Source organism: Embiotoca jacksoni, unplaced genomic scaffold, assembly GCF_022577435.1.
Source record: "Embiotoca jacksoni isolate LCO1_2020_lvr unplaced genomic scaffold, fEmbJac1.0.p SCAF_22, whole genome shotgun sequence".
NCBI classification, from domain to species: domain Eukaryota; kingdom Metazoa; phylum Chordata; class Actinopteri; family Embiotocidae; genus Embiotoca; species Embiotoca jacksoni.
The window spans coordinates 8,012,634-8,156,812 of NW_027185363.1; the positions used below are offsets into that span (position 1 = coordinate 8,012,634).

Sequence of the window (144,179 nt, forward strand, 5' to 3'; positions counted from 1 at the left end):
ACACTTATTAGTTGAACTTCTGAGAAGTTGAATCATGAAGTATTTTGAAAACTGACAACGGGCTGCTGCTTGAGCAGATGCAAGAAATAGTTTGCTGAGATGATGCAAGTATTAAAACTAGATAGTGTCATACATGAGTTTGTAATTGTTGAACGTTCCTGTCTTCAGTGAGACTTGGCTGGTCTTTCCTTAATCTCAGTTCACAAACATGTTTCTGATACCCATCATCTATCTGCAAGCTCATAAACTTTCATAGAGATGGCTGGTCATGTTTTCCGTGGTCTTGGAGATTTAGAAGGTGTTGCTGTTGAATAATTTTGTTTTTGTCCAGTAGTGACACCAGTGTCAGCTTTAGTGACTGGTATTCTATCTTTAAGATTAACCGGCAGGGTTAGGTCTGTCTTTTGGCTTCATATATGCAATAGAAATATGGCTTGTGAGTGAGTGTGTGTGTGTGTGTGTATGTGTGTTTGTGTGTGTGTGTGTGTGTGTGTGTGTGTGTGTGTGTGTGTGCGTGTGCGTGTGTGCGTGTGTCATCATAAAATGATGTCCTTGTGCAACGAGTCTCAATAAAAAAAAATTGCAAATTTAGCTGCTGTTGGTAGATCTTGGTGATTAATGCAGTAAAGGGTAAACAACATTTTGGACAGTGACACAAAAGAAAACACTGGTTTGCTGCACTTCACCAAGATAAATAATAACCCAGCATCTTCTTCATTTATTAGAACAATTTTAACGCTAAATGATTTCTCCACAAATTTTAATTAATTGATCTGCATAGGTCAGGTTATTCAGCAAAATTCTCTCCAGTTAGTGAAATTTAAAAATCCCCAAAATTAAAACGGAATAGGTGAGTTCAGCCTCCATTAAATCGCATCACAGATATTTACAATCATAAAAAGAGCTTGAAAGCAGGTAAATAACGATTTTATATTTTAAAATATATATATATATGTTTGAGAATAGCTCGCCTTTCTTTTACAACAGCAGCGTGCGTCTCCGGGGATTATCGGTTCCACTTTCGTCCAAACTGGGAGGATCAACTGGCTGCCTGCTCTGTGGCTGACTTCCAACACCTCGTGGGCATTTCTGACACGAATCAACCATCTGATCAGCCGAAATGAAATGAAATTATATCGACAAACCCTGTTTTAGATAAAGAATTTAAAAACTCTGCGTCATGTTTGACAGCCTCGTGGTTCAACGTCAGCTGTTAAATTTAAAATGACAGTGTGATTGGTTGTAGAAAATGATACGGACGTCTGGACTTAAATGCGTCATTTTTTTTTTTTTTTTGTACATATTGTGGTAAGATTTATGTCCAGCAGTAGCGTCTTCTGCTGCTTCTACTCTCTGCTACAGGCCTGTACCACAACCTCAAAGGTTGCTACACGATTCAATTTCTAAAACAAATAAATAAATAAATGAAATTACGCCCGAGGCGTTTTTTTTTATCTTGATTTATTTTTCTAACCATTTATATATATATTTTTCTTAATTGTCGTCTGCTGTCGATCATTTTTACAGAAAGCTGAGAAGCTGGGCTCCAACATAAAGCCTCTCACAGCCTCTTCATTTTATTGCGACAAAACACATCACAAAACATTAACACATTACTTCACGAATATTTCGATCCATAACGAGTTTTCAGGTGTGGGTGCGTGCGTGCGTGCGTGTGTGCGTGCGTGCGTGTGTGTGTGTGTGTGTGTCAGATAAGTAAATGCAGAAATGATTTAGAAAGATCATCCAATAATCATTCATCATTCGGTTAAAGTTACAAAATCAACAGAGTTTATGAGCACAGTCACCAACATTGTGCAGAAATACATGAAGTGCATCACAGTTGCTCCTCAGCAGGAACAAGGAAGTGTAAAAAGTTCACACCAAACTGTCCAAAACTTCCATTTCGTTGCATATTGATGGTCGTCATCTCTCTTTTTTTAAGGCATGTTGTTCGGATTCATTGAAACATTTTTGTTCACCTGACATAACTGTTTTTTCCTTCTAGTGCTCCACTTTCAGCTGTGGTGAAATATACATCAATGCAACAGAAACAAACTTTAAATGTGTGGAAATTCACATAAAAGTTAACACTGTTGGATTTTTACAATATTTTTTTTCTATAATATATTATTCTCATTCAAATCGACGGACTTATATTAAATAAGCTTAAATAAATAAATAAATACAATAATAATTTACATTCACCTCGTTACCACACTATTTACTCCAAATACGAATGCATTTAATTTTGACAGTTTGTTTTCCCCACAACTTCCTGTATTTATAGGACCAATTCAGATGACATCATCATCAGGTCTCCTAAACATGCTCGTCTCCAAACTGGTTTTCTTTTAAAAATGATTATTTTCCTGTAATTGTCATCAGTTCAATTAGATCTTGGACTAAGAGAGGGAATATATGTCGTTTTTAATACGATAATATAAGATTGCATTGGGCTGCCATGCATAGCTCAATTGACCTTTTATTGCTGACAGAATCTCTGAACTCCAATCGTGTCTCAGCAAACTTCCCTGATGTAGTGGAACTATTTAGTTTCTTCTTCCCGGATTATTTCATTTAGGTGATTTTATATCTCCACAAAAATGATGACTCTAGTGAACCTTATAAATAGCCAGAAAATCGAATGAATTGTGCACTATAGTGTATCTGCTTTATCTGAACCTTATATTACCAACATGTGCAGTACTGCCTTCAACAAACACATGTAAATAATGTACTGTAACTGCAAAGACTTTGCTGCATCTCCAACGAATTATTTTACATCTGAGCTGATTAGAAACAAATATGTGGCACCGAGCCATTGAATCTTAATTTACTTTCAACGGCTCAGAAGATCTGTCTTCATAGTGAGATCTTCTTCTTTTCTTTTCTTTTTTCTTTTTTTTGTTTTGTTTTACAAAGCAAGAACATTCATGTGGTGTCATTTTCTGTCTCGTGTCGACACAAATTTAGTGGAACGATAACCTGGAACAAGTGCATCCATCTCATCTAAACTGCTGGCTTTTTATCATCTTTAAAAAAAAGACTTAAAAACACAAAATTACTCTTTTAAATGGTGCATCAGCGTGTCTGAGTCCATTTCGTTCCACTCGCGACATCTGTGGGGGCAAATTGCATCGCTTCTGAAACGTGAACTTTGTCCAGCTGATTGATTAATTGTGGAAAGAGCCATTAACTTCCCCTTGTGCTTGGAAGGACTGGCTGCGGACGTGCAGATCATAGGGGAAACGGGCCTCTGGGGACACTCGGTACATGGTGTTGTGCGCAAGAGCCGTGCGCCCTGGCGCGCTGCAGTAGCGCATGCCATAGTGGCTGCTTTTCCCGTAGTCTGGCGGATCGTCGTGTTTTAGGGAGAAAATCCCGTTAAAGTTCATCGGCGGGCTCAGCTGGCCGTCGAAATGTGGGCTCCCGCTCTCCGGGGACGGGTTGTCGTAGTAGGGCTCGTACGCGCCGCTGTAGCTGTAGTGTCGGAACGGCTTGGCGCTGTTGTCCAAGCTGCTGCCACTGTGACCGGGGGGCGTGTTCAGGTCTGAGCCGGGGTACGAGTACATGGCATTGTAGGGCGATCTGCCAGGAAACATGACCTCCCCGTTTTGGTCTGTGAGGAAGTTTCTCGCGTTCAGCTGCAAACAGCCAGCCACCAAGTTGGTCGTGGGCTGAGATAATCCTTTGCACAAAGTCTGTACGAAGGCGAGGAGGTCCGGTCTTTTCCCTGCGCTCAGAGTCTCTGACAGGGCCCAGATGTAATTTTTAGCCAGTCTGAGCGTCTCAATCTTGGATAGTTTCTGAGTTTTGGAGTAGCACGGCACAACTTTGCGCAGGCTCTCCAGCGCATCGTTCAAGCCGTGCATCCGGCTGCGCTCTCGGGCGTTGGCTTCATGGCGCCGTACTTTGGACCTGTCCATCTGCTCCTTGCCGGCCTTCTTTTTCCGGGGGCCTCGCTTTTTAGGAAGGCCGTTCTCATCCTGGTCGTCCTCTCTCTCGTCCTCCTCTCTGTCGGAGATGTCGTCCTCGGCCTCCCTCATGTCTGAGTTGGACCTGTCTGGGTTGTGCTGTCGCTCCTGCTCCAGGCTCTCAGGTAAGCTTTCACGGGAATAACTTGCACCAAACCGCGGTTCACACATCATATGAGGTTCCTCGAATGGCAGTGTCAACATACTTCCTATGAAATCAAAGAGAAAACTATAAGGACAAAGTACAACACCGACGTCTTTTGAAGGTTGTCAGTTAATTACCTTGTGAATGAATCCTCCCAAGAGGAAGAGTAACAAATTGGCAAGCAGGGCCAGTGTCATAGCTTGCTACCTTTTCAAAGGCACTCAACTTCATTGTATTTGGACTTATTGTGAAAAACAATCACGTTTAAACCTTTTGTTACATCATTTTTGGCGATAAAACATGATAGACGTCATTTTTGGTTTTAGGTCTTAAAGTGCAAAAAAAAAAAAATTTTTTTTTTTTTTTTTTTTTTTAATAAAAATCTGTCTACACATTTTGACAATGTAGAAGAAGGAATACAAGCTTAACAATAGTCAACAAATGCATTAGTAAAATAATACCAACCTCTGGTCAGCGTGTACCTTGCATGTTCCCAAATATCCCCTCTGAATCTGCGCTGCAGCGTCTTCGCTTGCAAACCACTAGATTACTAGAAAGAGCTCCAACCTGCGCACCTTCTTTTCTCTATCTCGCTGGGATCTGCTCTTCCTTCCCCTCTCTCTCTCCTTCTCTCTCTCTTCCCCTTCCCTCGCTCTTTGAGAAATGACACTCATGCCAACAGCGGGTACCCATGCCATCTGCCGCTGACGTCTTGTGGCAGCCTAGACCACGTGTTCAGTGTCCCATGGGACCTCCATTCCGTACCGATCATCTGGCAGCTCCGGTAATGGGCACCGGGAGGCCCGCGTTTACCGTCAGAAACACAGACCGGAGAGGGATAACTACTAATACCTGCATCTCCTCGTGTAAGAAAGATAAATCCATGTCTTTTTGTCCGGAATAAAGGAGAGATGTGAGGGAGTTTGCAGGTATTCTCTATAGATAGATAGATGGATAGATAAACCCTAATAAATCTCAATCAATAAATCTCAGTCCCAATAACTCTGAATTGTATTAATTTACATCTTGTGCAAATACCTTACCCAAATGTCTAATTAATTAGACTAATTATAAATGCAGTACAGGCAAAAAGTTGCAAGAAAATAAATGGCTTGCATATTTGCGCCAGTTATACAGATTATATACTCTGTATATATAGACACTCTGTATGTATAGATTATATACTCTGCATATGATCTATATATAATCTGTTCATATTCTGTATTTGTCTTCCCTAATGTTCTGTTTGGGATCCAGCTTCAGCTTAAACGGCTCAAAGAAACACACCTAACAATTTTTTAAATTCTAAAGTGTAATGAATTTCACAAGTTTTATGAGAATTGCTCATAAACACACTTTAATGGATTTCAGAAAATGACACATTACTTCTGTTCGCTGCGTAATGTCGAAATAACAATAGATGCTCTACATCTGGGCTTCAGGTTGTAGTCAATATTTAATGTGCATTGCCTGTCCAAAATCCCAAACAACCGTCCATTTGGATTTCAGTTTTTAGGTGTTTAGGTTTGTTAAAAGTCAAACAGGGAGTTTGACCTCTTTTAGGTCTTAGTGACCCGAAACAACATCATAACACCATGCATTTCTTTGTCCGTGAAAGACTTCTGCAAACAGTTTGTGGCAAAGGGAAAGGTTAAATACTCTTCATATTTAACTGTCCTCTCAAGGAGAATGACTAAAAAATGTAATTATAGGAGGACATCATTTCTTAATTATAGGAGGACATGTTAGGTTTTAATAGAAACTGGTTGATTTTGCGATTCATGCAGTGGTTGGGTGAAAGTGAACCCAAAACAATGAAGAAGTAAAATCACTCTGAACTGAAGATGAAAGTTGATGGGATTTTTCGTGTGTTTTATAGAAGGAAGCCTGCTGCTCAACTGTCATGTTTGGAAAAGGACATTTACGAAGTACTGACTTCATGCCCAAACTTTTTGACATTTGCATGTTACAGCAACATATAGAACAGGAAGGCACATTTCTTAATGTACGTTTGTTGCAGAGGTTACATTAATTATTTTCATTTAAGAAGAAAAAAAATCTAACTTTCTACTTCACTGTAGCAACTTTTGTATACTGGTACAGATTCATGATAACAACAAAATAAAGCTGTAAAACGTTCAAGTCAAGGACAAAAGAAACACAAATCAGATCTCCCACTTACCTTAACTGGTATCTAGCCATGCATATAGTTTTGCTTTTGCTTTATTTTTTTTAGATGGTTAACTGTGAGATCTCTGCAGCTGATCTAATACAATGGAGATAATGTTGATAACACTATTTTTATTCATTTTGTAGACCATCAACTGATAGTTTGGTCAATAAAATGTCAGAGAATAGAGGAAAACAGCTCATCACTTTTTCTCAAATCTTTGTTGATGAGATCAAATGTCTTGTTTTGTCCAATAAAACGTTCAAATCCCAAAGACATGAAGTTTAGAGAGAAATATAAAACCAGTGAATCCTCACGTTGAAGGAGCTGCAACCATCTAAATTAAATTTTCACCCAATCGATACTTGATTAATCGATTAATCCTTGCAGCTCTATAAGAAATTCCAGTAGACACCTTCCATGCAGAGGATGGTGTGAGCATAACAGAGGGGCGTGCACAGTGTTGGTACCTCAGTACCATAGACATTAAGCACACCCAGTGGAAAAGGCCCAGTGGCACGCTGCCAAATCCACAGTGGGGCACAGCTGGCACTCGATATGGGTATATGCACTCCTCAGTTATGTGGAACACACACACAAGTGCACACGCAAGCGAATGCCTGTGAATGACCTTGTTGCAAGGAGAATCAATTAAAGCAACTTATCAATCTCTCTGTATTGGACATTACAAGACATCGATCAGCAGTATGGGAGCCGCAGCGAGCTCATTACACCTTCAGAGTTCAGAGCACGAGAGACCACACAGGTAGCAGTTTCTACACGGACAATGACAGCATGTCCACACAGTGGTGAACGTGCAAACACTTAACCTAATGTGCGTGAGACAGCGCACCAAGCATGTGTTCACACCAATACAGGCAAGTGTGCATGCGGACAAACGCATACTGTACACGGACACGTCCGAAATACACATATGGACTGAGGAAAATAATAAGAAAAAAAAAAATCGCTCACACACACACACACACACACACACACACACACACACACACACACACACACACACACACACACACACACACACACACACAGTCCCTTCATCACTGCCTTCCCCCCAAAAAATGCATCAGCTGGTCTGCTGATCGTTCTGGTCCAGCACACACACACACACACACACACACACACACACACACACACACACACACACACACACACACACACACACACACACACACACACACACAACACACACACACACCAGCATCTGAAGAGTCAAACTCCCCATCTCAGACTAATCAGTTGACTGCACTAATTGCAAATGCAAATATGCAAATTTATATTAATTAATTACTCCACTAATTAGTTCTCTTGTCTTTTCAGGTAATAAATCATGGTGTGGTTGAGAGAGAAGGAGAGAGAGAGACATGGCAGTGATCTTTTGTCTGCTAGAAATCCTCCTTTCGGGTCGGATTCTGATACTGTAATGTTTTAGGGACAGATTTTTATCAAACTGTCCTCTGCCAAGACTTCTCAACTTTTCCTCTCTTCTTCCACGACAGTTCTAACGGAGTCAATTGTTGCAGTTGTTATTGAACGTGTTATACTTCTAGCATTGTAATTTGAGAGGTATAACAAATAGCAGAGGTTAGTGAATCCGAGTGTCTCGCTGACAGTTCTTGCCTGTCAGCTCTTTTAATTATCACATTATCAGCTTTTATAGGCACGGCGCGCGGTGCAGAGCTGCAAATGAAGGCGCCGCACATCGCATGCTGAGTTGGAAGCATTTCTCAATTGATGTCAGCAGTTAGAGGGAATTTGTGTCAGGATGATGAGTGCAAGGTGAAGTGGTGGAGAAGATGATAATGGTGTGATAATACAACACGATCCTGTCCATAACACAAATCCAGAGTTACATCTTAGAGGTAACTCCTTAAGCCCAACCCCAAGAAGCAGCTACAAAGCGAAGTGTTTTTAATTCTGACACCGACTGTAATGAGCCCTGTAATGTAAATTTTCAGTTCCTCAATGAACTAACAACTCCCCCTGTTTATATTGCATCGCCTTACACAGAGCTGCATGTACAATTAACAAAATTCAAAACACTAAGTGGAAATGAGGATGTGTTTATGCAGCGCCACATACAAGTAAGTGCAAGTCATTTATTTTGAGTACTTGTTGATACGTAGATGAACACTTCCGTTGCTGTTGATAATTATCTCAAATTCTTGTTCTCACACCACAAACCAGTTGTTGGCAGATTTATTGTCATTTCAGTAATTCCCCCCCAAAAAAATGCTTCCACAAATGTTGCTCTCTTATAATACCTCAAGTGTATATAGTCTTTTTCCCCCTTTTGTGCTTCATTAAAAACATACAACTTTAAAATCTTATTTCAAAGAAGGCAGAACAAAATTGTCTTATAGTAATGAACTCCAAACAGATAACAACTTTGACATGCATGAACCACAAATTAGGTTTTATCAAATACATACATTTTGCATCCTGAAATCAGCATGTGGTCACGTTTTGGCAACAAATGTCTTTGGTTTAGTTCGAAGGAGCAAATTTCAGTTTAAAGTTAAAAAAAAAATAAAAATAAACACGTTTCATTGTCACTGAAATTTAAAAAAAAAAATGTAACTAAGACTTAATATCTTTCCCAAACTGTAGTGATTTCAGTGCCAAAGCATTAATGTGAAAAACTAAATCCTGCGATACTGTGACCATATATTGTAGAGAAAACGAACTGATTACTTTGTCAGTGAATGATTTGCAGATACATGCAGTGAGAACACTTTCCAGCTTGTGCAGATACGTTAGTTAAAAACATTTCTTCATAACATCAATAAATTCCATACAAATACAGGAGGCATTATGTTTGTCTCTGACTATATTTTCCGTTACTAGGATATAAATGTAGTTTCTAGAAGACAGTTGAAAAAACAAACTGAAAAAAACCCCAATATATACATATATATATATTTTATCACACACAGCATGAAAGGACATACATCCAAATTAAAAACACATTTTCAACTAAGGTAACCGTTTTTTACGGTTAACTTGAAGTGACCTTTTATCGATTTAAAAACATCTGTGTGTTGTTTGAGGTGGAACGTTTTTATGTCCTTTCTCACCTGTTTGGAGAACTGAAACCTTGAAAACATCAGAGAGTCAATTTTGGCCGTTTCTCTGCACAAATTTGTGGAAACTACAAAGATTGATAGGATTTATTGATTAATTATGGAGCAATCAGTCTTTGATTGGAAATAAGTGCTGTTCCAGGTGTATTAATTGATAAGCAATAGTCCAATAGTCCTTGTAACATATTAAACTTTCCAATAGAAAATCAAGCAGTTAAAATGGAGGTTTACCATGTACAACGTTCAACTGGACTAATAACGATCCAATAATATCGTAACCTCACAGTGACAGACACGAGTTCTTTTACTTTTGACATGCTCATTATGTTTTTGAGGTAACATTTTCATGTTTATTAATTATGTATTTTTATTGTGTGGTTTTGCTATTTTTGATTTTTTTTTTGTAAATGAAGTGAATAATTTTTCCACCAGTGGAAACATTTTTCTAATTCTGGCCATAAGCAGTGGGTAGAATTGAGGTCCATATTGTCAGCTGCCACAGTCGTGCTTCCCAAATGAGTCAAAAGGGAAAACCTGTTGTGAAACCCTCTTAGTGGTCAAGTTTCTTGCTGGTTTCAGCAGTGAGATCTGACACCACCCACCCTCCCACCGAAGGCTCACACGCAGTCCGGCGGATGTGCAGAGGAGGGCTTAGGATTGTGGGACTGATTACCAGAGGCCAGTTCCCGGACTGGTGTCCTCCAGCTGTGCTGTTCTACCCAATTAGAAAGTCCATATGCTGCCCCACTCAGCTGCTGAGTGGCCACACCTCCCACCCACACAGGTGGGGCATTGTGTGTTTCTGTATGTGTGTGTGTGTGTGTGTGTGTGTGTGTGTGTGTGTGTGTGTGTGTGTGTGTGTGTGTGTGTGTGTGTGTGTGTTTGTCTTTGTTGCTGTTCTCTATCAACACAAACACTCCCGTGAGCGGTAAAAGGGAAGTTTCTCCAGCGTTGTGTTTAGATCCATGTTTTACGGCAACATAATCGCCTCACAGATCTAATTTAACTTTGCGTGAGGGGTCCACCATTGCTCTACTTTCTTAATCTCATTTCTTCACATGCAAAGCAACTCCGACTGTCACTGCTCCTTTGATAACAAACACACAGGTATTGAGGTGGGTGGCATAGAAGTGGTAATAGTATTAAAATATGGGGATATGAATAATGGATATGTTTTTGAAAATGTATAATGTAAAGATGTTAGTCCCGTTTTCAGGCAGAGACGGGATGCAGACGTGAAATGTTGCTGGAGGCGTCCGTTTCTTTTTCAAAGCACAATCTGTTCACACGCGTTCAAAGTGGCAGCGACAATCTGTTGTGGTAGAATGCGACACTTCCATACGCAGAAAGTGATAAGATAAATAAAAATGTGTCAGATATCAAATTTAAGTAAGAGTCACATCTTTACTTTTGTATAAGTATTTTAATGAAATGGATGGTAAACTCTCTTTGCTGCACTGTAAAACAGAGGAGTTGTGTGACAGCAGTAGCCTAAAAGAACTAAACGGCATATGTCAAAAGAAAGAAACACAAGATTTCGCATTATTTCTCAGAGACTCTTAAAGCAGCCAGCAGGAGAGGCATTTTCACGTTTTACTCTGCGATGAAGAACCTAAAACCGGAGACAAAAAGCTCACGATATCAGCTTTTTAGCGTTTTTGACTTGCTTTTGATTCTCCTGAATTTTACACATTTTTCATAGCAGCTCAGGATTTTTTTTCTTTCAGTGCTGGATGGATTGACAGGGCTGTGATGTCGTTTTCTCACCTAATCGACACTCTTGGTGTTGATATGATTTCGTTCCCCCTCTTCCCATTCCTTCACTTTTTACTCATTAGCCTTTAACTGTCCGTAACCCAATCAGCTCCTCTGAGGTATCTTCCTTTTTTAATTTTTTTCTCTTTTTTTTCTTGTGATGTGCGTTACCTCCTTTCTTTTGTTCTGTAACGTTGAGTGAAGTTGAGTTCAGAGTTCCCTCATCAGCTGTCTGTCATCAGCTCCCTGTCGCCTCACTGTGTTTGAATCCGCTTCTCATTCTGGACGAAGCTTACGTAAAAGTATAGCATGAACAGTTTTTGGCTCGCAGCAGGATTTCTGTTGAAGTTTCATGTCATCGGCACGAACGTGTGCTTTTCTTGCCATAGTACTGTTGACACAGATGATGCCACTGCTGCCAGTGTCATCAGTCACACACAACAAGCTGCTTTTGCCTGGTAGCTTTTACTTATAACTTTGGAGGTTGAGAGGAGCCATTGCTTTGGTTGTGTAACTTTTCTTGAAGAAGATCTAATTCAATGATAAAAGAAACATTTTGGGAAATATGTTTATTCATTTTCAACCAAACAACAACAATAATTAGAGTCGTGGTTTTGCTTTTTAGTTCGTTGGGTTTCTTGTTTTACTTTGAAATCACTCTTGTGTTTGTGTGTTTCACTTCCTGCCTTTGTTTTTTCTTCTGCCAGTTCTTGCGCTCACCTGTGTCTCATTCGCCCAACAGCGCTTTGTGGATTTAGTTCTGCCTCTCCCCTTTTAAGTTGCCAGATTGTCTGTGTTCTTCACAATGAGCTCAGAACTTTCCAAATGTTTTGTTTCTAGTTAGTTTTCCTTGTGGATGACTTTTGCCTCTTCCTGGTTTTTGTTCGCTCATTGAGTTTTGGGTTCTTTGTTAGCCTGCAGTTTACACTAAAACTCCCTTTTGCTTGGAGTGCTTGCCTCAGTGTCTTGTGTTTGGGTCCACCTCCTTGTAACACTGTAAAATATAAGGATTGGATACCACGCTCGTGCCATAAATAACTGTTTTGACATGAATTATGAACCAGACAATCCAGTTCTATTAACGGATCTGCAAAGTTGAAAGCTTCTCAGACACTTAAATACTTCACAGTGGCTTCTACTCCTGTGAGACATGGTTTTACAACTCTGGAGAGTCCTTTCTCTCACATGACCTTTGTGTTGGTAACCCCACTGTGTCACTGGACTGGTTTCATTCAGATTATGGAGGTGGTAAAATCGGTCTATTGTCGCCTTATTAACATGTCTCACGTTTGTTTCATAGACCGAAATGTAAAAACATCAATTTGCGGTTTCACAGAGAGTGACATGCTGTGATTATTATTTGGTAAACAACAGCCTGGAGCAGTCACTTCTCAGAGTGCTTTCATTGTCACAAGTGCCTGGCAAACAGAGTGACTGTCGTTCGTCAAAATATACAACTCTACGGAACTCCTTTTAAAACCACGAATTGGCCTCCTTGCTTTTCCATTTTTGTACGAACTAAACAAATACAGTTTGACATGTCCATTTATGAGCTTTAGGGATGTTTTTTGGTGACTTTTCAAACTTTCGTCAAAACAAGACTACCTGTTTCCTTCTCTTCTGCTTAAAGTCTGAAAGTTTCATAGATCATTGAATTATCGGACAGACATGAAAGAGGTATTGGTCTTCTTATCATTGCAAACAAATGAATAAACATATCTCCAAACAATATTTTTAAGAAAACACAACAAGCAGGTACGATGTCCTTATATGTATGACCTTAAAAGTGACCATATATTTATGAAAACTCCACGTAATGCAGCAAAAAAGATGTTACTGCACAGTATGTCAGATTATATAAAATATAATATATAGCAGATGTTCATTTCATTTAGTCTACCTCCTGTGTCTAAAATAGAGTTAAAGTTGAATGTTTTCTGTGCAGAGCAGTGAAACTGATAATGAAAAAAAAAGAAAAAAGAATTCATAATGAATGAATTCACCCCTTAAAACAAACCCATCTGAAACGTCGCTGGAAATATCTCCACGTGACATCACGCCATCTGTGTTTAACCAGTTTTAGCAAGAACAAGCGACATGGTGTTGCAGTGTTAAATTGACTTGAGGTTGATTTGAAGGGGAAAATGTTGTAAGATGAATGGGAGCTCAAAATAGAGTCAACACGACAAAAGGAATGAAGTATTCGCTGATAAATGGCGGTTTGAAGTTTTAGGAGTTCTTTGTTTGCTGTTAGTTTCAATGGTGATCGTGTTACTCAGTGTATATCAGACGATAATGTCAACATTGTGTTTACGACTTGCTTTTGCTGCTATTCTAATGAAGCGCCTTGCAGTAAGCGTTGGGATGCTGGTATTTTTCTAATCTATCACTGTGGAGTCGCTCACAGCAGATCTTTGTCTGGAGACATCTGGGCATTGGAGACAATGCCCTCTGCGACATGTATCATCTGCTGCGTGTCACGATGCTGCCGCCATGATGAGGGTCTGCCCTGCCCCTTGTGCCCACCTGAGGGGGTTACAGTTGGCAGGCACCACTCCTCACCTGACAGGCTTCCAGGAAAGAAACCACTTGGCTGCCAGCAGAAATAGCTTTCTCCTATTTGGGGGTCGACCCCTAGTGAAGATTAGGGAAGCTTGGCTCTTTAAGAGTTGGGCCAATTCCCAGACATACTAGCAAGCTCGTGCCACAGGGCCCTTTGATTCTGGGCTCTCGATCAGTCACTCTAACTGCAGCTCTGTGCTCTTTCCAGTGGACAGACAGGGTTTAATTTTTATTAAACGGCTTGATATGCGGTGTCTGTACTTTACATGCTGCATGATGTGGCTGTGTGTAGTTAAGTGGCGAGAGCATGCTGTCAGTTCTGGTTAGGTTAGAGGATGGTTTTGTAAAAGGCAAGTCGTGCTGCCTTCAGTGCGACTCAATCACATTTTTTATTCAGAACAGGCACAAGTGGCTTCACCAACTCGTTGATGAACAGATTAACAATTGGCAACAATTTCACTAAAAATGTCAAACGTCCCCTCGATTGCAGCTTCTCAAATTTGAGGATCTGCTGCCTTTTCTTTTGTATATGATACGTAAACTGAACATCTTTGGGTTTTGGACGGCTGGTTTTACAACACAAGCTACTTGCAGATGTCCCTTTGGGAACTGGCAAATTGTTATGAACATTTGTCTCTGTTTTCTGACATTTTATAAACTACTTGATTAATTATTTAACTCCAAAAAGTATCAGCAAATGAATCAACTAAGAAAATATTTTTTTTCTCGGCTGCATACCTCTTTTACTTAGTGTTTCTCATCCCCGCGGTAGGTGAGTTTTTGTTTGGGTATCGATGGGTGTATGTGCCTCCACATTTGCATGCGTGCATATATTATACATATGTAATGTGCAGTTGAGCGCATCCTTCCCGCAGGTGTGGCTGTTTTCCTTTTGATGAAGGAAAAGCAAACTGATTAGCAGGCCCAGGTAACATCAGAGCAGCAGTTCCCGCCAGTGGCTGTGTGATTAAATCACACAGAGCGAGTCTCAGGGAGCTGGGTAATGAAGGGACAGGCTGGTGGATGCCTTCACCCCCCCCCCCCCCCCCCCACTTCCTCCTACTCTTTCTCCATCAAGCAGTACTGGAGCTCAGCCCGAGCCCAGGACAGGAGGTGGGGTGGAGCACAAATACCAACACACACTCACACACATGTGAGCACTTTGGTTAATGTGTGTTGATTTGAAATGCACTCTTCTTCACTTCACTTAACATGTATGTGGACATGTTCATGTGGGTGTAGTCGAAGACCTAAACATACGTGTCCGTCTCTTAGGCTCAAAAGTCACGAGCATGACTCCACAGTGCGCACACGCAAAGCAAGAGTAGGATTTATGTATCTGTAAATCAGCTTTTTCATGACAAAATGATGAAGCAATCACCACAGGATGCATACTCTATGCAACCACCCTTGACTGGAGTTAATACAGCAAAGAAACTCATTTGCACATTTTACTTCCAAGCAGATTTAATAGAGTAATGACGAAAAACAGCAGCTCTGTAAATCAACAGTGAGCACAAACAAACAAACACAAAAAAATCCCACAAATCTTTCTTTGCAGTCCCACCAAATTCCTCAATCAAGCCAAAAATAAGCATTAAAAGCTCCTTAAAATACTGTTGATGGCTTTTGGTTACAGGCAGTCCCCATTCTCATCCCTGGCAATGGTCTTTTATGGCCAGGGACCTAATACAAGATTTCTGTTCTAGTGCAAACACAGTGGCCATGGGCACCAAGGAACAGCTGCCGTATAATTGAATTAACATTCGCCTTCTGCTCCGGCACTCAGCGCTGTGCTGAGAACTCATACACATCCCTCCATGAGCTCCATCAACCTGCTCCATGAATATGCATGCTACTGGTGATAAATATGCATTCTGTGTCTAATGTTTGTGGAGTTTCCTATATGGCAGATAAAGAGCTATACACTGACTATCTTGGGTGAGTGACACGATATACATCAAGTCCGTTGATTATTTTTAGTGCCACAGGCCCTCTGAGGTTGAGAGCTGAGCTGTTTGTAGAGTCTGTGTAAATTAAGGTCTGACAGAGACATCTAGTGGATCATTTATTACCATGCCAGTCATGTTTTTTTTTTTTTTTTTTGCAGTTAAAGCGAATGACATATTGTAATCTTTTACCGATTGCAAATAGTCTTTTGGAAAAATCATCTTTCTTCTACTATGATCATTTTTATGTAAATCTGAAAACAAATATTTGCCTTTCACTGATCTAATACACAAGTCTGAAGTCAACCGTCAAACCAATGCTGGATTTGTTTATAACGGTTAAAAAGAGTCATAGAAAGGTCGATTCACACAAATGTACATTTCAAAGGTTGTTTAATCAGGCTTGAATATTTTTATATTGATAGCTATTACTAAGATTAAAAATGGTCGATGAGTTAAAGAATCTTTTATACCACTTTCAGACTTTTTAAAAAAAATTATTATTCATATTTATGTTCATCTCTTCAAGGCATGTGTGGTAATTTGACACATAGAATCTTATCGTAAAGAAAGACTCTAGGACAAAGATTAGGGAAAGGAATGTACCAAACAAAATCTATCTACAGCTAGTCCATAACAATATTGTAAAAGAGCATTGAGTGAGTGTATCAGTCATCTGCAATGTAGGTTGTGCATTAAGGTGGGACTGACTGTTGAAAGTAAAGACAATAACAGCGTCGAGGTCCTAATGTCATGGTGACAAAACCAAATGGATGTCTGCCTGGGGAGGGAAGTGGAAGAAAGTGAGCAACTGAGGTGGGTTCACAAACTGTCTGAATGATTTATTTTTTTTAGGGAGTTCACGCAAAAACAAATATAATTTATTGAAACAAAATCGTATAAAAACATCAATGGATTGCAAGCGGAGGGTGTCACACTTGCTTCAGAGTTGTTGGAAGTAGATAGAAGCAATGGACAGAGTGAGCTGAATCACCTGTTAACTACCTCAAGACCATGTTGACGTGGCTGGAGGAGTTAGCAGATACGTGCCCACCCACAGTTTTGTTTAACTTCATTTTTGTTGTTTATGTTCATATTCTAATGAATATGTTCATGTTCATATTTTGATTTCAGTAAGTTGTTAAAAGTGGATCTCAAGCTCTTAACTTTTCAGCCCTGCGTGGAAATGACATTTAAGGTCAGAAAAACAAGTCAAAGGTCTCTGGGGACAAAACAGGCACAGCAGCACGAGGAAAATAGTGATGCTAATGCAAATTTCAGATTTCTGTTTCAGACCAGCATCAACAACTGACAGCAGCACCTTCAGCACCCATGATGTTAGACGAGTACCTCGGAGAACTGTTTGGCAGCGAGAGAGCATGAAGCTATAGTTTATCAAACTACAGGAGAGGAGGAATTTATATGGCACATTTAATACTCAACTGCAATGCAAGAGGCAATACTGTCTTTCAAAGGTTGTAGCAGCTGAGTTCACTGGTATCATGTCAAACAAGATGACCAAAGTATCTATTGGTACCACCCAGGTCTTGCTTGTTGGGAAGGGGGCTAAATACCCTGACACACACTGCTGAGCTGCTTCTCAAATTAATCCTCAGGTGCCCGCATATTATCCTACTTAAATGTGGCATATATCCAAAATCCTCTATCCTGAAGCTGACTTTGAAGTTATTTGTGTGAAAAAAAGAGGGGCTCATGTTGGCCCAAAAATATTGTTTTGAAATGACAAAAACCACATTGATATTAGAGGTCATATTCATTAAACTAAATCAGGTATAATGTTTATTCTTTCATTTTTGTATACAATGCATTTTGGTACTTCAGCAGTCCGAATTAGACAAGTTAGTCTTTTTAGTATAAAAATTAAAAAAAGGAAAACTGAAAAAGGAAGATTTTAGACTATAAAGACAATAACCATGAAACATATACACTTGATTTCTTTTGTCAAACTATCGATGTCTCATATTAACTTCGGATTAACTGAAAAAAATATTTTTTTGCACAGCAGGAAGTCTGGTTTTTGTTTCTAATCACATACATTGAGATCAAGTTAGGAAGTTGCCTCTTCATGACCAGTAGGACCAGCAGATAATAACGTCAATAAAAAGTGGGTTAGTATTTAGTGGGCACGGGACTGTTGTTTTAATAAACTTGAAAAAATATGAACTATTTGCTGACAATAACTACAGCCTTATATCTCACACTTCCCAAAATACAACTCACTTGTAGTATTTTGTGAAAACGGCCTTAGCTCCACACCCTTACTGTGTTACACAGTATAACCATTTTATTTTGCAGCTCAGAATAACTGTGGTCATTTTTTCGGACTTGACAAAAGTTACCCCAGAGCCAAAGAGAATCTTTATGTGTAAAATCAGTGGAGTGTCCCTTTAAATATGATAATAGTAGAAATAAAGACAGGCACACATGATCTGAGCCCTTTGAGTCCAGATTTATTGATACGGCTGTGCAGTGACAGAGCATGGTGGCACACACGGCCGCCTGGCCGGCACGAGACAGTGACACACACATGCATGCACATACATACATACATACGCACATACACTCAGTCTCACTCTCACTTTCAGTCATTCTGTCCATTCAGGGATGAAGTGGAGGGTAAAATAAGGCGGTTTACTACTGGTTTGTCCACCTCGTTGTTTGTTGAAATGTATTGGCCACTATGTTGTAATTTGTCTGCTGTTGATTTTCATAAGCAAACATAATGGTGGTATCAGCCTGATAAGATTTATGGAACACAATAATTGGATTTAAGATGTTCACTCAGCTTTAGTCAGTCCACTACAGCTCTCGCTCTCTCTCTCTCTTTCTCACGCTCATCATCAGAGCAGGTCACAGTGAGGAGATCAGAAATGCACATTAAGTATTTTGTGGCAGTTTCTCTCTCTCTCTCTCTCACACACACACACACACACACACACACACACACACACACACACACACACACACACACACACGATTAACATCTGTCTAACCTCAGTCACTAGTACAGGTTGAGATCAGTCATTCAAGAGTGATTCCATCTAAACAAGGAAAGATAGCACGAAACAAACAACAAATAATGTGTTTCATCGTAACCATTACAAAACTCCATGTTTAGAAGTCTTTACATGTCATAAATACAGCTAAGTTTCTTATTATGGTCGGTATAAATTCCTGTTAAATATTCATACAGTAGGCTATCACAGTAGCAAGTGGAAGGTAGAGCAAACTACAAGACTGTACATGTGTTGGTCCCTTGATACAGACAATATAATCTGCTTTACCAAGTGTCAGGCAACCTATTTTGAGGATACAGTAAGTTTTGTTTAATTCAAATTTTCCTAAATTGTTGCACTTTAAATTTACAATTTTTCTGACTTCAGAGCTGGTGGAATAAAACATGTCAAATGGACTGGCAGAGGAGAGACAACGTGAAAAAGAAAAATGTCCGTACATCATGTTGAAGACATGCTTTTGGACAATTCGTCCTCTTGGGTCAAAAAAGGAACAAACAGTACAATTAAACAAAACAAAAACACGTGCACTTTACAGCACAAAACAGCTAGAAAATAGACTTTTCTAAAAGAAAAAGAGCAAAATATACCAATATGACTACTATACTTCTGCAACATCAAACAGCTGTCTTGACAAACAGACTTTCCAACAGTGACTCTTTACTGTGCAATGTTGTTGGAAGATATGAATTGGTTTGTTTGACTGTACCTGGATCAGCACAGATTCAAATGACATCACAGAATTGTTTTTTTTCTACAGCTGGAAAGTGTGAAATGGAAAATACAGATAGAGGCACACATTCAGCCAACTGGCTCGCTGACCACTGACTGTAGTTTTTAGGTAGAAAGTAGCATGTGGTTACGTTGCGTGAAAAACTAGGGTACTATTGTTCCTGGTAAAATTAAATAATGGGGAGCAGATGTTAAAACAAGGAGGATAACAAACTAATTTATAATTCCTAGAATTTGAGTATGAATTTCCATGAATTTGAGTTACCCTTTTAAAATATAGAATTTTTATACTAAAAGAAGACAAGGAAAACTAAATCAAAGTGCACAGTTTTAGGAAAAACATATCCATCCTAATGTAAATCCTGCCAAAATGCATCTTTTCTTTGCTTCCAATTACACATATTAAGTATACAGTAAAAGCTGAACCAGCATCGCAGGAGTTCAATATGTTACATATGCACGTAAGCAATATTTGCATCGTCTACACAGGACATTATAAGCCTTAAAAAACTGGCAAACAATCAAGTAGCAGATACAGTTTGGACTCGTAGCCTCAAATGCATCACGGAAGCATGATGGTTTCGGCTGGCTAACAGGTGTACGAGCACACTGTAAACACGTCGATTAAACATTACACCAACAACCTAAGGAGGTGAAGCTGGTGTAACGTAACTGCACTGCAGACGAAAAGAAAAAAACATACAAGATTTGTCTCTAATTCAGCGACAATGTTGACTCTTTGCTACAGCTTGAATAACACATAAAAAGGCATCGAGAAGAAGACATATGGCGTGAGGATATTAGACACATCTAGTGCATGATTCATATGGGACGCAAAATGCAAAACAAGTCATTTTACAAAAAGGTAAACAAAGAGAGACTTTATGTATTACAAAAAAAATAAACTTGAATGCATTTGCGTGCGTGATATGTCAGAAATGCAAAAGCTGCATTCTAATTTTTGGATGTTTTTCACGACAATTATTTTACAATATATCTAAAAAAAAATATCCCTTGGTAGATTATGGATAGATTTCTACTCCTTTTCAGGTCCTTACATATACAAACTTTTAATATATACAGAAAAGACGACAAACACACACAAAAAGAACTCGACATGTTCCTGGCTGCAAGGAAAATAAACGCATCAGAACTGCACAATGTCTGAGGAAAGCACAAAGAAAGTAAACATGTTCTGGGGGAAAAAAATTTGCCACAACTGTTGGTAAAGATGTGTTTTTGTGGTAGCTTCAGCAAGAGGCTCTCAACAGGAGATCCCAAAGCACAGGGAAAATGTTTTCTATGTAAGAGTGGGTTTGTCTGAGGAGTGCTTGCTAGTAATACCGTAGTGCTGCAAAATTTAACCCCAGTTTACTGTACACATACCCATATATTGTAGTTGTAGCAGTCGTAAAAGTCCCTCTAATGTGCATCTATTGTGCATTTCACACTGATCTGCAGTTATGTAATCATTTGCAAGGACCGAACTCAATAACTGTAACACAAGACCTTATGTCTTTTAATAAGTCTAATAAAAAGATGCCGTGAAAGTGGGACTCGTACAATGGCTACATGTCTACGGTTGTGTTGAACATACAACTTAGGGCGAAGTACAAGAGTGACAAACAAACAAAAAAAAAACAATAGCAGTCTGTCAAAGGTTCCTCCTGACTGCTGTCATTTTAAGGTCATAAAATTTTCTTCATCGTCTTTATCATTAAGCAGGAAGGGATGAATAATGCACACGGCTCTGCATACAAGAACCTGGCAGGATAAACATGGTAAAAGTAAAAACAGCTGATTCAAAAGAAACACAAGAGGAAGCAAATGTGTCAGTTTCTCGGTCTCCTGTAGAGGGCAACACAGTCCAACTAATGGCCTTCCCGCTAAGTCTGAGTTCTCCCACATGGGGTTTTAAAAGCAGGATCAGGTCGAAAGAAGAGCAGTAACAGTTGCAGCATTGAGGCCATGATGCCCCCCTCCCACCAGCTCGCTCACTCCATCACGACCTCTGCTTTGGAGGAAAAGGAAAAGGATTATTATCAATTTAGGGGATTTATGTTTCAACAAAGTGATCAGCTATTACCGGGAAATCCGCCTGCAGGCCCAGTGAATTATCTTATTTCACTTTAATCTCCTGATCAAATACCAGAGAGTCCAGTCCCCTGCTTCCCATTATTAATACGTTGTCCTATTTAAAATGTTGGATGGAAGTACTGTGTTTTTGTAAAGCCATAAAACAGATATTTGACTTTAATTTTCCGTCAATAGTTTTAGGCTGCGGGATTCAACCCACCATCGACTGCTTTGTTCTTGTTGTCTTCACCCGCTGGAGATTCAGCCCCTTCTAACAGCTCTCCTGAAAAAACAGTATAGTTGTGACATTTGTCATCTGCACTTGACTGATATATTTAATGACAGCAAACATTCACAAAGTCTCAAAGCCTCATCTCGAAGCGTTTTTACTTTTTAAGTAAAACATTTTTCAGACCAAGAGAGTTTTTATTTGAAACTCTCGTGCAGATTTGGTAATTGGTGTATTAAATGATGTACGATCTACACATCTGCTGTATTATATCTGATGGGAATTTGCAGTTAGCTTTGAATGTTTTACTGTGTAAATATAATTTTCTCCATGAAGACATAGAACAAGCTGATACAAAACATGTATGACACAATCAGGACATTTTTTTAAATTATATTTCAAATCTTGAAGCTATTCATAGGAAAATATAATTTTTTTTAATATAAATTAACAATAACATTTCTCCGTTTCAACATTTGACATTGTTTTTGGTTTATTTTCATTAAATATGGGTTCATCTGATTTGCAAACCATTGCATTCTGTTTAGTTTTTTTTTACATTTTACACAGCGTCCCAACTTTTTCAAAAACAAGGTTGTAAACAAACTGGATATCAGAAATAAAGTTGCAACAGTTAGTCAATAAATTGAATAGTCAATCGACCCCAAATGAATCGGAAGCTTTTCTGCGGCAAACATTGATACTACCCTTGATGTCTTTGAATTTTGGAGTTTTGATTGGACAAAACCAGACATCTGTATTGCACCTTTCGCTTTAAGGAATTATAATTTAGAGAGGAATTTAGAAAAGAAAAGAAAAAAAAAACAGGGCAGGTTAATCGATTAATCTTGTTAAAACCTTCAAATGATTTAGAAAAACTCTTATATTTCTAAGAGGGATTGCATTAACACACTGGTGCGACATCTGTATTGTATTTTATCAATATTATACCTGTAGAGAAATATCCTCATGTCACATCTATTAAGACGGGCGATGCTGTGGGATTACACCATTAAAAAGATTTACCGTTCTGCAGTGGGGCATTGGACTTCGTGGCGCTCCCAGGCTGCGCTCCCTTCTCTGTCTCCCCTGTGTTGCCATCTGGTGGTCTGTTGACCTCTGCTGACTCATGCGCCTCAACCTCCAATTTGTCCTCCTTTGGTTCAGGCTGTTCGGTTTCTGTGTGGACCTCTTGGGGCTCCATAGCCTCTTCCTGCTGGGCTTCCTCCTCCGCTTCCCTTTTAGCTCGCTCTTCTGCCTCTGAGGGTCACATGGAGGCAATTTAACAAGAGTGAGTGTGTGTGTGTGTGTGTGTTTATGTGCATTAGTTACCGTTTGTTACTTTAAATCAGTGAAGGTTAAGAGAACTCAGCATTTGTTTGTTTTTTTTTGTTTTTTTTGCTGTTTTAGACCGCAGATTTTTCAAACTCTGCTGAAACTTAAAACCGGCATTAACAATGTTTGGCCACCGGGTGGCAGCTTAAACAAGCTGTACAGGTATTTTTCACTTTTAAATTGACAAGTACATTTATTTGGAAGCAGATGTCAAGCAGTTTCAGAGAGACGTTGTCATTCTGTCACTTAATGCATTCAGGTCATATATTCACTCTGTTTTAGCTCTGTTTTTGGTCTTCACCAAATATCTGGCTGCTAAATGATTCATACGTTCACTGGCTCTAGTTGCTGACGAAGTCTGTTGACTGTTTTTGTATTTTATCAACTGAAAACAACTGCCTTATGCAACTGAATGCAGCACTCATCAAAACAACTAGAGGTAACCAAAAGACTAAACTTGATTGTTAGCAAAACCCCAAATAACAACCTGAAAATGCTAAAACACTCATATATAAGCATTTGTTCCAGTGTTGAATAAATATAATCATGATAGCTGCAAAACATTGATCATTGGCACATTAATGGTCCTATTTTCTAACAAACACACTGTAGTTCTAATCAGTGGCTCTTGTATTGGTCAACAACTATTTAGGAAAGAATTCCTTTGGCTAGTGTTTATGCTGTTGACTTGACGATAAATATTTATCTCTCACTCATAGACTATTCAATCTAAAGTTAATATTTAATTCCTTAATGCTCCTTAAAATAACCCATCAACTTTCCAGTATGTAGATATACCAATATGTAAATGTTAACAAACTATTAATTTTGAATACACTTAAGTGCTTGTCTGAAAAATTGAAATAACTATAAAGTGATGTAAACATTGTCCTTATTATTGGCTTATAACTGACATAAAACATTTACAAACAACAAATAAGGCTAGTGAGTTACAAATGATAAACTATCTCTCGGGGTTTTTTTTAGAAAGTGGTGTCAACTTGATTAAACATATGAAATAGAAATTAATGCGTGCGCTGATCAGCAGTGGCAGATTTTAACATAATGAATCAAAACAGATCATTTCCTCACAAATTCCACACTTCCACAGGTCAGTAAAATCCCTCTGTGAGTAAGCTAAGAGCATTGCAGCGTTATAAGCCAATTTTCTCCACTCTGGTGGATTTCATGATCTGTTCGGACAGATCAGTTTTACTATGGCCACAAATCATCCCCATTTGACCAGATTTACGGTTTGTATGGATGTACAGTACCTTTACCAGCCTGTGCTTTCCACCTCTCTCTGTTCTGGTAAACCTCTTCGTTCCACAACGCCTTGAAGTTCTTCATGTCCACCACCAGCAAAGAACTTTGGCCTGAGGAGCTGCTGTCAGAGCCCATGCTCTTGACACTGCGCCTCTTGGCTTCATCTGAGCTAATACTGTTCAGACTGGACAGGTAAAAAAAATAAATAAATAAGATAGAGGAAGGCAGTTAAAACAGAAGTCTACAGTCATAAAAACAGCTCTGTGAGGCAGAATTTTTAACATGAGCTTGCAGGTAATTTTGACCAAGTTCTTAGCATATTAGCGTGCTAAAATTTTCGAATCATCAACAGACACAAAGTAAAACAGACTAAAGGGAAAGTCATTACTTGAATGGAAGTGTATGAATTCAGAGCCTTTTTGGAGACAATCCCTCGTGTTTTTCTGACCCATAAGCCATGTCCACTTTTATGTAGGCCTACAGTCAATGGTTTCAGCCCACAGCGTCGCTCACTATCTATGGTCACAATAAACTTCCTGTTTTGGTGGGACACAGTTGTTTTTCGGTTCTTTATGGGGGAAGGAAGGTTTTGGAGGTTTAATGAAAGACGCTGTCAACTTGCATTATGGGAAATGCAGTTGTTGTTTTTTTTAGGTCGAGCCAAGTCAGAGTATTTATGCAGCTACTGCTTCACTTTTGACCATTGTTTATTTCTTTATGTGTGTTGAGGGTCTTGAGACTTTATGAAAGTGTGATGGAAAGAACCCTTTAAGCTTATTCCAATTCATCATGTAGGGTATATGAATGTATGTAAGAAATGTTTCTAAAATCCTTCTAATAATTGCTGAGATTAACCACAAATGTCAACATCACGGTGGCACTAGAGGAAAACTCGGGAGGCCCTCAAAACCGGTAGGTTTCACCCTCTGAGGGCTAAGAATGCCCGTACAAAATTTCACGGCAATACATTAAACTGTAGTTCATTTTGGAGTTGTGGACTGATTAGCAGATCAACATTGCCTGGAGTCATATTCCTGTTTTGGCTAAAAAAAACCAAAAAAAAAACCACGAGTTTCAGATGAAGCTGTATGTTGAAAAAGAAAAGAAGCAAGACAGACGGATAAACAAGAGGCAGGCAGAGACTGCAGACACAGTTTATAGGTGATTGAAAGCAGCTATAAATGCTGTGAGGGAACACTGCAAGGAACCAAATAAGCACCCGGGTGTGTACGGAGACAAGGAGACTGCACAAGTGGTAACACTATCTGCGATTTCCACTCGGTTAACTGTGACTGGAGGCCCACTGAGTGATGCTAATGACTGCTGTTGGGGAGAATGTGGATGCCGACATTGACGTGCAGGTGCAATGGAAGATGCAGAGCCAGACTCCCTAAGTGCTGCATTATTTTCCAGTGAGATAACTTCACAAGACACAAAGTTTAAACAAATAAATAGACACAAAGTTTTTTAATTATCTTTGTCTGGGTAGTTTTTTAACGCAATGGCAAGTTGTGCTTTCTTATTTAGATGCTTTCACAGGCTTGCACACAGTGTACCTGATTTAATGCGATGACGGAGGAAAAGTATTGAGCCAATTAATTAAACCGGTGGGGACAACATCTCTTCCTTTTGCAGCTAAAGAGGCTGTTGTGTATGCCTGTCCGGCACCAAGGCCCATTCTTGATCAGGGACGGTGAGGTGAACTTCACTAACATCTCTAAAATGTCAATTTCAAGGTGTGTGGCTCTGCCTGATGAAAGGTGGAGACATTTCCACGCACAGAAATGGATTACTCATGGGAGACTCATCTGCTGTTCCCAATACTTCCATTAGATATGCTGTTGGTGCAGAGGAGCTGCTGAGTTTTAATCATGTCATTGGGTGAGCAGTTATTCAGAAAGGTGTGAGAGCTGAAGGGTAGAAAACAGTACATTTTCCGTCGTTGATTAACCAGGCTTGCCGATTAATATCTTTTCTGATTTACATATAGTCACCCACTTCCATCTGCTCAGTTATGCTCCAGAGCAGCATTTAAAAATCCAAACTTTTCATTCACAAATATAATCTCACAGAGAAAGAGCTGCAGCTCACCTTGAGCGTCTAAAGCCGGCAAAACCTGCATGGGAGGCCTCGTCAATGAGCGGCGTGACGATGCGCTCCATCATGTCCGTCAGCACAGTGAAGGTGGGCACCACAATGAAGTCTATGAACCCTGGTGGTAAAGATATCAGCAAACATAATGTTAGTCTATATTCACATTGTACTGTAAGTGTATCCAAAGGCAACTGGACTTGCATCTTTAAACTCTCGTCCAAAAGGCTTCTTCAGTTCTAACTGAAAATTGTATTTAATTTCTAACTGTTAGACTAGAGTTTCTGTGTACTGACTGACCTCCACAGAACTGAAGATGCTTTTTGAATGAGCGGTGAAACATCCTCAAATCAAATAAGTGCAGTTGCCTTTGGATAACACTAAGATTGACCATGAAATGGATGACTGAGAATCTTTACAGACCTATATTCACATTCTTTACTTAATTTGAAGTATTTAAAGCCCAGAACAATCACTAAGAACACTGTGGAAAACACAATTTAACATAATTGATTTATTACATTATTATTATTATTATTGTTATTACTTAAAAATGGATAGCATCCCATGGAAATTGTTGGATTTTTTTTTTTTTTACATAAGCAAATATTTGAACCTTTATGAAACTGAGATTAAAAAAAAAAAAAAAGGTTGTATACTTGGAACCACACCACAAGTTAAATTAGATTTGTCATTATTTATTAAGCAATAATATTAGTAAATGTCTTTTTTCCCCCCTGCGGACGAGGTAAGGACACAGTTGGCCTCAGTAGCTAGTACTGACACCTTTTTAGCAGAAATAACCTCATGCAGGCGTTTTGCATCATAGCCCATCACAATGACTTCATAACATTTTTGACCATTCTTCAAATCAAAAGTGCCTCAGTTGCAAGATTTTTCTCAAAAGACATCATCCTGGAGTAGAACTTGCGTCCCCGTACGGGGAGAAGCCACTCACCGATCTGGGACTGTGCCACCATCGTGGACTTCCGGTCGCAGAGAGGGGAGAACGGCAGCCCGAGCTCGGACTCTTTGTCCCCCTGCAAACACAACAGCTCCCTCAGTACAGTCATTTAGTTGCTAGAAAAGGCTACCGCACCCTTCGGGCATGCGCACGCATCTCACTGGGCATGTAGACGCTCATAAACACACACTTACCCCCGCACGCCATATGCTCACACTTCTATCAACAGACTCTGATTTGTCTGAGCCCCACCCAAAGTGCTTTTGGGCCACAAATGTGTTTCATTTTCTTTTCCGATTTGTCGCAAACAGATGAGTTGTGGAGTCGGGAGACAATGTTCTTTGGAGAAGCTATTTATTGACAATCCGTATCCCGAGAGACAAAGGCCTCGTGAAAGCAGCCACCATGACAATATCACTGATAATGAGAACCATGTGGATTAATAATGGAAGAGATGAAAGCAATGTGGCACCATTTAAACCAATGTCATTTTTGAAGACATTTTCAAATACATTATTTATTATTTATAGCCTAATGCAAATTAATTTGGGAGGTAGTGTTGTGCCAAAGCACCATATTAAACCAATGTTTCACAATTATTGTCATTATTTTATCCTTCATGTTTCACTGCAACTTCAGAAAAAAACAACAACACGGAATTTGTACTGCATTGACAGAATTAACAGCTTTTGTTGACAAAGCAGCCAGCAACTAATACAATCATAAACACAGCAACAGAGAAGCGACAAACAAAAAAAAGGCAAATCAATTTTACTTTACTTCAAATTGTGTTTGCACCAATACAGCAAATAATTCACGCAGCAAGAGAATAGTATTCATCATACTTCGTCTGGTGACAAAGCTAGTCTTTTATTGTTGATCTGTAGATGGACCGTCTGCTCGGTGCTTCACTCCCAAATGACACAGTTGTGACTCATGACATGCTAGCTTTACCTCGCTGAGTTTGCACTGCACTTTATTGTCGTTTATTTTTTGAAGGAGTACCACAAAGAGCTTTTTGATTAATCGTAGTCTTTGCATGTTTTCTGCTGTTTGTACTGTAGCATCTAATCTCACAGCGTCACGTATTACCAAAGCCTGGAAGTAATGTGTTCTTCTTCTTCTTCTTCTCCTTTTTGTTGTCTATTTGATTTTTTTTTTTTATTTCCTAAGGAATATTTAAAAAATTGTAACCCATTCCTAATCTGAACCACAAAAGCACTAAAGCACATGCTTGGCTGCTGTCATCCTGCATGCGACTGTGACCTGACGGGTGAACCCACTCACCTGTCTGAAGAACTCCTCTAGTAGGGAGGTGGTCCAGCGGTTGTGGAGGTCCCAACTTTTGGCTGGGTGGCTGATGTCCGCCGTGTGCAGCAGCAGGGACAGGGCTTTGGGTTTGTCGATGCTGAGACAGGGAACATTGCAGTACGTTAGAGAGTTGTTTTCTGGAAGGGTCCGGTACTCTGGCTTTTTGTTGTTGTTGTTGTTTGGTTGTTTGTTTTTGTTTTAAATTGATTTGCTCTAGATTTTGTATTTTGACAGAAAAATATATTAATAACAGGTAATTGAAAAATACCAGTTGGGGGAAGGATAGAAGTAAATGTCCCAGGCAATGGGTGTACCTGAAGACACCAAGGCAGTTGTTTGTGTCACAATCCGTGCACAACATCTGACACTTTGTGCAGCCTGAGGTGGGATAGCTTTTTGTTGGCATCATAGCCTACTGTGTACTCAGTGGCTAGAGTACAGCCCCAACACTGGGCTGTAGATGTCGTCCTCCATCCCTGACACTAGATTAAATTACAAGAAGGATCACTTTGCTGCCAGTATGGACAGAAGGAACAATTATTGAAACCATGAAACTGTGCTGACATGCTGATATGTTTTACGATAGACTTGGCAATATATATTTTGCGTACAGTGTGCACCAAGAACTTGAACTGACTAAATTTACTAAGACATTACAAGAGAGGAGTGGGACGTGAGCTGCAGGTCAAACTGCTGCATGATATCCCATTCAGCCCTAATAGGATGTGGTGCATGGCTGCAGGCTAAGTATAAACACATCACTGCTAAAGATTTGCTTATTTGCAAATTTACCTTTAGAGTTCATGTTTAAGCAAACAAAGAATATATAGTTTCATTTAAAAAATTTAAAAAAAAAGGCAATTTCTTAAAACTAATTCTTCTCAAACCGAAGAAAATAGTGCATCTGGTAGGGACTATTTGCAGTTGTAGATTAATACACATTCCTTAGTATTTCCAGCAGCAGAACAGTGCATGTGGGATTGTCTTAAAATAAACTAGTGTGTGTGTGTGTGTGTGTGTGTGTGTGTGTGTGTGTGTGTGTGTGTGTGTGTGTGTGTGCGCGCGCATATTTATGGTGTAAAGAAACATGACAACTAGTACGAGTGTGTGGCTCGCTTGGCACAGGCAAATGCAAAAATACTTCTCTGCTAATATGTCTTATTAGCATGTGTATACAACCGCGTGATCCGTTGGCAACTCAAAACACCTCCATCTGAAAGGAGGGGGAGAAACAGTCCCCCTTTAATCATGCTGCCTCCATTAGGCTGGCTGGTCCTCTAAACTGGAACACAGTGTGAAGATGCACCGTCTCGCCTCATCAGAAACAGTCGTGTCTGAGATATGACCTGATAACCATATCCAAATATCATGTTTAATGGACAGATGCGTGAATGGACAGAGTCAGGCCAATATGGAAAATAGGCGGACAAATGAAAAAAAAAAAAAAAAAACACACACAAACACACACACACACACATACACACACACACACACACACACACACACACACAACGCAAGGTTAAACAGAGGTGAGAAAGACGGCTCACATTTCCCCTCATTCCAGCGGAGGCAGATTGGGTTTTAAAGTGCACTCTAAGCAAGCCTGCAGCTGACTGGTTTGAATTACTTCACATTAGAGTCTATTCAGCATCGCAGCTCCCTGCAGACTGCAATCGCTTATTTATGTACGTGTGTGCATCTCTGTGTGTGTGTGTGTGTGTGTGTGTGTGTGTGTGTGTGTGTGTGTGTGTGCGCGCGCGTGCACCCCATACTGTAGCTTGATGATAACCTTGCACTCAGCACTTTTTCTTTATATTCACAAACACTGGAAGCATAATATTGTCGATCACAACATGTATTCTTCGGGAAGCTATTTATCTCCTGAGCAGTTTCCTGAACGCGACGCGTGCTGAGCGTTATCACAGTGAAAGCAATAATATCCTGAAGGTCAAAGGGTTTCTTAGCTTTCTCTTGTCTGTGCGGCAGCTGCATCAGCAGCCACGACCCGTTTGCATCATATGATAGTTTGCTTGATAGCTCTTTTTTATTTCTGTTCTAGGTCTGCACGTACAGTGGGTTTAAGTCACTGCCCACAGCATGTGAGAAGGAAGTTGTGTCAGGAAGGAGACAAAGATATGCTAACCACAACAGTCCTTAAAAAGTCGTTACAGCAAGGAGGGGGAGGGGGTACAGTGTAAAGCTTGTATATCAATCTGTCACATTTCTTTATTCTTTAACTACTGTTTAGTTTTGAAAAAGCAGCACTTTACATTTTTGTAATTCATGGCAGCAGCGTCACCTAGTTTAATTCATCTTGTAGACGTTGTCGATTTTTATTAGTGCAATTTTTTCTAAGGTATCTTGCTTTTATTTTCCCTTTTTTTTTCATGGCTTCTTTGGGGTTTACATTGGGTTTTAAGATGAAATTGTATATTCATCATCATTTTCTTGATATTGTAGATCCCATATTAAGCCATCCTTGGTAGCTCTATTGCAGGATGAGAAGTGCTACATGTGTCACTGGGAATCCTTTGAAGTCCTTTAATGTGTATTTCACAAGTCTTTGCTATGTTAAGATATAACTGTGGATTTATTGCAAATAACGAAAATTCAAACAGTGTGTAAAATGATTATATATTTTAAAACTATGTATTGCTGCACAATAATCTACATGGAACCTGTGATCGGATGATATGAGTTTGTTTAATTATACCCATGATTTGTTCTCTTGCTTAAATTGTTAAAGTTAAGACCAACAAGTCCAGAGCCGAGTGTTTTGGTGTGCAGCAAACGCCTTCCTTTGGATTTCATTCTCCTCGCTCTCCTATTCTTAACCACAACTGAACTATTTTCCTGTGCAGAGGACTTCTGATTTTTTTTTTTTCAACAAAATCACAATCCCCATAATCAATTTTTTCTTCCATTAATCCATTTTTAAAAGAGAAAATTACACACGACGATAGAAATCTTTAATTTGAATGCAGTTTTGATGAGTAAAGCCTAACTCGGGTTATTATCTGCTACAATTTAGAGATCCCCTGCATGCTTGACATAACAGGCGATTAGTAGACGGCAATGCAGCTGCACACAGAGAAGCCTCCTCTACTCAGACAGATATTAGTTTGAACAGAGTGAAATAAGACGTTATAATGTAAGATATATTTAGGATTAATCTACATAGGCAGGCTGGGCTTGCATGGGAAGCTGTATATTGTCTGGCTAACACTGATATAAGATTTACTCCTGCATTAACATAGTAAAAGTTGCATGCTTTGAAACAAAAACGTATCGATGTGGATGAAGTCTAAGTATCAAAATTTTGCACCGAATGACAAAGGCATTTTTTGATCGTCGCTAAAATCGACTGAAAGGTGTAAGGAAATATTTATGTGAAAGAATACAAGCAGTAAAACAAGAGTGCTGGTGAAGACAATATAACATTTTTTTGTGAAAGATGAATGTTTTCTTCCCACTCATCAGCTGTAGCAGAACTTCAGCACGCCAGCAAACCTGCCAGCATTTTCTAGCGCCAACTGTTTTTCACCGCAGTGTGCAAATACATTTCGCCCTGCCAAATCTGGTGTGACTACACCGTAACTCTGCTGCAGACATCCAGCACAGAAGAAAAAAACTGCCTGAGAGGGTCAGTATTTATACCCTGCTGGACAACACTGTATAATGCATGACATTTGGTACTATTTAGCAGCAAAATACTCATTTCTCTTCTATTCTTTATTTTGATTAAACAACAATAACTCATCCTTTGTTTGTTCCCTATAAAACATGGCTGTTTACTGTATTTCTCCATGAGTACCCCCTTCTGAGCAGGGTTAATTGGGTTGTAAACAGCAGGTGGTATGTAAATAGTGGCTGATAGTTGGATTAATGGGGATGTAAATTGCACAGGCGAGGGCAGGCAGTGTCAACAGTGCTGAGGGAAAAAGGCGACTGACCCTTCGGGTTGTTGGAGGAAGTTCTTCATGGCCTTAACCTGCTGGAAGTGGCAGGACATATCCGTGGCCAGAACCATCTCCACCACCAGAGCCCGCAGCTCTCTGGACGAAAACAAAGGAGAGAGAAACATGAGCCACGTGCAGCTTGATGAACTGTCAAACTCACAGGTAATAAGAGACGGCTTATTTCGGAAGTCTCTAAAGTGAATGAAGACTGATTTTGAGAGCTATTTATGAAATCTGCTTTGACAAGACCTGGCTTATGCTATAAGAAATCGGATTGCAGCTGTCGTCTTTAGTTTGTTGTCACATAACAGTTCCATTTAGTACAAAGTTGTTGGACCTTAAAGGAAATCAATTTTGCTGATTTTGACTCTGCGCCTCCCCTGAGCAGAGTAAATGTAGAAAAATAGGAAATAAGTTTACTTTGAGGTTTGAAAAAGGTGCGAGATTGTTCCGCTTGACCTGCCTGGTTTCATGCCAGACACTCGTATCTGTCTCTATCTGTTCTCACAGCATATTTTTACATCCGAGTTTGAAGTTCCCTTTTCTGTCACTCAACTCTTTCCACTTCCTGTCTGTCTTTCTTTTATGGTCTGTTTGTCTCAGATTGAACTGGCACTTGAACCACAATGCAAATTCTTTTTGAACAAAAGTACTCATGCACAGAACAACAGAGTGTTCTGTATTGAATTTGTGGCTTATTTGGATTTATTTTGAGCACAGTGGAACACGGCCTTCTCACATGCCTTACAAATTTATAGATTATGTAAAGCAGCTATTTACATGCTGCATGTAAAAGAACATTTTTATGGAGGCAAGTAATGTTGAAGGATGAATTTGTAGCTTTACTTCCTGACTACAATTTAAACGTTTTAACATGGTGAGAACCAAACCCACCACACACGTTTGAGTTCCGTGCTCGGGCCACTTAAAGTGGTGACTATCTCTTCAAGTAGCCCATGCACATTATGGAGCGTTTGTACAACAAACAAACAAACCGGACTTTGGGGGTCAAACATGCCCAGGCATGGTGTGAGTGTATCCGATGTTTCACTGACCTCCAGTCGTCCTTGGAGAGGTTGTACAGGATGTTCATTTCATCGTCGTCCTGCAGCAGGCGATAGGCTGCGCTGACATGGTGACTCTCCAACACTGAGCGGTCATTATACAGGATAGCCGTGTCTGACCTGTCAGTCAAAGAGAAAGCAAAGCAATAGCCTGTTATTAGTCTGTACTGGGAGAAAAAAAAATTAGAACAAACATGGAACCTTTACTTTCTCAGGAAAATGTGTCATCTAATGACAATACAAATGTGATCAAACTGATTCCAGCATGTGACTAAGACCTCTGATCTTTCCCTCTTTTGTGTTTCATTTATTTGCCCATTTTCTTTTTCTTCAGTTCACAAAGTGTCAATAATCTGGAAAAGTTTCCCTCCCTGAAATGTATCTTGATTAGAAAAAGTATACATTTGGAAAAAAAAGTAATTATTATAAACTCAAAGGAATCTGGATACCTTATTAAGAAAATTGACTATTCCAAGTTTATAAAATGAAAATAAGCATAAATTGAAGAATATTTAATGAAAACAGTGTTGGTAACAAACCAACTACTAAATTTCCAAACAATAACAGAATGTTTTCTTTCCATCTCAAGTTTTCATGAATGAAGCTGTTGAGGAATTTTGAGTGCTGGAGGACAAACAGACTTTTTTTTTCAAGGGCACTGAGTCTAAAGTTCATCTGGACTCCCATTCTGCCTCAGTGTTATTACTGCACTGCAGGCGATCACAGTGTGAATGTAAAGCCCCCATGCTGTAAATTACAACATTGATCGGTGGAGTCAGTGCCATGCATTTTTGATTTTATGATCCATTACCTGGTTTGAATGTGGAAGTTGTTTGTGGTCCCCGTGTGCTCATAGTCGTGAACCGCCGCTGCGAAGATCATGGCGAAGATCTCAAGCTCGGTCAACCAATGCTGGGGGCGGGGGCGGGGACGGGGACGAGGAAGGACAAGGACGAGGACGAGGGGGATATTAAGAGGATCATATAGAAGAGAGTAGGGTGTTGAGGAGGAGGAGGAGGAAGAAGGGGCAGCAAGATGGAGAGGAAAGAGACATTGACAGGTAAAAGAAATGAACACAAGAGGAGAGAATGGACAGATATTAAAGAAGAGAAATGAGAAGGCAGTGAATGGAAAAAAGGGGTAAGCAGGGAATGGTCCATCAGGGCATAAAATGGAGAGGAGAAAAATGATATAAAGGATGCAGAGAAGTAGTTGGCAAGAGGAATACATTACCATCAGGGAAGAAAGAAAACAAATGGGGGAGAAGGAGACAGAGGACATGTTAGAGAAGCAAAAAGCAAACCTTCGATACGACATGCACAGTTGAAAGTCACATTTTAAACTGTCACTTTATCACTCTTTAACTTCCTCTTTGTCTCTTTGACAGTCTCTACCTGGTTTGTCACTGTTACCAAATCTAAATGAAAAGCTCAAGCTCTCTTTAAATGCTGCCACAAAATGAGACTAAACATTAGAAGTGTGCCATATCATATTGTTCAGGATCATATTGACATAATTCCCAATACAATAAAAGTCATAGTTATTAAGGCAATATTCCGCACGTCATAACATTGCACAGAGTAACAGTAGGATGTATGTCATGTGAATAACTTTCACACAACAACAGTAAGTAGGACTGAAAGTTGCTATATTTTATACAGAATTTGAATCTCACTCCTCAATTGTTGTTGTTTACAAACTAAAGACCTGACAGATAATTGATTTGGGTTTTACTGAATATTTGAAGGCTAACTACCAAGTTTATGCAGCCAAAATCTTTTTTTAACACTTTGTTGCATTCTTTGTATTTTGTCATATCGTCAAGACCATCGTCATCGTGGAATATTGTGATTTTATTTTAGAGCCTTATCGCCCACCCCTACTACACATTGCACTTGTAGCTGTGATTCATCACAATAGTAAGTAAGACGATGATCTAAAAGTAGCAGCAAACGGTTCCAGGAATACTTTGAGATAAGTTTGTCCGCATTCTGGTAGTGACGTCAATTCTAGCCCTGCAACCATTTCTGCTAATATTCAATTATTGGTATATTGGCCAATTTTTTGGTCAAAAAATCAATAATTTGTTCTATCTATTAAATCTATTGATTAAAAGTGCCTGTTGTAATTGACTTGTTTTTAAATTGACTTTTACTTAGATCAGTTTACTGTCACCTGCAACAAAGAAATGACATCTAAGAACCAGACGTGATGTTAATGTTTGCATGTTTGTGCTTTTATTTTTTTTTTGTCTGCTCATGTTTAATCTGTGTACGTATGCAGCATCTATACACACCAGTGAGTGGGCATTTCCCTCTGAGATGTGCATGAATGAGAGTGAGCTCACGTCCACAAAGCAAAGATTTAGCTCAGGAAGCCGAGTCGATATTGGTGACTAATTAGCAGTGGGGGAAGGGGGAGTCATTAAGAACAGGGTGGGTGCAAGATGGCCAATCCAGAGCTCAGTGTATTTCCTCATGGGCCTGCTTCGTGAATGACCTGTTGATTGTTGATTTAATGGAGTCTGGAGGGCCTGGGAAATGATAAATGTTGTTCTCCTGCTCTCCCAGGAGCCCGTGGTTTTAGCAGTAATGTGGTTTACTCCACGAGGCACTGCCCAAAGGAACACACCATGTCGACAGCTGTCGCAGCCACCTTATTAAGGTGATTAAATAAAAACACTAGAAGCGTGGGCGGCCGGCTGGCTGGCTGGAGACTTTGAACTGGTGTTTTTTTTAGGAATGAATGCAGCATCAGAAAATGCCCTAAAGTCACTCCACTGGGAAAAAGTGAAATATAGGTCACCAAATGGAAAAGGAACAAAAACCACATGAAATATGGAGTAGAAGTGAAGCAATGTTGCAGCAAGAAATAAAGGATACGTAAAATATTTGACTTCAAACGTTGAAAAAAGGACCATTACCAAGAATCACATTTCCCCAGGCAAAACTGGAATTAAAGAGTGATTTACTTTGGGTATCTTGTTTTTTTCCATGAAAGGACAGTTTGTGGATTCTCCAGAATTAAAAAAAAAAAAAAGAAAAAGCCATATTTAGAAGCTGCATGTCAGACAAAGCTGCAATTAGGCTGGCATACGTCAGCTGACAGAGATGTTCTGAATACCATGTGGATAAAATCCCCTTGATTTCACAGACTAAGCTTCAATCCAATGAGCTTTCTTTCTTGGAACTAAACCAACATGTTCAAATGTTTTTTTGTAGGTTTTTAGCAGGTTAGTGTCGTTAGCGTCGTTAGCTCCTGATAACTCTGATAACTCCGATAACATTATGTCGTGTAACCTGTCCGTGTCCTACTCACCACCATGCCGGTCTTGAGTAGCAAGTAGTGTACGGTCTGTGTGACATCGGCAGCGTGCATTAGGTTGTGGTAGGGGTTTTTATGTTTGCTGTATCCGACCTCCAGGGCCTCCACAAATGACACCACCGCAGAGATCGGGATCTGACATCAGGCAAAGCAACAGGAATTAGCTGCGAGTTAAAAACCCCACAAACAGCAAGGAACTTCTCCAACCCTGATGATTTTAAATGACAACTGCATACAATTTAAATGTGAGCAGCAATCTGAAATTGATGTAATAAAATCATAGTGGATAGGATAGTGAATCATTTAGGTTCCTGCAGACTACAATTACATATTCATATCAGCTTCATTGCCTGTGTCATTTACTCTCAGATACTGTCACTTCAACTGCAGTGTCCTCAGCTATAAGATGCTGTGGAAAATGAGCTCCACTACTGTCAGACGATATGAAGTATGTCCAACCCCCACATGAAACGGTCATTGTTGAAATACAACAACATTATCTTCCTCCTAGGAGACAGGAGTGTACTCCCTTCCATCAAATCAGGCATGAAGCTTCTTATTTGCACTGAAAAGTTGAACTTTGTCCTTCTTTTCATGACATCAACAAAAGCATATCAGTGACCATATATCCTTGTGACTTTACCTTGAAACGACTAATGAGGTCGTATCTTGTGAGCAACTCGTAGAATATGAATTTGAGAGCGTGATCTCCGCTGGCCTCATTTAGAGCGAAAACGTCAAACGACCACTTGTCAACGTTCTGTGTGAGAGAGAAGAAATTCAAAAGATGACATTGTCCTTGTCAAACAATGAAGTCATCCTCTACGACAATAGGGGCTTATGGGCCAGGGGAGCTGTTTTATAGTTATAAGAACTATGTAAATGGAAGTACCCCTTTTTATATCTGCACAGTTCTTGGGGGACTTATTTAGCTTCTACTTCAGGATTGGTACATTCCCACTGAAAGAGGAACTAAAGCGACGTAAGCTTACGGTTCACTGCTTTACCTTGCTGTCAGACAGCCCTTTCCCACAGGGGCAACTGCATCATTATATTCCACTCTTCAGAGACACCAGACTCCATTGATAAAAAGTCATTTTACCTGCAGAACTTGGGAGTAGGTGGTCTACCGCTGCCTCAAATGGTTTGTTTGTTATTTTGTGACTTTGGTGGTTTTTTAACCAGTTAGTTCAGATCTGACCTAACTCAAAAGTCACATAACAACACAAAAGAACCAATTGAGGCAACGGTACACAAACAACTCCTGTGTTCTTTGAGGTAAAATACAAATTTTGTGAAAGGAATCTGGTAGCTTTAAAGAGAACAATATAACGATGAATTTCCCTGACGGAAAAAGCTGTCTGACGGACAGACAAAGCCCTGAAAATATTTTAAATATAGCATGCAGTTGACATTGATTTTTTTTAATTTTTTTTTTTTTAAGGTGGCTAAAATAGAACTTGCTGCTGACCCTGACCACAGCAGAAGATTGCTGACGGCGTCTAAGCAGGACAGCTGCCCGATTCTCCAAACAAGGGACATACCAACTCTCATCTGCTGCAGGTAACACACTGACTATGGATACGTTCCTCACACGACCCTACTTCAAACAATCCCAAACTCAAAAAAAACAGATCAAATCATGAACAAACAGACTATTGTTGTTGCTATGTATTGTACAGAATAGACATTGCCAACTGATGGCTGGCTTATGTTATTTCAGCATTTCAGAACGTAAACAGAAGATATGTAGTTCCTCTCAGGGACTCCCCAGACTGTTTAGTGCCAAAACATCTAATAAGGAAAACTTGCAAAACACAACCAAAAAAAACACCAAATATACCCAAAAGGACGGTGCTAAAAATCAACCTCTTCAAAGTAAATCACAGTATAGAGTCTTGATTATGGCATGTGTTTGTGTGTCTACATTTTTCGAGTGGAGTTCTTTTTTCATATCGGAGCGTTTACGCTCAAATGTGAGTGCACATGTTAATACCTTCAGCACAGATATAACAGAAGCCGGGTAGCTGAGTCCCACCATGTTGGAGGTACGTCGGTACATCCTGTTTGGGCGAGATAAAGACATCAAATGAGGAGCACCACAGAGATGAAACACCAGAGGTTAGCATACGTGCCCCAAACCACAGCCTGCAAGCTTCCCTACCAAGACTCACTTTAAACCTTCAAATCAACACAACTCAGTGGGAAACTGTGATAGAAAGGTTAAGTTGAGCAAAGGTAGATGCTTCTGCAAGTCTTTTTTTTTTTTTTTTTTGCACATGAAAGGTTTAAGGCTTTATCCATTGTGAGGGATACAATATAGTTTAGCTTTATCACAAACTACAAAACGGGCTGTGTAATTTCCCCTGAGATCGGCTGACTCATTAGATTCAGTTGTCTTGTTGCTTAGCATCTGAAAAGTGTTGTAGAATACAGCAAAACTAATCTTGCAATAGTTTCTATAACTGCAACTACATATTAGGCTGGATGTTTAATGAGGGAAGGTGACTATCTTTTCAAATAAAAGAAAATGGTGGACAGCTCATGCTGCACCACTCTGGTCCACCTTTTCATTTTCATCCTCATCCTCCCTTTTCCAATCTTTGGTCTTTGTAAAGACAGAGTGCCTTCTGTAAAAAACAGATTAAGAAAGATTACAGCTTACATGTTGGAGGCTTACTGAGTTAAACAAATGCATGTTGCATGTTAGTATGATAAAGCCCTGCGTTGGAGAGAGAGATACTTCTAACTCTGAATGATTGTGCTTAGCCGGGCTCGCCAAGGCCGTGATGATGTATTGTCGACTCGGGTGAGGGGAGCCACCATGCAAAGGATGCACTCGCATTTCCAACAGATTGAAATTGTAAAGGACTATAGCAGTTTTGAAACCAAGCAGCACTGCTTTAGATTTTGAATTATTTTGTTCCTCTTTCCAGGCTTTGTTCATTTTTATTGACACATGTTCATGGAGTTTTAAGAAGCATGCACTTCATAACCAATTAAAAATAATCTAACCTTGAATTTATACATTGCAAGATACATACAGTCGATTGGCCATTGGCTGACAGTCTTATCTACTGTTTCTAGTCTCCTGTATCTCGGCCTTTCACCCAGTATCAGCGGGGAAAGGCTCCGGCCCCCTGTAACCATCTATAACAATGCAAAGTAAAGTGTGTCTGTTAACATTTGCTAGAATACGTCACACATCACAGTTTCCCACTTTTACATTTTCAATTGACAGAATGGAAAGATTTCATTCACAGCTATCCAAACCCACAAAAGAATACACTTCAATGCCTTTTTAATAAATGTATTATTTGATTAAGGGTTTGATAATAATTATTTGACAGTCTGCTGTAGTGCAATATGGGTAAAATCTCACGAATTAAACTATAGCCAATCATAATGTGCATAGCATTCCAGACGTATATAATCGATAACAAACTTTGAGTAGGTGTGCCTTGATGTTCTGGTTTCACCTTTGATTTGCTTTGATTTGCCGATAGATGGATGGATGGATGATGCATTCAATAGATATCCGCATATATTATCATGATAAAATAGTAAACATGGCTGGTGGATTTGCCTCTCTCACCTTTATTACTTAAATTGTTGTTTAATGTATTTGGAGATACAAAAGAATGTCCCATAATTTATCATATTTGTGATATAGATGCCATTATGGTGGGCACCACTGTAGTTATTGATATAAAAAGATTATTTTATAAAATCTAAAAATCTAAATATAGGCTGAGATAAAAAAAAAAAAATAGACAAGCTTCAATAAGCTTGAAAATCTAAATTCAAAATGTTAAAACACCTCTGTTTAAAAAAAAATGTCAATAATGTAAAGTGTAGCAGCAGAAAAAGCTCTCGAACGTGTACAGCTGCACTTGACCATTTCTTACGCAAGGCCAAATGAAAGTTGTTGATAGAATTGCTTTCAGTCGCTCGGGGCTGCACTGGTTTGGGTTCACCAATGATAGATTACCCACTTCAGGGAGAGAAAGATAAAGGTGACAGTCCATATGAATTATTTAAGATTGATGGCTGCTTGCTTGTTTGTGATTGTTGATGTGGTTTGTCAATCACAAAACAAATTTACCTCTCAACAAATATGCCCGCCTGAACTGCGTGGACGATGCTGCGGAAGCGAGGTTTTTCTTCAGTGCGTCGCAGCATCAGGCCCATCTGTCTGGTAAAGGTGGAGGCCAGCCAGTCCCGCACCTCTGAAGGCACAGATTCCGACTGGATGTCGCTGAGCTCATCCTCGGTATCCACCAAACGCCTGTAAAAAGGGATGTAATAAGTACAAGACAGGAACAAAGAAAAAGACGCCAAAACTTCAGGCTTAATAAAATATATAGATTTTATTGCAGCGCTACTCTCACAGAGGATAAAACTCAAATCCCAGCGCTGTCCATCAAATAATATCACCTCTTATGTAACATCAAAACATCTCGGGCCTCTTGAAACACCATGATGCAGAACTCAAATCCAATTGTGGGATATAAGTCTCCACGGCTACCCTGTTGTGTTGACATGTACGAGGGATCAAGAGCAAAGCCTGCAAACCCTCTGAACTGAATACATGTTGTTATGGCAAAGAGAAAGCATTCACATCACACTGATAATCACGGTGCTACATGGATTCTGCACCGGATACTTCATCATCCTCCATCCTGGAGTGGTCATGCCATTGCTGACCTTAATCTGGCTGGATCTAGATGATGATAAATTTACATAATTCCATAAACCTGGTCATATCTCCCATTCTGGACCTTAGTTCAGCTGTTGACATTTAGTGACCCAGTATGTTTCCTAACCTTATCCATACCTTAACAATTAGTTGCCATGAAAACAATGTTTCCATGAACTTAGCCCAGTACTTTTCTATGTCACTTAACCAGAAGGGCAGCAGATTAAAAAACTGCCTTTTCAATTGTGCAATGTACTGACATTAAGACTAAGTCTCCGATATGACATATTATTCAGCTTGAGGTCTTGTTAGTTGTACATATTTATCTTCCCACATTTGCCACAAATAAATTTAGTGGTGGAGGAAGTACATGTATTAAGATGATTAAGAAGATTTAGTTTACTTTTTTTAAAGTGAAAGTTGTAATACCACACTATAAAATTATTCTATGACAAGTAACATATTGAGACTATCATTTAAATAAAAGGAAAGGACATAGCACAATTGCAAGCAAACAGTTGCTTATTTTCACACCCAGCAGTTACAGAGCAACATTAACATTCATTTTGGTGTCATGCTTGTCTACCTGATGAATGTGAGTCCAATATATGCGCTGTATATCTGACTCTTTAGAGACTTAAAATGTTAAAAGTAAAAGCACTCCGAAGGGAAAGTACTTCCAGTTGATGTTATTATATTACTAGATATTTAATATTGATGCATGAACATGTAGTAGGAGTATTTTGATGTCGCAGCTGGCTGAGGTGGAGGTCATTTTAACTATTTATTTACTTTTGGGTACTTTATGTATAGCAACATGCCATATCTAATAAACTATGTATAATTTATTATAAAATCGTGATCAGATGATTATGTAATAATTGAGAAAAGTCTAGTTTTGCAAGTAACACGTGTCTATGCAGTAGGGATCTGATATTCAGAAAGTTTTCTCTTAACAGTATCCCACCGATAGTCTTATCTGACTGGTTAATATATCACAAGGGAAAGAGGAATGCTGAGAGAGAGATGCATTGCTGGCAGTACTGAGCTTAATTTTTTCATTCACCTTGATTGCTAATAATGAAAAACCTATGCTAATTCTATTGAGAGTAAAGAGCACAATGTTTCTCTATGAAATGCTGTGGAAGGTAATTTGGTGCAGTATCTGAGTAGATGTACTTCAGGTTAAGATTAGGGTGGACGTTTTACATAATTTCTGATATGGGTAATATTCTGTAACCAAGCAGAGACAAAATGGTTTAAATCAATTGCAATACTAATTACAGTCATCAATTTTGCAAAGTCTGGCCGTTGTCAGCGCTGCGCCGTGGTTCTCAATTAATGAAGCATGTCAAAACTTGTCCCCCGGTAGAGACCTGTTGTTTTCTTACCTCGTCTCCTCGATGTAAACGGATTCCAGCACAGACGCTGCATACTCAAGGTTTTTCTTGAGGTCAGCGAGGGAAGCCTCTCCTCTCTCCAGTTGCTTCACCAGACATCGTAATCTAAAACAGAGATCCAACAGTCATTTAACAAATGGGATTACACTCAGGGCCATCTTGACATGATAAATTAATTGCAACTGATATTGAATTAATGCCGTCTGGGTTCCTGCAGCACTAGGCAACATTTCTTTTTCCTGGGAATATAAACCTTTCCGCTCAGTGGAAATCACAAAGTGGGGCAGCAACAGACAGACAACAGAATACAATTCAACCTATGAACTGAATGTAACTGTGCTCTGGGATATGCAGGGTTTCCCACCGATGCAAAGTGACTAAACAGCAGAAAATCAAAGAAAACTGGATTCTCAAACTTTCAGACACCTTGTTTTTTAGACTAAAACAAGGAATCTTGGACCATGAGTGAGGATGGGACACATTTTCTCTTTTTATTTCTACGGTATGCTGCCACGAAAAAGAGACATTTCCTCCCTTTACTCCTCTGACTTAATCTCCTTCTTTGAAAATATTTTCTTCTCAAATGATTGGCGTAGGTGTAATACTATCCTACGGGTCTTTATTATAAAAGACATTCTGACTTGTCAAACATTGAAATTAATTAAAATGTTAAAAATGGCTGCATTCCATCAGCATACATGAGTGAGCTCCACAGCGCTGGTGTTTTGCATGCTGGATCACTACAGGGACACTTAATTGGAACTAAGCAATCGTTAACGTTATTAGTTCCACCTGAGCTTTTCCTGCTCAAAGTCAAAATGTCCGCCGTCTGAAAGGTCTATTTAACTCTAAAAATTGCACGTCTTTGATGTCTTCAGACTCCGCTTTGATTTATTTGCATGTGTTGGCTATTTAATATAAAAATAGCGTTAATATTGCAGTTCTAGGTGCTTCTATGAAGTGGCTTTTGACACCATCAATGTCTCCATTTTGTTAAACTGCCTGCTAAATTAGTACATTGACACTTGTTTTGCCCTCGATTGGTTCGGCTCCTACTTTTTCTTAACATTTTGTGCACTTTTTAAGGACTGTGGTGCGCTTTATAAAGTTAGGTAATGAAAAAATGGTATAAGCATTTGAGGTCTTTGTATGTAATAGTTTGCACACCGGATTGAAAACATTATGCGTACAGTTTAATGGCGTTACAGTAAATTATAATGATGCACAGTTTATCTTTCAATGTAGGATTAACAGAAAGCTATTTACTGATACATTTTTTTTTTTTTTAAACGGTACACTTGAGTGACATGGCAATATACTATACACCACCTTCTCTGTATTATATTTCAATATAGATTTACTCGTAACCATAAATAAATGTGTTTAGTGTGTCATTTCCTTATATTTTCATGCCCTCAAGCCCAAAAATAACATTAAAGGGAAAAGCGACTTCAATTTTGGCACACTGCAACCTCTTGCAGTTCACCACCTGCTGCTGTGCTGGAGGTCACACGTTCCCTTTCACAGTGAATGCCCAGAGAGGCTACGCTTGTTGTTGAATTATTAAGCAGAGAGAGGGGAGAGTGGGAGGTTTCCGACGCACTCATTGATTACATTTTCTGATAGCATTTGCTGTTTTTACTAAGTAAAGGATCCAAAATGTTTGTGTGAAGATGTCTGAGAAAAAAATGCTTTTTATAAAGATTTACTTTTGTCCATTTATTCTTTTTTATGCAGTGATCTCTGCCAAGATGTTTAACACGACAAAGAGCCTACAGCCAGGCTCTGTGAGGCTGCACTTAAACACAGCAGTACTCTGAAATAACTGCTCATATTAGCATGCTATCCTGCTCGCAATGGTAATCTGTTTAGCATAATTTTATGTGGGTTATCATGCTAACAATGGCCAGCCTAAGGACAGCGGATTGGAAATAAATCAGTTTTGCAGATATTTGGTAATAAACTAAATACACATAATCAAATTACTGGACAAACAACTTTTGACTTCATGATGGTGCGAGATGATAGGAGCCGTTAATATCTGCATTAAACAGCTGTGAAAATGTTTCTATAGAAAAACTAAATGTCAGCCTCACAATGGTGCCAGAGGAAAATTTTGAGGGTCAACAATGTCATTAGGATTCAACCTGTGGTAAACATTTTTTTTTTTTTTTTACCAAATTCTATATAAATCTGCTCCACAGTTATCCATATATTTAAATGATAGCCTGCTAGTTTCCATAAAATCAAAATCCGGGCCATCACTGAAGTCATTAGAATACGATGTCTGGGAACTATATGAACCAAGTCATGGTAGATTCACGGAGTAATGCTGGATTCAAATGGAACTTGTGAGCTCGTAGTTACAAAAAGGGAAGTCGTGTGCACCGTATGCTTGGCGTTCAAGTCGTAAAAAAATAGTTGCTAGGCAACGACAACATGGACGCCGTCTAGAAGCAACAGAGGATAACAATTTAGCAAGCTAACAGGGGAATAAAGTAATGCAGGAATTTCACATCATATTGTACCAAAACCAGAAACATAAAGCTTGTGGCGACGCTAGACATTCGGGTTTAATCCTCTGGAGAGCACGAATCAAATAAAATGTAATACCAATCCACCAGACTGATCTTGAGATATTGGTGGAAGGACATTGCCACCCCTTGAGCACTGCTGCTAGCCACAAATAAAAGGGTAAACAATTGATCTGATGATATAAAACATTCGCATGAATGAGATAAATGCGCTCCTTTGAACCACGACAACAGCTGCTTCACGTGCTGATATCTCTCTTAAGCTGCTGACAACTATTTTAAGAATCATAAGGAAGTGAATGGATGAGCTGCAACTCTAGAATCACTGCATGTGTGATTTGGATGTCACTAATGATGGTTATTAAGAACAGCTGTGTGCCAGTGAGCCTCCCTGCTAATACACATGAATACAGAAAATACCCTCCCTCCTCAGAAAATCTCACTGTCAGACTATAATTCACCACTGATGACATTTCTTCTGCTGGCCATTTGCTTTGACTTTGTCTTTTATCCCAGTTGTGCTCATTTGGAAAGATGAATGACATTAGCACATGCATTGAAAGAAACGTCTGTTACAGGCTCCTAGTTTTTGTTTGTGTAACAATAGAATAAAATTGATGTCAAAATCAATTTTTGTTTTTGGTCAATGAAAAATGATTTCACTAGATATGGAGCATCCAGGAGGGCTTTATTGTGAGAATAAATTATTTTTATAAAGTGTTGAGAATAAAGAAAAAGCAATTTAGAGTAAGATGGATTTTGTTTCTTCTCTGGAGAGGCTGATCATCACCTGGTGGTGAGTTGGATCAGATGGCGGGGGAGTCTGCTGTAAAGACCTGGCAAGCCCAAGCGTGTAGTGAGGGTAAACTGTGAACGTCTGGCGGAAGAACCTGTCTGAGTGGACCACGTTCAAACCCTCTATTGTGGATGCGGCCGCGAGGAGTTGTGGTCGGAAGGTCATCGGTGCCTGTCGTGGCGGCAACCCGAGAACCTGGTGGTGAACACCGGGGGTGAGGGAAGCTGTCAAACTTAAAAAAGGGAGGCCGTTCAGGCCTGGTTGACTCAGGGTTCTCCTGAAGCACCTGAGAGGTACCGGCAGGCCAGAAAGGATGCAGCTGCGGTGGTCGCGGATGATAAAACTCGGGCATGGGAGGAGTTTCGGGGAGGCCATGGAGAAGGACTTTCGGTTGGCCTCAAGGAAGTTCTGGCAAACCATCTGACAACTCGGGAAGAGAAAGCAGGGACTACCCCAGGCTTTTCTCAGCGGGGGGTGGGGTGGGGGGTCGTGACCGAAAGAACGAGGTCGCGGCTACAAGCGGACGAAATTAGTTTCCTCCGTAGGGTGGCCGAGCTCAGCCTTAGGGAGGGAAAGGAGCTCGGACTTCAGGAGGGAACTTGGAGTTGAGGCGCTACTCCTTCGCGTCGAAAAAAGTCAGCTGAGGTGGTTTGGCATCTGATCAGGATCCTCCTGGGCGCCTCCCACTGGAGGTTTTCTGGGCACGCCCAACTGGCAGGAGACCCCGGTGAAGACCCAGAACACGCTGGAGGGATTATATCTCCCGGTTGGCCTGGGAACACCTCGGGATCCCCCAGGATGAGCTGGAACATGTTGCGGGGGAGAGGGAAGTCTGGGTTAGCTTGCTTGGCCTGCTGCCACCGTGACCCGACCCCGGATAAGTGGAGGATGGATGGATGGATGGATGGATGGATGGGTGGATGGATGGATGGATGGATGGATGGATGTTGTCCTTTTTTTTCTTTATGCATTGTAGGATACAGGGAAATCTGATATGACCATTCAAAAATCATCTTGTCAAGGCTGTACATTATTGAGACACTCCTTTCAAAAAAGTAGAAAGAAATGTTTGTGGTGATGAGGTGAGTGCCAGGATGTACAATAAACGAATGTCTTTGCCAAGCAGAACAGAATTGGGAGGCGACACGCCAGGTTAATAGCTCAGGTCAGGCCCAAAGTATCTTCTGGGCAGAGAGCCACCTGAAAAATTCTGTTTAACCCTGACAAAAAGCCGGTATGGAGTCACGGCCATGTAATTTGCTGTGGATAAATACTTAGCTGCGAGGCAGTGTAATAATTTCCTTGATGCCTTTTATTATCAACGACAAGCACATCTTTTCAATCAATTTTCTCCAATGCACCACAAAATGAAAAGGGCACCTTGTAAAAGCCAGACCCGTTGAATCACATGGATCAAAATTATAAATAAACATACCAAAGAAAAGTAAAGAATAAAAAACAGAGACTAATGCATTTAGAATATTCTAAACATGATGTGATTTGTTTATGGCTGTAAATAAATGTAAAGCGTCAGAATATTGTAACAATTCCTCCAGATTGACACGAGAAATTTTTGTTGCTTTCAGATTTCATGCTTTGTCCAACTGCCAGTCTGAAAATCCAAATATTTTCAGTTTACAGTGCGAAAAGAAGCAAATCCTGCATTTGACAAGATGGATCCATCAGATTGTTTGGCATGTTTGTGCAGTAAATGACTTAAATGGCTAATTAAGTAATAACATTTCGAACAGTTAATTCTATTAGTTGATTAAGCACATAATGCTGTAGAGTAGCACAATGGAGACAGAGATATAAATGTGAATGCTGACACTGGTGAGAAGTTATTAACATAAGTGTATATAAAGACTATTGCTTTGAAATAATTTTTGTTCAAACTACTATCCTGAGAATATTGCTTATACATATACATGAGATACAGTTGACAGTAGTGATAAATATGGTGGATGTATTGGACTGAGCTGGCACTGTATGTGACTTACAATACAGGCATTTGAAAAAATAAGTGAATCCTATAAAAAGTGTTGACTTCTACACCACATTTAAACCAAGCCAATTTTGTATCATTTTTCAAACAACGCTTATTAGTAATACTGGTGATATACTGAAACAACTGACACATAAAATTGACATTTTGCCATTTTATAATTTGAATAAATAAAGAAACTAAGATCAATCACAGTGAAAAAGTATGTACATTTATCACACCTTCAACTCCATATCATTGAATCAGGGGTTCCGGATTAAGTGGCAATGATTCAAACCTCTTTAGGGAATGACTGGAGGAACCTGTCTTATCTTAACCTGTGATAAATTGAGTCTTGTGTCCTCTTTGCAATCAAATTGTTTGGTGTTATCATGCCAAGCTCTAGAGCTCTGTAAGACCTTCAGAAAAAAGGTTGTAGATTCTTATAAGTCTGGCTATAGGGATTTAAAACCGCTCAAAATAGTTTAAAAATAAATCATTTCCTTTCAAGGTAAATCAAGTGGCATAGATTTCACACCACTGCCAATTTGTCCAGGACTGGCTGCCACCGGCTCCAAGAACAGCAAAATCTCCTTACAGAATATGTACGTGACCTTTGTAACTGTTGCCGCCAAAGTTCATGCGTCTACAATCAGAAACAGATTGCATACAAAGTGATCTATATGGAAGGCCTGCCAGGAGAACACCTGAAAGATTAAAATAGAATACAAGCAGCTTAAACGTTTGTCTCTTTTCAGTCTGAAAAACATGGCGTCATCTACAGACTTCTGCAGCCCTGACCATAGCTGAGGTTCAGGGCGTTTGATGTGTGCTGAAGCGATGTCTCGTGTTTGACAGCTCAATATTTCACGGGCAGTCGCAGTCAGGCGGGGGTCAGCTGGTGAAGCCTGACCTGCAGGACCATAAAATGTGTACTTGAGCTGTCGTAATGTGAGAAATAAAGCTGCAGTGCCAAGCTGCATAGCTCATTAAAGACCTTTAGCTTAGTAGGTGAACCGTGGTTGAATAGCGAGCTACTGCAGACAAACAAGTGGATTAGCACAATGTTCTTAATGGTGTTTTTGACTGCAGAGGTCAGGAAGGAAAAATGCATTTACATGAGTGTGACAACAGAAAAGGAGATGGAAATTTCCAAGTGAAATTTCAACATTCATGATTTTACAACTCCGTCTTGGAAACGAAACAGTAATCATTTGCTGCAGCTATACAGCCCCCTCCTATAGCCACCCCCCCAAGTAAATAATTTCACTCATAAACTCCCAAATATTGTCTCATGGATGTTTTTTTCTTTCCTCCTCTAAATTGTCAGATTTAAGCAGGCCAGTGACAGAGTGAAGCAGAGACATGCGCCTCCAGCTGTCTGCTTCTGTATCTGAAGATGAGAGATTTATTTGTTTTCCCTCGTAGGGGTGAGCAGATAGCAAAGAGAGGAGATTAGAGTCTGAGTTCAGGTTGGGAGCGTTTTTCTCCTCCATTCTTTTTTTGCCCCCAGTTCACTGGCCTCAGCTGACCTGCTCAGAGAGGGGAACGGAAAAGAAATGAAAGGACTTGAGCGATGTGGTGTCAAAGTAATGCCACCCGGCAGTGTACAGTCAAGACTCCACAATGCTCAGCCTCTCGACAGCTGTTGTGACAGGCAGATGTGGAAAAAAAAAAAGGGGAAATTAAACAGAAGAGGGTAACGTAGCAATAGTTTTCTCCTCCCTCGAACAATTGCTTTGTCACTGAAGCAAAAAAATAAAATAAAAACACTCCTTGCACACCCACTAGGAAAAACATTTTCAAAATGAAATGTATCCCATTCTGACCTAACTCATTATAAAAACAGGTCCTTTTCTGCTTTGAGAAGCTGCAGCAACAGCCGGAGCTTATTTTCCACACAGCCAAACACAGAGGATGCCGTAAATGGGGCTGGTTGAGCGGAGGGGTTGGAATGAGAGCACTGCCTGGATGAAAAACATTGGTCACGGCCTGCGTTCCAATGACATGCTAGCCTAGATGGTGTGTAATCAATGGCCTGGTCAATGCAATCACCCGGGGAGATTAGCGTGCTTTTAGGGAACACACACAGGTTTGGGGCTGATAAGAGGAAGGACGCCTGTAAAAACATGATGACTGAGTTAAGCCGTGGTGTCACATATTCTGCTGCCTGCACCGTGATTTGTGACTGCAGCGGAGAAGAGATTCATCAATAAATACCGCAGTTCTGGGGAATTTTAACGAGACAAATGGGGTGAAGCAGAGGCATGGTTTAATATGGAGTTTGTGTCTGATTAAACAACAACTAAAAAAACAGCTGTGCTTAGATCAGAGTAGTTTTTTTTGATTGATTATGACAAATAGGACAGGTTTTAAACTCTTCATCTAATCCATTGGTTGAGCCTCTGCAACATACAGAACTGTTGATCAGCTGCTATTGACAAAAAGAGATGCGCTTTATCATCAGTGATTGCAGCATCTTATTTTTTTTCTGATGGCACTGCAGAAGGTATTTAAAAATACATGGCATTACACAAGACACAATTTGTAAAAAAGTGAAATCTTAAACAGTATTACCTTATTGGAAGTAATCCACTTGCGGAAAGTTTTAAATAAGTGGAACGTAACTGGGCTTGTTTTGGACAAAAACTAACTTTTTTCTTTTCAGTCTTTGATGTGATTAGTCTGGAAACCTTGTACGCATAAAGGTTCACTCAGCTACTCTGAAGAACCGACCAATCGGCGACCAGTGGGTGTGACAACTTTTGATCAGATTGAAGTCAAGGGTTTGTTTTGAAACGTGGTTCCGTGCTAGACCTACAGTGGGGTTAATGCTAGATGAATCCATATGAACAGCTGTGGCAACGCTAACAAATATTAAGGAAAAACAATGATTACGGTGGAGGGTCTCTGTTGGGTACAGCTTGGTGACTTTTGACACAAAACATACGTCATGTGGTCGTCAATATTGATTGGTTAAAGGCTGCTCCATTAGATTCAAAATGAACCGGAGGTCCAAGACCATTAAGATGCAATGACTAGAAACAATCCCTAATGGAGCCTGACCAGACCCATATATTCACAGTCAATTTGGGTCACCAGGCTACCATTAGTTAACAAAAGATTCCTATTTTAGATATATTCACTTATCAACAGTATGTTGCAGAGGCTCACCAATGATTACCCAGCAAACAAGTTTTAAGTTCAGTTTTATGTTGTTCTAAAATGAATGAAAAATATTGTGAAGAATATATGGTTCATATTGTAGAAAAATGCAAGAAAGAGTTTAACTTTCAAAGCAAGCTAAGTCATTTTCTTCAAAGCACAGTCATGTGTTCTTTCTGTGGGTTTAATTAAAATAATATGGACCAAATTTGTGAAAGAGAAATTATTAAATTTGAATGCATTGTTGCACATAGAAAAAAAATGTGTCTTGGATTCCGAAATATCTCAAAGACAGACATAATAAGTAAGCCTTTTTAAAATGTCTCTTTCCTTCTTTTTTTGTGTTATTGAGCGTGAGCTAAATGCTTAATTGTATGAAAATACAAATGTTAATGTAACACCCACACTGAGTGTAGGTGGCCATTCAGTCTTGACCGGGAATAACCACAGCAGGAACCGGCTGACTGTTTCTGCCGCTGTTGATGGCTCCAAATAAAACTTACAAACACAGTTAAAGTGCATGCACACGCTCTGAGCAATATTGATAACTCCTTCAAAAAGTTCCAATATCTGTTCTAAACAAAGCCTTTCCCGTGGGAGGTTGCAAATGACAGATGTGACAAGAATGACGTGGGACAGAAGAAATCTTAAAAAAGATCAGTGGTATGCTGAATGCTGCCCACTCATGTCAACGTCTGCCAATCAAATCCAATAAATGAAGTTAAAAAAAAAAATCATCCATAAAACTGTGAGCACAAGAGACAAAGAGAGAATCTATCCTTAATATCAAAACCTTTTGTTCATATCGTAGAAGTGAATTCAGTGGTTTCCATTTTAATGCAACAAAAACAAAAAAACTACATGTTCCCAAAACATTACTGTAGATCCAAAACAATATTACAGACATTCAGTGATTAGACCCTGGAACATATTTACTGGTCAGCCTTCCTCTTTTATGCAATGCGCCAAACACAAGCTCATGAGCTATTTTAAGAAAACAAATTTCTGTCATCTTTGAAAATCTATAAAATTGGCAATGCTGTAAGACACAATTCTCTCATCCCAGTACCAGTGGGTTGTTTTGAGCCATTATTGGCATTATTTTCAATCTATTATGGTCATTATGTTATTCTTACTGTGCCACAGTGTTTGACACAATAAGCTTTTATGTTAAAAACGGTCAGAAATGTATCAAATGGTTTACAAAAAGAAGTGACATTTACAACTTAACGGTATATTATTGACATTGTTTTAAGTTTTTCCTACTTTGTGTAGTGGGTATCGTTAATACAGTTTATATTGACAGAAATCAGGTTTAACTTATTAAGTACAGATAAATATGATCGATGGACTGATGCAGTATAATTATAATAGCACAACACTGCATGTACATAAAACAGAAACACCGTGCCGTTACGGCTTGACTTCAACCTTGCACACCATCACCTACAGCCATCAGCTTTATTTACAGTATGGCAATAAAGCCTTTAGTTGTGTAGCATTTGAACTTTGGTTCAAAGCCGCTCAAGGCAGGATTTTTGTGGAATTCAAATCTTATCTAAAGAGGGCTGTAAAGGGCACAGAAAGTCAGTCCGCCTCTCATTCACATGCTGTGAATTCTTCTTTTCTTCCTCAAATAAAATCCAGGTGTTTGGTTTGACCACTGAATAAAGGAGTTCTGATGGAAGTCGATTAGTGAACATACTTGGAGAGAGCGGGGTTGACACTGCAAGATCACTCGTTTAGCAAAATTCAATCCATAGTAAAGGACATTCAAATCAGGACAACACTGAGACAGATGCACACGTGCTTCATCGTCATACCATTTTGGATATTAAGCCTTAAGAAAACCAGCTTCAGCAGTTTTCAGCCTGCACACAGTGAGTAAGTGAAGCAATGAACCATTTGGCAACAGCACAGGGTGGGTGTTTGATTTACCAACAGCTAAGTCATCATTTAAAAGGTTGAGCATTCATCTGCCATATGGGCTTTTATCATGCCACTAAACTCTTTATAAATTTCCAAGGTGCATGAGAAATAAAGCACTATAAATTCACAATGCATTTCAAGAATGTTAATTCATTCACATCCTCTTATATCCAAATGAGGTTCCCTTTATGGTATATTTAAGAGCGGAGAACGCCCTCAGTCAAAAAACAAAACGAGTCGACCAGAATATTTCCCTACAACTTGTAATTCTGGCAATTATTTCAATGATAACAATGTTTTAATCAAACTAATTGTTGAAATCTGTTAACATGTCAAGGCAGCTACATTGAAATCTGCCAATCTGCCAGTAACATAAGTTTAGCTAAATAATCTACAGCATCTGATCATCTCAGGTGTTTTTTTGCACGTGACTGTTTTTTATTGGTTTTGACATGGTTTGAGATCTCAGGTCTTAACTTGGCCAAAACTAAGAAAACAACATCCAAATTGTAATATACTGTATTATTAAAATTATTATAAATATATATTATAAATATTATACAATTATTTTATAAAGCCACTCTTTGTAAAACTTTTAAATGCTTTGACTGTTGCAAAGGTAATATCAAAAAAATGACTGCAGCAGACGGCACATAATGAAAAATTCTGAGCCGTTATCACCATTTAACATCTTTATCCTTAGTTAGTGGGTCAGAAAGTTCAAGTTGTGTTTTTTAACATAAATTGTCTGGGTATTTGGGTGTTAAATGAGAATGAGAATGAGAATGAGATGAAAATTCTTTGGATGAATATTTTATAGACTGAAGACAATGAGAGTGTTCTTTAATGGGTGGTATGGCACCTCATCTTCCATGCAGACCAACAACATAAAGAGACAACATTAAGTTTTGGCCACAGATTAAAGAGGCTAACAATGATCATACAAATGCATTTGGTGTGGGAGTGGTTGTACTCTCATACTGTATGTGTGTTAATGAGCAAGTGTGCCTGTATTTGTGTTGCGTCTGCAAGAATAAAAAGCTTTTCTAAACCTAAACTACATTTCCTTTAATCCCAGTAAGCAATTTGTGAGTTCTGGGAAGTCATTTGTTCTGCAGAGAAAAAAAAAACCCAAAGCCATCAGCTTAAAGGGATAGTTCAGATTGTTTGAAGCGGGTATTATGCGAGTTGCTCAGTGTACTACCTGCAGTAGATGGCAGCCTGCATGTCCCCAAGTTGGAGAAGCAGGAATGGAAGCTAAACAATGTATTGCATTGGATGGGCTGAACAACAAAACATATTTTAGCCACCTAGATAAATCAAAATCAGTTCAAGTGTCTATTATATTTGAAATGTTTTCACCACTTTACCTTGCAGTCAAAGAGATTGCTTAGCTCCTGTGCTATTACAGTTCCATGCTTCTTCAAACTGGGAATCTGCCAACCCCCATATGCTGCAGTTAGACTGCGTATTAGTATCTCATATATCCACTTCAAACGAGCCAAACTCTCCCTTTAACAAAGTGCAGTCAGTAAGCATACAAGCAGCATTACAGCACAGTGACAGTCAGCACGATATCAGAAAAACATTAAACTTTATGTACCTGTATTTTGTGTGTGTGTACTGTATACTAGGTGTGTTGTGATCAGTGAGACTTAGTCCACACGTGACAAGAATAATGTAGCTGTGGTCCAGTAGGCAACACCTAATGGAGCATGAAAAACATTGACAGCAGCCAGAAGGAAACTCTGAGCTGAGTATTCAGCCAGGGTAACACACAGCCGGCAAGAACATGTTTATACCTGCTTTAAAAACACTTTAAAAATATCCTGGTATGAAAGAAATACATACATAACCCAGTTAATTCAGATTATAAAATCGGATATAAAGTCTCCCACTCTGTTCCAGATTTAACCTTAATCCCAACCCCTGCATGTGTTAATTTTTGCTATTGTTAAAGTTTGATCAACTATTTTAATATATTTCAGTTTAAATGGTTCAAACTGATTCACACAATGCAAGTGGATATCAAATTATTGTCAGAGTAATGATGAGACTGATTAATCCAATTTGTATAATTATTATTATTTTTTTTTTTTTTGGTTTAAATTGTGTACAAAAAAACTGAAAGCAAATTGTTGGAAGATGGTTTATGTTTGAGGTGGATTGTTGGCATAAAAAGTGGAGAACTTTGATCCCGGAGCCCAGACGTGTGATTATGTGTAGGCAACAAAACACTATGACTGGTCTCCCACTCTGTTCCAGTGTTTGAATAATGATCAGAAAAGAGTTTTTGCAGGACGTACGATGTCACAGTGAAGTTTACCTTTGACCTTTTAGATATAAAATGTCATCACTTCATTATTTTGTCCTGTTCAACATTTGCGTGAAACTTTGACATAATTGGTGTAAAACATATTGAGTTATGGCCCCAAATGTGTTTTATGAAGTCACAGTGACCTTTGACCACCAACTTCAAATTAGTTCACCCTCGAGTCCAACTGAACGTTTGTGCCAAATTCTAAGAAATTTCCTCAAGGCGTTTATGAGCTATTCCCTGCGTTCCAAATCGCATAATATGTCTTTTTTACTTTTAGTATGGACTGCAGCTACCCTTAAAAAGAATGTACTGTTGCATGTAGTATGTGTACAATTAAGCAATATTACACGAGAGCGTGTGCTTTGTGATTATTGGCACAACAGTAATGCGGTCAGGAACGAGTCCGTAAGCATCCCTGAAGTGCATATTATATGAAATTCAATTCCAATTATATATTCCCTGAAGGTGGAGTGATATTTCCAGTGATGAGCAGGGTGTGTTGTTATGCTGATTTGAGCACGTTCCAAATGTGCAGTTGACCAATCAGATCTCTGGGTCGGAACTACTTGCTGTATAATCGGGACATACTACTTCATCATAAAAATGCGTCTTGAACTTTTACTCATTTTGTCATATCCGTGGGTCAGAACAGCTCGAGTAGCATGCTGGCCTGCATACTGCAAAATAAGACCGGATGTAGTCGGACATCCTGGTACTTTTGGCATCCTACGTTTAACATACTATGTATTGGGACATACTAAATCCTTTTTTGGCATACTGAGTAGTATGGTAGTATGGAATGCATGGTTTGTTCAAGAGAATGTTCCGGACATAAGGCTGGACAACACGAAAACATCAGCTGTAACTGTGAATGCATAGAAAGTCCTAAAAGAATGGAACCAATTGTAGCTCAAAGTGCAATTTACTAAATCCACAAAAATGTCAATATTATACTTCCAGATTAAACATTTAAACAACTGGGTGGGTTTCGCGGCTCTGATCCAGCTGCTTTTTGTCAGTCCACACTGCTCCTCTCTTTCTCAAAGTGAAATCTGCCTGAGTAAAGCCACTGAGAATAACACAAGTCAACGAACATGCATGAAACCTGAAAAAGCAGACACGGACAATTAATGCTGCCTTTCCATGATGAATTAACAGAACCGTTAAAAAAAAAATGGTAGCAAGGGAGATGAGGTCAAATGGCAGCAAATGAACTCTCAGTAAAAATGCGAGTTCACTGGAACGAAGACACCACTGCAGAATCGCATAATTAAGGATTAATGGGCTCAGTAATGACTGTATTGTCCGCCTTTTCTTTTAAGCCTCGAATGACAGCACTTACGGGTTTGAGTAACACATTATGGAAATAAGGGAGTGTTGTAGAAAGTTGATGTAGCAAACCTATTATTTCCCGTTGCAAAGACCAGTCACAGATCCCGGTGCTGCTTGAGACATGAAAGTTTGACGTGCAGATACAGATACACTGCATTTCAATCGAAAGTTACACTATGGCTTATTCAGTGAACTTTGATTACATTTTAAAGCCTTTTATCCTTAGATTCATAAACCTCTGAATATCTTTGAAAAACCTTTGGTGAACTATTCAATATACTGTATATTAGTGATTGTAAATTTAGGAAACCAATGTGTAATACATTAGAAGCCCAGTCCAAACCTGTAGTAATGACTGTGCTATTATGTTGTGTACAGTTGTAATGCTTCCATGCTTTAGGCAAGGCAAGGCACGGCAAGTTTATTTGCATAGCACATTTCAACAACAGGGCAATTCAAAGTGCTTCACATAAAACCATTAAAAGTATCAAAACATCAGGCAAACGAAAAGGACATTTAAAAACAATTAAAAACAGCGAATAAAACATTTAGTCAATTATAAATGAAAAACTTTACATTACTGGCATTTTCCAAATACATTTTTAGAATGGCCACCAATCTCTTTGTTTTAGACTTACATACATTTTCTGTTGTTGACATTTTGGTGAAATTTGAGAGTTAATTTAACATTCATAAAGTGTTGTATGGCGTTGGAAGACCAGAACTGCAGCAAATATCAACATAGTGATAAGGATAAAGTGTATATGGCCTTTCCTTGCATTAAAAACGTTGTGGTCAGATGACATAACTGATTTAAACTGTTTTGATCGTTTTACCATTAATTCAACGTTCACTGAATGATCTTTTCAAAAATATGTTTTAAGTCCGTCCAAGTCAAACCAGCACCAGCCTGCAAGATTGGAAACCACCTAAAACTATGTATGCATTAAAAATGAGTCAACAGCAATGCTACGTATACCAATCTGTGTGAAATAAGGACAAATAAAAAACACAGACTCTTTAATATGCTAAAAGTAACATTTGACAGACTTTATTTCCACCAGGCCCTTGTTTCCCAGGTAGTATAGGGAGAACATTATCTACAATCATCACAGAGAAGCAACATGTGGTTCATATTTGCATAAATAGATGGAAATGCTGTACCCAGATAATATGCCTGTGTTGTTCTCGCTATTATACTTGATTAGCAAAGCCAGCAGAGTGGAGCAGCTCTACCAAACATTCAACACACCACCGAACAGGAACTCAGGTCTGCTGAAATGCAACAGACAAAGAGACGTTTGGAATTATGGAATTATAGATTACAAAATTCAGTGGTCTGACGTGAAACAACCCAACTGTGCTAATTAACCTCACTGAGAATCTGCACAGCTCCTGTCACTCCAACAATTCACACAGGAAATGATAAACATGCAGAGCTATGGAACATTCATATTTCTTTCTCTATAGCATGTCTTCCACTAAAGTATGACACCGTTCTGTCCTCACCATATGCCATGTACCATATGTGCCACTGCAGTATGTGCACTGTATGAACTCACACTGTCTTTTCATTACTATATCAAATTCCTGTGAATTTATTGTAGAGTGATTCTAAAAGTTGAGCCTCAAGAATTACAACTAAACACCGCAAAACAAAATAAACACATTGTAACTTTAATCTCTCTCGCACACACACACACACACACACACACACACACACACACACACACACACACACACACACACACACACACACAAATCCCCTCATTAATTTCCCCTGAGTGACTATACCTACAGTTCTACTGTCAAACATGCTCTCTCCCTTGACATGTGTCAGTGCTTGAAAGTAATCCCTAAAAAGATGCAATGCACGAGTTATGTAATCTGACAGATTAAAGTGCATCCCATGGCCAGTGTCTGTAGTAGACCGAAGAAAGAAATTGTAATTGTAAAATCTGCTGCTGTCAGGTTGAATATTTGTTGCCTTTTACTTTACCGTGTTTGACAGTTTAAATGTTTTATGACCTCCCAGTTTTAACCAGCCTAATGGCATTTTTTTTAATAAGTGTGAAGTGTAGTGTTAAACATTTAAATTACCCCAACTGGCCCTGTCTACTTTTTTGAAATTGCCCGACAGCATCTAAATTGTGGCCAATGATTCAGGGTTGTGAATCAGGTTAGAATTGTAAGTTAGTGGTAAAATAGTGAGAAGAACATTTAAACATTTCAAAATGGGAATTTCTTTCAGGCGAAAGAGTACGAGTTGGGTATATGTGACAGTTTAACACTTTTATATGACGCCTGTCAAGCCTTCCAGTGTAGCATGCCAAATGTAAAATGTACCTCTTGAAAGTCCTGGAAAGTTTAAAAACGATCCTTCAGTCAATCGTTGACTTCCTTGTCAGCTTTAATGAAATGTGTTGATCGGAGTATCAATTAGTCCAAGCTAACTAACAAATTTTACTTCATGAGTTGGTTAAAAACTGTCTCCAGCTGATTTTGAATATTTTCAGCTTTCTCATAGCCAAATGAAAACCCTGTTTAAGTGTGCTACATATACATTTGATAACTAAACACTGGAAATCATGCAAATTCAGTGCACTGTAATAGACATACGGCTGACGGTAAAGCATACCGGTCTCAGGTGACACCTTAAAAAAAAAAAGCCCTCGTACTGTTCACTGTTATAACAAAAATATAATATCACTATTTGTCTGTAAAATGCTTTCTTGCTTGCACTATGAATTTTGTACAAGAAATAGATGAGGATGAGCAGAACAGGACAAAGCTGCTATTGTCTGATAATGACATTGTGCATTTGGACCAGTTTAGTGTTGAGCCATAGGTCACCTGCATTTTGGATTTAGACCTTAAAGCTGTTGTTACTCACATAAAATACCAGAAAATAGCTTAAAGTTATATTTTTTAGGCATATAATACAAATAAAATGTACGCTGTTACACAGACTGTGTAGTAGGAGTGTATCTTTTCAGATCAGACATGCGAGAGACAGACTAGAACTTTACACTTGCCATTTTGTACTCTTGTCCCTAAATTGTTTTGAGATTTGATTTGATTGTGTGCCGTGTTTTAGCAACTGAGGAGGTGAGGGGTGGTGAGTCACAGCAATTTGGACATTAACCACCTCTCACATCCACATTCTTAGACCAGAAAGGAGGGGGAAAGAACTTCACGCACAAGCACACCACTTGTGGAAATTATAACAAGGGTTTTTGCCAACTTACATCTAAACACAGACCTCGGATGATATAACTCCAGGACATACCAGCTAACAGGGTAATGTGCAGCTGTATATGAACTGATAAATCAAAACATTATGACAACCCTAATATGCTGTTAGTTATTTGCGTTCCACCAAAACAGCTCCAACCTGCCAAGCCATGGGTCCTATATGACTATAATCGTCTGACCATATCTGTTTGCCCCCTTCCAGAGTTGCTCAGGTCTTTACATTGATCATTTCTCCTCCATCCTTCGCGTTGACTTCAAGAACCCAGACCTTGACAATCACCATTGGTGTCAGATAATTGCTGTTGCTCTGTGAGTGAATGTTGGCTCACTGCTACCACCCAGATTCACTCTTGACTTGATACAATTTTCATTTACAATGTAGAGTCATCACAAGTAGGTCACTTTTTTAAATGATATTTTACAAATACCAAAAAAAGCAACAAAATAGCTGAGCAGTTCACATGCACACAGGATATAAAACATAGAAGAGGTATTCCGTACTTCAATGTGTAATTTGGGTATATCTTTTGGTGAAAATAAGGCAAAATTAAATCGAATAAGTATTTTTAAGTATTGAAAAAAGTGCTTTTTTTTTATATTCTCTTGTAAAATGTGTCCATGAGAACTGTGTTTGTTTATATTTTGTCTGTTCATTCAGTGGAGTCCACCATGTCCCCTGTTCATAACAGGGTCATTAAATGCCAGTAATTCACTTACCACAATCTAATTAGGTAAAACCAGATTGTTAAAGGTCATTGGATTCCCATGTCAGATGAGTCATGCAGACCAGAGATTACAAAGGCTTTTTGTCTCTCTCTGTCAGCCACACAAAAAAACACACACACACACACACACACACACACACACACACACACACACACACACACACACACACACACATATACATTAAGTATACACACATACGCTCACAGTCATGAAGCTGGAGGAAGTGGTAGAGTCTGCAAAAGTAATATCGAAAATATACGTTTCGCTGCTTCAAATGGCAAACTGTCAAATGCATGAAACAGTGTAGAGAAGCAGGTCATTCTCCCCAAACTGTCACCAGCGTGCCCTTGAGCAAATCACTTAACCCCAAGTTGCTTCAGTAATGCAGCTAAGTGGCCAAAAGTTTTTTTTTAAAAAAACAGCTACCCAAAGTCAAATGTGTTTAATGAAATAAGTCAGTTGACGCTGAGCCGCAATCTAAGAAAACGAATCAAAATATTCATACTTGTTAAACACCAGAACTAAATAGGGGTTATAGAAATAGGTCCCCGCTCACAAATACAACATACTCACATTCTACAATTAGATATATTTGCTGTGCGACACTTAAAATTTCTTAATAATCTAAGAATAGCAATTAACCCAGGGACACTATTTTTAGGAGTCTTTCCAGCCCTGAGTAGCCAGCACCGCTCTGGATGCCAGCAGCAGGTGTTGCCATTGCCAAATGCTAAAGCTAAGCTAATGATTTTAACATGGATTTCTTCCAGCACTGACGGGCCAATGTGGGCACATCAAACTAAAATCTCTGTACAATAATAACCACCTCAGGGCAAGAAAAAGTGATAGAAAACTTGCTTGTGCTGTGGAAAGTATAGTTCATTTGTGGAGTAATTCAAACACAATTACAGCTGAGGAGTAAATAAGATGAAGTAGAACAAAGAACAAGCTGTGTAAAGCAATTACACAGGAAGACAGAGAAAGGTAGCTCAAAAGAAAGAGAGGACATTCACTGTTGTTTATTTGGGCAGGTCCCAGCGAGATGTGAAATAATTCCCTCTGTTGGTTGTAAATTAGATAAATTTATTTCACACTGCAGATTTAAAAAATGCTGTTTCAGTAGCAGGCAGTGGGATGTATCAAAACGAATGGCTCCAACGTAAGAATGGTGCACATACACAATTACTAGAAGCTGAAATGCATCATATTTTCCTACCTTGTAGACTATTTAATATAAGCTATCATGTATTTATGTTGGACAGGAAAATGGCCCATTCATTGTGGCTGGACACTCTGAGACTGAAATAATACCTCTGCAAAATAAATGTCTCTACAGACAGACTGTATGCAGAATAGTGTGTTATGGACTAATATAATATATATGAGCGCAGAGACCAACGTGCACTCCTCCCAAATCTGAACCCAACCCATTGTGCAGACCCATGTGTTGTGAAGTAGAGCAGTATGCTATTTAGTAGTCAGACTAGTTCCTTCTTTGTTTTGGCTGGCTGGTAGTGGGCGGGGCTTGTCAATGAACCTGTTGGCAACTGCCGCTGTAGACTGGACCCCACAGCCCTGTGCCAGGATGTCATTATTGTAACAGTGTCAAGAAAGCTAATTGGTTGATCCAACGCCCACGTAGGCTCCGTTCTACTCCAAGCATTTGTCTGAGCTTGCACATTTGCAGGTTGTAGCCTTTCCACTAGTGCATTACCTTTTTCTCTTCTGACCTTCATAATTTGACATTCATGGTGTCCCAACTCAATAGCCTCTCTTTACTGTATTTTCCTTTGAGCACCTTCATTTTTGCCCGACGGATGTTGCTCATCTCGTTCTGTCATTCCTGCTGAGCTCCTCCTTGAGCAGCTCATTGAAGCCTTTGAGCATGTTTACCTCTTTCAGCTCTAAAACTCTTCTGCTTCCGGCTGTTGGATACCCTTCCCCCTGCGCTGCTCCCGGTGTTGTTTATCGTCACACAGCGGACAGGGAGCCCCACCTACACCTCTTAGCTTTCTTGGCCAAGTTCCTACAGCTGAAGGCCTGCTCTTCTCTCCAGTTGTCTATGTTGACCCTCTCTCCCTCCCAGGCTCTAAGTTTCATGCTGTGCTCTCATTTTTTTTTTTCTCTTCATGGAGGGTTTGTTTGTGAGCACCATCTCAACAGACCTTTGGCGGAGCTATTTGATGTTCGTGTAAAGGTCAGTTTTCTCAGGATGTTTGTCTGAGCCTGGGTTCTCACTGAGCAAACACTGACAGAGCTACCATCATGGTGGTCACTGAGCTGTTTCTGAAGAGTCTCTGCAGAAGGTTTATTCTCCACAAGGGCCTTTTTGGCAGAAGGTCTCATTTCCTCTGACGAGAGTCTCTTGGGTCAGGAAAGCATTTTATTGCTCTACTTCTCCAAGTCCTGGAGGATGGAGCTGTTGGCTTGGCGCAGGCACTCAAAAAATTATCACTGTATTTGAAAATAAGACAACTGAATCAGATGTATCTCCAGTTAATTGCAAATATGCTGCAGTATTCCCCTCATGTTTTCTCTCTGTCATCAGTGCTGTCCTCGTCCTTCCTACTCCCCTCAGAGCAGCTTTCACTTCCCTCCCTCTATGTCCCTACAAATATAAGGAATACGGATTAGCCTTTTAATATTGATTGCAATCTATCTTGGTTTCCTATGTGCAAAATCAACCCAACTTCATACTCTTAGCTCTTCAGGGGCTTAGTTGCAGCAGTAACAGTTTATCTAGGGTTAACTAGATAACAACTAACCGTAAACCAACACAAACACATGGATGAACTGTGTTGATGAACAACAAGTAATATTTTGATTGTCTTTGCAACTTACATTTACATCATTCTATCATCCCTAAAGACCATGTTATGCCTTGGTGCACCTTCTGTATGAGTGTATGTGATTTAATTCCTGGAAACATTTCTTTTCATGAAGCTTCAATGAACAGGGAGAATACTAATTTTAGTGTAATTTCACTTCAGCTGCCATTATCTCAAAGGACAGACCCTGTGAGTTTGTATTTCCACAGTGCTGACTGAGGTTGTTTTGCACTATTGGAGGAGTAAATTGTATTTATACCTTTCTAACATTTGACAAGAATGCATCTTTCAGCCAAAATTCACTGGATTTACACTTTCTTTAAAGATTGAATTACAGTGTGAATGAACAAAATACTCGTGTCTTTAAACGAATGACCTTGAGAAAAAAAGAAAGTACTTTTTTTTTCTTTTTTTTTTACAGCCTTCTCTTGTCTTATGAGAATAATGTGTCGGAGAGACAAGGTGTTAAAATCCTTGCTGCTGCCTGAGTCACAGCTGTCTGGTTTAGAATCCCAACACAATCTAACATCATTACTGTAATAAACAAAACAAAATAGCCTGTTACAGTACAGTTCAACCACATGTTTACTGCATACCAACGACAACGAGATAAAATAACCTTAGAAAACCTAATGTTTTAACATCTCTGATAATGTACGTAACATAAAGAGTCTGTACACCCTGAAATGGTAATAAAGCCACAGCTGGTAACTGATAAAGATGTACAGGATGGCAACAATAGACACCTCGGCAGGAGAACATATAAGACATAAGATAATGTGTGACTGCTCTATGTTTACTCCAGGGAAGTTCCAGCTAGGGAAATGTTGCCGTACTGGAGCATCGCAATCGACTTTGACTGTCCTTTCATGGGTGACTTGAGTATGTGTTATCTCATGTAGGAGACCCAGAAGCCCTGAGAAGTGCAGATGTGAATGTTGTTGACAGATAAAGAGGAGGCTGTGCCGACATAACCTTAAACTACAATTACTGTAAAGGCAATTACATCCCTGGAGCAAAAAAAAGTGGCATAGGTGACTCGTGAATGGTCAAACCCACACCACAAACACACACACACACACACACACACACACACACACACTCACAGCCCAGTGAGATAACTCAATGAAATAGGAGCGGCAGAGAAAATAGCGCTTTCAATTAGATTATCTGTTTGACTCGGAGCCAAAGCACCAACATAATAATAGATAGTGCATAATGCTCTGAGTCAGAGATTATTACAGCAGTAATCCAGACATAGTGATGGCCAACTATGGCAGCCCCGGTGTTACTTAGACAATGAAAGCAGGTGTGCCAACACAGAAAACAAAGGCTGTGTCCAAAATACAGTGCCCTATCCTCTTAAGCTACATTACCTCCATGATGTTATTGGAGAACAGATATGTTCATTGAAACCCACGTAGAGATTATTCAGTTTCGTTCTAAAACGCAAAGAGGAGGAGACAATGGGAAAAGAAGAGGAGAGGGAGGGTGCACGATAACTCAGCTCTCTCTGTCCTTGTCCTTGTCTCACACACAAACACACAACCACACAGATAGATCAATAAAAGCTGAAAAGTGGTACACTGTGGTGAGCGAGGTCATCAATGGGCTGTCCTTCAATCCCTGGACAAACAAGGACATCAGAGTGCACTTTATTTGGCAATGCACCACTTCACACAATGCAGACATTCATGCATTTTGCAAACGCACATACACAGAAAAGACCTTTCTGCATCCTTTACTCGCAGTGAACCACTTTTCAGCCTAGTTGGAGTGGAGGGTAAAATGTGGACATTTCAGCATTTGAGCAGCAATAATTGTCCCTGGTAAAAATATGAATACCAACTTTCTGAGAGTTTTTCTCCAGGAATTGCTGGAAAACCCATAAAAATACCTCGAGTTAAGACTTTGTTATTCACTCAGATATTATGCGCAACTAGATATTCACCACAGTAAAGGATGTTTTTTCATCAACCGAAGAGAATAATTTTACAGTTTGAACAGAGAGTTAAAAATAAATACATACATATTTAGGTCTTAAATAATTTAAATAGCCATTATTTAACTGTTTTTTTTTTAACTTATTTATTTTTCAAATCAAAGTGGACACTTTAATCAGCCCCATCTATTTTCCCCACCGATTTCCCCTTGTTCCTGAAACAGCGCGTTTCTTAGTGAGACAGCTGTTTCTAAAACCTACACACAGTGAGTGCTTTTTGGAGTCTGCTTCGTACCACAACAATCTTGTCCTTACAATTCATCTTTAAACAGATGCTGCTGCAGCCTCGCTCCTCTAAACTGCTACCATTTTATGTGCTGTTTATGTGCAAACAAATCCACTCTGATATAACATATGCACAAAAATGGCCTCTGATTGTGTATGTTCCATTAGCGGGTACAGGTTGTCGCTGATGTACGGCTCATTTATAACAAAGGCTATAAAATATTACTATGGCAACATCAATTGGGCGGCACGGTGGTGCAGTGGTTAGCACTGTCACCTCACAGCAAAAAAGGTTCCGGGTTCGAATCGGGTCCTGGGCCTTTCTGTGCGGAGTTTGCATGTTCTCCCTGTGCTTGCGTGGGTTCTCTCCGGGTTCTCCGGCTTCCTCCCATCATCCAAAAACATGCACCTCACGTCAGGTTACCTGGCGCCGCGCTAGTGGCAGCCTGCTGCAGCATCTCCCCCCTGAGAGCCCCGCTGCTGTAGTGAAGAAATTTCCCCTCGGGGATTAATAAAGTGTATAAAATCAAAAAAAAAAAAAAAAAAATCAATAGTGCTATAATCAGTTAAAAGGAAGCAAAATAAGGAGCACAGATTTACATTGAAAGCATCCATAAGTTAATTTCATGAAGCATCTTTCACTAAAGTGTCTGACTTTAAAATGAAGCCTTAACGTAAACACTGTAGTATGTCTTTACATTACGCTACCATTCAATAATCACACAAGGTGCATAAACCATACAAATATGTATTGACATCTCTACTGTAGTTTTATTTCAAAAGAGTGTAAGAGGATTTGGTCTATATTTTTTCTGCCAACTCAGCATCTCTTATTCACTGAGCACTTCATTAAGAAAACCTGTACACCTGCCTATCATTGTAATGATCTAATCAGCCAATCACATGCCGGGGGCTTTGGTTAATATTTACACCAGACATCAGAATGGGGAAAAAGTATGATCTCTGAATGTGACTTTGACGGTGTTTGAAGGTGAGGAGTACCTCTTAAACGGCTCATCTCCCGGGATTTTCATCACTACCATCTCAAGAGTTTACTCAGATGGGTGTGAAAAACAAAAAACATTCAGTGAGAGGCAGGTCTGGAGAAGCAAATGCCTCGAGACGCCAGAGGAGAATTGGTAGACTTGTACAAGCTGACAGGAAGGCTACGGTAACTCTGATAGTGGTTTGCAGAATGTTTTCTTGGCCCTTAATACTAAAATAATCGTGATTTTAATGTCACAGCTTGTCTGAGTATTCTTGATGACTATTTTCATTCCTTTATGGCCACAATGTACCATATTTGAATGGCTCCTTCCAGCATAATAACGCCCCATGTTTCAAACTGGTTTGGTGACGGTGAGTTCAGTGGACTTGAGGGGTCGTCACAGACACCAGATCTAAATCAAGTAGAACCCCTTCTGGGATGTGGAAGAATGGGAATCACGCGGCATGAATGTGTAGCTAACAAATTTGCAGAAGTGATGTGAAAATCTCAAAGGAAGGTTTCTAACCTCTTGTGGAATTTGTGCAACAAAGATTGAGGCTATTATGAAAGCAGAGGGAGGTCCTACCTAGTATTAATAAGGTGTTCATAATAAAATGCTTGGTGACTGTATATAGTGCTGTTTAGCTGGTTGTTCCTGATACCATCTACTCGTTTATGTACACCAAAGCCTCGTTATCACTTTGCTTTGAAACAATAATCTTTTTTTGTGTGCTTTTTAACCCAAAATGTAATGAAATAATTAAATTAAACAAATCTAGAACCTTCTAGATGCTTCCGAACATACCGCAACTTTCGATGCTAAAACAAAGCGAAGGCAAGCTAAATGTAGCACCTCTAAACCAGGTGTCATTTTCTACTTGTTTTGGGGGGCTTGTTTTCTGATCATTAGCCCCGGCCTTTTCTCCCTCTCTGCTTTGATTCTCTCTTCATCTGGATATCGTGAAGTACATACATGCATACTCAGTCAGGTGGACTGTATTTGGGTGAAGCCGTTAGGAGGTGACAACATAAGGTGATAAGCTGTGTTTGGGTTGTCAGTGAAGTCTGGAAGGCAGAAGGCTCACCTCCAGGCCTGCCGTACCTTTGCCAAAACTTGAGACTGTATTCCTGGCAAAAAGGAGTCAGGCACTGCTGTTTTATTTAGCCTCCCTAAAATTAAAACAACTCTTTTGTAGGCTCTTTATCCTCGTGGCTTGGTTTTGTTTAGCTGTTTCACAGACTGACACTTTCAAGCTATTTATCTCCAGGTTTTAACTCTTTATTCCTTCAGCTTGTTTTAATTTTGACATATTTTTGTAGATTAATTGTTTTTGATATTCTGTAAAAAAATCTTTTCTTTGTAGGACGTTGCTAATGAGCTCAGCGGTGTTTCTGCTGAATGAGTGTGGCCCCCGTCCCTCCATACAGTACAAAGGGATTTTATTAATGCTACATATGAAATCTTTTTTGTATGACTGATAAGTTTGTGTCAAAGCCAAGACCATTTTTCTTGCCTATTATTGACAAACATAATGTATTTAGATGGAGCACCAAGCAAAACCATCTGCTTGACAGATATAGATTGCTTCGATGCCAGCACTCTTGTATCTTACAGCAGTCAATGGACCAGAAGCTGGTGTAGGAGGATCCTTTTCCTCTACTATCTTAGCAAATGCTATCCCTTTAAGCCATCTTGAAACACCAAGTGTCTCCATTAAACTCCATGGTTATCAAAATTTGCATGCCATTTATGGCTCAATTACGCTGCATTATTTTCAGCAGGAGCAAACAGCAGTGGAGAGGATTGAGCCCCCTGGGTTCTTCTCCATTTTCATGTCTTTGCTGCTGCCCCGAGGGCCACTTATTTACCTCAGATTGTTGAACTGGGAAAGCAGGTCTCAGTAAGATACAACCAGTTTGCTAATGAAGTGCATACTGGAGTAGACAGATTAATGAAAATGATTCTGACAAGCATGCAAAGTGATTGCGGAATCATTTGCGGAATTGTTTGGGGGAAATCTGGGAATCATTTTAAAATTCGTAGTGCTCCATTCGTATCCAGGGCTTATAATTGCTAAATCATGTTAAAATAGCATCCTATTGCTTTGCAAGTAATCGTTTTGAAGCAAACAACAATTTAACTCAAACAGCTTAACGTTAGCTAGAGCTGAGGCATATTAGTATTCCAAACCAGTTTATACAAATATGCAGTATAATTCTCCTGTTTTTTTTCTTTAGTAAAACAAGAGAAGAAAAAAAAGTTCTGAAACTTGGGAGAAGAGTGAAAACCAGCATTGTTAGCGTGTGTGTCTGTTACACAATTCTCTTTGGGTCAGCCACCTGCAGGAGCTGCAACTAACAATTATCTTAGTTTTTTAATATGCTGAATATCAGCCCTGATAAATTGAATACATGTTGTGTCTTTAAAATGTCAAATAGTGAGAATCCATTATAATTTTCTGGAGCTCTTGTTTGTTCCCATTAACAGTCCAAAACCGAAATATGTGCAGTTGTGTATATACAATATATAACACAAAAACATGACATTTTCAACATACGATTAATGTTCTGTCAAATTACTGAACAAAGTGTTTGTTCACAGTTGTGGCCAGGAGTTAAATTATGATTGAAAAAGTGTGCAACATACATGTATGTGGCTGATGTGATCACTAAGGCAAAGCTTGTATATCAGACTTTCAGCCTGCTTCCCTGTGAAGTTACTTGTAGAACGGCGAACTGATGAACTTGAAGTTTATTTTCTGGGAAGGATGTTTAGTCCAGCATGTCCAAAAGAGCGTTAAAAAAAAACTGTGACAGAACACAGATTCCTGTGTGTCTAACTGGTGTGATTTCCAGTTTTCCATTAAAAAAAAAAAATTTTTAAAAAAAGACTTGTGGGTTTGTACACATGCTCTCACAATAATATAAAAATAATTTGTGCTTTATCACACACACCAAAAAGCAAGTGTGTTGCATATTTTGCAAACAGTAGCAGACAGCTTATATAGTATTATTAGTAATGTAGTGTATATTAGTATTTCATACATTCCTTTCCATCAAGTGACACGTTTCACTTTACAATGTACTGTCCATTGTTCACATAACAGCAAAGCACCACTTTACTTATCAGGCATTAGTCGGACTCATGTAGAATGTTGGTTGAAACCTGCCATTGACCAACTATTTTAATCGAGATTCTCCCAACCTTCAGCCCTCTTTGTGTCACCAATTTAAAAATTCACGTGGCAATGGGGAAAAAAACAACAACAACAACCACCAAGCAGCAACCTACTCGTTGAAAATGGCAGCTTTTGACAAAGATTTTGTGAAATAAGACAGGCCTGTTTGGTTCTTTTCAGTCCAGGATTTAGACATTTTAATGCCAGGGCTTGCCTCCCTTTGTAGAAATGTGCCACAAAAGCACCCCTGTCCCCCAGGCTGGCATAATTAAAACAACCAAATGTGGCACAACATAAGTTAAACCAATACAATAGCCCTGCAGTAAACATTTTCCATTTTTGACGTGATAATGTTAAATTTGAACAGCAAAGTGTCAAAGACTTATTACACCGCTCTCCCACCCAGCTGTCTGGGAACATACAAATTAGGTGCATATTAAATTACTGGATTTGATGAATTGTGGGGCACCAGACCAAATATAACCAAAAATCAGACCCAGCCGAGGATTTTATGTTCATAGACATGAAGCAACACTTCTCATCCAGTCCTTCATTTGATGTACTGCTTGAGGATGTGTTTCTTGTACATTCAGCTATATGTTTATCTTGTTTGGCTAAAGCACTGACACAGACTTTTATCTAACTTTTTCCAACTTCTGGTCATGTGAGATCAACACCAGCTTCTTTCAAAAAAGTACTCGAATTCTTCCTAATAGCACTGGAAAGCTCACTATACTTAAACAATGCCTTGATCAATATCATTAATTATTCATTCTTCTTCTCCTGCTTTAGTAAGAAAAGCTTATTTTGAAAAAAAAAATTGTCTTTCACGTTGGTTATGACAGAGCTTGTGGGCCAGACGTTTTTTGACTGGGTAATCTAGAAATGAACGAGGAGATAGCTGAATGGAAAGAAAAGCACACACACACACACACACACACACACACACACACACACACACACACACACACACACACACACACACACACACACAGACACAGATGGCTGGAGGGCATCGCACGAGTACACGCATTCAGTTTGCACAACACTTGAGGAGGCACACTGTCTTTTTTTTTTTTCCACATTCTCATAGTGTAAGCAAAGATTTTTTTTCTTTCTCTCTCTAAAAGTACACGAACAGATGAGTCACTTTGTAACTGCCTCTGTCCCGGCATAATGCCCTTTAAACAAATAGTCAGCACAGACCAGTGTAGAGTTGGGATGGTTGGAGGAAGGGAGGATATAAACAACCAGATTAAGGAGAATCTTCACCATAAATCTGCGACATCATCTGTGGGGAGGGGAAGCCTGATGGGCTGGACCTGTGATAGCCTGTGACGTTCATTTGCTCATCTCTGCCGTGGCCTCAACTTAGGATAAAAGCCTATCGTTTCGGCTTTGTAGTCAATCTTCGGAATAGCAATACACTTAGCTCAATAATGTCTTTCTGAGGCAAAGAGGGAGAAAATAATCAGCGTAGAAGCTCTCTGCTGTTGAATGAAAACGCAGCACTCAACATACAACATCTCTGTTATGATGACTCTTGAAGCAAGAACAACAATCAATTGGAAAGTGATTTGCCTCTTTGTGTGCACCTACTTAGGGGTATTGTTTGGCCTGAATGGAAAATCCATGGGAATTCATCAGAAAATCCAAGGTCCATTTGTGTATATGTGTTTCTAAAACATTCACGTGTGCAAGAATTGCAGATCTGAGAATATGCGTGTTCCTCTGTTTTTAGTTTTTTCGTGTTTACTGGTGCACAAACTCTCTCAGCACCTACACAGAAAACCGTTACGCGTTGTGAATGGTGCCAAGTCAGTCGATTACCTCAGGAAAGAAAGGAGCACCTGATGTGAAGCAGAGGGGAAGGGAGGAAGAAAAAGGAGGAAAAAGGTCATTTGAGAAGAATGTAATTAGTCCAAGCTCTGAGATTGGTTTGAGTCGGGTAATTACCCCTGTAATTGTCAGGTAGTAGAGGAGAAGACAAGATGGGGTGAAGGGAGGAAGACGGAGACAAAGAGGGAAAAGCAGGAGAGGTAAAATCGTCAATGTGTCTGAACAGGAAACTAAAGCAAGAAAATAAACCGCAAAATTTCAACATTTACACCCTAAAAGGCAATTTATGATAATGAAACATTCAAAATCAGTGGATGATTTACTGCTGCATTAGATGGTGTTACTCACAAAATGGGGAGTCAGAGACAAAAACAGCCACAAATGGAAAACTATTACAGAAGAAACACAGTCGGTGAAGACCGAAACTGATGTCTTAAACTCTTGTCGGTTCAACTCGACGAACCAACTTCTTCCTTCAGCTGAAATCTGAGCTACATTTAGAGGTAATCGTATGTGCAATGGGCGAAATTGACTCTAATTCTGCTTATTGCAAATACTATAACTTATACTGGTCAAAATACAGGTAACGTTTTTTATTTGTCGGGAATTAAATAAATCAGTCCCACCATTTGATGAGATTCAAAATAATAATCTATTTTGAAAATACCCTGACTGTTAATTAATTGCAACCGTGAATCATCTCTGCTTTTAAATAATTATCTTCATTGCTGCTCTAATGTCTGCTCAATTACTGGTTTGCATTATGAAATATGATTGTATTTGTTCCAGTAACCAACTAATCCAAACATGAAACCAATAAAAGCACTGCAGTGTTGCACCAAATGAATCATCTTCAATATAATAGCAGTGGTGACTGACAAATGGTCCCCAACCACAGAAAGTGAGGCCCGGGTAATGGCACGTAATGGGCTGTTCTTGAAAGGCAGTTACTGCCTGAATTTGCTCCCTTGTTTTTGACATTAGCCAAAGAGTTAAATTTTCCCTCGTGAATCTCGACCCGATGATATCTCTCCTCTTCTCATTGCTCTTGCTCTTTTTTTTATTTCTTTATTTATTTTTCTTCCTCTGTCAATGTGCTGATTTTCTTCAGTCAGCCACCTCTCTGTTGGTGTTTGTCGGTAGTAGCCAGGCGTACCTATGTACCTTTAGATGTTTTACTCTCCAAAACGTTCTATTTATTACGCTTTTGGTGACATTTTGGATTATAAATTACCATTGCCGCATTTTCCGGGGACATTGCCAGGGCTGTAGAAATACTGCGGTCATAAGTCCCAAGTGCTACCCATTTCCCTCCACCCATCCAAAACCCCAAACATTCTGAATTATTTGGATTTCTTTTGACTTTTCATGTTGTATTTAGTCTGGTAACTGCTCAATTTTATTTTCTGTAAATGTCCAAGAATAAAGGCCGGTATATACCAAACATAATTATACCAAGTCAAATAATATAGGAATTAGCATATACATGTTAAAGCATATAAAATGTTAAAAGTGTAAATTCTCCCAAAGTTAGTAGAGCCCCCTCTCCCCCAAATTCCACAACCTCAACGTCTTCAATGGTTGCTAATACTCTGGTATTTTCCACTTTACTTCTTAGAAAACACTTGTCAGTCATTGTGGCCAGTCCTGAGAAGTTTATCTCTTCTGGTTTGTTAATGAAGTTTGAATTTCTGTTGGTGTTAATTTCTTCAACTGCTGCTCCCAGAAAAGAAAAAAAAAATAATTACTTCCTACTTTGCAATTCTTTAAACAATAGAAATAGAAATCTGCCTATAACTCAGTGTTCATCAGCAAATGCCAGTCATTATTACAAGTAAGTGACGGGAGTGTAAAAAGAGCTGAATTTTTCTAATTAATAAGAAGAACAACAGAGAACTAAAAAAAAAAAAAAAAAGGAAAATTGAATGCAAATCCATTAATTAAATGCAATCAAGTAGAGCTTAGATTTGAGACTCGTACTCCAGTCGGAGAATCACAAACGTGAAAAGAACATCAGATTTGACTTTGATTTGAGGAGGTAGACGCTGTGGCAGCCTGAATCATCGCCGCCACTAAAAACACGAGCTGCAGCCCTGCGCAGCTTCCAAGGCTGCAGTCTGAACAAACACAGCAGCCCTGGGAGAGAGAGACAGAAACCTCCCGCACAAACACACACAGTTGGGAACTGTGCTGACTGCATAAGGCCATTTAAGGCTGGAGGCTTGCCTGGATCAGATGGCAAAACACTTAAAGCTTTTAAAAGCCGGGCGACAAGGAGCGACCACTGCAGCATATTTAAAGGCTTAAGTAAAAGCCTGTTTCATTCAGAGGGGCATTCAGGCGCCTGTCAGGGAACACAAAGAGATACTCAAGCCCTCTACTTGTTGCTTTGTTGGTGAACAATCACTGTAAGTGGTGGTGCTCGGCTGATCAGTGCCTTTTTGGTAAACATAAGGGGAAATGTTTTTTGTTTTGTTTTTGTTTTTTTCTTGATAAGTGGATACAATCATATTACTTTCTGGCCCATTCAAGAAGCACAAGATTAAGCAGATATTTGTCAAAGAAGTAACACATTTTTGAGTCGACCGCTCATCTAACAAGGCTAGTACACTGTAACAACCTTCTCCATTAGTTCATCAGCTGGTGAGCATGTCAGCTTTTTTTTTTTGTTTTTGCTGAGAAGATGTAGCTTTACCTTCAGACAATGAGCATCATATCGCAGCCTAACATTTGTAGCCATCGTGTGCTTATTTGAGATCCACTTTATAATTTTTTTTTTAAGAAAACAAGACGGTCCATGACAGACAGTTAGGACGACGCTGACGGTTAACGTTACCCTACTTACAATTTGGTGTGCGGAAGACAGACAAAAAGAAAAAAAAGCAAACCTTTATCTTCCTCCGTCTCAAATTCATTGTTTAGAAAAAAAAAATTAGGAATTTCAAACGCTAATCTGTCATTGTAAACTGCATATGTGCTATGAATGGGAAAACTTGACAGCCGTAGCAACAGCCACAAAAAGGGGGTGGGGCTAACCAACCTGTCAATTGATGGAAGAGAAGATTACAGCAACAGTAACCACCTTAATTTAAAAAAAAAAAAAAATGGCTAACGTAAAGAAACGGGAAACTGTTTCCCTGCCGCCAACCCCGAAATAAAACACACAAACACAGACTAAATGTTTCAGTCTTTTTTTTTACCGCCTTACTTCCATCCCTTTTCACCCTCCTTTCTAAACAAACCCGCTCCTCCCTCCCGTTGCTCCATGCCACCCTCCGACGCGGATGGGGCTATCTCTCCCCTCCATCTGCGTGCGTGATGGGGTTGTCCTGGCGCGTTGGGTAACGACAATGTCCCAGTGTTCCTCTCCGCCAATTAGCCCGGCCGTAATTACACAGACACGTATGGGAGCTGTCAGTCAGCCGGCTCCTCCACACAGGAACTCACCCACCCAGCAGAGAGAGACAGCGACAGCTCGCTCTCTGCCGTTCCAAAACCGGCCGCACGCTGTGCCAATAAGAAGCACGAGGAGCATTTTGTTCAATTACTCTAACTGTGCAGCAGTCCCACAGTTCACGGGGAAATGCCACGAAACAGTAATAGAGCTGCGCCTCGGCGACATATATTTTGTTTTTGTTTTGAGCTCCATTTAGCGTTATAGTTGCAACGTCCCTGCTTACTAAGTGAACGCGATTTGTGTCAATGCGTCCTTTCGATCGAAGCGGAAGCGGTCGACTGGTGCAAAAGGAAGTCGTGCATTATATGTAAGAATGGATTGTCTATGGTGTCTTATTATTTCAAGATGATGATATTTGAAAGTTTAAAAAAAAAATGGTTAGAAGCAATATTTGTAAACAGAAGATAGGATTGACTGTGGTAGGCATATTTAACCTTCAAGTATATGGCTGGTGATTTTCTATATTTTTCTCAGAGTCTACAAATCCATAACCAAGACACACAAAAAAAACACAGATGAAATGATCTCATTTTGTAGCCTGAGGTTTTTTTCTCTGTGCCATTATAACCACAAGAGCTTCTTAAAAAAAACACTCACTTATGTGAAATAGTTCCTTCGTTATGATGAATGTTAGTAATGTAGATTATTTTGAGTGTTAATTCACTCCTGAAAATATTCCCTAACAAGTGCACAATCTACTCTTTTTAGTGTAATGTTTGATAAAAAAAAAAAAATCCCCCACGCCACTCTACACTGTAAAAGTGCTTGAAACCATGTATGTTTGATCCAATCTTAAAGATGTCTGTCCGCAGCAGGAAGTAATGTGCTTGGGGCTGAGTGCCACAGACAGGGGAAGTTGAAAAACTGTTGAGAGACAGACTAACACACTGTTGCTCTTTGTGTTTTCTGGCCTTCTGCCTTCATCAATGGAAACTGGACACATCCAGTTGTGCACAGAGGAGTAAACAAAGTGTCCCTTTGTGTAATGTGGAAGAGATGGAAAATTAAATGCATTTTATATTCTGCTGTCCACCATCAAGTTGGGCGTTTTCCTGAAAATGTCTGCAAGACATCTCGGCCTGTTCTACACAACAGATATATGTCGACTTTGGCACAAGTTTAGAAGCAAAGATTTGTACTTAGTTCGGTTTTTGTTGAAGGACAATCACCGATGGTAATGGTGGGGTACGGATGACTAGCAGTGCTGTATGCAGGTTGCAAGTCTGAGCATCAGTTGTTGAATAATTCATTCAATCATTCAAAAGGTTATATAGCATATTTTGCAGAAAGGTAATGCGGTGCACTTACATTTAAATGAGCCGAGCTTGTGATAGTGTAGAGATGTGTGTCTGGGAAGATTTTCAGTATTGGTCATTATTACGTCTAAGTTTTTTTTCCGAAGGCAACTGAACTTGCTTGACGTTCTTGAAGATGCTTCACCTTCAGCTCTAACTGGCTTGTGTTGAGTCCCTCACTTTTAACCTCTCATGGGGTTGTTAACACTTTTGAGAGTTGTTGAGGTCATGTGTGGTTCACTGACTCTGTTGGCCATCATGCGACTTGTTAGGGTCACATGAATCATAGTCTGCATGGACCTCGGGACTGCTTTGTAATGGCTGACAAATGTCTCGTAGACCACCTTTTCTGATTGGTGATGATCTTTCTAGTTTCATGTAAATTGACGAAATGTGTACATTGCCGTCCGTAGGTGAGTGTCCACTGTCCCCTTACAGAAAGCCACATGTTTACCACATGTTGCCACACATAATAACATGAAGATAATATGGGGAAATGTTTTTACATGGGAATCTACATGACCTTCGCACATTACACCATGAAAATGTTCCAAAACCATGTTTCCCATCACATGTGTATGTGGTCACATGGGATCGCGTAGATTTTTGCACGTAAAAAATCACGTGTTTTTTTTCTGTAAGGGTCCTTCAGACGAAGCTAGACAGCTGAGTCCTGACCGGAGGAATTTGCTCTCCTGTATTGTATAATGCATGTTCAAGAACTTCGAGCCAATCATTAAATCCTCATGGGCATAGACCTCGAGTTAATTTTTAAACTATCGGAGCAACCATTCGGCAGTGAACACCATGTGTGCCGAAAATCGCACTGAAACTGCTACAAAGAAACACTTGACTTCAACTTCATCACACTTAGCCACCCCCACTGGTCACTGATTGGTCCACCCTTCAGAGTGGCTGTGCAAACGTTAATGCCAATGCGGTTTCCAGACTATAATCACAGCAAAGTAAACTGAAGCTGTGAGAAATAGCAAACATCCACCATGCTTAACAAAAGAAAACAAAAAAAACTGGCTTCTGTAACTTCTAAATCAAATCAAATGTGTTTTTTTTTCTTTTGGAGATGTCTCCTCATAGAGCCATTAAATACTGTATGTCCTTTGCACCAGGACAAAATACTCACGTAAAAAGCTGAAGACAAAAGAGTGGCATCGAAAGCGTGTTCAGTGCAGGGAAATCGTTAACAAACAATTCTTAAATCGACATTACTCACTTATCTAGTGGCATTAATCCCCTTTGTAAATAAATGCAGTGAAGGCCCAATTAATGGGGAGCCTGATTTCCCCTGAGCATCTCCAACTAAACAAAACAAAGGAAAGTTTGGCACTCAAGTTATTTGTTCGCCTTTCAAGTCCTGTGTGTTGTCTATGGAAAACTGTCACCATAATTTCTATCGATTATGGAGCCAGTTATGTGGGAATAATAACAAACTGTGAAGATGAAGGTGTGTTTTGCTTGTTCAGCTGCAATATGTGTCTCTCAGGAATGGAAGTGGATGGACAATAATTGTAATAATCATAGCAATAATAATAAGAACTTTTATTTGAATTGCACTTTCAGAGTTGCAAAGTGCTGTGCAAGAAACACAACAATGAACAATGAAGAAAGAAAACAAAAAGGCGGGAGTAGTTCCATGAGGTCCAGTGAGGCAGTCAAGTGGGAGGAGCAGAGGGAGACGATCAAGACACAAGGAGGTGGGGGAGGAGAGGAGATGGTGGTGGGGGTGTGCGTGAATAGGAATGAGGGGATGATGAGGGGGAGAGGGAGGAGGTCCAGAGTCCCAGCAGCGAGTCTTACCTCTGGGACGTCTTCTTGTACTTGCGCCTGCCAGAGAGAACAAACATGAGGACAGTGAGGCATCGGAAAGACAGAAGACATCGGGGTTATGCAGGAACCATCTGCAACAACGGATTCAGTTTTAGAACATGTGAGGGATTTAATAGGATTTATCGCAGTCGCAAACTTTCACACGCTTATAATGAATATGAATATTGAATGAATGAATGACTATTTGAAGTGGTCCAACCCTGTTGTATGAGCCAAGTACCAATAATCTGCTTTTATTCACACTTGTTTGATTAAAGAATTATAATCCTTAATCTGATTTAATCTAAATTAAACATGTAATAATGAAACAAAACATAATATACATTAGTAAAAGTAAACTTCATGCAAATTTAAAATTACAACATCATCATACAGAGAGGTCTGCAAATGCAGCAGAACTTGTAGCTTGATGTGGGAATGTAGGAGCATCAATAGTGCAAATAATAAAATCTCACGAATGCACACCTGCTCATGTAAAGAAAGCATTTATTGAAATGAAATGAGTAATTTAGCAGAAGCTCAGTGAATCCAATTTGGAATGTGTACGAGAAACTTCACAGAAAAGATAACATGAGCAACCAGGAGAGTGCTGCCGGATCAAATGTGAGCATTTATAGTAATTATATTTAAATTAGGGAAGAAGTGAACTTTAATTTGCACTGTTTGCTTCCTTCTATTTCTCAGCAGTCATAACTTTAAATTGAATTCACACACAGTAGAAAAGATGACAAATGCTTACAATAATTTATGCAGATGAGGGATTTAAGTGAGTCGTAATGATATGCAAAACACACACACACACACACACACACACACACACACACACACACACACACACACACACGTCTACTCCACTCCCTCACATCCCACTAAATGTACGACCACACACACTTGGAACCCTATACATTAACACACATACACTGTGCTACCACTTACACCCTAACATGTGGCCTAAAACACACCCACACCTCCATGAAGTGACAACAGCATGGCTCTAAAAGCTGCGTTCATATACACACACACACACACACACACACACACACACACACTTACAGCACTCATAATAACAAAGTATGGGGAAGGATGGACCCTCTACTGTTCGACTACAGACGTGGATTTAAATTCCAGTCAGGCAGAATTCACAGCACTTAGCTCAATTTGTTTCTCAGTCGTTTTTCTGTATCAATCTTTTAGAGCTCAGCATTAATCTGCAAGCCAAAGATGTTATCTCCTGTAAAGAAATGTTAAGAGCTCCCTAGAAACGAGTGAAAACAAAAGACTAAATCAATCATCCGAGCTTCCTCAAGAAAATACAATGAAAATAGTGTCACAGTCAGATGGTTGTCTTGGGAGTTTCAAACTGAGGAAATAATGCAAAAAGAAGAAAGGAAGAGATATTTCCTCCATTTCTCACCTTCCTTCCGAATCTTTGTTTCGCCTTTTGCCCCTTCCCACTCTTAATAAGCTCCCTGTATGTCCATGAGTCAAGAGATTTTCTTCATCTTTAATATAGTGTCTTCAGCATAATGAGGGTAATTCCAGGAATTACTGTAATCATAAAGGTCACATATGAATTATTAGGTGAAATGTAACCTTAAAGTAAATGTTACGGCCTTTTAAATGGCTGCCTGGACGGCTATCGTCGGCTTGTTTTTCTTGGGCAGTGGAGGGGGATGTTTTCAGTGTTTTTACTTGAGTAAAATTATTAATACCACAGGGTAAACACACTCCATTAAAAGGCTAGCACAGAAAATATTACTTCAGAAAACATACTTTGAATATCAAAACTACACCATGTGGAATATGGACCCGCTATAATGTCGCATACCATCTCATTACACCAGGGGTGCCCAAACGTTTTGGCTCAGGGGCCACATTGACGTAAAAAAATTGTCATACGGGCCAGCATGAATTTTACATGCTACCGACGGGGAATGCTTTTTTGTATTTCCTTTTATTTTGCTTCGTTTTACTATGCTGTCTGCTGCTAGGTAGATCTGATAACTGCCTGATCTGGATAAATGAAGATTATAATACAAATAAATTGAATGCAAGTAAAGTATTCTATGAAATATGACTCAAACTTAAACCTTTATTCACCAGAATCAACAAATAACATGTTTGCATTAATGCGAAGGGTGATACTGAGATCTCGACTGCAGTAAATGGGGCAGGTCTGGCTCAGAAACGGTGGTTTTAATGCGCAAGATGTCACGCAGGTGGGAGTCACTTAGTCTTGTCCTCACACGGTTCTTATTCATGTTCATAACTGAGAATGTCTTCTCGCACAAGTATGTCGAGCCAAACAAGCGCAACATTTTCTTAGCAAATGTTCGAATCTCTTGGAACCTGTCTTTATCCAGCTGCTGGTAAAAGTTGACAAGAGGGGGTTGTTGGTGCCGGCCGCGACACTCCGCGTCACACTGCAGCTCAATGAGCTCCAGCTGCAGGTGGGCTGGAACGTCACCGGGATCCGCGGAAAAAGGAGAGGAAAAAAGCGCGATGTCCTTTTCAATAGTTGCAAAATCACTGAAACGCTGTTGAAACTCCTCAGCCAGAGATGAGATGTTTGCGGCATACCTCCTCATTTGCGCACTGATATTGTGCGCTGGAAAACGGGTCATTATTGCTTGCGGAGGTTGGAAATGTGTGGTATCGGGCTGCGTTTGTGACAGGTGGCTTTGGAAAAGTAGCAGCTTGGTCCGAAAGGCTTTGATATGTGAATACAGTTGGCTTATCATTGCATTTTGCCCCTGAAGGCTCGTGTTCAAGGCGTTCAGATGTCGGGTTATGTCAACTAAAAATCCGAAATCAGCCAGCCAAACAGGATCGGTTAGTTCTGGCATCAGTTGTCCCTTTTTTTCCAAGAATTGTCCAATTTCCTCTTTAAGAGAGTAGAAACGCTGCAGTGCAGACCCCCGACTGAGCCATCTTACATCAGTGTGATACACAACATGTCCGTATTCAGCGTGGATGTCCAGTAGAAATTGTTGAAACTGGCGGTGGCACAGGGCTTTGGATCGCGAGAGTTCGGCCACAACTTTACTGCCATCCTGTAGTGAAATATAAAATTGCTTTTTTTACGCGTGTATTTTAGACTGTGGACAACAGTACTGGGGGGCCACATATTATTGATTTTATGACAGAGGCTTCGGGCCAGTGGAAATATGAACGCGGGCCGCATTTGGCCCAGGGACCGGACTTTGGGCATGTCTGCATTACACTCACCACTTGTACCTGCTTCAAATGTTCTCAATCCATTCAATAGCCGTTATCATTTGTCATCTTTCCCTTTAGACTGGGCAAACTGCTCCTCCTGGGCTTTGAACTCTGCCTCTGTCTTAGCTTCAGTATTTTGGTCGCCGGCTTGATCTTTGCAATTCAAGCCATTCCTTGGAAGTGAAGTTCTCCGTTTGCTTCACAACCTGCCTCTGCGTTGTGCGCACGGGTCGTCCTTTCCTCGGTAATTATGACAGGATCAAACACAGAAATTCCACCCCGGAGGCCGTTATTCATCAAAACAAAAGTCAACATTGACTCATTTTAAGTTACATACATAAACCTATTTAGCTTAAATACTTTACGTAATGCAACTTACATGATGCATGTATGTAGTTTACGTAAATAACATACCTATCTCAACCCAAATCGCAATCTTTTCTGAAACCAAACAAGTCGTTTTGATGCCTGAACCTAACCAAATTGTGATAGTGTCAAAACGTTAACTACATGTCTTTTTATCGTTACCATGACAACGAAGGTCTGGTATGCTTGTCGCTGTTACTTAAAGGTCATATATTGCATATAACAGCCCACTGAGAAATCTTGGAGGTGTAGGATGATACTACTAACCATATATATAGCCCCAATGACAACTGGACTGACAACATTTGAAGCAGGTGTTTTTTGCTGCTTCACGTGAAACTATTTGTTTTGAGCGATTTCATATTGGGCTGCAACTAAATGTTATATTGTAAATTCATTCACAGATTTTTTTATTTTTTTATTTCTCAATTAATTGATTGTTTGGTTTGTTAAACTTCAAACAAAAAATATTCTGAATACATTTTCTTGTCACAAAATCTGAATTTTTAAATGATCTAGTAACTAAAGTTAAATTACAGTAGAGTAAAAAGTAAACTATTTCCCTCTAAGATGAAGCACAGTAAAATAAAGTGGCATGAAATGAAAATACTCCGGTAAAACGTTAGTACTTCAGTTCTTTACGTAACCATAGTACAGTTGAGTAAATGTACTTGTAATCTCATTTATTTTCCACATCTGTCCTCGGATTATTTTCTTCTTTTTTTTTTTTAGATAATATTTTAACAATCAGATGGTGTCATAAAGCGGTCAGCCACCCACCTTGATCCTCCTTGGGCCAAAGCAACATTGCCTTACCCTTAAGCGAACTCTCTATGATGAACTGTTGATCAATTAATTAAATAATTCATTGATTTCCATTAATCAGTGGGTGACGGAGAGGTCGGGTCTGTCGCAGTGATCTAATTTATTAATGGAAAACCATTGGAATCCATTCACTGATGCAAAAACATAAAGGGGCCATTTGTCAGAGGGAAGTAATAAAACACAACACACTGTTCATGCCTTGATCAGAGGATGTCACCGGGCATTACACTGCGTCATTGAAGGTTGAGCCTGTAGATAACTGTCCGAAGCAAATGCTCTGTCTGTCTATCCATGGATGATTGGTGTACTCTGTGGAGTACCCTGTGCCAGAGACTGTGCTGTGATAGCTATCCAACACACACAAGCACACACAGACGCACACACACACACAAATCATACAGCTGCCAAACAAATCTCCCAGGATAAGCTGGCAGCACATACATAAATGTCAGCAAGCTGTCATATACACTCTCAAATACACATCCAATCTGTATCATCCACATGAGCAGATGCCCAGTCAACTTTTCCCCATTTCACACACGTACACAGTTCATAATGTCGATGGCTCCCTATACACAACATATACTGTGTGGGGTGTCAACATCTGTGGGGGGGCTGCCTGTCATTTGGAGCTCCCCCTTTTCAGACGGAGGCTCTTTGTGAGATTAAAGGCTAATGTGATCGCTGACACGCAACAGGAGCCCTCAGAGCGCCCAACAAACTGCAGAGTAGCCCCAATACCAAAAAAAAAAAACAGGGCCCGCGCTCCTGCTACATTCATCTGACTCACTATCCATCAACTATCCAAAAAGGACAGATGTTATGATGGTGTCCAAATGGAAGAGACAATGAAGTCATCCGAGGAAACTGGATGTGGCAGAGGAGGAGGATGGTGGAGGGACGTACGAAGTGGGCTTTTGACACCAGACTGAGAGAAACAATGACTAATCACACAGCAAGAGAAGCACCGTGACAGGAAAATAACAGAGTTTTAAGTATTAAGGTGGTGTGGGAGTAGAAGAGGAGAGTAAGGCAGAAAATCGTCCACACCTCAGTTCATTCACTCTTTCATTGTCTTTGGTTGCGGGAAAGAAACTGTATTTCATTCAGACCTCCAGCAGTAACATTAAAGGTTTTTTCTCATAACCCAGCCCTCCCAGCAACAGTGGTGTCTCCTCCCCCTGCTGAGTAAGAATGATGAGAACTGAAAATGGATAAGAAAAAATAATTCACACTTCAACTTATATATAAAGTGTGTGGGGCTTTCTTCTCAGGGAGAAAGGTCATAGAGGTGTTGATTGGTTGGCGGATGTGGCGAAGTAATTTAGTAGTATTGGAGTATCTCTAAAGAAACTCTCAGAAATTATAAATTTGATGTTCAAAGAGGTTTTTTGTGTTATTTAAAGAGACATAGCATTTGGTGCATGACAGGCAAAAGACTTGAAAAATGGGAAAGACTCTTTTTCTATGCCTCAGTGTCTCGACCGAAAATACAAATATTTAGTCGCTGAAGTTTAAATTATAAATTACAATCACAATTCTAAATGGATAACAGGTGTCTGTTGCATGTTAGATGAGTTGTGAAAATGGCATCTGGCATTCAGAGTCCACCAAAACAATAACTTACTGGTCTTTCTTCGCAAAAAAAAAGAGAAATTCTGGTGCATGAATATCTATATTTTTTTTAAGTACTTTAAATGAACCAAAATAACAAAAAAAAAATTCTTGCTCAAACATGAGGAACTCTTCAGCTCTGATATCCTTTAATTCCTTGCTGACCAATGAAGTAAACAAACCATTCAGAAAGGGTATGAGCAACAGATCTGATTGGCTTGAGAAATTCTCTGTTTATCTCACTTCTTTAGATTTCCACTGTACTTTTATTAGTGTAACCTGAAAGTAAGCAAAATCCTGTAAATTGAACAAAGCCGGGCTTTTATTCTGGCATTGTTACGTATTTTTAATTGAAATATGTATGTAATTAAAGAACTACAGATAAATTCACATGTAAATATTAAAAGCCTGGTTCAAACACAGACAGACAGACACACACACACACGCACACATACACACACACACACACACACACACACACACACACACACACACACACACACACACACACACACACACACAGAGCTTTGCTTCACACACTTGTTGAAAAGAGCAAAAGTGGGATATACTCACAGTCCCCGGAGCCTGAGCCAAATTTTCTCAATCTGTTCCGGCTGGAGGTACTTCAGGGCCGTGCTTTCAAACTGCTCGATCTCTTTAGTGGGAGACTCCATGACAAACAGAGTTCCGGACGAGCCAACAAGAGATCAAAAAAAGGAAGAAAAAAAAAAAAAAAAGTTTAATCCCTCTTAAGTTTGAGCGATGAGGAAGACGCAGCACGGAGCAGAGGAAGGTTGTGATGTGGTGGAAACCAGGATGTGACTGAGGTTTCCTCATTCACATTTGCTTCCGCAGCTGCAGCAAACTGTCTTCCATCCTCCCTTTTCTCTCTTTTTTTGTTCTCTCCTGGTATGTGAAAGAGAGTGTGTGTCACTCAAACTCAACAACAAGCCCAAGCAGCTGTGACAGTCATGAAACAGTCCAACTGCACCTCTTTGCTTTCTCCCTCTCTTGTCTTGCTCTCTCTCTCTCTCTCTGTCTCTCTCTCTCTCTCTCTCTCTCTCTCTCTGTGTATCTCGGTTACTTGTTCACTTCTCTCCTGTGTGAGCACAGGGGTCCTGGAGCCTTGCCATGCTCTCCCAGCAACAAGGGATGCAGACGGCAGGGCAGCGCAATCCGGGATTAACGTTCACTGCCGAGCTCTCCACACAAGAGGGAGGGAGGAGAAACGGCACCAGTCAAAGAGAGGGAGGAGTCTTGGCTGATAATGAGAAACCATGTTCTATTTCATCCACTGGGAATACGGGAGGGAGTGAGGGAGAAAAATGAGCAGGGATGCGGAGGAACAGGAGGAGCGAGACCTTTCGGAGGAGAGATGACGAAGGTGCGCGTGCCGTGCGTTATTTTCCGGTTAAAGAAAATACTTTCAACAGGACATTATCCCCCTGAGGCACCCCGTCAGTCGCATAGCTGTTCATTTTCCTTTTCATCCTCTTATTTGCAAACAGTCGCTTATTTCATCGGGAATTTAAAACCAAATGTCATCCAGCAGAGGCAGGCTACGGCAGAGGCAGGCTCCATCAGAGGCAGGCTCCATCAGACGTAGATCAACGTCTAAAGAGATGAAAACATTCACTGCAAATGTGACGGCTTAAGATCTGTTACGTATTCATCTGAAATGTAGATAATACATTTGCTGTACAACATATTAAATGCCATGCCAAGGGGGATTAAATAGCATGCAGACAGTGCGCTGACACTGATTTGACAGATTACTTTGATCCTTTGGGCGCATTCGGGACCGCCCCCTTATTCAATCCCCCAAAATACAAGCATTGTAATATATGTGAGATATTATGCTGTCAGGCTTTTTTTTCTGGCTCTCTGTAACACACACACCACAACATCTGTACACCACAGTGTTCTCTGCCACATCTTTACGGTTATAAATATTTTTTTCATATTCATTTGATCTGACATTGAGGTGGTTACTAAAATGGTAGTTTCAAATTAAGACAGTTTTATGATACCTCCTTGTATAATTAAAGCTGCTTCAATAATTATATACAAACACAGTGGGTGCCTAGTACTGGACATCCTGGTATTTTTTCTCTAAACATTTTTTTAAGAGTTTCACAGCAAAGTGTGTAACACATCTGCCAGTCCACTAGGGGGCCGTGTGCATCAAAATGTACTTTTCAAAATCAAGTGGTTAGGTTTCGGTAGCAAAAGTGCTCGGATAAGGTTCGTAAAACATTTCTTTAAAAAAAATCCATGTCTCTTTGTTTTTGATTTGTATCCTGGCCTTCTGCATGAAGGTCTTCTGTGCGACCCATCCAACCAACCCATCCTGCGATGGTCCTATGAGGACTTTAGCAGTTTTTCACATCATCAAATTACTTCCGTCACGTGACCTTTCTCGCATGACCTGTGTCGTGTGACGCGCGTCTACGTTTCACGCCGACACGAAGCCTATAGTAACACGCTTTCCTATAGTGGACTGGCGGGGGTATTACACTCTTTAGCGTGATAATGGGCTGAGTTTTTTACAAAAATGCCAGCTAGCTGATAGCGGTTTCAAAATTTTTTACTTACCTGTCACTCTTGTCTTACGAGACCCAGTAAAATGATGCTTTTTTTTTTTTACAGTGTATGCTGGAAATATTCGGTGCAAACATCATAAGCTTTTTCAGCCCCTTAGCTCAGTGAAGGTCTAGCAAAAAAAAAAAAATGCCTGCTTGTTTTTTTCCAAGTCCAAAAGTTGCAAGGATGACTCAACCCACTGCCCCCTCCTCTTTTCTCCCCCAACTCCCCCTACAATACTCTGCGGCCTTTCAATTACTTGATGCAGGAGGCAGGGATAATGCCAGGGCGCCACCTCAAAGGGGCTCCGGCTTTCATCTGCTGAGATGGGTCCTTGGTGAGGAGGGGGAAGAGAGGTTTGCCTGAGCACCATCAACCTGCTGATGTTCTCTTCAAAGGTGCACTTATCCATGTCTCTTTCTCTCTGTCTTTCAGTGTCTTTCTCCTCCTGGCTACCTTTCTTAAATCCATTCTGTATCACTGTGCTTTTTCTCCCTCCATTCTGTGGAGGTATGCTGGCCCCTGGAGATCTCTTGCCACAGGCAGAGATGACAGGTCAACTGGAGGGGAAAGCGCAACAGCAACTTCACATTTGACTGCTCGCTGTTCACAGATTTACACCACATGGACTTGATGTACAGTGTCATCTGAATGTGTAAGTGTGGCACTGAGCAAGGTTGAGCCAGGCCACAAAGGTTCTGTCACCACAAAGACTAGATCAATTTAAGCTGCACTGCACTCACGATCAGGAGTTTATGCATAAATAAAAGAAGGTACGACCAGACTGAGGAAACAGTAGTTTACAGGAGTTCAGTAGCAGCTTATGAGAATCAAACCATAGCCAAAGGTCCATTTTTCAATTACCTTCAAGTTTTTTGAACACTTACAAACTTACAATCCAACATCCACGTCATGCAGTGATTGCATTCACTGAGTTTAATTTTGTCCAAAAGTGTGCGCCATTGCGATTATCACAATAGATTGTATATAAAAGTGGATATAGTCTCTGGGTCTGAAAAATGTGGGCGATGCGGAAGTCCCTTAAACTGCAGTACCACCGAGGGCCATGAGGGGTTGGCTCCAAAAAGACTCATAGACTCCCATTCAATTTCTCATGAAATATAGAGTCTATAAGTCATTATGGTCTCGTTCACTAAATCCACTCCTTCTTTTTAGTTTTCTGGTGGTCCATCTGAAAATAATCCCATCATTAATTTGATATTAGACCTTAAAAAGTGCCATTTTGGGGGGGGGTGTCTGTTTGAGTGACAGACATGTGGTGTAGTCAGGTTTCCGCTATAGGTAGGCGGGCGTAGTATCTTCGGAGATTGAGTCAGATTCACTGCTCGCTCCTCCCCGGTTCAGACTCAAAATAGAAATATGGCAACGCCCAAAATACCGAACTTGAGGCAACACAGACAGCACACTACTTCCTGCGCTGACACTAAATGTCCTCAAGAAAAGTTTAAAACAACAGGAACTCAGTATTCATCGCTGTTAATGTGGATTTCTAAGTTTCATTTGATTGAAAGTTTCATTGCAATTCTGATTAATTTGAACACTATTACTATGACCAGAGGGTTAAAGAGAAAATATTTATAGCAGCCCACATTCACTAGAAAAACTCCTGTGATGTATGAAGCAGCGGGATCAAGAATGCAGCCTTGTTGAAAGAGACGTGGCCTACAGCCTTTGCAGCAAAAGAATCTCAGACAATACTTTAATTACATTGCCAACTGATGAATGAAACACCTTCAGGAAAAAGCACCGTGCACCAACGTGCGTTGGAGAGAGCACGATACAACAATGTTGAGTATGTGATGAAATATTAGGAATAAACAGGTCATTTGCTTGTTGCTAATTTCCACTGTAAAATTGAGACTGTCTGAAGAAGATAGTTTAATAGATAAAAAGCCACACAAAGCACACAAAATTCGTCACATAGTCGGGTTAAAATAGTTCAAAGAGGGAGAAGCAAAAAAAAGCCAAAAGTGATAAAAAGCTAAAAGCTTTGCCTCGGTGGTGGTTGAGGGGTGGGAGTGGCTACGCAACAATATGTCTGAATGAGTGATTAAGGAGCAGAATTTATTCAACATTTCATTTAATTTTTAGACTGGTGAACCAACACAAGAGCTGAAACTGATTGTGTCCCTTCATGTAATGATAATCAAAATACACCCCGGATTAATTACAATTACAACAAGTGCTCACAAAAAAAAGACCCCAATAAATCAAGTCTTATGAAAATGAATTATTTGTGTGACTATGACAGAAGGACGTGCTGGAAATTATGATCTACTAAGGTATTCTTGTCACTGGGCTCGGGCTCCCTCGAAGCTCACACATTGAAATCAAGACATTAACAGCCCCGGCCATTTGGAGGTACATGAAAAATTCAAATCTCATTTAAATTTCCTGGCAAGTCGATAAGGATATCTATGCATCAAAATAGCAAGCGCCTTTTCAGTAATGACCACATTTTGTTGGAGGTCATCCATCACAAAAATATGATTCCACATCTATACTTCATTCCTCTTTTTGTATGTGAAGTAGAGGAGATCCAAAGATGGGTGGGAGAAATGAAGGTCACCCGGCCATAAAGCTATATTTATTTGCAGAGTGATGTAGGTGGAAAAATACACCTGACTGGAAACTTCCGATTACTTCATCCTCTAAATAGATTCTGACAGGTCAAAGGTGATGCAGCCGCAGAAGTGAAGTCTGAGGGGAGGAGGGAAGCCATCGAGCTGGAGTAGCGTAAAGACATTTTACACAAGAATAAGTCTTCCCTTATACAGCGCAGCATAGACTAACTACCTGAACTGGGTGTTTGTTCTGTTGTTCTGTTGTTTGGAGTACCTGGCAAACACTTATCAGTCGTGTAGTCAGTGGGTTCCCCACTTGGGTCTAGGCTGACATCATTCGAAGACGATGTGATGGATTGCAATGCAATTTTGTAGAGATATTGATAGTAAAATCTGTGCCATTGATTTAAGACCAGGTTTTTGCTTTCTGCTGCCTCCAGATATGCTCAAGTACATTTCCTATTTAAATAACGTGGTCGCTGGACGTGAAAATGAGAGTTTTATCTAGCAAAAGACACTCATGTTGCGTTTGACGTCATATTTGATGCAGTTATAAATTGGGGCGACGAGTTTTGTCCTTGCTGCAACCTCAAATGAACAGAAGGCTGACGTACTAACAGCTTGTATGTGCCTGCATGGCCAACATATTAACAAACACTTGCTTACTTGCGTTAATACACAGAGCAATATTACTCTCCCCTTGCGGGCATATTTCTGTCCACCGGTTAAATACAATTCCAGTATTTGACCTCATTTCAACTCTAGTTTGGCAGTTTGCCTTGTCAAAAGGTCAGCTGTCCTCAAATACACCTGGTTCACAGCTACTATCTACCGTTGACCCTGAACGCGTAGAGCACAGTAGGTTCTTTAAGCTTATTAGCTGGAGACACCTACAGAAGGAGTCTCAACTGTGGGCATTAGTGAAAGCTGTTTGGGAGGCAGCTATGTGGACTAAATACAGACTGTTTACCTAACCAAAGAGCTAAAAGCATCTCAAAGGTTGTAAATAGACCCTGAGATGGGTGTTCATTTCATTTTAACAGCACTGAATGTATTTTTGGACAAATTTAAGTCGGTGACAATATCAAAAATATCTTAAAAGTTGAAAACATGTTTTTGACAAAAAAAAAAAATTTTAAACTCACTATAATAGGATACAAGCAAATACCTTATTTGAAACTATTTGAAAATGTGATCCGCTAGAATGATACTATGCAACATGATATTATAAAGATTCAAAGAAGAGTTAGGAATTAAAACATAAAGGAAAGTCTCTGTGCTCACCTTTTTAAGATGTTTAAGATGCAGTTTAAGATGTGTGTACATAAGTACCATTTTGTGACATCACACCTTGTTTGGAAACCAATTCTGTGTATTTACACTTAAGGCTTTAGGTTTCTACATACATAAGCTGTGTACGCTGCATATGGGACAAACAATTAACTTTGAAGTAGACATCTTGTGTCCAGCGGTTAAAATGTTTCGAATGAAAAATATTTGCATATCATACATTCTGGATTTTCCAATGAGTAACAGATAAGTAATTTTGATAAGCTTGAACAAACCTTTTGTCATGGTCCATGTCTTGACCCCCGTCTTTCTCCTTATGGTTCCTTTGTCTCCCTTTTCCCTAGTGTTTCCTGTTTTATTTTGTAATTTTCAGGTCTGGTCGTTTCTATTTCTTTACTTCCTGCCCTTATAATTGTCAACTTTGTGATTTTACCCCACCCTGATTAGTTTCAGCTGTCCCTCATTCTCCTCCTTTCTGACATGAGTCCACGTCCTTCTCCAGTCCCCTGTTTCTGTCTTTCACATCACGGTTTGTGTCTCTGTTTCTCTGCATTCAGCCAATATCTTGCCTGTTTTTTTTACTTCTTCTGTTTCTTGGCCATAATTTGCTCCCTGTGTTTTTTTCCCATTACTTTTTGTATCTGGAAACTTTTTTTTCTAGCTCCCTCGGTTTGGTCTTAGTCTGTTGAGTTTTTTGTATCTGTGACCTTAGTTTGAATTAAATCCACCTTTTGTTTTGAACCTTAGAGTTGTGCTCTTAATTCCTCTCTTTGTGTAACTGCAACAATTGTATTATTCTAATCACAGCATTTTTATATATAACACTTGTTAGACATTTTGGGTTTTATCCAACAATCTTGAAATAGGTTTCATGAACTCCAAGCAGAGAGAAAAAACTCACTGAGGACTTAAATGTCTCTGTACAAAGGTCAACCCTGTGAAGTATCATCAGCAATATTAGGTCATGCCCAAATATAGATGGTTAATTTGGAAGTAAGTTTACATAAAAGCCAGTTTTCATTAAGGCCATGTGACAATGTCTACATGTTTGATTCTTGTTTTAACTTGTATATCCGTTGTCAGTCAATAAGGGACTCCAATGTTCCCTGAAAAAATGTCTGTGATATATGGTGATTCTCTGTCCACAGTCTCATACATTTTAGCAAATTTATGCTACGTAGACGATATCCTCTGCTGCCCCCCTGTGTGCCCTCCAGCTTGTAACCGCTGCGGTTAGACGTGCAGAGCAAACAAAGGCCATCATCTCATGTCGTGAAGTTAAGAGTCAAATAGTTCTCAGCAAATATCGAACAGTATTTTTGCTTGAAATAGTCACCCCGTGCAGGCAGTAACACGAAGCATTGCATCGAAGTTACATCCAGAATGATGGCGTCACGCGTCCCACAGCAGTGACACAGCTCTTTAACATCATAACTGTGAGGTCACGGCTCGATCATTTTGATCTATAGCTCTGCCTTTCTCCGCGTGTGCTTCCAGTCACTCTGGCCAGCGGAGGCTCATTAGCCAGCTCGTGAGGCCAGTGATGGAGCTTGTTGCTGCACAGGGGATGTCAGTGGGGATCTGTGAACCTGCGGCTGCAGCCAAAGGAGGGGTCAGCCTCCGAGCCTGTGGGCTGCCACGATGGAGACAGCCGACTTAATCAACTACAAAGTTCACGGCGGCACGCAGCTTCCAATTACCTGTCAGATAAATCTAACTGCTGAACGTAAGTGAGCCTGAAGTGATTCTGGTCACTGCACGTCAGTTTGTGCACCAGCTCTGATGCTACAACTAAATGTTGTTAAAAGCAAAACGGCTTTTTTTTTTGTGGACATGTGGTGAGAAAGTATGTATTTTTTTTATTTTTTTTTTCACAAGTCACCATTAGCCCCTCGTCACCTTTGGAAGCTTACAAGTCCTTATTTTCAAAAAACTGATCCATTTTTGTTACAAGACAGATTTTTGGTTTTGACAGTCTCTTTTTTTTTTGTGGAGTAAAATATATTTTCTTTCATTATTGAATCTGTTTTTATTACTCATTACTTATCAAAAATGTATTATGCATTGATTACCTTTTTTTTTTTTTCTTGTTCCTTGTCTTCTAACAGCCTCGCTATTTCTAATTAGTTTATCAATGTATGTTAATACGGGAAATGTAGATTTTAATGTGAGTTTAATCACGATGAGTCCCCCACCAGCATTAAATCTTAATGTATTAATAACTAAAGTGGAACGCAAAGGCAATATTTTTCTGATCTGTAACCAGAATGAAATAGGTTTCATGTTTTTTTGTTTCTTTTAAGATTTGGCTTCCGTAGCAGTAATTCGTCATTTTAAATAGAAACAATCAATCAATCCGTGAAACTATTGAATTGGATGAAAAGAAAGTGCTGATTAAAATGATGATACAGATGCTCCTGATCACACATTCAAATAACGTTTGCACTGTCAAAATCATCTAGGTAATGTCAGCAGGAAGTGGCAATTAAAATATAAATGGTGTCACTTGATGGCATTAATAGAGAATGGTCAAATTAAATTTCCAATTGAACTTGTGTTTAGTATAAAGCAATTAGTAAAAAATTGTGCAATAGCAACTCGTCAAACTGTGACTATAAATAACACTGCATATATTAAGCTGCAAGAAGCAAATTGCAGGTGATGTGACTTAAGTTAAATGATGACAAGTTTCATTCAATAAACGCCACAGGTTGCATGAAGACACAGTGTAACCTATTCAATTGGTGGCCAGTGCTTGAAAACGCATAAGGCATCCCTAATGAGCAGAAACAACAGCATGACAGCAGCCCAGCAGATGAGTCAGCATGTGATTATACACTAATGGCTCCATATTGTTTTTTAGTCCTTCACTGTGTGTGTGTTTTCTGTGTGACTAAGCACGCATTCAATTGTGTTTCAACGGCAGCTGTAATCCTAAAACAATTTCAGCAGCAGCCGCGTCTCTGAAGCATCGGGCTGCCTTTCAGCTGATCCGAAAAAAGGTAAATAAGTCGCTTTGTGAACTAACGGAGTTAACCGGAAAATAAATTTCATTCCATCCACCTGGACCTCAGCTGACTTTTACCTCCATTCAAATCCAATTTCTGACAGTCGACGCCTCGTGTGCTTTAACTCACTCACTCCAATCCTGCCTGCTCCACGTCATGGGATCCCACTCCATTCTCCAATAAAATCTAATTATCATCACCTGGAGGATAACTGGCCTCCGAGGAGACACTGGGGTCACATCATTTTATGGATTACTGCTCGTTGCACGGCCATTTAATCACCCTCTACTGTATTCCTGCCACTTGTTTTTCATTTGTAGATCCCTGCGAGTCCCTGTGGATTTGCCCTTTATTAACCACTGATGGCACGGCCGAAGACATCCTCTTACTTTAGAGGGATTTCCCTGACAAAGGTTTAAGGAAAAATCACAGTCATTTGAGGAGTGTGAATGATATTTCAAATCCATGTATCCCCCTCTTCTTAAGACATCATTCATCAGCTGGAATAAATCATTCACTGCCAAATGAATTCTAATAAACAAGATATTGGAGTACTTGTTAGCATATTTTACTTTTATTTAAACTGGCACTGAAATGAATCATTCCCTTGCTGGCAAATAGACAGTTATGCAAATTATTCATCCTCAGCCAAAGATTTTGCTGCGTTTGCCTCACGCTTGGCGGTCGTTCCCCTCACTGATTACAGATAAATCTATGGCTTAATATACGCCACTGAAATAAGTCAGTGTCTTCAAGGACAAATGAACTGTTTCCTCTGAGGAAGGCGAGAGTGCTATTAGCTGCCCCTGCACTGGCTGTGTTTTTTTTTTTTTTTAAGTCTGGGCTATAGCTTTTAAATGAAGGAATAGGCTCTGTCCAGTCAAGTGGGAAATCACTTTCTCCTTTTCACCACCCAACTCTAGAAAAAAATAAAAGAATCTGTGTTCTGGAGAGGGAGACCGTGGCAGACAACAACACCACTGTAATTGAAGATAGCGTAGAGAAACACCGGAGAAGAAGCATGTGATGCTGCAGTTTGACTTTGGAAAGAGGAAATACAAAAAAAGAAAAACAATGCTTGGGTGGGATTTCCACAATCTCATACCAAGCAGCCCACAAATTGTGCATCTCGGTCAATGATTGCTGTACACACTTGCTGAAACGGAAAAATAAAAAGCAGTGTAAATCGGCCTGCTATAGCGCTCGGTCTGTTTTGCATGTTATCAAAAGCTTGTTATCGAGTAGTGGGTGCATATTTAGTATCCTCTGACAAATGCTCACTCTTTGCCACCCGCGGCATTTGTAACGGTCTCCAGAGCCATCAAGGTTAATTGGAATCAGGCGTTAAAAGACATTTAATATTCTAAAAGTGACAACAAATTATGTTAATGGCGGTTTGAAGTCCTTGTTATCAAGGTGGAATCAATCATGGCCACGTCTCTTGAGGTCAGCAACCATACATAGCAATCACCACCGTGTGTGTGTGTGTGTGTGTGTGTGTGTGTGTGTTCTAGTGTGTGTATCAAGAATGCGAAATGTCATACAGAAGACCATCTTCTCCATAAAACCCAAGCAGAGTTCAACTTCAAATCTTGCCATGTTGATAATCAAGTTTACACTGATCCAAAAATACAATACAAAATGCAGAATGAAGCCAAATTGTAAACATCGCCTCGTTTCTGGTCTATCTAGTACCCCTGAAAAAGGTGTATCGACTGAATCCAAATTACTCCTCGGTAAGATAATGAGCTGGACATGGCTGTCGATGTCGAGCTGCAGCCTGACACGGGATTCACTTCATGATAATTAACACATAATAAGCGGTTAACCATTTTTGGGCTGACAGCAGCAAACCTGATGGCAGTTTTCTCTGTGGCATCTGGTTCGTCTGTTGTAGGAAGATCGTCAGCCAGGATCTCCTCAGGACTTCGCGGGTCATTCAGGGGGGCCTTCTGCTCTTTGCCTTTGATCCCCATCCCCGCCGTGATGGCATTCCACAAAGCACTCTGGGACTTTGAACCTGCAAAATAAAAGACAAGAAAAGCCTTCGTGGTGTTACAGTCATTTGGTTACAGTATCATAAGGCAAGCTTTCATTTTCCTTCCTAATGTCACTTTGTTGATAAAAAGAAATGGTGAATAACTTGTGTCATACAGTGGAGTGCACACAGTAGCTCTCAGAACTCAGTTAAAGGGAGTAAAGATTGAGTGCCTCTGTTATACTGCCCCCATGTGGACGAACGCTGTCAGTGGCGGAGGCTCTTTAAACGTAATTCCCTTTCAACACAGCAATGTTACTATTGAGGAAGTTTTATCAGCCTTCATCAGCTCAAAAACCATTTTTAAATCCCATGATGTCACCAATTACTGTATCGTATATTTGAAATTATAGTTCTATGAATAAGTAGAGCATCTTCTGGAATACACTGAAAAGATTATATTTGTTCATTTAAGTGGACTGTGTTTTTTCTCTCTTCTATTTACCTTCAGTAGTACACTTTTCCTCATGTTGACAGAGGTATGTGAAGTATTGTTAATACCGGTGAAATTGTTTCTGGAAAATCTAGTTTCAACATGGATTTTTAAGCTTCAGCAACATTTTCATTTCAACATCCATTCATCTCCAGTTCATGGAGGTGAGTGGAAATTTCTGCCACTAAAATCTCATTAATTCTTGGTAAAATGACCCCTAAATGCTTTAATCTGACAGGTGAAATCATCTGAAGTTAAGTAACTAATAGAGTGCATATCACACTTACGTGCAAAACTGGCCTGAGGTCTGGCGGAGCTCTCTGCATCTTCATTTGCCACTGGAGGAAAAACAGATCAAACAAAAAGAAATGTAACAAAGGCAGCAGAAAACTGTTTATGAAGAATCCTACCTTCAAACTCTTCTGCATTCACAGTTACTTTTAAATGTAGTTTCCCCTTTTTTTTTTTCTTTTTTTTTTTCTTTTGTAAATGTATTTTGTTCTCTTAGATTTGTTCTTTGATTTGCTTGTATTTGTTCTATTTTCTTACATGTGTCAAACACCACAAAAGCTAAAAACTTTCTACAAAATGTAAATGCATATTTGTCAATTCCAGAAGTCAAACAAATACACCATGCGTACACACTGATCATATATTAGTCTTAACTACTGCTAATAAACATTCCTACATCCGAATCTGTGTTTTGAGAATAAGTTGTGCCCTTCAGGTCATTAGTTCAGATAATTACCGTTTATCCTACATGCTGCATGATTAATGTAAATGAGACTCTCAAAATCCTGCCCCTCACTGGTTTGCTTATCTATGTTTATCGTTCTATTTTATTATTTTTTTTTAGTCAGACAGAAGAGTCAGAAAGATAATTTACTGCAACATAAACCCTGGAAATGCCTTGAAGTGTGATTTAAATGATTGTGAAGGTACTATAATTGTTGCTGTCACTTCTGAGATTGGAGCCCCGCTGTAAATTCCTGCCCACTAAACACTGCACTCAGTATGTAAAACCTGTGCAGAACAACCAAATAATTCAGTCAGCCGCAGTGTTAAAATTACTAATATTTAACCTGGGTGGAGTTAATTAATCTGATCAAAGGTGAAGCGATCTATATTTATGAGAGAAGAGCTTGTTGAACTTTGACCTGGCTGAGCTGCAGCATCAGGACTAAAAGAAATGCACACCAAATCACTAACTCTTCACTATTACTAACCGCTGTGCCCAGTTTCTGTTGTAACACGTCATGCTCAGAAGTAGATGCTGAGATCATATGAACTGGTCCATTAGGTACTGCACACCAACACAAACTATAGTGCAGTACCTTATAAATACTGAGGGCAATGTTTCAGTGCCTCAAGATGTAGTTCCTCTTGTGGCCACTAGATGCTGCCTCTAAAATCTCAGACTAAGACTCAATAGAAAAGTTCCTCTCTAACAACAGAGTCAAATGCTTTTTTTTTTTTTTTTCTCAAGAGCTTGAATTGTGTCATGGTGATAATTTAGAAAATTACTAAATTCGGTTAAGGACAGAGTTAAAGCTGAAGGAGGAGTGGAGCACGTTCGCCTTGACAGACCGTCTCTAAGACTATAAACCCAGACACTGAGTGCTACTGGCTCAACCCAGCTCAAGGCCTTCCTACATCCACCACCACGACGCTTATGTTAATTATACATTATCAGAGGGTGGGACTGTAATATCTTCATACCAATATCAGGTACATTTGGATTCATGAACAGAGATCAAAGAAGAATGGAAGAAAAACCTGCCGAAAGAGGTTTGCAGAGGATTCATCTAGTCTGTATTTATTTTTTTGTTGTTTTGTCCCCCCACCCACCAAAATGTTTTTACTTACAACAATGAAGAGACTGGTTTGTCAGGCTATCAGAGAGGTCTACCTTTTATTGGAGCATTTATTGTCCAATCGCATGTGCCCATTGCTGCACACAAACCATGAAACTCATCAGAGGAGAAAACTGCAGAATTGCAGCGCTCTGGGTTTTAACAAGAAAGGATTCTATGTGCAGGCCTTTAAGACATGGTCAGAGAATTATATTGTAGACTTTCCCCGTGTAATTGGTTATACTCGCAAAATTTCCATAGTGTCCCAGTAAAGGAAGGAAACGGTGACTAAGAAGTCATTTCGGTGCATTAATGTGCAGGTGAAGACAGAGACGGCTTTTGTATTCCTGTGGAAAGCTACAGTTTGTAGTTTACGTCAACTAATTCCGACGACTCTTTTGAACAGTCCTCCTTCAACACTTCTAAGATTTAATTTGCGTCAAAACTTAGCAATAAATTTGCACCGATTGAGTCACAATTTGTAACAAAAAAATGCATAGTTTGAAGGCGATTGCACCCATAAAACATTGCTGAAATCCATCCTCAAGGCTTATTAGTACCTGCAGCCCGTTGATGTCTGAACCCTTGGGAGAACGATGCCACATATCTGTGGCCTTTGTAACACTAACTGTGAGTATGATAAAAAAAAAAGAAAATTACCTTCCACCACATCCTGCAGATATCTGCCATCAAAGAACCATCTGATACACAGTTTTCTAAAACCCTCTAACTGGGCCACCAAAATCCTTTTTGCTTTTAAATTAAGACTAGTTCATGCAATTTTAATTCTATTGGGACTGAAAAAGCAGTGACAAAATGCTTTAATATTCTGTTAATGTAATCATCTACACTTGTCCACCCACCTTTAAATTCTGTGAGTGTGTAACGTTCCTGTGACTGCATTTCTAGTTTTGTCCTTGTGATCTGGAGTTTCTTGTGTTTCATGTGTTAGTCAGCAATTCCACATTTATAATTTTTGTCTTAAAATTAACATCTTATTGTAGTAAATAGACATTTGAAGACATTCTTTTGCTGCCACGCAGGCCTTACAGTCATTAGATTACAGATGACAAAATATACCACAGAAAAACATGCCGTCCATCTATCTGTCATGGTTCTTCCTTTTAGTTTGTTGGGTTTCCTGTTTTATGTTGTAGTCACTGACCCTGTGTCTTGGTTTACTTCATTTGCTGCCATTGCATGTTTCCTTCTTGTCTAATTGTCTGCACAGCCATGATTAGTTTCAGCTGTCCCTTGTTGTCCTCCTCTCCCTCGTGCATTTAGTCTGTTTTTCCCCACTCTTACAGTCAGTTTTTCATTTTGTCTTCTCTGTTTTCTCTCTCTGTTCTTTTTGTGGAAGATTTGCATGCCTAATAATCCTTTTGTGATTTTTAACCTGAACCTTTGGCTACCACCCCAACCAGCTCCATGTGTTTCAGTTGCCTTTTTGTGTGATAGTGAACAACCTCCTGTTTATTATCTTGACTTTTTTTAATTGGCTTTTTTAAATTTATTTTTTATTGCTTCTTCTGCTGACCTCTTGGGTTGTGCGTTTGCATTCTCTCCTCTGTGTTGCTATCTACTTATGAAGCTCAAGTCTGGTGAGTGTTGATTATGTGCACTACATTTCATATGCTGGACACTAAAGTGTCAACACTGGGTTTTTTTGCCCCCACTTAAACTCCACTGTTTGTCACTGCTGCTGTTTTCCAAAAAGCGTGTCTGCAGCCTGCATACACATTCAGTAATATTTGTTGACACACTGAAGTGAAATGGGAAGCTGACAAATCAAAATGTTTTGAGTGCTGAAATGACAATGCGTTTTAATATTCATGGTGAGCAAGCTTTAATCAGAATTAACCTACAGTTATTTCACTTGAACAAAGTCCTGTTGGGAAACCAATGACTTGTCTAGTTCAATCAACTTTGAGTTCCTGATTCGTGGTTTGTTACACCACCCTCCTAGAAAATTTCCTGCTGACTGCTTTAGACTGTTTAAAGCAATCGTACCTTCAAATTCTTTAGGATTTACAGTTGATTTTTAAATATAGTTTCACCTTTTTCTTGGATATTTGTTCCCTTTGATTTGCTCTTGTGTGTTCTATTTACTTTACATGTCAAATACCATAAAAACGGTTTCTGAAATATGGAAATGCATTTTTCACATTTCTGAAGATGGAGACGGCTTCTGTGAAAAGCTACATTTTGTAAGTCACTGCAACTAATTACAATGACTGTTCTGAACAATCCTCCTTCCACATTTCACCGATTCATCTTAAGTCTAAACTGAGCAATAAATTTGCACTAATTAAGTCAGATTTTGTAACAAAAAAATGCTCTGTAGTTGGAAGGTGATTGCACCCCTACAACGTTGCTGAGGACCTCAGATGTCTGATCCTCTCATTCTGGCCCACAGTTGGACTAAATTCAAGGCATCTGCATCCTCAAGGCTTGGTAGCTGCAGCCTGTTGATATCTGAACTCCTGGGAGAACGATGCCACATATCCGTTGGCTTTTTGACACTAACTGTGAGGATCATAAAAAAGAAAATTACCTTCTACCACATCCTGCAGATATCTGCCATCAAGAACCATCAATTTCCTGAAACCCTTTTTCCAATTGGGACACAGTCCTGTTTGCTGTCAAATTAAAACAAATTCATGCAATTATAATTCTCACCGAAAAAGCAGTGACAAAATGTTTTAATATTCTGTTATTGTAATTAACATCATCTACACTTGTCCACCCACCTTTAATTTTTGTTCCAGGGACTGTATTTATAGTTTTGCCTTTGTGATCTGGAGTCTGCCGTCTTTATGTGGCGACTGCATTTTCCATTTGTGTTTGTGAAAGAACATTTACAAGCTTCGAATAAGCTTAAGGTGTTTGTTCAGCATTTCAATCTGCATTGTACGTGTAACTTTGTAGGCCTCAGTAGTGAGTTTCTTCCACTAGCACATAATACAGACCCTTCGTCATCTTCCTTTCATTGAAGGAATAGAGTTTCATTTTAGCTTATAGCATTTATGAGATTATCCTCAGATTGTGTGCGTAAATAAATAAATGTAAGAGGAGGAACAAGGTTAGATACAAAAGTTAGTGTTCCAACAGTGGGGTTTGTAAGGTGAAGGTTTTGATTGCTTGAGCTTCTGCCTTTTGTATTGTGAGTTTGCATTCTCTCTTGGGAAGAATTTGGGAAGCTTAAGTCTTAAGTGTTGGCTGTGCGCACCATGTTTGGTACAACTAGTGCTGGAAACTTAGGTGTTGACGCTGTCAGTGTTTTGTTTTTTCACTTAAACTTCACTGTCTGCCACTGATGTGCTGGTGTTTTCCAAAAAAGTGTGTCTGCATTGTGCTTACATATTTAGTAATATGTGTTGATACACTGAAGAGAAATAGGAGACTGACGAGTTTTAATATTCACAGTGAGCAAGGTTTGATCAGAATGAACCTACTCTGATTTCACTTGAACAAATTCCTGTTGGGAAACCAAAGACTTGTCTGGTTTAATCAACTCTGTGTTCCTGATTCGTGGTTTGTTTCACCACCCTCCTGGAAAATGTCCTGTTTACTGCTCTAGACCATACTAATAGGGGAGCAAAAACTTAAAAGGCATTACAAAAAAACATCCATTACATAGATTTAAGTCTTATCTATTGTTAGTATGTATACTAAGAAACCACATGAAAAATTATACACTTAAAGGCCAGTATACAAGGACCACTGCTTGTTAAAAAAATGTCTTCCTGCATCACAATCTGGGGACATGGAGTTTGACAGCCATTATCGTAACAAAATGACGGCGTTAAAAACTACGAGCTGATTTGCAGCAAAGGTTTTCTTTTTCTTTTCTTTTTCTTTTTTTTACCAATTTAAACAAAGTTTCAACATGCATGTCAGCAGGGGAAAGAAAAGAAGATAGAAAAACAGCATTGTGGTCTCACCATGGAAACAAAAATAAGTGTGTATAAAGCTTGTGTGTGACTTCACCACAATGATGTTTGATAGTGTGCCCTCCTGCTTTTAGCTGCTTTTCTTTCCATGCCAAACAAGCAGACAGGCACAGCAAGAAACAGCCTCAGAGTTACTATTGGAAAGATAATCAAAGGGGGGGGGGGGGGATTGCACTTAAAATTAGCGGTTTGTACGACATGTTGTTCGACCACATCGGAAATCAAAAGCAGGCATAGTAGTTTTGAACGGCCTTTCTGGAAGGTTGAGTGAAGAGACAGAGAGGGTTTTGTGATATCGCTTAAATATGGCTATGACTGAGCACATTATCTGTAGGAAGCCATTCATAGCATTACACTTGGTAGTTTACTATAAAATGGACAACAAAAGAGAGTAGTAGTGAAGTTATTTTCAAATAATAACATATTTAATTGAGGTGATGTACATAACGCTACTCATAAAATTACTTATTTTAACCCAATCTGTGATCTTTATCTAAACCCAACGATGTGTTGTTTTTTTCTGCCTAAACCTCAGGCACCTTGTGTGTGTCTTTTGAGATGCCAGTGAGTTGTGATAAGATGACAATATTTAACTCCCAGGGATGAGAACATGTTGACCAATCCTGCATCAGGTAATTATCAAGGGAGGTGGTCTGAAGCTTTCTGACTGACATGCAGCCCTTTCAAGAGCATCTTTAGCCAACCTGTACAGCCTTATTTTTGCACTGTCTTGCAACAAATGTAACTTCATAGCAATTACATGCTTATTGTCTGACCAAATAACCTTGTATTCAGTCTAATATGTGGGAAGAAGAAGGGAGTGCTGAAAATCCAGGACTGGTGTAATTGTCTGGTAAGGTTACATCATATATCAATTTACAAGGTTAAATTTGGTACATTTTTCTCTTAACTCGTACAATAATGTTGTAAACTGCTCTATTATAGAGTCTGCAAAAAATACAAATACAAACATGATTTAGGTAGAGAAGGTCAGTGAGGATTTTCTTTAATCCCAGATGTCTGAGGGGTGATATTTACAGGCAGAGTGTTGACATGTTACCAACTTCTCCTGTTAGGTTAGGTTAGGTAGTTACTTTATTAATCCCCGAGGGGAAATTTTGTATATATTATATTTATATCTATAAAGAAAAGCACCCTGTGTAATCCCAGATTATTATATTTATATATATTTATAGACTTCAAATGTTCTTAAAACAAGCAATATTTTTACTAACAAATCTATACACACCGTGTCTACATGGTGTGTATTTTGTGAGTTTATCGTAATTCATCACTAATTGTGTTTGTTTTAGATGTGCTATTGAAGATAAGACCCTTTATTGTTATCTATTGAAGTTTAATTTTCATGCCAGAGAAGGCAAAATAGTTTTAGGTTTTAGTAGAGAAAATTCAAGAGTGTATATTTCTTCACTTCCCAATGAACATAAAAATAAAAGAGATTTCTCATAGTCTGGTATTAGACTAACAAAGTCAAATTCACTGTGAATATATGGGTCTGGCCATGCGCCATTGGGGATTGTTTGTGTATCTTAATGGTCGTAGACCTCGTGTTCATTTCGAAACTATTGGAGCTGCCTTTTACCAATTGGCATTAACCAACATATGGCATGTTCTGCGCCAAATCTCACTAAGCTGTAAACAAGAGACCCTCCCTCGGTGTGAGCACAGTGCAACATCATGTCAGTACATTAAAGACTTTTTTTTTTTGGTGTTAGGCAATGTTCTTGGTCTGGTTCAAATCCTCAATATTTGCTAGCATCGCTACAAATGTTCGTATTGCTTTATCACCTCTGCCGCCATTGTTCAAACTACATTTAGAAACAAGTGCTTGACCTAAACATCATCGCACTTAGCTACCTCCACTGGTCGCTGATTGGTCCGCCCTTCAGAGTGGCTGGGCAAACCTTCATGTGAACAGAGTTTCCAGACTTTAATCACAACAACTTAAACTGATGCTGTGAGAACAGGCTGGCGGATCGGGCATGTTCGGGGAACAATACTCCAGGAAAAGATCAAGAATCAAGTGTCGACAGCAATTAAGAAAAAACAGACAAAAGAGCTTGTCATTAATTGCAACTTTTGTTTTTAAACATGCTTTGTTCAAAATTGGCACCCAGAAAAAAACTGAATTTCACAAAGACACAAATTCTGACATAAATTGAAGAGAAGATGAATCAAAAGAAATGGTTCAATTGGATTAAACAAAAAGCAACAAAAAAAAGACTTCATGTCTGCATAAAGATCAGAGCCTGAATGTTCAGTACCGATTAGATGAGCTGAAAAGTTAAAATTGTTTTTCTCCACGAGCCTTGTAACACACCAACAGAAACATAAAGATAATAAGCCTAACACATGACAAAACACCTTAGTTGGACTCTGAGCTGAGGCTGCAGGCTACAGTTGAGATTCAGAGTTTAATAGAGGAGAAAACACAAGGAGTCCAGCCAGGCAATGAGGTATCGGCGCTTAGGAGTCACGCTTCAGAGGAGGTGATTGGTAAAATGGTGTGCAGACCTAGGCCCAGTGAGCAATTGATTGTGACACTTGTAGGTTACCATGACAACTGCCATGCTTGTAGGTAGTATGGCCGCGATAAAGGCCACATGTGATTGAGGCAGTTTTTTAAAGGTAAGAGAATATAGTCATGTAATCTTACAATCTAAAGTCTATTTTTCTTTGGGATTATAAAATGTTTCAGTGGAGATTTTAATGCATTTTTTTTTCTTTTCTTTTTTTTTTCTTTTTTAAAGGAAATCATTTGCAGCATTTCTCTTCCTGTTTTTCATCTCCTGTGCCACTATAAACCTTGAGGCTTTCCTCCTCTTTATCAATAAAATCAAATCATCCAGATAAGCAATGTGTGCAACACACGACCACGTATTAACTGTGTCTTGTGTTATAACAATAGCGCTGAGTTTACAGTGGCCCTCAGTTCAACCAAAGAAAAAAAATTCTGTTTTGTTACAAGTGTACCATGTTGAAACTACGCTGCATCCGTATTATTGGTTACTGACCAGGCTGATAAGGAGAAGTTGGTTTAGGATGTTTTGGAATCGGTTAAAAGGAGACGTCTGGAAGAAAGTTCCAAACTTGACAGAAATTTCAAGCATAAATAGAGTACCTGGTGTGCATGGACTCAAACATTTCCTGTTGTGTGCTTCAGCTTGCATGTCTCTTGCAAAGAAATGCTTGAAAAAAAAACTTGCAAATTAACATATGGACTGATGTATACACTATTAACATCTTGTGATAAATATAGTTTAAATGTTAAGTAAATACATGTATGCCACTATGTTCACTATTTGATCATTTTATGATCTCTGCCAATAGTTGCTGGGCAGTTTTGTGTAAGCTTATCTGAGCTCGTTAACTTAAAGTCTGTAAAAGCACAAAAATGAGCTGAAAAGACACCAAAACAGAGAAAAGCCGAGGCGAGTGTTGAAGTTGGGCGATGACCCAAGAGACTACTTTCACATAACACATAGTCATCTGCATGAAGTTAGACTGCAGCAACTTTAACAAACCGCACAACACAATTTAAAATATATACAGCAAATATCCATATGTTGTCATGGTAAAAGTTTGAAGCAAACTTTCTATTTTCCTCAGATTACCAAACAAGACTGAGCAAGACTTCGACAGCACATTTTGTTTATAATCACAACTTGTTCTTTAGTGACACCAGGTTAACACTGCTGTGTACAAAACAAAGATCTCAAACAGATTTTCATGAACTACAGCCAGTTTTAAAGGGACACAAATCTTCTCATGTCTAGCAGCACAGAACCTTCACATCGCTCTATTTTCAACACTGACTCCCGTGAGAGTTTTCACAAGTGCTGCAAAAAAAATTTTTTTTTAAATAGATTAGCATGGTGGCACATAAGTTCATCAACACTCTGGTTATCAAGACAATAGAATGAATTCCTGGTGACGTCAGCCGCACACAGCTTTAGTCTGAAGCCCCCTTGTTACCATGGTGTAGTTGCATTAGAGAGGCAAGAAGCAACTTCGGTAGAATGGACTAATGTGCCAAGTTGTGCAGAGAAGCTGGAATGTGATGTGTTTAACGATGCCGCTGTGTCGGTGCCAAATGCCTCATTTGCACTGCCTCACACTCTCTGCGCACACATGTATTCCTCTGCTCTTCTCACGCACACTTTCCATGCATCTTCCTCACATACAAACACACTTAACCTTTCCTCATGCTGTGCCTGTCCGCTCAGATTCTTACCTATGGTGATGTTGAAGCCATCAATGCTGAAGGTGGCACTCCGACCCTTCCTAAACCGATGCTTTTTAGAGTTAGCCTCCATCACTTGGCACCCTCCGGTCGCCCCCTTGCACCTTTTTTTTTTTAAATCTCGTTCTTAATGTGTCTTGTCAGTTGCGGTGCGTTGTTTCAGTTTCGTTTGGGTAACTCTCCTCATGGAGAGAAAGAAAGCTGCCGTCCTCTGACTCCGGTTAGTGCCGAGCGCTGGAGGAGAACTGTCAAAGACTCACCACTTCTCGTTACAGACACCGAGAGGGAGAATTTCTCTCAAGTCCTTCTCCCCACCCCCTGTCTTTGTTGAACATATCTTATTCTCTCCGTTTTCTCACACCTCAACGGGCTCATTTCAAGGACCTTACGGCTCTTGATTTGTTTTTCTTCTCTGTATGTTGCTCCACCCCTCCCTCCCCGCTCTCTCTCCTTGTTTCTCTTCCCCAAGAGGTACAGTAGGTGTGTGTGGTGGGTGGTGGTGGTTGGAAGGAGAGGACAGGACATCTCTAGATGTGTTGAAATGAACGTGACTCCTCCTACTGTCAAGAATTTACAGCAAAAGCGCTGGAAGTTCAGAGTTGGCCTTTTCGAGTCTATTCCTAGTTTTGCTCACACACCCTCAAATATACAAAAATTGACTCTAAATTCATGTAGCGTCACACATGCATTAGTACACGAGCACTAAGAGGAAAGAAAAAGGTAGAAACACAGATGGTAGAGAGGGAGAGATTATGTGTTTAGTCAAAGGCAGTCATTAAATCAATGTCTCTGCTTTTCATTTTGCAGGAGTTATTTGCTCAGGCGCAGACAGATGAAAGCCATTACAAGCATACATACTGTTCTTTTGACAGAAGAAGAAAAAAGCCTCTACATTGTCATATTTGTGAGAGTGCACACACTGCCTCGACTCTATTTATTTTTCCTTTTCAATGCCAGTTGATTATGTGACACTGGAGCACAAACACTGCTTTCTTTGTTACAGTATATCAAATCTACTATCCAGTTAAAATCCTCCCTTTGTGCTAATTTAAACTTAATTTCATTATACAAATACCCATCTCCTCACGTATACACACACATTTGCACACACCGAATTAACAAAAGATTTTTAAAAAAATTAAAAAAAAAAAAAAGCTCACCACATTAGCACCACCTGACATTTGGGTATGGAATTTTATTTTTATTTTTTTTCAGTGTTTCATTTTCCCCCTGATTAGTGTCTGCGAGGGCTCTTTATGAAGGCTTCTGCCTTGTTTTCACACCTTCTGCCAAATTCAACACATGCGCTTATAATGGCACGTGCACGGATCAGAAGACATGATGTCGTTTAAACACAATTTCAACTCCTAATTTAAGTACAAATCACAGTCATCTGCTAGCATCCTCTTGGTGCTTTTACTCCTAATGTAGCAGCTTCTTTACACTTTCTGCAGAATGCTCATGATCTAAGATAATACTGATCTAAGTGTGTTCATTATGTTTCTTTCTTTCCCTCTTTGTTCTGTCCGTTCCTAATAACAGACGCAATCACTTTAATATATTCGAAGCGATGTGACAACAAAGGCAGGGGATTAAGAAGTATTACCGCATCCCCACTTCATTAAAGAGTTAATAAACAACCATGACAACGAGACATTATACAACTTAATAGGGGTTTTTTTTTGCAATTAGGCTCGTAGGTGCAACATAATCACTGGTGGGATTTCATTAAGAGGCAACTTTTATTTTTGTATTTGATTGTACAAAGTGCTGCACTTATAAACTCTATTAGAGTGACTGGGAGGTGGTTGTGGTGGATGACAGGCGTATTAGACGCCCAGCTACCCCACCAGAGACTATCCATCGAAACTCCCATCTGTGACTCGGTTTAGGCAACAAAAGCATTTTGGATAAAGTTATGGAAGTTTGGTGGCAATAAGCATATTATGTCTCAAGTTGCTGCCTTTAACCAAGACCTCTGAGTTTAACGTAACCATAAAAATGTTCAAGGTGAGAGTGTCGGTAATTTCCAACATTGCATGAAAAAAAGGTTGTCAAAATATTAATATCCTAAAATGTTACCACTATTATTTGTGAATTGCGACATGCATGTGTGCATGTGTTTGTTTGTCTTGGCACGTGCATGCAGCAGTTTGTGTGGTTCGTCTTTCTGAAAAGACGAAGTTCTTGGCAGTCTCTTCAAGAGCTACATGCTTATTACCAAACTGTTTACGACAGACCCGATTTCCTTGTTACTAAAACCGATTCTGAAGTACATTTGTACGAGATGTTGTACACGAGGCATCTTGTGTCACATGCGCAAAGCAAATCATTTGGATTGTTTTCACAGTTTCACTTTAATGTAAAAATGTTATTTTATTCTGGATATATAATTTGAGAACAAAAAAATGCATTATTTAATTGAATTTGTTTACAAAAACAGTACGAACAACATAAAAAAAAAAAATCTGCACAGCAATCATATGCTTGATGAGTGATCAAACACTGAAAATGTGCGTGTAATATCAGAGATCGATCTTCCCCTGATAAGTAATCACTTAAGTGTCAAATAGGAACCTGCAGTATAATACAGTCAATAGTAATTAATGCATAACTTCTGAGTGATGGAGCACTTAAGGTGTTTAGGGAGAAGGATATCGATCACGATCGGGACAACTATCCAGTTGTAACGGAGCCAGTTTGAGTCAATCAGTGCAGTTCCAGTGGACACATTATACACTGTTCAGATAATTACCTTCCCTCGCATTTTGTTTGCGAGCTACAGTATGAGCTCTTTATGTTCTTCCTCTGTCAGCCGGCTCTCCCCAGCCTCCAATTCATTCGGCATGTAGCAATTTGTGAGGATGCTAATTTTGCAACACTTGAGCAACATCAAGTGGCTGCCTGTTCCAGGGCAGCTTTTATGTTAACGACAGCATGTGTGGGAATATTGTTAACTTTGTTATCCTTTCCTTTTGTCAGTAGACTCACGGGTAACCATTTTGTTTAAAATGCTCAGACTGGTTGCAATGTGTGTTTAAGCCTAGCACGGGCTCAGTTGTGTCAATATGATTGATGGTATTATCACATTACGGCACAGGTCTCTCATTGAGCTTGGACTGAATAGAGTCTCAATAATGTGTATAATTAAGAGAAGGAAATGTGCGATGGGGCAAGATTTTCTTAGCATGCAGGTGTCATGGTCAAAGTGCACTGCAGTGTGTTCGAAGCTTCCCCGTTTAATGCATTTTGGGGTTACAGAAGTCAGCGAGGAAATTATATAATACACTTAACTGAAGGAGCGTGCTTCTGCTTTTATTTTTATGATGCTTTGGAGGGCTACATCGTGTTCTGTGACTTTATGCATTTCCCTATGAAGGTAGCAGTGCAGGCTTTTCATAGAACATTCAGTCAAAAGCCTGAATAGGTACAAATGTAAGCATTGTGGAGGCGTACAGTAGTTTGATTTCTGCACAACTGGCCAGACTGCATGAACTCCACTAACAAAGATGTTTTGCAGACTGCCACGGTCAGCAATATAATATAAATTTGCATAACACAAAGTGTTAGTTGGATCTTTTTTTTTTTTTTTTTTTGTCTTTTGCAGAGATTTAGACATGTTAATGCTAAGACCAAGCAGCAACCAGCAGTGCATCACCCATTGGTTTGTGAAGCATCGAGTTCGTAATTTGGTCGGCGGCACCTTGCCAGTCCTGAGCGTTTTGGAGCCGGTAGTGACCATATTTGGGCGAGATGGAGCTGGAAGCTGCGTCCACTTTTATATGTATGCGATTGTGAAACATTTGTATGGGGGAAGGTTAGTCCTAACCCTTTTAGCAGAATGATGTATGGGTGCAGCCAGACCACTCTTTAGGACTAGCATAGTGCAGTGGAGATAGGTCTGGCTCAGCAAGACTACTTCGTAACTGACGATATAAATTTTTTTTTTTTTTAAATACAACAACAACAAAATATCAAGATTGCCATTCGACAAGACAAAGAAAAACATAAAATCCAGACATTTGCAGAATTTGAAACAAGCGGCAACAGCGACGTCACCCATTGATTTGTGAAATCCCGTTCTGAGGCCTCGAGTTTGGATTTCGGCCATCTCGGTCTTGCTATTTTGGAGTCAGAAGTTACCATATTTGGACCAGCTGGTGGGGAGCGAATGGTGGATCTGACTCGATTTGATTGGGAACCCAATGACGCCCCGCCCACCGATTAGGGGAAACCTGACCACACCACAGGCCTGTCAATCAAACAGACATGCCCACAAAAATTCAGCTTTTTATTGTATAATATCTCATTTATGACCCTATTTTCAGATGGACTGCCAGAAAACTAATGAGAGTGACTTGAGCGAAAGATACCATAATAATTCGTGGAAAAAAATATATGGACGTAGAATTTCACGAGAGAAGTTGAATGGGAGTCAATCCCTAGCGGCCTTCAGTGGTATTGCAATTTAAGGCACTTCCGTATTAGTGGTATTTTTGTACCACTGCCCACAAAAACATGTGTCACTTGGGTACCGTTTTTGATCAAGCAGTGAAACTTGGAACACTTACTCATGAAGGTTATAGCTTTCCCTTGCTCCATGCATCTTAGGACGCTTTGTTTTGTTCACCCAGGACAGGTCACCAGTCCCTCACAGTGCCAACACAGAAAAACAGACAACCACTCACGCTCACCTCACACCCACAATCAACCCAGCACGCACGTCTTTGGACTGTGGGAGGAAGATGAAGCACCCAGAGAAAACCCACACAGGCACAGGGAGAACATGCAAACTCTCCTCCACTTTTGCCCATTAGATAACCAAAACAAGCTAGTGAAGTCAAGACAAGTCAGTACTGCATTACCAGAAAAGCTGCTGAAGTATCATCAGTAACAAATATAGGAAACAACACAGTAATCAGTCGAAAAAATAAGTAACACATAAAGTCCACACTCCTGTGGACTTTGTGTGTTACTTTTTTTTTTTTTTTTTTTTTTAATTGCAAGTATTAACAGTAACTTGTGTTAGCAATATATTATCCCCTGGCAGCTGTTGTAGAGCGGTGGATAGTTTGATTAGCAGGAAACTGAATCAGACAGCTAAATTCCCAAGTCAATAAACACAACACTGCTATGACATAAAGAGTACCATTAGATAATGCTCCAGCAAGGGCATTTCAAATGATAAAACATGTCTGTCAACATTGCTTGGTCACAGATCTGAAGCATGCGAATTTAACTGTTACAGAAATATAACAGTAGTGGTTGCTACTAGCAACAGAAAGCTCAACTAAAGCCAGCTGCTGCTGAAAGAGAGGGGGGAAAAAACAACTAAACCTGTCATCTTATTCACAAAATTGAATCTGTTGATTTTTGTTTGATCCCTTTATAGGTGACTACTTTTACAGATGGGGCGTGTGCCTTAATGAGGGAGCATGTTCTACAACAGCTGCTTGGAGAGGTGTATCGTCCACCCATACATCTACTGAATCCTTGTCAAGATCCATTTTCTTCAAGGGTCATTACTAGGGCAACGTCACTGTCACCAAGCAACGGTAAGACCTTTCAGACATATATTGCATACAATACAGAGGGAGACAAAGGGTTAATATGGCAGATGGCCCTCATTAGGCCAGTTTTTATCTGTATACTGAAGTCATTTTACTGTCTCATTTTTTTTTTCTGTCCGTTTTCACCTGCATCTGTGCTTGTCGGAATAATACAGAGACTGAACTCATTCAGCTTTGATTGAATATCGGTTTTGCTCTAGTGCTTATTTTTTTGTAGAGATATAAACAAACTTCTCTCTTCTTTTTTTTTTTTTTTAAACAAGCCAGTACTACAGTAGATTTTTGCCACAAAAACACACCTGCTTGCTTTGCTGATGTCCATTGAGGATGAACTATTGCTCAACCTTTGATCTGGCCATCAAACACAGGGACAGGCCATCACCAATAGACCTTAATTATTAGTGAAGATAAAGGGGAATTGAGGACTAACTAAGGGGATTAGAAAGAGTCTCTGGCACCACATTGAACCGAATGCAAGAAGAATCCCATTTTTGTTTTTTGGTGAGTTAAAGTCCCATCCACAAACTCAGTTATTGTAATGCTTTTCATTCATAAGGTTCATATATTTTGTTTAATTGAAACTCAACATACAGTTTAAATATGCTTACTGGATTTTTTTTGTTTTTTTTGGACATTGATAATCTGACATTTCATGTAATTCATCCAAACATATTTAGGTTTGGGTACTTTTTTCATTGTATAATTTGTCCCAGTAGCACATCACAATTCAAGACAACAACTACGTAATCGGACAGAAAAACAAGCTCATTAGAGGTCTCCCCTAGACTATGGAATGACACGCACTTTGTCAGTCCCCACACCACTGTCACCACAGTGACATACTCGTGTAATTAAGACGCACAGGGTGCCAGGGAGCTTGCCTTTTCCCCTGCTAAATACTCATTAGAGGCACCTTTAAGGGTAATGTTAGCCTGTGTTGCAAACCTGAGGGAAATGAGCTGACAAAACAGAGAACTCCATGAACTGTCATCTGAATCCTGCTGCACAGACACCCTGAAGAAAAGAGGGGGGGGGGAGAGTCCTGAGCCATATTGAGCACAAGTTTAGCTAATGATTTTTCCACCAGCATGGTTCCAGATCAAAGACGCAAAACCAGTTGGGTGAGTGTTAGGTCTGCAGGGCAAGCAAGTGTAAACCTTTTCATTAGAGCCAGACATCTTACAAACACCAGACATCCTCATCCCAACAGACCAAAGCAACTAATCTGTGTTATTTGGACTGAAAACTACAGCAATCCTGCACTTCTCATTTAAAATGTCACACAGATTAGAGACGCAGCAGACTGTGTAAACTGTGGCCCACTGGTCACGGTCACAAAGGAAACAGTGTTTTGATGGCTCTAATGCCAGAAACGGTGTTGATAGTAAAAACAACACTGTGTTCTGTAAATCATGTGCTCGGTTTCAAATGTTGTTTTTTTTCCTTCTCTTTAAAGGTCCCACATTGGATAAATTCGTGCTTCGATTTTATAATTGATTTATTTGATTATAAAGCGAGCTGTTTTATAATCAAATAAATCAATTATAAAATCTGGTTTTGTATAAATATTGCGAAAGTGTCTAAACGCTCAGTCCACAGAGAAATGCACGTAGCCCATATTCAGCAACAGAGCTGTTTGGACTTCTGCAAGTTTTTATATCATTGTAAACTGAATTACAATCATTTTCTAACAAATTATTGACAAAAGATTGACTATTTGCGAAAATAATCAGCTGATTACATGATAATGAAAAAGGATTGCTCGGTGCAGCCATCATTCAAACATATTTTTGGTTGTCAGGCTTTAAAAAAAAGCATGTATGGAAGCTAAAAAAACAACAACACTGAAACGACCATTACAGAAGCGCATGGTCAAGGGTGTGTCGCGACATTCCCCCATAATACAGAAAATATCTCTAAAATGTTCAGTACCGATGTACAATGGATAATAACTGCCTGTGGCAAACGCATTGAGGTTTTAGCAAAGCAACTAAAGCTCAAAGGAAAATGACTATTAAAAAAATGTCAACAACATCTAAGACAATGGATGTGAAGCAGAGGCACCAGTGTTGAAGGACATTTATCCATGACCACAACACTTGCGTACGTTTACCTGCGCGGTGTGATCGTCACAACACTTCCTGCATTGTTGAAAGTAACGAATGAAAACACACATTAGCAGTAAAGGAGACGGAGTTGCTGTTATCTGCTGTTCCTGATTTATGCACCCTGTCCTCCTTCACCTGCATATTCTCCTCACTCTCGAGGTTCTCCTCCCACTGTGAGGCAGAGATGTGAAGATGGAGGAAGAGATGGGACACATGTTTGCCACATGGGGTGTACATTATGGATCCAAATGTAATTTTTAATTGAAATCAATTACTCATAAGATGTCATCAGGGTTTTTTGTTGATTATTAAAAAAAAAAAATTCTTAGAGTTCAGTTTTGGTTATTATTGATAAAGTTATTTACTTGTGCACTAACAAATGATTTTCATTCCTTTTCTACCAGTCAAAAAGACAAATGTCAGAGTAAACAGAGAAATTAGTATTTTGTCCATTTAAAGTTTTACGTGCAATCTCCCCCTGATTCACTTTAAACACTCAAATGTTTAGTTTGTTTTAAATAAGATTAGGACTATAACCACTAATCATTTCCAGTAGGTATATTGTATTCGTAAAAGTTGAACAAACTAATATTTTATTGATATCGTGGTGCCTGTATTCTGTTATTATTTTTTTTTAAGTCCCAGCAAATCAGCTGCAGGTTTTCAATTACAAAACAGATTTTCAACCCGAAGGCCATCTAATGCCTTTTCATTTATTAATAAAGCCTGCATCATCGTATAGCAGTGGAAACAGTGGCAGCAGTGGAATACATTGGTCTGCCTTTGTAACATCACTACATTACACACAATATAAAGACATTAATGAAGGGTTGTCCACATTTTTTCCTTCAGTGCATGATGGGATTTTTATACATGATGGCTTCCTCGGATATTCTTGCTGTTCACTTTGGGCCTCCAATTTCTCATTTATAAGCACAAGTATATCAACATTTAGACTAGTATGTGGTTTATAGAACAACATAATGTAGTTGAAAGCAGATGTAAGTGTTCATGGTTGCATTTGTCAACAACTATATCTCCTCCTGTGGGCGCTTGTAACGTTAGGATATTCTATAAACTGGCAAAAAATGACAATGTTGTAAAAAACATTCATTACATCTGCTTATCATTATGCCACACTGTGTTATGAAGCATGTTTTGAATGTTTACACTAAATAACGGCACTTAAAAATTGTAAATGGACTAATTTTAAACTCTAAATAATTAACTTTTTGGAGAATATATTCTTACACTTAAAGAAAATGACCATACTTTCAGCGTGCTGCTGGAAGACTTTTGCTTTTTGAACAAACGTTTTCTCGCCCTAACTAGTATTTTATTTTATTTTTATGCTGCTCAAAAAAAACGGCAAATAGAAAATCTATTAGAAACGTATACATGAATTAGGAAAAAATGTATGACACGGGTGACACGATGTCCTCTAGCACAACCCACTGCTTTGCATCCAAATGTGCTATAGTAAAATACCATTTCGTATGACTAATATATGCTATGAGAATGACTTCAGCTCCTCACACCACAGGAAACTCTCTGAATATGATCTGGTTTTAGCGCTAGTAATGAAATCGAGACCAAGGTAATTGCAGTTCTTCAACCTCACTACTATCACAGAATCTCTCCAATCAGTTATATTCACACCTGACTGATTGTAAGACGGCTCCTGACACACGGGTCATGTTCTCAGGGTATCTGAAACTGCATTAACACAGTTAAAAACACCTATCGATATTAATCATGGGGTGTATAGTCTCATTTGGAATGGCAGCTTAGATAATAGCCTCTAAGTCCAAAGTTATCAGAGCCAAAGTCAGACTGCTCTCTGCCATCTCTTAACTTCATAAGAAGTAAACCCCTCTGGGTCTGTCTGACACTGAAGGGACCCAACCAGATAAGCTTGTAGGGAGGTAGGTGTCTGTGTTTTTTATTCCTCAGGAGGCAGCACACGAGTGTACAGTGAGGTGAGAGTCAGGGAGGAGTGTCCTCAACACACATGAGCATCACTGGGGAGCAGGGAGGAAACTCAACAGGAGTCTACACAGTCATATGGTCATGGAAACACAGAGGTACAGATGGTATTTTAGGAGGCAGCCAGAGAGAGTCGTTTTCCTCTGGGACAGATATCCAGGGAGTTGGAACTAGAGGTGGCAGCAGTGGAGTCAAGCAAAGATAAACAGGATTAACTGAAAGAAACACTAAGTAACATAAAGGTGAAAAATATATTTTTTTAAACGGCGTGTTCATGGTAAAAAAAAAATAATAATTCTATCGCAATATCGAAAGGGAATTTTGATCAAATACACGACTGAAGCAAAACTGCAGTTTGATCTGTTGATTTGTACTTACGACCACTACATTTTTTTATATATTTTAATCTGAACGGATCAGGCGACTCAAGGTGATTTCAATAAAAAATTTCTACATTTGTCTCCATAAAAAAAAACATCTCTGCCCAACTGCCCTTTCACACGTGAATTTCTTCAAATGAATAGGACTGTCAGTTTTAGTCTGAGGGACAACGCAAACATCAAAGAGATGCTTTGGTAGTGGAGATATGTTTCATTGAGGCTGGCCTTCAAAGAGATCAGCATTCATTCTGTGAATAGCTTTTCTTCGGGAGCATAATTCACATGATCCTCTGAAGTGACCAGTTCTCTCTCATCTAGAGACAAATGCACAAACTGAACCACAGTAATCAGCAGTATTAAAGTAACACAATGTCCCCAAAAAACTTGGAAATGTCACTTATGTGAGTGAAGGATTAAAAAAAAAAGAAAAAGAAGTGAATTTGCCCTGTGAGTGGCCGTTTTTATGATGGCTTAGCTTTTTTGGCACCTACAACTCTGTTTCTCGCACTTTGAGTCAGTGCACTGTGTTGTTGATCAAAACAAAGAATTAAAGTGTAAAGACAAATACAGATGGCTGACTGCATGTCTGTGGTGCTAGATTGTACTCGGGTGCTGGTTTCGTTTGCAGGATTTAGGAGGCTTTATTGGTAGAAATGGAATATAATAGTCCTTATTATGTTTTCATTAGTGTATAATCACCTGAAAGTGGTCCCGAATCCTATCCCTAACGTTAACCTCCCCAAAACTAAGCAACCAATCACAGGCCTAGCGTCCCTTCTGTAGATCCAATCTAGCGCCAGCCAACAGACAAACCAAACACGGGCTCTAGAGAATTTTCCACTTTTTCCATACAATAGAATCAAAAGCAAAAAAAAATACTCTGCCTGCAGAATGGCCCGTTATGTCATTATTGATGTGAAAAATGCAAGAGGTACCAATGTTCATATATTGACCAGTGTATATATTACAAATAATCGATAGGCTGGTCAACAGAAAGTTAATCACCAACTATTTGAATAATCGATTAGTTGTTTTAAGTCTAAAATGTTCTGATAGCAGCTTCTTAAACATAAATATTTTCAGATTACCTTAGTGCTTCATGACAATAAACTGAATATCTTTTGGCTGTGACATATTTATCAGGACAAAAAAAGACATCTTAGGCTGCAACTTAGGCAGTGAGAATACACCAGTGAACATTTTTAACCACTTTGTGAAATTTTAAGGACCAAACAGCTAAACTATTATTAATTGACAGATCAATTAATAATGAAAATGATAGTTATTTGCAGCCCAAAGAAATCATCAAGCTGCCAGTTACGTAGTCATAGATCCATAACGTTGTGTAATATTGTAGTGTAAGAAAAGTAGCCTAAATGTAGCTGTAGACAGATGGAGTAAAATGTACTACTAATATCGGTATCTGAAATGTACACGCATGCTCCCATAAAACTACAAACTTGAGAAACTGTATTACAACTTCCTACCACGCTTCATTTATAATGTATTTTACCGAATGTCCCCACTTGTGGGATTAATAAAGTCAATCGTATCTTATTGATGGTTGTTTTTTTTTTTTTTTTTTTTGCTTCAGCTGCTCTTTGCTCCAACAGGTGCCTAACGTCCATGACTTGGGGGGGAAAAAAAGTACGGAGACATTTCTCGACACAACTCACCGCTCTGTGCCTTTTTCCTTGAACTCTGTTTGCTTCCGTCGGAGTCTCGTCTGCTGAGGACCTCGGACAGCGACTGGCGGGAGCTCTGCCGCCCGGTTTGGCTGGACACGTTGAACCGCGCGTTCTTCTTCTTGGTCCGGTCCGATTCCGGAGCGGACTGCCTCCTCTCCGGATCATGGTTCTCCGGCTCGGAACCCACTTTCACCAACGCGTTCCTGGTCCTGGTGAGAGCAGAAGTCACCGAGCCCATCACCAAGAAGAAAAGGGGAGGGTGGGGGGGGGGAACAAAAAGTCTAAAAAGCTTCAGTCGGATTCGGTAACTTTGCTCATTTTACTCAAAACCTGTTGAAACTCTACTTTTGTTCTGCTCTTCGCGACAAAGTCTGAAAAAAAAAATGTTCTTGTCACTCCTCAGCTGTCAGCTTCATTGTTAGTTCACTGACAGCAACCTCTAAATGTGATTACAGGACCAAAAATCGGAGTTTGGACGGATCTTGTCTGCACATCTTTCTCGATTTCCTCCGACAGACACGTCACATGGAGAAAGTTGCTCTGTCGACAAACACGCTGCTCTCCCGGGACAAGCAGGCGAAAACAAGCCACATTAATTACCCGACAACTGTCCCGGATTATTAAAATCAGCGACTGCCCTCATTTTAAACAGGTATTTATAATTACAAAAATACCTGTAGTTTGGCGTTGTCAAACTTGCGTTTAACGAGGGAGAAGTGATCGCGAGATTTGGACGCGGTCAAATAAATAAAAAAATGTGGTTTTATTGTGAAGCTGCTGACTATTTCTGGAAAAACGTAGCCGGTGTCATGCCAAAATGTGACCGTCTGCCAGGAACTGACCGTCTTTTGCGGGAGCGCGCTCAGCCTGTTAAAGCAGTACAGCCAGTGTCTACATGTCTGAGACCAAGACCAATTAGACAGATTATAGTTCACTCAGTCCTTTTTACCTCTTAAAATACGTGTGTTTTAAAATACGTTTATGAAAGCATTTTAAAAACGGGTATAAAAGGGTTGAGTGAGTTACAATTTGTGCAATATGACTTCTTATTGATATCGACATACGTTGAGGCAGAAACGGCCTTTCGGTCAACAGGCAGGACTTGAAATCGCTTTTTGGCAGCTGAAAAAAAAAAGAAGCATGTTTTGGTTATATTGGCCCTTCATACGTATTTTAAACGGGTATAAAGGATTGAGTGAGCTATAAATTGTCCAATATAACCAATGAGTGAGATCAATGCACTTTGAGGTAGAAACAGCCTTTCAGTCAACAGGCAGGTGAAAAACTGCTATATTTTTTTTCTTGATAATATTGGGTTTTTAAAAGTATTTCTGCAGGTAAAAAAAAAAAAAAGGCTGGGCTATAATCTGTCCGACATAATTAACCCTATTTGTGCTATAAATCGACTAAAAACGACAGGATTAGTTAATAATCACGCAGTCCGCATGATAATTGTGTTAAAGGTTACCTCTTTATTTTATATTGCCTCTTTTCATTCATTACAATCAATTACAGTCGAATAGACAAAATTGATGTAAAATACCAAACGCATATAATCATGGAAAGCAGCATTGCCTATCTTCGCGGAAATGCACGCGAAAACAAGCAATATTGCAAACACTTCTTCGTCCACAATTGTGAATTTTCAGTCAAAAGAACCCGTACAGTTTCACAAAGACATACCTTTGCTATTATCACGGATATAAAGTAACGTGTATGTTGTCCACGTTATTGCGGTTAGATCTCAATGAAAGCAGCTACAGACATGTAGACACTGGCTGTAAGTGCTTTTAACAGGTTGAGCGCGCTCCCGCGAACGACGGTCAGTTCCAGGCAGACGATCACATTTTGGCATGACACCGGCTGTAAATGATCCACCAGAGGGTTCAGCTGCACCTATCACCGACAGATGGCAGTCAAACAAAGCAGGTTTTGTACCTTGAGCAGATGCAGTTTCCTGGATTTGTTCATAAGTCTTTGGTGACCGCCACAGCTTCTCTGTTTTGTTTCGTCTTTGTCTTAATGTACAGGGTTCAAGACCTCCTACATATTGATCGTGATTTTTGTGATGACGAAATTCAATTTTGTTCCGTTTACTCTTGACAAAAACTACTTATTGTATGTTTGCACTTTATACACGAGTTGAAGAACTATTCAGAACCTCGAGTGAAAGTAGCAGTGCCAGTCGAGTGTAAAAGTCTTCTTTAAATCTGCAAAAATGTGCCAAAATATATCAAAAGCAAAAGTACCCTTTGAATGAAACTGACTTAACTGTGTCCTCTTTTTTTTTTAGTCTGACAGTGACTCAAATACCACAAGTTTGACACTACAGCCAGTTTGTTCAAATCTGTACAACTCAATGCAGTCCAGCACACAAACCTTTTGTTGTTTTCGTTGTTGTTGCTCTGTCAAAAATGTTGATGCCATCGAATTTTATCTCCGAGACCAAAAATGGAGGCTGCTAGTTGTGCATTGCATTACATTGAGAGGTGTTTCCGCTACTCTGTCTCCCTTGTATATGTAGATACCTTTGAGCTAAAGCTGGTAGCGGGTGGTTAGTTTGGAGCTACAGTTGCATCAGTCCAGAGATCCTGCTGAAGCCCGAGAATATGAACAAACTGTGCTGTGTCCCCACCTGCTTCGGGATGACCTCCCTTTGGAAGGCAGTGACTGAAAAATGATTTACCTACATGGATTACAAACGTCCCATCATTATTACTTGCATCATAATTAGCTGATAATGCAGGTTAATTTACTGCACAGTCAGTCTGGATGTTTTTACCTCCATCAAGGGCGTTATGTTTTGGGTGCCATTTGTTTGTCAGTAAGATGATGAAAATACTACCGGCCTGATTTTCACGAAACTTGGTAGAAGCATGTAGCCCACCATCCTGTTATGCTCAATGGCCAATCACAACACGGTGGATCACATGCAGACAGCGGTTTCTTGGGAGAGAACTGGAAGTCATATAACATCGCAACAAATGTAAAAAAAATATCCAGACATGCTGTATATAGTGGTTGCGGTTGTATATTGCGTTTCATAGACAGAGATCTGCGCTCTCCAAGTGCCCTTCTAGTTTATTATTTTGTCCCTGCATGATTCATTTACCCGCTAAATGTCTCTTTAGTGTCTTACTTCTGCTTTCAAAAACATAAAATTAGTTAGCAATGTGATGCAGGTGATGTTATTACCTGATTGAGAAAAAAGGAAAGGTTTTCAAATGTACTGCTAGAGTTGAATACAGTTATACATTCATGCATTGCTTAAATTGCAAACAATTTTCACAATGTTTTAGCTAATGCTACTTTATTATCATAATGCGATGAGGCATTACACCTTGAGCACAGTATTGCGTTACAGTCTTCATTGTTTATTGCTGCATACAGGCAATTGTGACATCTTTAGCATACAGGTATCTTGGAGTGTGCATGCTGTATCGATCAAAAATACTACTTTGGTCACAAAAATATTTTTGTAGACCTCAGTGAAGGTTGCTATGTTGTGCTGATTTCATTATTGTGTTTAAACAAGTGTGACAAAATACTTTGAGCAGAGGAGGAAGCAAAATACAGTGTGTGTCAAATAACAGGCTTACTGGATCATCACATGTAAAGGCACTTTTCGAAAGCTGTTTGCTGTTTGTGTGTTGTTGGTTTGTTTGCTTGCTTGTAGCTCCAGTGAAATGTGTTTCTTCTTATTGCTTTTGTTGGTTGTTTGTCAAAGACAAAGACATTATTAGTCCATGTCATCGTGGTTCTGGGTTGACTCATTGATCACCTGAGCAAGGACACAGAGGGCAGAGAAACAATGATGAGCGGAGGTGTTCCTGAGCCCAAGCAACATCAGAAAACTACTTGATTAGAAAATCCCTTCAAGCTTATTCTACCTGACCATCCCTGGTCTCAATGGTCTTGATGAGAACTTTCTTGGTTGTTGAAGTTTCAACATGGGGTTTGGAATCAAACATGGTTTCTAAGAAAGAGAAAAAAAAGTGGGACGTGTCAATGCCTGGCATCCCTGCCATGAAATCAACATGCAGAATGTGTTCTTACCTCTCAGGTTTAGAGAGGAGAAGTTTGGCAGGGGGGTAGAGATTCTGTAAATGAAGGAAGAAAAGCCCACAAATTTATATCTGCATCTTTGCTGATCAAATCAAATGAATGCTCATATCTCTCGGCTTCTCACTATAACGGTCTTTAATTTCTACAATGCGGAGTTTTTGCAAATGTAAGGCCTCCATCCATCACCTGCTCTCCTCTCCTTCCAGCAGCTTCCTGTAGGTGGCAATCTCGATGTCCAGGGCCATCTTGACATTCAGGAGGTCCTGGTACTCCCGCAGGTGACGGGCCATCTCGTCCTTCATGTTGTGAATGTCCTCCTCCAGACGGCCGATGTTATCCTGGTACCCACCCGTCTCCAGGGAATAGTTGTCCTCTATCTCTCTCATCTGGCGCTCCAAGGATTCATTCTGGGAGAGGTAAGAAAATGACACTCAGGCTGAGAAAACAACTTGTTTCATTTGAAGATAAAATGCAAAGGATATTTTGCATTTGAAGGCATTGCTCTCTTTAGTGGCAGGTTTTTGTATACTACGTTGTAAACCTAAAGTTGCACACTCACAGTTCCTTTGAGGGCATCCACCTCACATGTGAGTGCCTGAACTTGGCGTCTGTAGTCATTGGCCTCCTGCTTGGCCACTCTCAGAGCATCGTTATTCCTGGTTGCAGCATCGGTGAGGTCAGCAAACTGGCAACCACAGTGACAAAGAGAGAGGAGAGATAAACAGAGCGAGAGAGGGAAAAAACAGAGAAATCAACTGTTCAATAAATGATGAGTCAGAGGTTGAAGAAGAGCGAGTATGGCAGATCTCGTGAAGAGTGGAAATGATGAAAGATGTGGCCACGGCGGAGGCTTGCAAGCAGTTTTAAAGCAGCACTGTGTTCACTGAAACTGGAGTCATTGATGCTTGTACCTGTGTTCAAATGTCATAAAGAAAAAAGGATTATACTTTACTGGTTTTTCAATGCCTAATTAAACATTGCATATGTTGTTGTTTTTTCTGACAGATGAGGCAGTGGAAACAACAGACATATTTTCAAGTTAATATGGTGAATTTAATAGCAGTCAGTTGCTTATTTACACATCCAGCAGAAACAAACAAACATTAGGATTAATTCAAAGTCTTTTTATGGCCTCCAGATGAATGTTAAATGTTATATTTACTCTCCTCTTTGCTCTGTTTTTGGTCTCCACAAAAATAGCTAAAGGTTCAGCTGCTTAATGCTTCGCTAATGTTCACCGGCTAATCACTAACTTTGTCTGTGCGTCGTTTGGTGCTTGGCAGGTAGCACAAGTTTTTAGAGGTTTTCAGTGCAACAACATAAACCACGGTTGTGAGCCATGAAGAACAGTAAAGTTGTGAGTTGTAAAACCAAAACAAAAGCTAAGGGATACTAAAACAGCCTGGGGAACTGGAGAGTCTTGTGATAATTTACCTTTGGTTCATCACCAAAATTGACCCTTTTGACAAAGATGTGGTCACATGGTCCATAGTTAATAGAAAAATATTGATTATAGCCACTTTAATTATCATCTGAAATGTGCTAAATAAATTATATTCAAGCTTTATTTCACTTTTTTGTGTTTCTTTTGAATTTCTTCAAACATTATTTACATCGGTTGTGTTTTCTCTGCAGAAATTATTTACCTTGGATTTGTACCATTCCTCTGACTCATGGATGTTTTTGGAGGCCAGGTTCTCGTACTGCAGACGGACATCCCTCAGAGCTGCTGTCAGGTCAGGCTTAGCCATGTCCATATCCACCTGCACGTGCTGCTGCTGCTGCTGGATCTGGCTATGCAGCTCCAGCATTTCCTGCAACAGAATCAGCAAAGCTTAACAGCATTGATTTAATGTTTTTTTTTTTTTTTTTTTTTTTTTTGTCTGCTCTTCTGCAACGCTGCTGGTTGCATTAGGACTGCTTTGATGAACTAATTTGGCATTTAAGCAGATTAAAAAATATTTAAAATGATTTGGCCTAGTTTTTCTGAGGGTGCTTTTCACTTATCAGGGAGTACACGTGCAGTCAACTGATTCAGCTTTGGCCACAAAAAAAGGAAGCTTACCTCATCATGCAGCTTCTTGAGGAAGTTGATTTCCTCCTGGAGTGAATCGACCTTCCGCTCCAGGTCCAGTCTGGACAGGGCAGCATTGTCCACATCCTGTACCGTGACACTTACTCTTAATAAGGTGACTTGTGAAGGTGACATGAATTATGCATAGTGTGTTTGCTGATACAGGAAAAAAATAAATAAACGCCCTTTCACATGCTGTAAAGAGCAACTCACACAACACCCACACACACAAATGACCTATTGTGTAGTCGGGCAAGGTCACAAACAAATGTATCCAATAAAAATCAACTGTAGGCACATGACGTGTCGCTGCAGATGTTGGCAACAGACGAATAGGTGTTATCTCGTGATTTTCATGTGTTGTATACGTTGCAGCAGCAGTTGGGTCACGCTCCCTGAACGCATCACAGGCAGATTTAAAATGGAGAAAAGTAACTAAGTGGATTTACTCAATGTATTTCTATTGTATAGTACTTTATACGTCTAGTTCACAAGGAAATATCTTACTTTTTCTTATCGACATTTCCTCAACACTTAGACTTTATTTTCTAAATTAAGATACTACATGAAAAACATATGACGAGCCTATAAAATATGGTGCATTCATATTAAACGAGTGTATAAAGGAATTTGGCTCCAAATTGGCGACACTTTGGCAGATTACTTTAGTATCAATACAAAGGATCTAAATAAATCATCCACTACTGCAGATCTGCAGGACAGAGTTTGTAAAATAAAACCTGAGGCCATTTATTGTACAATAAAACAAGCAAAGTACACGATATAGTTGCATGGCATGCCTTCAATGCGATTTATTCCGTTCCTGTTTAATTTGATAAATGAAGCACTGCAGAACAGCCAGAAAGTATTAGGGATCCTTAATCCCATTTGTTATTGCCTAACTGCATTCTTAACCTGAAATTCGCCACTGATTGTTCTTGTAGATTTTCGTTTCTTCTACTGCAAGCTCTAATTTTGTATGTTATTATTTTATAACTACTTAATTAAGCTTTAAGGCAAATTTTCTCTTCTGAACATAATCATATAAAATGCACTCCAAACAACCCATTCTGGTCGATTTTATTGCTCTGTGGCACCACACCAGTGCTGTCCTTTGTTAGGGCGTTGGCAGGCTGGTAATTGAGGTATCAGCAAATGAAGCAGCTTGGCCCCTGCCCTAATGCCACAAACAAAGTGCGCTATTCAGCAGGGTTTCCCAAACAAGCCCAAGGCTGGAAGAGTGACTGTCTGCCTGACTGAGCAAGAACCGGTTGCAGGCCCTGCATTGTTGTCTGTGTGCCATGGGGACTTCCTTCCTGCCATTCATGAAGACAGGGTCATGATCATGGGACGTATTGATAACCTAAAGCATTCCTTAAAAAGCATATAATCACTGGAAAATGTCATTATATTCTGAGCAAAATGCCTTTTTTTCCACTTTTTTTTGTACTATGGGACGCATTTAAAACTATTTGCTCAACTCATCAGCTCTCCATTATTCACCGTGAAAGCCAGTGACAGAGAACAATCTCTGACAAGACCATAACAAGGGAGATTCTTATGCGCTGATGCTGTCCCAGAACGAGACAGCCGGATCACATGGTGGCTTGTCTTCTCGCTCTGATAACCACATTGGATCCACACTGTTGTTGTGCTTGTGTCCAGCTTATTCACTGTGACCAGTCAGACTTAAAAAGATCTCCTCTCATTGCAGGCCTGATTGAACTCAACAGCCACAACTTAGCCTTTTGTACCAGGCTGGGGTCATTCGCTGCACTACAGCTATTTTGGATCATGGCTAGGACCTACTGTTGTGCCATCAGAAGAGTGCATTCCTGTTTCTGCAGGTCATGAAGAGTAATTAGATAAAGAACACCTAGAAGAGAGAAGGGACAGTTACACCTCATACTTGTTAGAAGTGAGGCTTTTAGAGAGAAATTAGGCTGATCTAATTTCTTTGACATCATTTGGGGGTTTAAACCAGGAATAGATGAGAAGGCGTGGCTGTGGAGGAGCATCAGCATCCTCTGCTAAGACCTAGCAATTCACATTTATACCCGTTAAAATTCCCATCCATTACAAAAAAATATGATAGAGGAAGAGTTTAGCCTGACATCAACAGTGAGAACTTTATTTCCAAGGTGGGAAATACTGTACCTGTCTGAAGCTCTGCATGTTTGCCTCAGCCTCCTCCTTTTGGGAGATTTCATCCTGCAACCTGCAAAGACAGACAAAATGTACACATTTTATTACAGCAGCAATGGGGACTCCCCCCCCCCCCCACCCCACCCCACCCCCTGCAAAACCTGCCATGACCATTTTTTTTTTTTTGCCTCTACTTCTCTTTCACGCACGAAAAATTTTGAGAGAAATAAACTGAACTGAAACACAAAGCTGCGGCAGCTCTTTTTGCGCAGTCCCTGGCACGCAGTGACTGAACTGGCAAAAGTTCAGCCGGCATGGAAATATAACTAGTAATGGGATGTGCATGTATTGATTATAGATCTGACCTACACAACAAAAGAAACGATACATGCAGAGGACAGAAGTGCCACGCCTCCTACTTCTCTCTCAGCCGGTCGATGTCATCTGCCAGGTTGTCCCGGTGAACTTCCACCCGGGCCTTCTCGTTGGTGAGCTGGTCCACTTGACGCCTCAGCTCCCGCATCTCGTCCTCGTACAGATCTCCGACCCGGGACGTGCCTTTGCCCCGCAGCTGCTCCAGCTCCGCCAGTAGGATCTTGTTCTGCTGCTCCAAGAAGCGGACTTTCTCGATGTAGTTGGCGAAACGGTCGTTGAGCGACTGCATCTGCGCCTTCTCGTTGGTGCGGTTCGTCATGAACTCGGTGTTTATGGCGTCGGACAGGGCGAAGTCCAGGTTCTCGGAGGCCAGCCGGGGCATGGCTGCGCTGCTCCGGAGCCTTTGGGTCTTCACTGCGTATACGTTCGGAGCGGAGGAGAGCCCGAAGGATACCCGGGAGGAGCGCACTGGGCTGGAGAACTGGCGGCTCGAGTAGCTGGTCCTGACCGCGGCTCTCTCCCCGCCAAACATCTTTTTGTAAGAAGAATGTGGCGTTGTTCTATAAGACATCTTGCTTGATTATTTTCAGACAACCAGAACAACGTCACCGATCTGGAAGTGCTCTTGTCCCGACAGCATCAGCAGAGTGCGCCTGGGAAGGCGTTCCCGAAACCATTACTGATTTATAGTCTCCTCCTTATGCAAATAACTCAAGGGCTGCTTGAGTGACACATCGAGAGTCCAATCCCAAATCGGAACGCACACATTTTGCATTTCAAGTCCATAGATACAGATCCTGGATCAATATTTAGGCCAAATGTCTGCGCACTATAAAGTAAGGATGTGAGGCCATGGCATGTCCAGTTACATCTAAGATCTTATATCTGGTCTCACATAAAAGACTGTCCTGAAAAAGTACAACATGGACTTTGATCTCCAAGGGTTTTTAAGCTCAATAAAGTATTTTTAGGGACACAGAAGTTTATGATGATAAGGTTTTAGTGGAGGAGATCCCATATTTGTATTACTTCTAGATGGAAAAAATGGCATTTGTGTTACCATGAGAGCAGAACCACCCTCACGTCTAATTTAACATAATGCAATGCTTAGAATTGACCCATGATATTTGATTAATTCATTCAGTAAAGTTAGTTCTCCTCTTGTCTCTGATAAACACACACTCAGTGCAGTTTTAGACTTCTTTGTTTGTTCCTTTTTCAAGTTTTCAGTCAACTTCAGGCAGCATGGTGTCATAAGACAAAATTGTCACCCACCCGTGTAGACAGATTAGAATTTAGCAGCTTATCTGTGTATGTGTATGTGTGTGTGTGTGTGTGTGCGTGTATTAGAGGGCATGTGGGCATTTTATTGTAATGTCAGAGAATGTATTAAGGATTTTCTAGTCAGCAGCTTCATGTTAATCAGGTTTAAAGACCATCACAAGTCTCTGATGGTCTCAGAGAGAGAGTGAGACAGAGAGGTCGGGGTGGAGTACAAATCAAAGTCATTCAATACTGGCAGGTTTGCCGCAGCCTTTGGATAGCAGCCGTGTTTGCAACCGTGTTTGCAGCCTATTATTTCCTCAGACTGACCTGCAGCAAAAGATAAACATGTATCAGATGTGTCAGTCGCAACTATTTATGTCTAAAAGCTCCTTCTTTCTCTCACTCTGTCTCTCTCCCCTCTCAGCATACAGAGCTGTCAGTGCTGCAGTGCTGCTGACTTGCTGAGATTCAGTGATTGTGAAGGGAAACGCAGGGCAGCAGAGCTGAGCCAGTGACACTCTACACCTCCCAACCATGCCGCACCGGTGCTGGTGGGTATACTGTGCTCCTTAGAAAACATAAAAAATAAATTTAAAAAAAAGTCAGGGTGGGAGATCCAAACTGGTGTAGTGATGTTTGTTCATGACACTGAAAGATGCACAAATATTTCTTTGAGAGATATTCACGTTTTTGCCTTGTGGGTGTGGGCGGCTGCAGTGATTTGACGCTGGCATGCTGCCCCGGAGATGTGACTGTGAACGGGATAAGCCCAGCTTCTCTATGAGCTGATCTGATCTTTGTGAAGCACTGCAGGCGTGCAGTTTTAAATGTCAAACTGTGGCTTAACTTTGTAAGACCATTTAATGGTTTTGGTTGTATCCTTACTGTCCTTATACTTACAGTACCTTTCAGATTATGTAGACCTATTATAACCCACAAATATGAGCACATTTGCAACAATATGTGAAGTATCAAAGGTACACTGTACTCAGAATGGCATTATATTATATTATTGGAAGATTGTTATTGATGCATGGATATGTAAGCTTTACTTTTGATTTAGTCTTTAAAGATTGAACCCATTAGCACTTTGTGTTTTTGTGTAGTTTAATTAATAGCGTATTGTATGACATTTGAATATTTAATCCTAATTTCAAAAGAAGCTGCCTGCAAAGTAAAAGTACAGTGCAGTTGAAAGTACTATATTTTTGTCTTAAACATAGTGAATTATTAAGAAGCATAAAATGGAAATAAGAAAAGTACAAGTGGCTAAAAGTTGTACATAAGTACAGAACTTGAATAAAACTAGATTGTAACATTTTGGAAAGTACCACTAAGTAAGCAGAGCACAGTAATTTATGCAATTACATTAAGAAATCCAGTAAAGTCCTGGTATCAGGAGTGCGTAAAGGCAAATCTACTTAGCTTTGAAGTTATTTTTGGATACAAATCTCTCTGTGAAACGGCCCTGTTTGAAGCCGGACCACAACAATCTCGTAAAGTGCGTAGTAAGTAAGATTAAGTGTACATGTGTTTTTCATATCTTCTTTTTTAAACAGTCTTTGAATTGATTCACTGTCTGAATGGGTCTGTGTCTAAAGCCAGCGTAAGATATTACATTTCTATGTTTAAAACCGCTATATAGCTTAGCATGTTGCTCAAGAATTAGCTGAGGGAAGTACTGAGATATTTTATGAGTACTTGCAAGTATCTAACTTGTTAATAATAGCTGGTATATTACGATGTATCAACATATAAGCAGTATTTTAATATTTGCTAAGTTAGTAACTATATCTAATCTATAAATGTGCATTGTTTTGATGAGCATCTGTTGAAGATGTAAAATCGAAATCTGCAAAGTAAACAATGTTAAATCGTAAACGTAAAGTATCAAAACTAAGCTGTCAGAGTATCAAATGGAAATATATATATTGTATTGGAAATATGTTGTGTAAGGATAAATAAAGTAACCAGATAAACCCAGGCACACTCATTAAAGCCTAAAATAATGCTCAAATGCATCAAGCTCAGTGGTACTGGAGGGCCCACACAGGAGCCCCAGTATGAGTAAACAGTGCAACCCCTTTACTAAAACCAGTGATGGAAATTCACATGATAAACACTGACTTAGAGGCAGGGGTGGGGGCCATAAAAAATTCCAGCTCCCAGACCCATTATGATCCCGCTCTGCCACTGTTGGCCACAGAGACAAACAGAGGAGGCCGGGATTGTCACAGACAGAGCAGGGATTGTGTATTGCTGATCTGTCACCTAACTGCAGCATCAGAATGCAGACAGTGGGCACGTAATTATTGTTTGTAGCCCGGTGCTGGCCGGTGCCACAGTTTGGGCCCAAATAGCTCCCATTCTTGGCAATGTTTGGAATTTATCGTTCGGTCCTTTTTATTGCTGAGATTCCTTTTTTTTTGTCCAAAGCAACAGCGTTGTAGGGGGGCTCTTTAACACAAGCAAGAACCAAATAAGTGGCGGCATTAGTCAGAGTCAGTCAGCCCGTAACGGGACAGGGCGAGAGATAAGTTAAATCTTGTTTCAGGGTGTCATCGCTTTAAAACTGCAGGCACTAGGCAGCAAAGAGGCACCCTTTGTTTCATCTCCCATGATGGTGAATCACTGACCTGCGAGCCCAGTCGCCATAGCAATCATCCCCAACATTACAGTTTAAACTGAGACCGATAGTCTCAGAGGCTGTCCTGTTCACAAACCCACACAACAATTTAGTGGTTCATTTTAATGTTGATTGTAAAGTTAAAATTTGTGTTTGTGCCAGTTGCAAAAGTGTGTTTCTTTTTGAGTTTTATATTTTTGCCTGTTAATATTTTTGGAGGCGGTTGTCTAATAAATTGGTGAACTTCTTTATTGGTCATGACAGAGCAGATTAAGTGGAGGGAATGTTGCAGTAAAATGTGTTTGTTGCACTGCAGTGAGTGCACAGAGAGCTGACTGAAGTAAATCTAAATGTGAAAAAGAAAGGTTGTAAATTCATGCAGGGGCCCTCTGATATTTTCTAGGTCTTTCTGTAATTATCAGGTTTTTATCAGTGGTGCAAAGTAACTAAGTGCATTTACTTGGGTATATTGTACTTTGTGAGGTAGTTGCATTTTCCTTGAGAATTTCTATTTTCTGCAACATACTGCGACTTCACTAAATGGACGTTTTATTGAACTGTGTTTATCTTATTTTACATAAAAATGCAGCTATTTTTGGTTTGTGAAAAAAAGGGGTCCATTGTCACGTTTCAAGTTGTTCACAGACTAAAGAGACATTCCTCCTCTAAACTTCTCAGATGAATCCCTTTGAAAAGATTTTTCAGTGCCCAAAGAGATCTCTCAAACCTTTCAAAATAAAGCAAAGACTAAATCCACAATCCACAAAATGGAAGTTCTCCCCTCAACAATTGTATCATGAGCCCTCATGTTTACCTTTGGACCTTTTGGAAGGGGCCCAACACCCGGGTTTGAGCCACTATGGACTGAATTACAGAACTATAGGGTAGAAAGTAGTTAAAGTTGACTCCACTGCAACCAGTGACAACAAGAAAATGCTAATTACTTATTATATTATATCTTAAATGGTAACAATTTACTGCAGAAGTTCATTTTGCTGACACACTAATGTACTCCGACATCAGATTGAGTTTGAATGCAGGACTTTTGCTTGTGCTATGTACTTTGATTAGTAGTTTTACTGAATAATCTTGATACGTCTTCAACGTCTAGTTTTCAAGAGGAATTTACTCTTCTTCACTTGCAGTGAGTTGTTTTCTTAAGCATACTCAACTTTTTTTTGTCAGTTGTAACCAAAATCTGCAGAGTTCAGACAGGGTGCTTGTTTTGGGGAATGAAGCTTCCACTGTATAACTTTGGACCATCGTAACAACAGAGGAATTAAACTGCAGGGGCTATTTTCCAAATCTCCATAGTGACTGACAAAACCCTTGGAAAGTATCCAGAATGGTCACTTTGTAAAGACCTCCCTCTCTTTGTCCCCCTCCTTCTTTGTCTCACTCTGTGCATGAGTGTGTTTGCAGGGAGTGATTGGGTCAGGGACAGGGAGGGTAACCACACACACACACACACACACATGCACGCGCACACACACACACACACACACACACACACACACACACACACACACACACACACACACACACACACACACACTAATAGCTTGAGTACATCCCAGCATTTTCCTCTTTCATTACTGTATAATCATCATGTGTAACTTGTCGTGACATGTCCATATGAATTATTCCTATCCTAATTAACACCTGCTATCATCTGGTCATTCTTATTTCAAGGATAATATCCTCTGGTCACATATTTCAAGCCAGTCTGTCGCTGATGATCACATCATGTGTCACTTGCATATGCCTGACTGCATTGGGGGGGGGGGAATTCAATGACACGGAGTGACAGCTGCAGATGACACTCACTCTCTCCTCTGTCGCCTCACCTGCCCGAGGATCAGTGGATAAGATTGAGACAAACCATACAAGTGTGGAGAGAATGAAAACATACTTATAATACCTGTTCAGACCTTGCCATATTAATGTTGTTTCCAAATTCAAAATGATATTAAATCATCTTTTTTTTTTTTAACACCATGACATGATTGTTTGAAGACATTTGAAAGAAACACTTTGTATCCAGGCTGGGCTCTAGTACTCTAACGCCTAGAATAAACTAAGTATTATAAGCCCGAGGCTCATTCAGAATTCACATGCTTCACTTAGTTAATAACCTAACAAAAGTCAAAAGTCACAAGAGTCCAGAGATGCTGCAGGCAATCATCACAAATGGGATCATTTTCACGAGTTTATATCTTAACCCTAAATGCTTTTTGTGAAGCACACTTGTGTTTGTATGCCGTGCTGTTTTTTTTTTCTTTCTAATAATGCATGAATTTGCTAAAGTAAATAATGTACTCCATCAAGCAAGTTTGTCACTGTTTCTGCTGTGTAATAAGTTGACAAAGACGCTGACTGAGTTACTGATGTGATGATTGATTGATTGATTAATTTATGGATAGAGTAATTAACAAGCAAATGAAACTATGAAATCATGTCTTCTTTAGCAAAACTATACTGCTGTTAAGATTAATTCACAGCTAAAGATAGTGAAACAAAAACTGTATGAAATATGTTTCTTCTACTGTGCATCGGTGAACCTTTATAGGCTTGAAGTGCAGGTATACTTTTAATACAGATCAAAATATATGTTGAATATTTACAACAATACAACTTCAGCTACACACCCAGCACAGGTGTTGAGAGAAGGCACATATGGAAACATAAAACTTTGTAACAACATTTTTCTACCACTCGTTATCATGAGGATTCTTTTACAAGACCAACTGAGAAATTCCCTGAGAATATATCTGTGCATTTATAGAAAGTATAACCTTTTGTTATTGTGTCATATTAGTTTAATGTCTGTCTTGTTTTAACCAGGTAGTTCTTGGTGAAACACGTAAAAATGTACAGACATTTGCATAAATTTAGCAGAAACAGTGAACACAACACTGACCTTTTCATCACCTTCTAAATTGATGTGGTGATCGTTACAGGAGCAAAGCAACATGATCAGTCTTTTGGAGTCGTGTTTGTGTCCACCTCATGAACAGGAGTCCAATATTTACTTTGTTTTTGCTCTGTTTCTGGTCTCCACCAGCTCCTGAGGGAAATATCTGGTACTTTAGTTGACCCCTATGTCTCTCATTTTGGAGCATAAATCTGGGTAACAGAGGCAACCATCAGTTTATAGTCAACCAGTAATGTTTGAAAAACCCAGTGTTGTTTAAAGGCTCTTCTGCAGAATCCCCAAAGACTCCTCTAAACAATAGGGATGAAAATATATACTGAATAATAAAATACTTTTTTAATCATTTCCCACATTGCAACACAGTTTTATATCGAGGTAGCTAAGTGAAACTGACTTTCAATTAATGAAGGGATTTTGATTTTAAATCAGTTCTTAATAAGTTGACATAGCCTTTTGTCAAAATCCTGTCTAATGAAATAAACATGTATTCACATTCTTGATGAAATGAGCAACAAAATAAAATCAATACAGGCAATAAAATCTGCTTTCTTTGGCAGATACAGTCATTTCTCTGATGTATTGTTACTACATTCAAGAAGAAACAGATGACTTGTGGTAACACTGAAGTTATTGTGTGTAAACGTAGATTTTTGACCATATTCAAACCTAAATAAGAGGCACAACTCTCACCAGTCACCACACACATCTGAAGGTCTGGTGAGGCTGCAAAAAGGTTTGTGTTCATGGATACTTAACAATTACAATAAAACGTTTCTAGTTGCATCACAAAAAAATAGCCACAGTCAAGACTAACAGCACAACGTGCACAATCTTGTGTGTATATATCTGTGAAATATGATGTCCTGCTTTCATAGTATGGGGCAGTACTGTCCACATCTCACTTGTAGAGTGTCCAGTGAGTCCTGTGCTTGCAGTGCACTCCCTCCCCCAGTAGATGTCCTTCTTGCCTGCGCCATGGCTGAGGACTCACCCTCGGGATGCACTTTCCTGTCTGGGATTTTAAACTCAACCGATGCAAATGAAGACGTGCTGCCGTTTTTCTTCGACCAAGTCCTGGAGGTATCGATAGGTGACACCCTGATGCCTCCTCGGCACAAGTCCTTTCTCACACTTTTGACACTGGCATTATCCAAGAAGGGGTCCGAGTCACTTCCGTGTGGCATGTTGAAGTAGTTGCACTTTGGAGTGGGCGGCTTCGCCAACTCCTCGAGCTCTGACGAGGATATGGCCGCGAGGGGGTTGGTCAGATAATGAGGCGAATCCTCGCTCGTGTTCTCCTGATCCGTGTCTACGGACGTGCTATCCAAATTACTGTACATCCCCAGGGACACCGGAGGAGATTTTCTTATGAGATGGTTCTCTTTTAGGAGCCATCTACCTTTTTCAATCAAAACCCCATCACTTAAGCCTTTTTCTGAGGAAAAAGAAATGCGCTGTACAGGATGTGTGGTGGCTTCGGCCTCCGCTTTTAATGAGCTTGCAGCACTGAAATAAGACAGATCCTCCTTCGAGGCTTTAGAGCCTGAGTCATTAGAAGAAAAACTCCCAGCGCTTTTTAATTTGGTACCCTGCAAGTTTTCTGAATTACTACAAATGAACAATTTAGAGTTGACCTGCTTCACATGTGTTCTCTCAGTCCTGCGCGCTGAACGAGTGTAGGCTGGGGAAGGTTTCCATGAAGCCTCCTCTCCGCTCTCTGAGAGAATATCTAGAGAATCCTGAGTTTTATATCCACCGCTCTCTGACGTTTCTGGTCTGTAATCAGATAACTCAGACGTGCTGGGGCTCGGGAGGCATTTAAAACCGTACGAACTATCCTGTCTCTTTGGAATCGCAGTGGATTGTAAGACTCGAGTGTTTTCTGGCTCTAACCGAATATTCCCCCGAGTGTCGAATGTGAATGTAAGTGAGGAAGACTGGAGGGCATTGTTCACAAAGTCCAGTAGCTCCTGTGATATTTCCACTGGATGGAATAAACTGTTGCTATTTTTCTCACACCGCTCCGCTCCTTCATCTGATTCGAGTTCATTGACAGTGTCTTTACCGTTGTCATCCTCACACTGATTCTCAGGGGAAGATTTGGTTGGCGATTCAGTCTTCTGTTCTTCACTTGAGACCATTTCTAGAACGTTTTTACAATCCGTGTCAGACTGTTCTTCTTCCTCTATGTATTTATCACTTTCTTCTTCGTCAACATCCTCACCATCTTCCTCCTCCTCTTCCGTGATCTGCTCTTTCTCTTTTTCATTTCCCTCAACATCTTTTTCTTCTTCCTTCTCTGTCTCCTCAGTAATTGCACCTGTTTCCTCTTCCTCCTCACTTATATTTTCTACCTCCTCTTCCTCATAACTCTCTTCAATAACTTCCCACATATCCTTCTCCTCTTTCTGCATGTCAGTATCTTCCTCCGTTTCCTCCTCTACATCCGCATTAAAACGATCTGACTCTTCATCTTCCTCCTCCTCTTTCATTATCTGCCGTTTCTCTTTTTCATTTTCATTTCCCACATCTTTTTCTTCTTCCTTCTCTGTCTCCTCAGTAACTGCATCTGTTTCCTCTTCCTCCTCACTTATATTTTCTACCTCCTCTTCCTCATAACTCTCTTCAATAACTTCCCTTATATCATTCTCCTCTTTCTGCACGTCAGTATCTTCCTCCGCTTCCTCCTCTACATCCGCATTAAAACGATCTGACTCTTCATCTTCCTCCTCCTCTTCCATTATATGCTCTATCTCTTTTTCATTTTCATTTCCCTCAACATCTTTTTCTTCTTCCTTCTCTGTCTCCTCAGTAATTGCACCTGTTTCCTCTTCCTCCTCACTTATATTTTCTACCTCCTCTTCCTCATAACTCTCTTCAATAACTTCCCACATATCCTTCTCCTCTTTCTGCACATCAGTATCTTCCTCCGCTTCTTCCTCTACATCCGCATTAAAACTATCTGACTCTTCATCTTCCTCCTCCTCTTCCATTATCTGCTCTTTCTCTTTTTCATTTTCATTTCCCTCAACATCTTTTTCTTCTTCCTTCTCTGTCTCCTCAGTAACTGCACCTGTTTCCTCTTCCTCCTCCTCCTCACTGATATTTACCACCTCCTCTTCCTCATAACTCTCTTCAATAACTTCCCACATATCCTTCTCCTCTTTCTGCACATCAGTATCTTCCTCCGCTTCGTCCTCTACATCCGCATTAAAACTATCTGACTCTTCATCTTCCTCCTCCTCTTCCATTATCTGCTCTTTCTCTTTTTCATTTTCATTTCCCTCAACATCTTTTTCTTCTTCCTTCTCTGTCTCCTCAGTAACTGCACCTGTTTCCTCTTCCTCCTCCTCACTGATATTTACCACCTCCTCTTCCTCATAACTCTCTTCAATAACTTCCCACATATCTTTCTCATCTTTCTGCACATCAGTATCTTCCTCCGCTTCGTCCTCTACATCCGCATTAAAACTATCTGACTCTTCATCTTCCTCCTCCTCTTCCATTATCTGCTCTTTCTCTTTTTCATTTTCATTTCCCTCAACATCTTTTTCTTCTTCCTTCTCTGTCTCCTCAGTAACTGCACCTGTTTCCTCTTCCTCCTCCTCACTGATATTTTCCACCTCCTCTTCCTCATAACTCTCTTCAATAACTTCCCTTATATCCTTCTCCTCTTTCTGCACGTCAGTATCTTCCTCCGCTTCGTCCTCTACATCCGCATTAAAACTATCTGACTCTTCATCTTTGTCCTCCTCCTCCACTTCTTCATGTATAGTTTCTACTTCCTCCTTTTCATCTGTCTCCTCTGTATTTTCATCCACTTCTTCTTCTCCTCTTTTCTCCTTACTAATATCCTCCACTTGTGTCTCCTCAGTTTCCCCTTCCTCACTGTGTTCTTCCTCATCTGCCTCTTGTTCAACCTCATCTTTTATATCCTCTTCGTATTCTGTCTCCTCAGCCCCCTCTCTCTCGTCTGTCTCTTCGACACTATCATATTCTCTTGCCTCCTCATCCAATAATCCTTCCTCTGACTCCTCAGCCACTTCTTTCTCTCCTAATCTAGCCCTCCATTCTTCTTCATCCACCGCCCCTTCCTCTTCTTTCTCAATATATTCCTCGACACTTCCAGGATCTATCTGTTTTGTATCTACATTTTCCTGGTCTGACTTTGTCATTGTCTTTGCTTGTTGGGTATAAAGGGATTGAATTTCATCAAGCTCTGCTGATTGCTCTGTTTCATCTCTGCATTGATTGAGAAATTGCTCCACATCTTCCTCTGAGTCTGACTGGTTTTTCTCAGTCTCTACAATTGTGCTCTCCTCCAGGGGGTAAAAACTTTTAACCTGTTGGAACGTTGAAGTAATCTCTGCTCTGAGGTCTTGCGGCATATTCAGCTCCTCCATCAGGTCATTGATGCCCAATTGCTGTTCCTCAAATACGTCGGTGCCGCCTTCAGAGACGACGTCCAGTGCAAACTCAGTTTCTGAGAACTTGGGAGAAAGAGGTTCACTTTCAAGCCTTTCCCTCAGAATCTGGAAATCCTTCCAGCGTGCTCTGAATTGAGAGGTTGCTTTGTCTTGTAAATCAGAAAGACTTGCCTTCTGCTCCTCCTCATCATCGATGACAGAAATTTTCTGCAGGGATTCTATCATCAACATGGCCTCTGAGGTGGTCCTCGATTGGCTGGCTTCTCCTACTTCGTCTTTCAGGCTGTCTCTCAGAGTCATCACCGACAAGAACGAAAGGAAGGCTTTACACGATGAGCCAAACACAGAGGCTACTTGTGTTTGGAAATCAGGAAGGCTGGTGGACTTCTCAAGATTGGATGTTGTGTTGATGTCAGATGCTCTTCTGATATTCTGAATCGATGAACAAATTTTCCGCAAGACAGGTTTTATCTTCGCTTTAGGGTTCAAAATGCTGGATGACGCCTCGCCATCGTCGACTGAACCAATGACCTCGGCAGATTTGTGTTGCCTCAGCATGTTCTCCTGCTGTTCAGCATCACGTCTGACATTTGGCATGGAAACGCACAAACCTCGTATTTTCATTTCAGTATTCAGCAGAGCTGGCCCTTCAGGGAAAAGAGGGACTGAGAGACAAGATGTGTATTTATTGACTGCATCACTGGTAGATGCATAATATTCATCTAAATTAGTGTTGGATTCAGTCTTTTCGTCTGACTCAGAATCACCGCCTATCAGAAACACAACCTTGGACCGAGGTTCTGCTCCATCTGTATCTCCCTCCACTACATATGGCACTGGGTCTGGGCTGACTTTCTCCAACCAGTTCTCGACATACTGGTGGATTTCGGAAGGCGAAGGGTTGAGAGAAGGCATGGAAACACTCTCCCTCAGCTCTGAGGTGTTTTTGGGTGGCATTAGTCGGTTTTCCATCATGGCTTTTGGCTTGCTATTTCTTCTTTTGCCTGGCAAAAGTGATTTTTTGTTATGTAAAATGTCTGACATGTTCTTTTTCATTTGAGGCCTTCCAGTTGAAGTATTTTCATTATGGTCATTATATTTAGCAGCCGAGTCATTCATGCTTTGTCTCACAGGTTGTGTTTTTTTCAGTTGTTCGGTACTAACTAATAAGGCCGAGTCCTTCCTGGGCATCTTTTCATCTTTAACTGATCTCTTAAACTGAGGCATTTCTACCTTCTTCTCTACTCTTTGATTTTTTTGACCATTTTTAGCACGTTCTAATGAATTCAAACTATTTTTTCCCAGGCTAGCATCACTGCTAAGCTTGTCAGCAGATGAACTTTTGCTGTTTTTTGAGGGGCTAATTAATTCCTTTGTTTTTTTATCTAAACCGTTTATTGAAGGTAAACTCCTCTGACTCCTAGCAGGCCTAAACACCTTTTTCTTCATTACACTTTTAGCAGTGTTGTTTTTTTCTAATTCCTTCTGAATTTCTGGGTTTGTCGCCGTTTCAATTCTGTTCTCGGTACGCGCAGGCAGATTGTTTGTAATATCGTATGCCGGAGATAGTGGCTCTGATGACAGTGATAACATCTCCTCTTTCTGTCTTTGCAGTAAGTCAGCAGTGGGTGGCTGCCAGCTACAATCTATATCACAATCATTACTTGAGGAAAGAGGCCCTGATTCGATGGACGGTTGACTTTCTGGCAAAGGAGTGGAGCTATGTAAAGGACCGCTGTCTGCACTGCAATCGGTATTTGCCACATAGTTGTCATAGCAGCTTTGACTCTCATAAATGTGCATCACAGTCTCTGTAATCTCCATCCCGTTATTCTGGATCTGAAGGACCTCCGCTACTCCTGATGACCTCATGGAGGAGTTGATGCGTTTCTTGCTCGCTCCTGCAGACACTGTTTTTCGAGGTTTTGGGATTGGTTTGTTGCTGCTGCTGCTGCTGCTGTGTTTGACGACGCAATATCCCTCAGTTGTCTCACCGTGAGCGGCCCTCTCCATGTAGGAATAATGTCCAAGGGTGCTCTCTTGAACCCCCAACTCTGTAACCATTGTCACGCTCTCAACAGACACCTTCTTGTTAACATGCCGAGGACCTGGAGTAGGAGTGCGTTTGAGACTTTTGGTTTTTCCCGAAGTTGTAGAAGTGTAACCTTCATGTATTCGCTCATCATCAAAGCCCACTGCCTTTTCATCTCCAGCAGGATAGTTCTTTTCTTTGGTTTCATCCTCACTCATATGAGAGGAGTCTTTGGCAACGGCATTGTTTGAATCAGGTGAGCTGTTGGCTGACCCAGAAATAGAGGCATGAACCGTCCTCTTGGTAAGGTTAAGGCTGGAGCGGCTGAGCGTGGTAGTCCAATGGAGCATCTCCTCTTCCTTAATGGTCAGACGAACTTTCATCTCCACTGTCATGGTGCCGTCTTGATTCACTCGGAACGACTTTTCGATGTCGTCATCCTGAGGTACGACGCAAGAATGATGGCCATTGTCTACCCTCCCATTTCCACACGTCTCCGCTGACGTGTGATGGTGGTCGAACGATGCATTGTGGTGGTTCAGGTAGCTGTTCGTGCTTTCATTTTGAGACTTGTTTATCTGGTTGACAATATATCTCTCTGATGACAAGGAGAAGTTCCTTGAGCCTCTTCCACTCGAGAGAGATTTGTTCTTCGCTTTGGTTGGCAATGATGAAAATACAGGATGGGAATAAAACGAGAGAAACAATTACTTCGGAACAAATGTCATGTAGTTTTTATATTGGTTTGATGGAACTACCTAAAGAAATAATTCAGCATTATGAGAAATATGGTTATGAGAAGTTTTACCACTCTTAAATTTGTCTTTTAAAAATTAAGCTTAAGCCAGCAGCAGATTAGCTTGGTCAGTTACATAGTTTTAGAGTTGATGGAGAAAATTCAGGTATCTCCAAACCAGGTCAGACAGAACCAAAACTATCTCAAGAGGTAAGGGAATTACTCTGTTTTTTGACAATTAAAGTAAACTGAAACTTTAACAAGGAGTAACTACTGAATTTCACATATAAATAATACTGTAGGATCATCATAGATAAACAAAAGTGATGACATTGTTCTGTCTTTTAGCTATTGTATCTCTCTGATCACCAACTACTTAAAGATAAACTTAATTGGATGACAGCAATGTGTGCCAACAGTAAAATCCTCCATCTGTCTCTTAAGTTTTCATTGTTTTGACTTTTACATGCATTTACCATTTCTGACTATGTTGTCCTCAGAATACCTGACACACTTCTTAAATTTTAGAGTACAACACACTTCACAGTCTACCAGTTAGACTTATTAACACTTACGTGCTCCAAGTTGCAACACCGATGGTTCCACAGTGTCCACGAACATGGCTTGTGCCATCTGGCCCGTTCCGTGAAAACTGTGGCTTCCTAATCTGAATGGCTCGTTGCCCGCTGCCACCACGACTCCAGAGCACAAGATAAGCGTGGCAAGACCATCAACCTGAAAGAGGAACAAAAACAAGTTTAAAACGTAAGGAGCGTCAAAGTCAAAGGAAGCAACAGGGTTTTCTTTAAGTTCAATAATAGTTACTGTGAACTGGTCACTGTATATGTAGTCACTGTAAATACACTCCTGAACTTTACCTTTAAAAATTAAAAATGTAGTTTGCAAAGCCACTTACAATTTGCATGAACGACAGTGCAAACCAGTGATTACATCTTATAAGTTTGCAATGATGGATGTATTTTAAGTTTGTTTAAGGACATGTGGGATAACAGAGGTATGACTCACTAGGAAGCAGATATTTTGATGGCACCTCTTAATACTTTCTTGGAAGACTTAGATCAAGCATAATCACAGGGGAAACGCCCTGATCTTTTACCTCTGAAATATTCATGACAATGAAAATAAAGGCCAAAAACAAACCTCTAAAAATTATTTTATAAAATCTATATATCAGTTCTCTGCAGCTATAATGTCCTTCTTGGTGGCATCTAAATCTTTATGATTCTATCGTTTTCTAAAATTGATTTTGTGTGGCGTGACGATTAGATTAAAGGAAAGTTTGAGTATTTACAATTGTGTGACCACAGGAAAGACTCCATATACTAATAGAATCACGTAATACAGCCGAAAACTCTGAACAGGTGAAGTTGTGCATTTGGAGTTGAGATAGTTTTTTCCTAGATGTAGAGTGATCTGCCACAGGTAAAAGGGTGATTGTCAAAGTAAAGAAATGGTGGAAAAACACTTTCTTGTTGCGTATTTGCTTCTGTCTGCCGTCAGCTTTTATAAGCCTTACATTTAAGACTATCCGATTTGAGTGAACCGGACGTATCCTTGCTTAATATAGCCTTCGGTGTCCTGATAAAGGAAGTATGTTAACGACAACATCAGAAATCCCAAGAACTGAGATGGCTTGGTGTTAATTAAAAAGTGACAAAACCTTTTTCTGACTTGAATACTTAAAGACATTGAATCGAAACTTTGTTTTCCAATATCTAAACCTGTGTCCCTGTACTAATATTAAATTTATCTTACGGTATATGCCAAATATTTGTAAAAATATAAATAAATTGTTTATAATATCTAACTCTGTCAGTAAAAATATTTGTAATGACTCACCTTTAACTGCGAGGCAGTTACATGAATTTATCTAATCAAACGGGATTCAGAGTGACGAACCCTCCCATCATGTAAAACCACCCTTAAAATGTAGCTACTGGGTAGCTAGGAGAGCAAAAATACTCGTAGGTGTGTTTTCAAAACGTGTGTGAAGTTCAGTTACTCATCATTCATTCATTTCTCCCTTGTCCACCTCCTAACCCAACAGGCGGGCGAGGGAGGCGAGGGTGTAAGTAAACCGTCCTCTGCAGCTCCAGTACAATAAACTGTACTCACTAAACCACAGCAATTTATGAGTCATCCAATCAAACCTGAAGGACTAGATTTAAATCCCTCGTACTCGTTTTCATTTGAAAATATGTCACATTACTGAAGCTATTCTGCCCTCTAACTTGTTGTCGGTTAGTTTAGCTCGGCATAAAGACAGGACAAAGGTAAAAACACATAGCCTAGCTGTGTACAAGGGTAAACAAATTAGTCTACTGCCCCATCTAAAGCTTACTACTGAACCATCATCATTTCATGTGTGCTAGTGTCACAATTGTTGCCTCACCTTGGCATGAAAAGTAAGGTGTTATAGATTAAGCCATCCCAAAGGTTTCAGAAAAAATACTTGGTTAAAGTTAGGTACAGAAGCTACTTGGTTGGGGCGACGAAAAGGTATCTTTAAAAAAATAAATCCACGTCACATTCCCTTGGACTCGAACCCTTGTCTCCTGAGCTCCATCCAACTGTCCCAACGTACCTTCATCCTTTGTACTTTGTCCAATTACCTCTGTCACATGATCTCCTTCTTTGACCCTGGTCATGCGTGTGTGTGTGTACTTATTACGGCTAGGTGAGGCCAAACGTGACATTGGCACGATAACTTTTTGTGGACTTTGGCACAATATTGGGGTCATTAAACACACTGCTTAATTAAATGCATGCTTCGCTATCCCTGCTGGTACATATTTGCAAATATAAGGACACCAGGTTAAGATAACACTTCAACCATTTCACAGCCCTATTGATCGACAATCATTCCAA

The 144,179-nt window shown here is 39.8% G+C and overlaps 4 protein-coding genes across 10 annotated transcripts in view; all 4 read right to left on the reverse strand.

Annotated features, from left to right (window-relative positions):
• Positions 1–1,768: 1,768 nt before the first annotated feature.
• Positions 1,769–4,748, reverse strand: neurod6b (neuronal differentiation 6b). 2 transcript variants are annotated; one of them, XM_069157707.1, is made up of 2 exons: positions 4,605–4,748; positions 1,769–4,186 (listed from the first exon to the last, which is right to left on the reverse strand). In XM_069157707.1, the coding sequence occupies exons 1-2, from the start codon at positions 4,609–4,611 to the stop codon at positions 3,177–3,179; spliced, it is 1,017 nt and encodes a 338-aa protein (XP_069013808.1). In that variant the 5' UTR covers positions 4,612–4,748; the 3' UTR covers positions 1,769–3,176. The 2 variants fall into 2 exon arrangements, with proteins under 2 accessions (XP_069013808.1, XP_069013809.1); XM_069157708.1 differs by having other exon boundaries at positions 4,588–4,747.
• A 13,365-nt stretch (positions 4,749–18,113) lies between these two features.
• On the reverse strand, positions 18,114–118,959 carry pde1cb (phosphodiesterase 1C, calmodulin-dependent b). 6 transcript variants are annotated; one of them, XM_069157738.1, is made up of 18 exons: positions 118,598–118,958; positions 97,095–97,145; positions 96,191–96,356; positions 43,139–43,252; positions 41,154–41,336; positions 39,045–39,111; positions 37,692–37,808; positions 37,043–37,183; positions 34,536–34,636; positions 33,716–33,844; positions 32,655–32,756; positions 28,678–28,798; positions 27,385–27,466; positions 26,427–26,547; positions 24,344–24,519; positions 22,761–22,994; positions 21,726–21,788; positions 18,114–21,443 (listed from the first exon to the last, which is right to left on the reverse strand). In XM_069157738.1, the coding sequence occupies exons 1-18, from the start codon at positions 118,845–118,847 to the stop codon at positions 21,424–21,426; spliced, it is 2,238 nt and encodes a 745-aa protein (XP_069013839.1). In that variant the 5' UTR covers positions 118,848–118,958; the 3' UTR covers positions 18,114–21,423. The 6 variants fall into 6 exon arrangements, with proteins under 6 accessions (XP_069013839.1, XP_069013840.1, XP_069013843.1 ...); XM_069157739.1 differs by having other exon boundaries at positions 18,114–21,440; positions 118,598–118,957; XM_069157742.1 differs by lacking the exon at positions 118,598–118,958 and adding an exon at positions 106,869–107,341.
• Positions 118,960–121,902: 2,943 nt separating this feature from the next.
• LOC138203108 (vimentin-like) lies at positions 121,903–127,928 on the reverse strand. The gene is made up of 9 exons (XM_069157710.1): positions 127,313–127,928; positions 126,906–126,966; positions 124,740–124,835; positions 124,321–124,488; positions 123,234–123,359; positions 122,861–123,081; positions 122,666–122,709; positions 122,500–122,585; positions 121,903–122,390 (listed from the first exon to the last, which is right to left on the reverse strand). The coding sequence occupies exons 1-9, from the start codon at positions 127,837–127,839 to the stop codon at positions 122,349–122,351; spliced, it is 1,371 nt and encodes a 456-aa protein (XP_069013811.1). The 5' UTR covers positions 127,840–127,928; the 3' UTR covers positions 121,903–122,348.
• Positions 127,929–134,851: 6,923 nt separating this feature from the next.
• LOC138203246 (oxygen-regulated protein 1) overlaps positions 134,852–144,179 on the reverse strand; it is a 10,013-nt gene continuing 685 nt past the window's right edge. Inside the window, exons 2-3 of the mRNA XM_069157998.1 lie at positions 141,866–142,025; positions 134,852–141,209 (exon numbers count right to left, since the gene is read on the reverse strand). Coding sequence (XP_069014099.1) covers positions 134,965–141,209; positions 141,866–142,025 — 6,405 coding nt within the window. The 3' untranslated portion in view covers positions 134,852–134,964. The remainder of the gene's footprint in view (positions 141,210–141,865; positions 142,026–144,179) is intronic.

What these genes read in the sequence shown, in the direction of transcription:
- LOC138203108 (XM_069157710.1), bottom strand. Translation starts at nt 127,839, where the DNA reads ATGTCTTATAGAACAACGCCACATTCTTCTTACAAAAAGATGTTTGGC. An exon ending in ATCGACCGGCTGAGAGAGAA is followed by an intron (nt 126,967 to 127,312) that starts GTAGGAGGCGTG and finishes CTGTCTTTGCAG; the next exon opens with GTTGCAGGATGAAATCTCCC. An exon ending in TTGAGACCAGGGATGGTCAG is followed by an intron (nt 122,391 to 122,499) that starts GTAGAATAAGCT and finishes GTCCTTGCTCAG; the next exon opens with GTGATCAATGAGTCAACCCA.
- pde1cb (XM_069157738.1), bottom strand. Translation starts at nt 118,847, where the DNA reads ATGGGCTCGGTGACTTCTGCTCTCACCAGGACCAGGAACGCGTTGGTG. An exon ending in ACAGAGAAAACTGCCATCAG is followed by an intron (nt 43,253 to 96,190) that starts GTTTGCTGCTGT and finishes TCTCTGTTTTAG; the next exon opens with ATTACGATGTCTGGTGAAGC. An exon ending in GCGGGCATATTTGTTGAGAG is followed by an intron (nt 39,112 to 41,153) that starts GTAAATTTGTTT and finishes TCGCCCAAACAG; the next exon opens with GATGTACCGACGTACCTCCA.